The 123465-nt window shown below is 41.7% G+C and overlaps 2 protein-coding genes across 2 annotated transcripts in view; one reads left to right on the plus strand and one right to left on the minus strand.

The window, feature by feature from the left end:
- Positions 1–19603: 19603 nt before the first annotated feature.
- On the minus strand, positions 19604–98202 carry KDM5A (lysine demethylase 5A). The gene is made up of 28 exons (XM_065887294.1): positions 97827–98202; positions 95273–95350; positions 94025–94147; positions 86359–86529; positions 84265–84399; positions 77778–77883; positions 76519–76610; positions 75754–75912; positions 74222–74341; positions 73361–73519; positions 67550–67731; positions 65936–66098; positions 64719–64838; positions 60958–61152; positions 54109–54290; positions 53600–53724; positions 53012–53162; positions 51575–51689; positions 49312–49667; positions 45580–45718; positions 42786–42965; positions 41050–41211; positions 38845–39396; positions 38316–38459; positions 31704–31863; positions 30596–30816; positions 28076–28483; positions 19604–20998 (listed from the first exon to the last, which is right to left on the minus strand). Exons 1-28 carry the CDS (start codon positions 97989–97991, stop codon positions 20792–20794), a joined length of 5070 nt encoding a protein of 1689 aa, XP_065743366.1. The 5' UTR covers positions 97992–98202; the 3' UTR covers positions 19604–20791.
- An 11040-nt stretch (positions 98203–109242) lies between these two features.
- CCDC77 (coiled-coil domain containing 77) overlaps positions 109243–123465 on the plus strand; it is a 22448-nt gene continuing 8225 nt past the window's right edge. Inside the window, exons 1-5 of the mRNA XM_065887679.1 lie at positions 109243–109280; positions 110934–111177; positions 114186–114328; positions 121488–121584; positions 122492–122564. Of these exons, the coding sequence (XP_065743751.1) occupies positions 109243–109280; positions 110934–111177; positions 114186–114328; positions 121488–121584; positions 122492–122564 (595 nt within the window). The remainder of the gene's footprint in view (positions 109281–110933; positions 111178–114185; positions 114329–121487; positions 121585–122491; positions 122565–123465) is intronic.

The raw sequence follows: 123465 nt of genomic DNA on the forward strand, positions 1-123465 counted from the left end.
GTCCTGAATTATAACCCCAAAGAATAAAATACATTCACGAGTTCACACTAACATAACTAAATAATCCATTAAATAAATAAATGGGGGAGGAAGGCCAGCCCTTCCGTACAGCGGAATTCCAACTCATAAATGCAGAAGGAAAGAGAGAAATTGAAAATCAGCCCTAGACATATATCACCATGATAACTGTTGTAGACAAGATTCATCAACGAATGCTAAAATCAGTGGGTAAAAGTTTGAGAGGGACAGAGTTTACACAGTTCCAAAGTATTTCCCCCAAGATATTTATTAACTACAAGGAAAGATAGGAACTTCACAGTAGAGAAAGCAGAACGCAGTAGAGGTGGAGAGAAGCTACCTGAACTGAGTGACCGAGGTAACAAGACATCAATATCCACATCCTGAACCGCGTGAGACAATTACTAAGAAGGACACAACGTGTCTGTGGTATTCTTGCCAAAAATGTACTTCACTCATGAGAAAACATAAGACAAACCCAAAGTGAGGGACATTGGGCAAAATAACTGACCACTAACTCTTCAGGACAGGGGACTAAGGGGAAATTACAGCTGAGTGCAGCGTGGGTCCTGGGTGGAGTCCTGGATGGGATGCCAGAACAGAGAGGCATGTGGACGTAAAGAGGTCTTAAGTTTAGTTGAATCGTACTCTACCGGTGGTAATATCCTGACAAACGACGCAATAGTTGCGTGATTTGTTAACACGAGGGGAAGATGGGTGGTGGGTGTATGGAAACTCTCTGTACTATTTTTGCAACGTTTCTGTAAGTCCGGAATTAACTGAAAAGAAAACTTTTTTAAAAAGATGATGTGGTCCTGACTGTTGTCGTGCCAAGTCCTTGCCTCTGCTGTGAAAAGCTTTGATGTCACGCTCGGGAACCATGGCTGTTACCGTGATGTGTTCTCTTGTGCTGTGTTTGATTCCAGATAGGACAATTAGCCCAAAGTCTATAAGCCCAAGTCATAAATAAAACTCATGACACCGAACGTTAATAACATCCATCGTCACCATGACTAATGTCTCCTGAGCACCTCCGAGGTGCCAGGCGCTGTGCCCAGTGCTACGTATCCACGCACCATCCCATCTTATCCTCAGAACAAGCCTGTGACACGGGGATTGCCACTATGGCCATCTTAAAGATGAGAAAACATAGGCTTAGAGAGAATTAAATGACTTGCTGAGGGTCACACAACTTAGAAAACGGTAGAGCCAGAATTTGCACTCAGGCTTGTAGGATTCTGAAGTCCATTACTTCTACCTACCATGCTCCACGCTCCACTTTAACCCCAGGGGGAGAAAGACAAGAATAAAGGTTAAGAAGAACAGCTCCGGCAGTGTTTGTTTGGCCTATGGCTGCCCCCTGGGATGAAACATACTTTCTTAGGATAGAAGTGAAGAATGAAATGACAAGAAAAATGTTGTTTTCACTGAAAACTTCATCAGATCTGAAGAATATTCTTAAAATCTAATGAGAAGACTCGTTGCAATCCCAATGTGTTCTGCAATCTTCCCCCACCACTCCGCACTCCTATCGGGGGAAGGAAATCATACCTTTTCTCTTTAACTCCAGAAAATTAATTGTAGTTCTTTTCCAATTGCATCCAGTTTCTTCTGATCCTGTTACCCTGATCTCTTGCCTGATTCTCAGAGCACAGAGAGAGGAGAGTTTGCACCGTTTATGTCACTAATCCCGGCAGGAAGCTTGTGGCTGATGAACAGTTGGCCATCAGGGTAAACGGGGTCTACAAGCCCAGAGCTCTGGTGAGGGATTAGGGCCAGGTGACAGCATGTTAAGATTCATGCTCGAAAACATCAATAGTTGGGGGTCTTTCATCCTAAACGTTTTGAAACACCACTGCGGGAGTTTGCGACGGGCAAGACGTATGTTGATGCCTGATCACTTAGCTGATGGGTGTCTCTCGTCTCTCCCTGCTGACGACTCTTCTCAGTCCAGAGAGGGGAGGCAAAGGGGGCCATGACCACAGAGCTGTCTCCGTCCTGGTTTCCCTGAACAAAAGAACCACAGGGCCCCTTCAAACGTGCCGTGTCAGCAACCTCCAGCCGAGGCCCCCCAGGGACACACCTGTGGTTTACTAGTCACAGCTGAAGGGAGGATGCCCACCACGTGTGTCCGTGAGGGGCCGTCAAGGAAGGCTGTGTTGTGAGATCAGTGTGTCAGGTGGCTGTGAGGAGGGATCAGGGAGCAGAGCATGGCTCTGGACTTGCACGCTATCTGGAAGCCGCACCGCGGGGCACGTGGGATCTTAGCTCCCCAGCCAGGGATCGAACCCACGGCCCCTGCGTTGGAAGACGGATTCTTTACCACCGGACCTCCAGGGAAGTCCCTGGAAGCAGGGATATTTTATGATTGGATTTCTTAATGAATCTTGTCTAAAAAGCAGGAGGAATGAAGTGAAGCTAAAACCTGGAATCGGTAAGGAAGCAGCGGTCACCCACGTGAGCCAGCATGGGGTGCCGGCTCGTTTTGGGGGTTTGCACCACGTTCACGTTTCCATCTTTGTTCCATCTTTGATCACTGACTGGGCTTCTTTTTTTCTTGATCCACCACAACCACGTGGCCTTCTCTGGTGCTGACGTGGAACCAGGCCCGGCTTCTGGCAGCACCAAGGCCTGGCTGGCAGGGCCCGACCCATCTCCAGCTGTCAGGGGCCCCTTTTCTTCCCTCAGCCACGGCGGCCATGCGCTTAGAGGGCTGAGCTGAGCGGGTGGGAGGTGGTGACTCGCGGGGGAGGGGGATCCCACGTTTCTGCTCAAGGCCTTGGCCACAGGCCTTCTCTTCTCTCTTCCTGTATCCTCCAGCCTTCAGACTAAGCCCAGTGTCATCCTTCTTCACTCTTATTATTGCCTGCTGCTGAGACAGGCTGGGACCTGGCACCTGGGACCCTCTGCTGCGGTGCTTGTACCTGGACAGAGTCTCCTCCAGCAACAAAGAAACTATGAGGGACTAAAAATACCTGCGTGCCTGCAGAGCTGGGGCAAATTATGGACAACACGATACAAAAAGACCAAAAAAACCCAACTGCCACTTCTGAAGGGCCGGGAGCAAAAGCAGGGTACTGGGCATGCCCCCTGCTCTCAACACCAGAAAGGGGTGGGCAAAACACCTAAGCCGCCCGTCCAGCCCGACCCCTGGACACACCCTACCCTCACCCCATATAAGGAACCAGCTCGCCTCGCCCCTACACCCCTCAGGGAGTGAGCAAGGGAACCTGTTGTTCTCACTCTCTCTGCGCAGCAGGGGCCCCAGTAAAGCCTTGCCTGAATTTCTTGTCTGGCCTCTTGTCAATTTCTGTTGACTGGGGCAGGCCAAGAACGCGCGCTGATTGGTAACACTGCTACACCCTCCATTAAAAAAATTTTTTTAGAGTAGATGGACGTCACTGGGCCATTTTCCGCTTGATTCTTCCACAAGATTAAAATGTAAGCTTTTCGGGATCGGAAATGGCAGAGCACTGATGGGTAGTCTGGTGGAGCCTGGTTTTAGTGGCCTTGTATCAACTAGGAGGGAAGGACGGTAACAGGACAGCCTCCTTGGCGTTGCTGACGCCCCTTTTCACTAGCATCCCACCTGCTCCAGGGGTCACCTGCTTTGTTAAGGGTCCTTACGTCATGGCTGATGGCCACGCACGTGGTAATCTGGTCCCACCCACCCCAGTTCCCCCTCTAGTAAAACTCTTTTCCTCGACGTACCCCGTTTGCTCCTGTCTCACGGGCCTCCCTCCTCCAACCCCCTCCTGGCGCTTCAAGACCCAGCTCACACCCCACACCCTCCACGCAGCTCTCAGCTGCCCTCCCTCTCAGCCAACCTTCTGTGCATTTAATTCAGCCCTTAGTCCTTCCTGTGTTGCTCTCTAACTGGTTCCATTGTGGGAGTCTGTGGACTCCTTAAGGGAGAAAGCTTAGTTTTCTCTGTTCCAAGGAACAACATGGTGCTGGACACACCTGCTGACTGATCCATGTCAGGCTCCCACCCCGGGGTGGGATATGCATGTGAAAACTGAGGAAGGGGGAGGCGGGGGTGATGCAGCTCATGCTATCACACGTGCAGTGCCTTTCACAGAGCGTCTGCCGACGGAAGGGACAGCTAACCCAGGAGCACGTGATCCTTCCCTGGAAAGTGATTCCCAGCACGGACTGCAGCAAAATCACTGTAGAGCTGTAGAATTTATAGACAGCTGAGTGTAACTACCTATACACAGCTGTCTAGCTAGCTGGCTACATATACATATTGTCCATAACTTATGTATAATTTATAGCCCGGGCCCAGCCTAAGAGCTTTTGAGCCAGTATCTCCAGGTTGGGGTCCAGATCCCTCGTACTTTCCGAGCCCCACGAGGTGCTATTAATGCACAACCAGGGTTGGAGCTACTGCAACTAAAGAAGTTCCCATGTCGAAACCTGGCTCTCAGACGCTGTCCTAAACACCCACAGAGCTAAGAGTCTATTATCCGCTGACGTCATTTGCAAGGAGGAAGGTCAGATCACACACCCCACTCCGTGTCCCCCTCCCAAATCACATGATCCTTAGCAGTTAGGAGTTTTACCGTCACCCTTAGCCTATGTTCGCAGCCGTGGCTGCCCGCTGTAATCACCGGCGAAGCATGAGAAAGTGACTGCTGCCTGGCTCCCAACCCTTAAGACTGGGAGCCAGAGCCTGAGGTGTAGCTTGGACACGGAGGTTTTTCAAGGCTCCCTGGATGACTCCACTGGGCGTGGAGTTGGAACTAAAGTCAGAAATCTCTGTAGCCTAAATCCTCTGACTGCTGTTCCCTATTTCTCATTCTGTCCTCAGGGAAGATGTACTACAGCTGGTCTTATATTTCAAACTCTTTTTGAAACCCACTCTCAGCTTTTTCCTCTCCAAGATAAATAATCACAAACCCTTTCATCTTTCCTAAGAGGCCTTATTTCTTACCCCACCCACTGTTCCCTTCTCTCTTCTCTGGACGCTCTCCAGGCGCTAAACATCCCCGTCAGGCTGCAGCATCCAGGACGTCCTCCTGACTCCCCCAAGCCGTGTCCCGCTGACGCGCTGGGCTGTGTTCGCTCCAGCGGTGGCTCTGAGTTGCTGACTCAGTTCTTGGTTTCCAGCGATGACGATTTCAGCAATTGAGGAACCCTCTGTACACACCAGCGGACTACCAGGCAGAAGCCTGAAGAAGTGACTATTGGAACAGGGCAGTGAGCTCTGCAAGGCGACCAATGTGGGGGGAAAGGCAGAAATAAAGGGCATAAATGGAAAATGAGGCAAGAGCACATTTCGGTGTGATGAAAACAGTGGATATCCTAGAGGCAGAAGCCACCACTCAGTCCTGGATCTGACGACCTTGGGCCATCCACTCCACCCCTCAGGCCCCCCGTTTTTCACACGTGGGATAAGAGAGTGAGACTGGGTCATCTCTTCGTTTCCCTTCAGCTCTGAATCTTCCACAGCTGAGCTCAGGCTGTGATAGAAAAGAGACGGTCTGCTCATTCCACGTCTCCCTGACCTGCCCAAAGTCTGTCTCCCAGTAACTCCAGTCATTCCAACAGTTATCACTGGCCCAGTTTTGAGGAGCAGGGAGTAAAGTCCAGACCTAGCACCACGAGAATGAGCTTCCGTAAGACAGTACACTGCGCCCTCCCGGAAACAGAAAAGTCTCAGAGCACTCGGGCCATTCAGCAGGTACTTGAAACATTTGAATGAACTCAAGATATTTTTCTCAGTCTCCAAGAATTAGCGCTGTAGATAATGACTACAGTAATTAGCGTCCACCTCTTCATCAACAGCTATACCCACCGAAACGCCGCACCATAGAAAGCCATCCATATCGCAGTGATGGCCACTGCTGGGCACTTCAACATACGTTTTCCTTAGAAACAACCCAGGAGGACTGGCATCATCCCTGATTTATAGGTAAGAAACCGAACTTCCGAAAGGAGAACCAAATTGCCCAAGATTCCAAACCTACTAAGATACACAGTTAGGATTTGAGCTCAGGTCTCACGCAGACCCTCCTGCTTCACCCAGCAGAGGCAGATATGCCGTTAAAGGAAGTTAGTAAAGTTAATAAAGCTTGAGCTTCACGGCCCCTCCCTTGCATAGGGTGCCTTCCAATCCCGTGGCTAATTTTGAATTCTTAATTATGCACCATTTTGCATAAGGAGGGCCTCCACAATTGACTAAACTTCAGGTCCTAGAAAACCTAGATCTAGCCCTGCACGCAGCTTCCCGAGTTCACAAAAACACCATCTTGTGTAGTAATTTCAGGCTGAGGGCATTTTTAAAACATGAATTCAAGAAGAATCGTGCTGGCTTCCTGCTCTGTGAGCGATGCTGGTACTTTAACAAGGCAACAGAGTGAGAATTCCCCTTGTACCATTTAAACGTGGGTCATTCACTACTCATTCTTTTCCCACCCTTCCTTGGTACCCATGGGACGCTTCCCCCATGACAGCTGTGGGTTTCCTTCCTGTCTCCCTGGGGCAGGCCTGCTGGAAGGAGTTTCACCCTGTGGGCTCTCCACTCTGGTTTCCACAGCCCCCTTGTTCTGCCCCAGAGCCGGGCTAAGGACTCGGCTCTGCCCCTCCTGCCGCCTTGTTCTCACAGTCTGCTCTTTGGACCAGAGCCTGTGGCTGATGGGGGTTGAGCCTCAGCTGCTTTTAGTAACCATCAAGGCACTGCCTGTCTGTCGGTCACTTGGAAAGGAATGACTTGAAAAAAGAGGAGAAAAGAGAAAGCATTCTGTACCTCAATTTCTGTTACATGGGCCCAGAATTTTTCACATTTCATTCCACCTTCTTCTCTAACCCCATCAAAATGTTCTTGTTTTTGGCTGCGTTGGGTCTTCGTTGCTGCGCGCGGGCTTTCTCTAGTTGGTGAGCGGGGGCCGCTCTTCGCTGTGGTGCGTGGACTTCTCATTGTGGTGGCTTCACTTGTTGCAGAGCATGGGCTCTAGGCGAGTGGGCTTCAGTAGTTGCAGCATGCGGGCTCAGCAGTTGTGGCTCGTGAGCTCTAGAGCGCAGGCTCAGTAGTTGTGGTGCACGGGCTTAGTTGCTCCGCGGCATGTGGGATCTTCCCGGACCAGGGCTCGAACCCGTGTCCCCTGCATTGGCAGGTGGATTCTTAACCACTGTGCCACCAGGGAAGTCCCCCCCCATCAAAATATTTTAACACTACTTTTTATCTAGGGTTCCCTTCATCTAGACCTTAGTTATCAGATCCTTATCAGATCCCTCTTCTTTAGATTAAAACAAATTTTCCCTCTTTCCTCCCCTCTCTGCAAACCAGAGAGAGAGCAGATACAACTTTGGAAAAATACAGCTTAGAAAAGAAATACCTTGGAAACTGGGGGTTTTGTGTGAACTCAGAACACCACCTGCTTCTCCCCTCACCCATCCACTCACTGTCTCCATAGCCTCGATACCCCTGCACAATGGCAGCCAACTCATAAATCAGAAAAATCACAGAAAGAGAAAGAGAGAACTTAGCTATTCACACATAATATTTCCCAGACACATTTTTCACACAAAGATTAGCCATCTTTGAGGAATAATTTAGATACTGGGTTGGCCACAAAGTTCATTTGGGTTTTTCCGTACCATCTTATAGAAAACCCAAACAAACTTTTTGGCTAACCCAATCCTATCCTACTGGCAGCAGAAGCATGGAAAAACTTATATGAGGATGCCTGGAAATCTTAAGACTATATAATACTAAGACATGATTTAGTAGATCTATCTAGATCTAGATAGACAGGTAGATAGATAGATAGATAGTTAGATATCCATAGAACCTAGAGCAGTAGGGGACTTCCCTGGTGGTCCAGTGGTTAAGAATCTGCCTTCCAATGCAGGGGACGCAGTGTTCAATCCCTGGTCAGGGAACTAGATCCCGCATGCCACAAGGTCCTGCATGCTGCAACTAAAAGATCCCGCACACCTCAATGAAGGTCTCACACGTGTCAACGAAGATCCCACGTGCCGCAACTAAGACCCGGCACAGCCAAATACATAAATAAATATTAAATTAAAAAAGAGAAGAAATGCAAAGCAAACACACACAGCTAGCTCTGACCCCACTCTCTGCTGAGGGGAAAAGTTGCCGTAGTCAAGTGAATGTACAGGAACTGCCTGTCAGCAGCAGAGATGACAGTCTTATTACCTCGGAAAGGAATTATTACTTATTAGTTTACAAACCTGTGATGAGATACTTTCAAACTGAATTCTGCTTCCAGTCTCCTCTCTCGCCTTATCCTTTCTTACCACATACCAAGAAATCAATTTACTAAGCTGCCGTACCCATCCCTAGGAACTAAAAAACAGGAACTCTCAGGATGAACGGGAAAGATAAGAAGAGTCATTTCTGTGATGAGGGAATCCTCCCATTTCCGTATCTGTGAATGGAGCTCGGGAATGGAAAATAGAACAATTTTTGCTGACAGCCTCCAAAAGCATGAGGCTACAGAAGAAAAAAAGAAAAACGTACAGAGAGGAAACAAATTTGCAAAGCCTCTTAATTACGCACACTGTGAGTCTTATGAATTAAAAAATTCAAGGAAATCCGATTCCTTCATCCAGAATTGTGACTTCAAGATTAAAAGAACGCTTCGCATAGACATTAAAAGAGATATGAACAATTTGGAGTGTGTTCAGAAGAGAACTACCAGTAAGATCAGGGAACTCAGAACACTAGAAATAGACTTGATGAGATTTGGAGGTTTCTGTTTCTCTAAGAAGAGAAAATGTTTGTTCTAGTGAATGCCAAAGAGCAGTTATAATTATCCCAAATTGCGGCGGTCGTATAAACGTTCAGCCCAAGTGAAAAAAGTTACTGCTTTTCTTCTCATGAACGTGAGAGAAACAAAGCCATCGTACTTTTCCTTTTCAATCTAACGTGAACAGAGTGAGCTTTGTTGCGCTTCCTTTCTCGGGCACTGCAGTGTGAATCTGATGCAGCGTCTGGCTCACAGGGACTGTGTGAGGTAGGGGGACAGATCCTGGGGACCCCTGCCTCCTGGGGTTCACGGCTTCTGGGACCTCCTCCCCTGAAGCGTGGGCAGGGCCTGTGACTTCGAACCAGGAGAATGTGGCACAGGTGACAGGCCGTATGTGATCGCGTGTATGTGACCGTGTTATACACGACTGTGACGTCTATTTTGCTGGTCACCCCCTGCCTTGCTGGCACTGAGGAAACACGTGGCCCCGTTGGGGAAGCGCATGAGCCCAGGAGCTGAGGATGCAGCCCACGAGACACGGAGGCCCTCAGTCCGACAGCCTACAAGGAGCTAAATGTGATAACCACCACGTGGGCTTGGAAGCGATCCCTCCCCAGCCAACATCCAACAGCACCTTGACGACAGCCCGGGAGACCCCGAAGCAGAGGTCAGAGCCCAGCCCTGACTCCCGACCCACAGAAACTGTGCGGTAATAACTGTGCTGTTTTATGCTGAGACGTTTGTGGTAATATCGTTACACAGCAACAGAGAGCCAACGCAGTGGGTACGTTGAGTGTAAACACACACACAGAGCAGGTAGGGATGACCACATTTACACACGCGGAGATATGCTAGGTAGATGCTCAAATACTTTGAAGAGACGTTTCCCTGGTGGTGCAGTGGTTGAGAGACCGCCTGCCGATGCAGGGGACACGGGTTCGAGCCCCGGCCCGGGAGGATCCCACATGCCGCGGAGCGGCTGGACCCGTGAGCCATGGCCGCTGAGCCTGCGCGTCCGGAGCCTGTGCTCCGCAACGGGAGGGGCCACAACGGTGAGAGGCCCGTGTACCGCAAAAAAAAAAAAAAAACCAAAAAAAACAAAACTTTGAAGAGTGAATGCAGACGCTGTAGACACCTGAGAAACGTAGCCAAGAGAGGAATAATCTAAAGAAACGTGTCATTCCTCACATCGATTAATTCAAGATGGAACAAATATTTAGTGTAGACGATAAAACTATACAAGTAGTAAGCAAAATCGTGGAGGTATTTTATTATCTTGTGAATAGAAAGTCATTCTAAGCATGTCAGGAAAATGAGGAATTATAAAATTAAAGGGGTTACGTTTACAGCATGAGGTTTAATAACGTCTATAAAGAAAAAATATAAATAAGGTTAAAAGACTAATAAGGTGGTCAAAATTTTGCAACACAAGACAAAGAAATAATGTCCTCAATATACATAACTCTTAAAAACCATTAAGATTCCATTGAATGCAAAACTATACAGCCATTAAAAACAATACAAATCTATATTTATTGTCATATACAAATGTTGACATCAAGTAAAGGAAGCAAGTTACAAAGCGGTACATTCATGTAAAGGTGTACATATCTGTAGATACGCATACCTAAATATACAAAGGGAGCTGTCTGAAAGTAACTTTGCTTAAATCTTAATGTGGTCATTTTTGGGCGGAGGATGACTTTTCATTTACTTCTTTTTTTTTAATATTTCTGAAACAAATGTGCATGTACTGTTTATTTAAAAAACAAGAAATATATTTCCCCAATTTTTAGAAATATTAGCGTATTTACAAAGAAAAAAATCTATATTTGGCAGAGAAGTTAGACAGCAAAACATCTGATAAAGAAACACCAATGTGAAGGATTCTTAAAGGAAAGGAACTTTATGCATGGGATCGACACAGATACTTTGCAGTCATCTTTGGAGACATCACCTCAGGGAGAATGCTCTAAGAGAACTTCCCGTCGCTGTTAATTCATGAACCAAAGGGGAAAAAGCAGACTAGAGATGTTTTTAAATAGCCTGGGGAGAGCATGGGAGGCAATTTTGGATTTGATACTACAAGGTATAAAGGGAAAATAATAGAATGGCCCATCAACTCCCATTATCAAGTTAATGATCTTATACTAGTAATGGTTACGTGTGCCGGCTAAGAGAGACAAAAATGTGAAAATGTGTGAAATACCCTCCTTACACACAGTTCTGAAAAAACCACTGATTCCTTATCATGCATTTAGTGCTGCGATTCTCAACCCTGGCTGCATTTTTAAAATCACCTGGAAGCTTTTTTAAAAATCCTAATGCTTGGGTCTAGAAAAGGTAAATCTATAGAAACGTAAGTAGATTCGTGGCTGCCTGGCGTTGGGGAGTGGAAACAGGGAGTGTATGAATGCGCATGAAGTTTCTTTTTGGGGTGAGGGAAACGTTGTAAAGTTAGACTGGAGTGACGGTTGCACAATTCTGTAAATTTACTGAAAATCCCTGACTTGTACATAAGACAGTTTCATGGTACTATACCTCAATAAAGCTGGTCCAAAACGTACTCTTGCTTGGGCTCTACTCTGAGATACTCTGATTCAATTGGTCTGGGGCGAGAGTAGCTGGAATGGTTTTTAAAAGTTCTCCAGACGATTCAAATGTGCCACCACGGCTGAGAACCACCAATGCAGTGATATGAAACCACTTTACAAAATTACTTGCAGGTTACCACGGCCAGGTTCTTTGAGATAGAGCATATACAGAGCTTATGACCACCTTTGGTTTCCACTGTCCATCCCCAACTCTACAACGGAAACTTGTCATGGTCATCGCGAATGCCACCTTGTTGGGGTGACTATACAGATATATGGCTCCACTTTTAGAACTGTAGCTTGGAAGCTAAAAGGATGCTCTGAATATATATGCTTAAGGTGGGTATGAAGTACATTGGCGTTTGTTCAGATAAATCCAATGAGTTTGAATTTGAAGGCACTCAGTCACAGCACATGAGAAAGGATATTAAACGGGAAGACTGAGGATGAAGGTCGGGAAGTAGAAATAATGGCTATCCTTAAACACTGAAAGGCTACCAAACAAGGGCAGTTGAACTAGTTTTCAGATTCTCTAAAGAGTCAGGATTGCCGTGGAAGGCCACAGGAGGATGGATTTCACTTCTCTGCAAGGAAGACCTTTACAATAATCTTGTTCTAGGCATTGTGCTAATCCTGGGAATACAAATGCAGTGACTGAGTGGTTCTCCAATGCCAGCAGGCACTGCAGTCACCTGGAGGGCTTGTTCAAACGCAGGTTGTCGGCCCCGCCCCTGGAGTTTCTGACTCGGAAGGTCTGGGGTAAGGTCCAAGAAATCTGCATTTCCAACAAACTCCCAGGTGATGCTGACGCTACGGATCCGGGGACCACACCTGGAGAAGCTGTAAATCTAAATGTTATCAGAGCTCCACAAAAGGCCATCTAAACCAGATCAGGAGGAGAGGAGTGATGTGAAAAGACTTCTCAGCAGAGGTTTGGGGTGTGCTGAACTTTGAAGAAAGTATGAAGGCACAGAATAATGTACAGGGTGAGCGAGAGTGAAGGTACAGCGAGGAACACAGGCACAAACCAGCAGCCTCTCAAGTTATTTATTGGATGTGTATTCTACACAGGGTATTGTTCTAGGTGTTGGGTATGGAGATAAAGGGAACAAAGCCCCTGCTCTCATGGAATTTATAAACAATCATGCCGCATGCTGCAAAGTCCCATGAAGGAGCAGAACAAGCTGTTGTGAGAGGACAGGGGCCTCTGAAGAGGCGGCATTTAAGCCCGCACCTCAAAACTGAGACAGAAGCCTGGCGTGTTTAGGAAATGAAAATCCATGTGTCGGAAGTACAGTGGCTGAGAGTGTGTGGAAGCAGATGCATGTAGAAAGACAAACACGAGCAGATTCCGCAGAACAACGCACTGAACATATCAGCTCTTCAGACGGTTTATTCTGTAGAAATTTGGAAGATCAACTGGAGATCGACCAGACTAAAGACTAGTCCGAAAAAACAGGTGAGAGTGGACCACCTGAAGGGATGCATCACACAGGAACGAAGAGACGGAGATGAAGATGGGAGTGAACCTCAAGGATTTAGTGACCACCTCATTGCTCACGGGAAGCGAGCGGCCAGCAAGGACTTAGGATGGCTTGCAGAATTGTGGCTTGGGCACCTAGCTGTGCTTTCGGTCAGGGTATAGAGAGGAACTGGTTTGGGGGTGAGAAGGTGGTAAGTTCAGGTTTTGACACAAAGAGTTTGGAGTGATTAAAACAAATACAAGTGGAAATGTTTACCAGTTGATTAAAGAGCAGAGCAAGCCAGCCTGGGCAGGTGATTTTGATTTGGGAAACAGCTGAATTCAAGTGTTAGCTGGCGGGGGCCAGGAACGAGGGCACCCGAGGAGGAGATACAGGCTGAGCCTCTGATGACACTGTTCGAAGGGTAAACAGAAAAGAAGACTAACGAGCAGCTGCAGAGCAGAAAAATTAGGAAAACGTAGTGGCCAAGAAGCCAATGGAGGTCTCTCACCAAGGGAGTGGACAAGCGTCAGATGTCGTATACGAAGTGGAGTGCCCACTAGACTTGGCAACATGTGGTCAGTTATGGCCTCCGTGAGAGCAGCCTCAGTGGAATGTGGAGAGGAGGGTCCAGGTTACCGTTGATTGAGGGATCTTAAAGTGAGGTGTGGGGACAAACGGGGCTTGGCTACAAAGGAAGGACCAAGAGAGCAGGAGAGGGAGCCCGGGTCAGGAGCACGTCAGAGGGAGAGACCTGAGCTCATGCGCTGAGGGAGGGTGCGAGGTCTCTGAGGAGGTGACGTGGGATGGGACTCACGGCTCGCCCGTTTGCCCCCGGTCTGTGTTGGCCAGAGGACAGACACCTGTTCTGACACAGATGTGGATGCCGAGCCCCGCTGCTGGCTTCAGTTTCCTCCGTGTTACAGGCGAGGCCTCTGCTGAGGGAAGAGAGGTGGTGGGATGGGGACTGGACAAGAGACCAAGGTCTGAAGTGTCTTTAAGAATGGGGTGTCCCCGATGCAGGGAACACGGGTTTGTGCCCCGGTCCGGGAAGATCCCACATGCTGCGGAGCAGCTGGGCCCGTGAGCCATGGCCGCTGAGCCTGCGCTCTGCAGCGGGAGAGGCCACAGCAGTGAGAGGCCCGCGTACAAAAAAAAAAAGAATGGAAGGGGTTGCTGGACCTTCAGGGCTGCTGCCCTGCTCTGAGAGCCGGCCTCCTTGAGTCAGTTTGTAGAGCTACCCATCAAGGGCGCGTACTCGGCAGTATTTAGCAGCGACGACATCGGATGGCGGAACCGACTGGGGACGAGCTCCTGCAGGGCCAGAGTGACGGAGAAACAACCGACCACAAAGCTTAGTGCCAAGTAGAAAGGATGGCAGGGTTCAGTCAGGAGACTAAAGCCACCAGGGCCCGGGTGGCCTACTGGTCTCAGCAGAAAGAGGCCCAGAATGAGGAGGGCAGGGGCCGATGCTTTGGCGGGCAGGGGGCGGGGGAGGGGCGGGCGCGCGAATTTCTCACTAAGACCAGGTAGCTACCAACTCAGGAGGAGGGAGGGGCACGGTTAGGTCTGTCTGAACGTGTCTGATACACTCGTCTTACTGAATAGCACAGCAAGATATCGGTCTTGGGGCACACGTCAAAGTGCCTGATGAACTCCGCAAAATTCAGACCCAAGAGGAGACCACGGGTGTGCTCTAATATGAATGTTAGTGACCGAGACTTACATTTTCTAACAACAGAATATTCAGTAGAGCCTGCGCGTTCCCTCCTCAGGAGTACGGAACGGGAATTTGGACTACATGTCCAAAACCTCTCTACTATCCTCCCTTCTCAATTCCATCAAAGTTTTTGTAAGAAACATCCTTAGAAACGTCTGCCTTATCCTCCTTCAAGGAGAAGGGCTGTAACTTAAATGTCTTTGTATCCACAAGAACTAACCCACACATGGTAGGAAACAGATTCCAAAAAGGGAAGTAAGCAACAGAACGTCATACAAAGAGCTAATACCCACATTAGTTCATTCCTAAATCCAACATTCTTTCTTACGTAATCCTGAAGTCCTCACCTGGGCTTTTGAAGTTTTTGTTTGTTCTGAGGGGGTGTTGTTTTTGAACTACATTAGATTCTGAACTCACCGCTATGTCCCTGGCAACTCATCAGAGTTCCTTACCACAAGGTTCACCGGCTGGAACCACCAAACCATCTTTAAGGCTGTCTGTGGCATCTTTATTTTGCATTAACAAAGATACATCCTGGCTCCACAGACGAGCTTAGAGAAAATCCTTGCCTAGTAAAGAAATTTCATGGGACTTTGTCACATGGAAACATTAAATCATCTTTCTGCCTACTAAAAGCAGGGCAGAAACACACTTTAAAGAGCAAATAGAGGGGCTTCCCTGGTGGCGCAGTGGTTGAGAGTCCGCCTGCCGATGCAGGGGACACGGGTTCGTGCCCCGGTCCGGGAGGATCCCACATGCCGCAGAGCGGCTGGGCCTGCGAACCATGGCCGCTGAGCCTGCGCGTCCGGAGCCTGTGCTCCGCAACGGGAGAGGCCACAGCGGTGAGAGGCCCGCGTACCGCAAAAAAAAAAAAAAAAAAAAAAAAGAGCAAATAGGTGAGAAGAGTCAAGAAATTCCACATTGTATCGTCACAGCATACAGTCCTCGAGTGTGTTGTTCGCTTGTCGTGTTATCTGAGACTTCCCAACGCAAGGCTAAGCTTCCCATGAAGAGATTCTGGATCTTCAACGTACTGGTATCAACCACAATGCCAAGGCCCCAAGAAATACGTGGTCTAAACTGGGTGGATTCCACACAACTTTTAAAAAGAAAAGAATTGGGCTTCCCTGGTGGCACAGTGGTTGAGAGTCCGCCTGCCGATGCAGGGGACACGGGTTCGTGCCCCAGTCCGGGAAGATCCCACATGCCGCAGAGCGGCTGGGCCCGTGAGCCATGGCTGCTGAGCCTGTGCGTCTGGAGCGGTGGGAGAGGCCACAGCGGTGAGAGGCCCGTGTACCACCAAAAAAAAAAAAAAAAAAAAAAGAATTTGTCAATCTTACGAAATTTCATGGTTTTGTTGTTGTTGTTGGCAAGAAAATTCCTTTCCAAGTTCAGATAACCAGTTTTTTCTTCCTCCTTCTTCCCACTAATTCTCCTCCCTAACACATATATACACAATCAAACACTTCATGTTTGAGGCCAATTTCACTGCAGGCAGAACCTTAACATTTTCAGCAATGATCTGTCCCTCGCCTGCATGACCTGATAACCTTGGCACTGAGCAAAAAGGGCCATTTACTTCTCTTAAGTGTAAGGTGCAGTTTCAGCTAGTTTTAAGTACTAGGAGGCCAAAGGAAAAAGGAAGAATTTCTTCATCTTTCCTGCTTTTATCACTGGTTCGCTACAAAGGGATAAACCGCTTAAGAAATCAACGGTGGGGAAAATGTCTGTTGGCCATCGCTGGACTCTTGCTGAAAACAGAGAAACGTGAAATCTGCAGGAATCACTTCTCCTACTTCACGCTTTCTGAAAACACTATTGTCAGCAATGTAACAGGCTAATCACACCACTGGTGAAGTTATTTGAGGCCAGTTCTTTATTTTATAGAGAGCAAATGCACATTAGAAACTGTTCTGCAACAGGTTAAAAGTGGCTCTCAGATCAACTACCGAAATCTACCTTTACTTGGTTACCACTTAGAGTTGCCACCAATGTGAATGACAGGGTAGGGGGGACCTGAGCACACACACAATCTTTAAAAATTTTTTAGATGTAATGCAAATAACTATACCTAACATTCTTTCAGAAAACAAAAGAAATGCAAAACATGCTCAAAAAAACAAGAAATCAAGTTATACTTTTCATAAGGCACCACCAAAATCCCTGGTAAATTAGAGTCCATATTATATTTAAGTGTGTCACTAACAGGTAAATAAACATGTAAGAGAATAATCAATAGGTCTTGAGGCTTACAAAAGACATTCCTGTTTAGACATCTTGGAGTATTGCAAAAGTAAGAATAAGCAGGACACATCTTTAAAAACCCGTCACATCCTTTCCCAGTGCACATCATTCATTGCATAGTGGTGACTGGATACGATCCAGACCAAGAGAAGACTAGAATTCCAAAATATATTAATATCCATTCTTTCCTTCTCATGCTGTAAATACTAAATGCCACGGCACATCCACATCCAAAGTAATGATATGCCTTAATTAAAAACAACAAAAAAAGTGGGATTTCAAAAGGTAAAAGGCAAACCAATTGCCTGCTTTTAAAAATGTAGACTTAAGGACATACTGCAAAAGCAACTTTCTACACGCATATGAAGCTAGTTCATATGTGTACCTTTACTGAACCTGGTTACATGTGGGTCTTTGCTTAATTTTCCCCCAATTTTCAAATCCCCCTTCAAATTGCCACTTTCTCCTTAAAAAGTGGATAATCCCTCGCTCTGAAAGAAGGGCTTTCTCAGTTTTCCCTTTCACCCTCCTACTTTAAGCACTGGCTGATATTCACACAAATGTACTGTAGAATTAAAATATTGCCAAGTAGGGAGTTTCTCTTACACCGACTGAATTGCATCAGAATCTAAGAATTAAGAGAAACAAACAAACTGGCATTTCTTGGACGCGTGTCGAAGACAAAAGTAGCGAAGTGAGGCACAGGTGAAATCGTTCTCGTCTCACGGGTCAGCCCTCGCCGGGGTCTTGATTATTCAAGTACATCGCGGGCGACCCAGGTTTCACACCTGCCGTTTCAATTATCTGAAGCGTGACTTGCAGTAGCTGTTGTTCCATGATGCCCACGTGTGAGTCAGGAAGAGCTGGGAGGCAGCAGCTCGGGAAGGAGCCTGGCCCTGCGTCTCCACACATCTCTGCAGGGTCACTACAGGCAGCGAGGCCAACCCCGGCTGCAGGGACCACAAGAGAGCTGTCGTTGCACTTGCGCGGTTCCAAGGACCTACTCTTGACCTACCAGTTTTCATCTTCCTTCCTATAACCTTTGCCAAAATGGTTTATAATGAACGTGGTGAGAAATACCTTTGAAAGAATTAACGAATAAGTTAAAGAACGAGTGGTGCAGAACTGCGACTCTGAGGAGATAGGAAGGGTAAAGAAACATTTTAAATCAAGTTTTAATATGAAATGTTACAACACCGCAGAATGGAGTTACGTTATAAAATAAGTACTTTCCTCTAAGTGAAAAAAACATCGTCATTTCTTTAACAGATGAATCTTAGTTCACTAATTACAAAATTACACATTTCCATATATTTTTCTTTTCTCTTTCTTTTTTTAAACTGTCTCTCATCTGTTCTCAACCTTTGGTCTAAATGGTCAAAAGTCAGACCAAATCCTCTGTGACTTTCAAATAAATACAGAAAATCCCACAGTATCAATTAAATGATATATTTGAGTTTCAAAATGTCAGAAGATAAACAGGGAGCTATTCATGGCTGGAGAAGATAAACAGGGAGCTATTCATGGTTGGAGACTGCCTTGTGTTTTTCTCTCAGTCAAATATGCAGGCAAATACCTATTATGAACATAAATTATTCCCTAAACAGCCCTCTATCCACCCACCACACTCCAAGCAGCAGAGCACCTTAGCTGTCTTTCTCAGCACCTCATGTCCCTCCACTGATAGCTGAAGAATGAAGGAAAAACAAGACATTTTTAAATGTATTCCAGGCAGCCATCACTTAAGACTGCATTCAATTTTTAACCCACAAGCACTTGAAGACTTTTACAGAGAAGACCGAACGGCAAAAAACATTGTGCTTTCTTCTATAATATCAACCAGATGAAATTCTTAACTAAGTAGTAATATCTTTATGTATTGAGAGACTGGCAAAATGATAACTTATGAAACTGGTTACTTAGTTACCTTGTACTTTCCATTGAAATCTTAAATCATACACACACTTGAGATGAGATTTTAAGACCCATGCACACCAACACTTATGAACCTCTTAACAGGCCAAGACACTTAAAACGTTTTATGATATTAAGGGAGAAATGAGTAAAAAATAGGTAGTAGAACCATAGAGAAAGCATTTCCAGAAACTAGATTTTATAGGAAAGGTTTTGCTTTTTTTAGTAAGATGCCTTTTGAGTTAAATCTCATACCCACACAAACTGTGACTGGACAGTACATTTCACTTCTAGTTACTAGAAGACATTTCTTTAAAAGAGATCGGGGCAAAAAGGGAAGACAAGACTAAAAGCTACTCTCTGGGCCCACCCTGCTCCCCCCTTTTAAAAGGAAAACTGATGAATTTAAGTCAAACCACAGATCTTTCAACCAAAATAAAGGGACACAGGACAGTGAAGACAAAACACCATTTTTCGTTTGTTTGGTGGGTTCTGGGGGTTTTTTGTCCTAAAAAAAAAAAAAAAAATTAGTCCCCTTCTAATAAGAGTTTCCATACAGCTTACCTAACACCTTCACAAGGACACAGAACACAACAGGAGGGAGGAGAACACAGCACCGTAGATCCAAACTTTCACGTACAAAACAGAACTACCATCACAGATACAGTATGACCAGGTTTCCCCACAGAAAGGGACAAGTCCCAACACACAAACGAAATATAATTACCTATTCGAACAAAACCAAAACGGAAGATCTGGTCGGGCTAGGATGGAGAAGGAAGTGCTAATTCCTTGTACTACAAGGAAGGAATGGGATTCCTTTATTAAAAAGCAAGACAAGAAAGCAAGCCCCCAAATGGATTTTTGATGCTGAAACTCTGTCATAAGCTGCTGGTAACAGTGTGTGTGTGTGTGTGTGTGTGTGTGTGTGTGTATATATATATTCATATATGTATATTAAAAAAGGAAAAATAATCTATGTATAGAACAGTCAGTAGTCAGAGACATTTAGAAAAAAGTAAAAACAAGTCCTTTTTTCTTTTTTTTAAAAATGGATTTACTAAAACAACTTTGTCACCCAGAGGTACTCTAAGCCCACGTCCTCTGATGAAGCCACGTGCTGTGCGACAGCATCTGCCGCGGGCCACAGTCAGAAACGGCCAGTCCTGGAAACCACAGCCAGTGGGGGCCGGGCTGCAAGGCAAGAGCTGTTATTTGCTGGTCTTGCTCGGGGCCATGCCTGAAGCCTGGTGGCACCTGGTGCACTTGCGAATGAAGGGTTCCCCGAAAAGCAGGCACCGCTGTGGCTCAGTAAAACATTCTGACTTGTCTTCTTTGCTACCGCAGAAGCCTGGATCCACGTACCTGCTCTTCTTTAAAATGCAGACCCAAGGCAGCAAGACTTCTCAAAGCCAAAAAAAGGCTCCTTGCCTTGAAATAAAATCTCTTCTTCCCAGAATCCAATCTAGTCAGACTTCTGAACTAGATGCCATCCTCCTCCTTAGGAAGATGAGGTGATCTGCCTCTCAACTGGGGTTTTCTTCTTGGTACAAACAAGCACATGGAGCTGAGGTCTACGGGCTGTGCCACTACCCATGGCTTCTAACAGGACTAACTTCAGCCCTGGCCCTCTCCTAGCTGGATGTGTAGGGCGTCAAATGCCAGGGCAGAGTGGAAGGAAAACTGCTATTCTACTCCTCCCCCACTGGCCTAACTAAGGAGATCCAAGGGATCAGCACCTCTGGGTGGTGCTGGCTGCAAACCTCTAACTAGTACCAACTGGCCAGAAGCCGCAGCCTACATGCCCTGCCAGCACACCAACGCATTAATGCCAAACAGCCACCCTAGCGCTCAAATGTCTGGCCTTAATGTGACAAGCAATCTCAGAGGAGACACGAACTGAAACACTGGCTGCTGGACCAAAGCAGACACCCTCGGCACAGATGTGCTGACAGAGAACGCAGATCCCACGTCCATGCAAAGAGGAAGTCGGCTGGCAGGACTTGCTCAGAAGGCCATTCGTCTTTGGAAGCAACATTCTGAGTGGATGTAAACCACTCTACTGACTACGGTCTCTGTGTGGTCCGTTTTCCCCCATGTCCCAAGCTAACCCAGCACCTGCTAACTGGTCTCTTTAAGGTCCTCCACTGGTAGCTTGTAGCTCATTATGAAAGAAGGAGGTGCTGCTGGACCTGGGCTATCTGGCCCCTGCTTCTTTGCACAGTTTGTACAGATGTAATCTTCATTTTCAGCCATTTCTGGAGATACACCCACACAAACTTGGTGAAACCACTCATCACAGCCACCATCACACTGCACCCAGTCTACCTGTTGGAGACAAGATCAGGGAATGTTTAGGTTACATACACATTAAGCCTGGAATACAAGCAAACCAAAGAGCTTTCTTGGCTTAAATGATAGCAAATAACTGGGATGCCCAGAGATAGACAATGACTTCTTATGGGGTTATTTTTTAAAGAAAGAAGCTGGGAAGTTAATACCCCCAAATTATTTTTTCCATAATATGTCCACAAAATTACGCCTCTTAGGTACTCCATTACCTCATAAATACCTGGGGCTCCTAGTGCAGCAGAAACATGTTTGAGAAAATTTGACAAAAAAGGAACTTCTAATAGAGCAGCCAAGTAGTTTTAGCTAATATTAACAATTTCTAGGCTCTAAGACAATGCAAGTATCACTCAAGAAGAGTACAACAATGTGAAGGCAATCCTGTGTATTAGCTTTATTTCAAAGAGATAAGCCAAAGTACTAAGAGCATTAAATACCTTTTTAGAAAAGCAGTCACATAGGCCACTTTTTAAACTAATATTTTTTATTCTTCTCTTCTTCCGTTACAAATACAACTCCCTATAAAAAGTCAGCAAATATCAGAGGTCAAATCTTACAAATTAGCCAATTAAAACAGTCAAAGACACAGGTCAATAGATCCCTCTGAGGTTTCAAATTAAAGTCTGGGTAACTGATGGGTCGGTGGCAGACGCCGGGCAAGCTCTGACCCTTCAGAGAACACTGTGATTATAGGAGGCTAGAAAAGGACTATTGTTTGGTGACTTTAAGCCTGGGGCACGTAGTTAACAGTGAGGGGATCTGGGGCTTTCCTATTTGGCAGCTGATCGGGGTAGTTTTTACAGCTATGCCACTGCGGATTAGAACCTTTAAGATCAAAGAGCTCCTTGCCCTTCTCTCCCCAGTACAGAAGTTGATAACTTCACTAGCAACGAAGTCACTTACAACAATGAGCTTTGCCAGAAAACAGGGCAAAGTATGGAGTATGAAGGGATCAATTAAGTACTTCAGTACAGCTTATGAGAAAGAACAGAGGAAGGAGGTTTGGGCTATAGGGAAATGAGTCTCAGGAAAAGCGAGGAGTTTTCAAAATCTGTCCATATACTATAAAACTTATCAAAAGTGTGATACTCCTGGTTAGTAGTTTCCAGGTTTTTAGTAAAGGGTGGGAGAAATCATCTGTCAAAATAATCTTTTTGCTTTCACTGTTCCTAGAGTTCTTTTGTAAAATTTGAGGCAAGTCATTTAATCTCCCTAAGGCCCCATTTCTCCATCTGTAAAATGGAGATCAAATCTTGCTCACAGGATTATTTAGAGGACCAGGTAAAATAATGTCTGGCAAGACACCTGGTCCCCAGCCTGGGACACTGAAGGCACTTTTTAAGATCACAGTCTCCTGGCTCTACTCACTGTCCTACCTTCCACAAAACATTCTGCACCTTCAAGTAACTGCCTGCAGCACTACCTGCGTCAGAATCACCTGCTGCGTCTGTTAAAAGTGTAGCTGAAACCCATCCCAAACCCACAGACTCAGAATATCTTGGAGGACAAACCAGAATCCTGCACTGTGACCAGCTCCCAGGTAATCTTAAATATTCTAAATTTGACCATCGCTGGCACTACGTGGTCCCGCTTTCTGTAAGTTCGGAGTGACTTAATTACTTCCTGACATAAACTGTGGTTTTTTTCTGCAACTGTTTGTGTGATATTTAGCTTCTGAAGTCTGTGCAGTGAAGAAAACAACTGATCTAAATGTCCCTGCTGTGGCAAACTGTCCTGGAGACAGAAAAGGGAGACAATGACTCAAAAATACAGATGCTACCAGCAGGTGAAGATTTATAAAGTGCTAATCTGACGGGGTGAGCTCAGCCCAACTGTCCGGCTATTTGGAGCTGATCAGCGGAACTGGGAGACCTGTGCTTCTCTGGGCCGCCCAGCCTGGAGGTGCCAACCTGGTTATGACAACCCTGAGTCAACAGGTAACTACTCCTGCCTCCAGTTATCTAACCCAGTCCAGCCCCCACCGGGTAAGAGGGTTACCAATTCACCACTATTTGCTGCCGAGAAAAGCGGCCCCATGTCTTTTAGAATCTAATTGTGCACTACACGCCCTGGCTTCCGGTCTCCCAAAATCATATCTATTGCTGTCTTTTAAATAAGGAAGACAACATTTCCTTTTGTGATTTTGGCTAGAGGTCCATTCCTAAGCCCAGCTCTCCCACCATCCCAAAAAAGTATATAACTTTTCTTGAGATGCTATCCCAGCCTGTTACACAACAATTTACCCTAATAATCTAGCAGGGAAAAAATAGCCCTCTTGGACTTCCCTGGTGGTGCAGTGGTTAAGAATCCGCCTGCCAATGCAGGGGACATGGGTTCAAGCCCTGGTCCGGGAAGATCTCACGTGCCGCAGAGCAAATAAGCCCGTGCGCCACAACTACTGAGCCTGCGCTCTGGAGCCCGCGAGCCGCAACTACTGAAGCCCATGCGCCGCAACTACTGAAGCCCGTACGCCTAGAGCCCGTGCTCCATAACATGAGAAGCCACCACAATGAGAAGCCCACACACCGCAACGAAGAGTAGCCCCCGCTCGCCACAACTAGAGAAAGCACACACGCAGCAACGAAGATCCAACGCAGCCAAAACTGAATAAATAAATAAATAAAATTATTTTTAAAAAATAGCCCTCTTTACGAGTATCTTCCTATCATGTTCATCTACTTACAATCAAAATCCAGTTCTACTTTTGTCTGGAATGTCAGCTGAATCTGTAGACTATGCAGTAGCCTGAACACTCCAGAACAAAGAATCTGGCTAACCGCAAAGTAAGTTCTAATAGTCGTTTCCCCTTTCAGTATTTCTGGGAGATATACTTATCAAATCAAAATAAAGTAATTACTGAAAAGCTTCACAGCAACGAGCTGTTCAGATATTAACTGATAAGACATTTAACTATAGTAAAAATAGCTTACTGGGTTTGGATTGGGGGAAATGTGTGCTTAGCTGAGAAATATAATGTTAGTTTGGCATTTCATGTTTTGCTATATGGTTTCATATTTACACATAAGAAAAAATATTTGGCACATTACATTTTTTGTTCATTTCTTAGCGCATATTACTGCACTGGGAAAAAAGAAAGCCTCGTGATTTAGTGACAGTCTTAGCTTAGTTACCCACCTGAGCTCTTTTTATTTTGGCATTCAATCTCTTTTGCACTGAAGTTTCTTGCAAAAGCCAGATTTCAAAATTAAAACAATTTAATCAAGTATGACATATGTTAACAATCCCTGTGTATGTTTTTCTGGTGATCTTAACAGTAAGTAACCAACCCTCCCAGTCTGCCTAAGATTAACAGGTTTCCCAAAACACAGGAATTGCGGTGCTAAAACCAGGAAAGTCGCAGGCAAGTTGGGACAGTTGGTTACCCTATCATAACATCACCAGTTTGTGTGTGTCTCTCATTCAGGTAATCCAACCTTTGATTACCTATGCCAAAAGGAGATATGAATGATAAAGCCACTGATAACGCAAATACTTTTGCTGAGACAACTCTCCACAAAAATCTTTTAAAATCAGAGCGGCTGGGACTTCCCTGGTGGTGCAGTGGTTAAGAATATCCACCTTCCAATGCAAGGGACACGGGTTCGAGTCCTGGTCCGGGAAGATCCCACATGCCGCAGAGCAACTAAGCCCTTGTACCACAACTACTGAGCCTGCGCTCTACAGCCCGTGAGCTACAACTACTAAGCCCGTGTGCCACAACTACTGAAGCCTGCACACCTAGAGCCCATGAGCCACAACTACTGAGCCCACGCGCCACAACTACTGAAGCCCACGCGCCTAGAGCCCACAAGCCACAACTACTGAGCCCATGCGCCACAACTACTGAAGCCTGCCTGCATGCCTAGAGCCCACACGCCACAACTACTGAAGCTCGTGCACCTAGAGCCCACTCTCTGCAACGAGAAGCCACCGAAATGAGAAGCCCGTGCACCGCAACGAAGAGCAGCCCCCGCTCGCCACAACTAGAGAAAGCCCGTGCGCAGCAACGAAGACCCAACGCAGCCAAAAATAAATAAATAAATTTATTTTTTAAAAAATCAGAGTGGCTAACAAATAGTAAAAGTGAGAGACAGAAGTTTATAAACATAGTTCCTCTTTATTTATCGTGCCAAACTTCTTAGGGAGGTAGTAATGGGTAAGGAAAAAGCCCATAGTAAGAAGGTTAAAAAAAAAGTAAAGAGAAAAAAAATCTATTTTCATAAGTAAGATTAAATATTTATTTTAATGCAAAAAAAAAAGTTACTTAAATATTAGCTTGAAAGAATTTGCTCCTTCAAATTAACTCGTTTTACTCTTGGTACCAATAAGATTGAATGAAAGTGGCAAAATTCACGGAGAAAAAGATTCTGAACCTTAAAACTAATTTTTTGAAAACAGTTCTTCATTGTTATTTTTAAAATTAATTTCAACTTGAATTTGATAATGATGGAAGAGATAGTTTTGGGTTTTTTTAAACCTTTTACATTTTCTGATAATATTTTTCTTTTTTCTTTCTAAAACATCTTGAAATTGAAGCTAGGTACATTTAAGTAATCCTTCAAAGTTTTCTCAATCTTCACACTTTTAGGTAAAAATAATAGTAATTACTAGTTAGAATACATTTACCTAAATATAAATGAACCCAAGAAGTTGTGTGGGTTTTTTGCTACATGATATTTAAAGAACACAGACTTCCTTAAAAAACATTCTTTTCTTGTCATCCTTTTGTTCTGAAGATGCGTACCATGCATTAATTTGTTTTCCTTAGAGAAACACTATACTTCAAATTGAGAAAGTTGTAAAATTCTTTACCAAGTTTCTAAAGAAACACACCTTCCATTTAGTAAAACTGGTGTCAGAAACAGACTTGGAGAACCATAAAAATTGCAAAACAGAAATGACGGGCAAAATGTTTATAATCTGAAATAATTTGTTTAAAATTAAACACATTATAGAAATACATCATTCATATAAGTGTCTTTCATGTAGCTATTGACAGGTTAAGGCACACCTGCTCACCTGTGTATGTGTTCTGACAATTTTTGTACTAATCTTAACAAATTAATGTGTACAAATCTTTGTACGTTTTAAACAATAGACATTTTCCCTAAATATTCAGCTAAATCTACTTTTGCTCCATCAAAATGTAGATGATAACTTTCCAGATTTTTTTTTTCTTGGCCACGCCATGTGGCATGCAGGATCTTAGTTCCGCAACCAGGGATTGAACCCAGGGCCCCTGCAGTGGAAGCACTGTGGAGTCCTAACCACTGGACTTCCAGGGGATTCCCCTTTCTAGATTTTTTTTTTAAATACCTATAATGTTAGAAGTAAATCCCAGGGTTCATCTAAAAATAATGATCACATCTTAACACCTAAGTTGCATTTTTGGTTAACTAGTGCTTTCACATACAGATGATCTCACCTTAGTCCTTGACCACGCTGAGAGGAAGCAGGACATGTGTTAACAATTTTATGGCAGATGAGAAAAAAACTGCCTGTAGCGTTTATATGCTACAGGAAAAGAACAGGGATAGTAGATGAACTGAGCTGTATTTTAAATGCTGAACAGAGGAGAGGCGAGAAGTTATTAAGTGAAAAGGAGAAAAAAAGAGAAAGGTTCATGATGGATATAAACACTGTAGGAAGGATGATAGGAAAGCTTGAAAAAGAAACATATCCTGTTGCCAGTCCTCCAACTGCCATACAATTAGTTAAAGGAGGAAGAAAAGGGAGAAGGTCCTGCCAACACTAAGCTGCTAATACTTCAGACCCAAGGAGAAACTGCTAACCTGTCATCAGCCTCTTTAATAAACAGGTTCAGATGAGAATAAATTCAAATGAAAGATAAAAATAATACACGCACATATAATGCATCTATCAAAATGCTTTAAGATATTTATAATATAGAAAAATACTTACGAAACTAATAAAGCAGATACAAAAGTGGACAGTATGACACGATATAAAACAAACTATACAGGAAAATAATTGGAAGGGAACACACTAAAATATTTACAGCTGTGGTCCTCAGAAAGCTGGACTATGGGATATAAATTTTACTATATATTCATTTTCCAAAAGTGAGTAGAAAACCTTTAATAAGTATAATTTAAATACGTGTCATTTAGTTTTGCACTGTGTTTTTGTACTTGCATCTCAGTTACCGGAGGGGTGGGGATATTAGCGGAGAGGACCTGGTCTGGGAGCCAGGGTTCTACTTTCGGTTTTGCCACTAATGAGCTCTGTGACTTTGGTCACATCATTTACCTTCACTCAGTCCTGGCTTCAACATTTGTGAAATGAAGAGGCTGGACAAGGTGACCACTTCAAGCTCTAACAAGTATTTAACTGAGGAGGAAAGTAAGGGAATAGTGATGCAGCTGTGTTTATTCTGTTGATATATTCAAATTGAGGAGCTATTAAAATTCTAAACATCAAGTGGTGTATGGAGATAATAAAATTAAAACCATGAATTTACTAATAATCTTGATGGGAACACTATAATAGATAACTTCAGCCATTTAATGAACTAGGATTTTTCATGAAGTCCATCCGTCTTTCTCAGAAGTTTATAACATCAATTATTACCTTAAGAAAGACAATCATATCCTTGCTAATATTTAAAATTCAGGGCTGACATTTCAAAAATAATACCTTTAAAGGTCTTTATTTTTTGCAAGAGATGTGAAAACAATCATATTCTATTTAGGAGAGTACACATAGGGCTGGGTGTGGATAAGACGTCTAGTTCCCCGAGGCACCCTGCAGGGAAGGGACACAACTGCTCTGAGCCCTGCTGGGCCCACGCATGAGACACACCGCTCCTGGTACCACACAGCTTTCTCTCTGCTCGGTCAGGACGATCACCACGTATACGCTTTCTAAAACACAACATTTCTTCTACTAAGAGCCTCATAACTGAAAATGTTTCTAGAAACTGAATTAAACATGTGACGTCACAAGGTCAAACAGACCATCATTACCTCAAACCCAGGTGTGCCCGGCCGCTGCTCCACGTCCCCGCGCATACTTGGCGGGTACAGCTAGACTCACCTTGTCCTTGCAGGGCCTCTGGCAGTTCTGCGCGGCACACACAGCGTTCTCGTCGTCAGACTCCTCTGCTCCTGACCAGTCATATTTGGAGGGGATGTCCAGCACCTTCTTCTCTCTCTTCTTCTCCGAGCACTCCTTCACAAGTTCAACTTTGGCTGCAGCAGCCTTCTCCTTCTTTTTCTTCCTCTCTTCTTCTTTTGCTAGTTTCTTGGCCAGCTTGTTCAGCTCCTTTGATTTTTCCACACTTAATTTTAATTTCTTCTTTTTAGGTTTATCCATTTTCTTTAGCTCCTTGGACTTCTGCTTTCCTTCGCCAAAAAGCTGTTCTTTTTCTAGCTTCCGTTTCCGTTTCTTCTCTGAAGAGTCCTTTCCTTTTATTTTTAATGGTTTCTCTTCCATGCTGTCATCCTTCATAAGTATAAAAATAGAAACAATTTTAAAGCAAGACATTTAAAAACTGTTTTATTCTCTTACATGAGGTATCAGGAATAGGCAATTTCACAGAGACAGGAAATAGAATATGAGTTACCAGGGCTGGGGGGAGGGAAATGGGATTTATTATTTAATGGTACAGAGTTTCTGTTAGGAATAATTTTAAAGTTCTGGAAATGGATAGTGGTAATAGTTGTATAATATTATAAATGTAATTAAAACAACTGAATTGTATACTTAAAAACAGTTGAGATGATAAATTTTATGTTGTGTACATTATACCACAATAAATATTCTGAAGATATTTTAAGAAGGCAAATATAATATTCAAAGAAGATAACAGCAGAAAATAATGACAAGCCCTAAATAAAATATCTGACTTATTTTTAGCTTATCAGAGGGGAAAAAAGGCAAAAAAAAGTGTCTGCATATATTAATATAGTCTGTAGCACCTCTACGTAACTGAGATGAAAACATACACAGAAAGCTAAATGTGTACTAAATAATTATGTAATAACTCTTTAGGTCTCCATTTACCAGTACTAAAGTTCTTTATTAACTCAATAAATCCTTGGTGGTTAAGAAGTTATCAAAACTGTCAGCAAAACACAAAATTTTATCCATGATCTCATTACAAAGGGTATGTAGGGACTTTCACAAGAAAACAGTTGCTGTCACGAAGCAAAAACACTTGCCTTTTTTCTCAACTGTCTAATATTGTTGCTATTTATGTGCCAAGGTAGTAAACATTAAAGATTTTAATAGTAAAAGTGTGTCCAGTAACAGAAAGAACAAGGGGTAAGGTAGAAAAAGAAATATTGAAAAACATAAGCTTGATAATTACTTAAGAAATAACACTTGAGAATTTATTTTCCCACAGATTTGATACTGGAATATCTTTGACAGGAACCTCAGAATCTGCAGATTCGTAAAGAACACTGGGTCACAAGTGTCTTAAGTCTATCACATCTTGAATAAGATATTTAATTTCTCAACACTTTGTGTTTCCTTATATGTGAAATAAAGATCAGATAACGGATGTGAAGAAAATGCTCTGCGACTGGAAAATACTATCTAAGTCAGGCACCCTCAATCTGACTCCAAACCAAAGACAAACCACAGTGCACCAGGAGTATCCGTGTCAACTGCTACTGACAGCGTACCTTCCGCCTCATGGAAACAGTCATGGAAAAGAATAATGAAAAGGATACTGGAATCTAATGCCAGAGAGAGAACCCAGGTCTCTGTTTTTACTCCACGTGTGACCTCAGGCAAGTTTCTACGTCTCTGACCCTTACTTTCTTCACAGGTAGAATGAGCTAAATACTCGCCATGTCTATCCTTTCCCCCTCCCCCTCAGGACTATGGTGAGGATGACTGAGATCATGGATAGAACAACATGTATAAACTGTATAAATAAGAAACTGTGTGATTTATAATTGTATAAAAGTGCGTAAATTGTATAAATGTATGTGGACTCCCCCTCCCACCCAATCCACTTCTATTTAACCATTCCCTTGCTTCCTGTTTTCAACCACTATATTGCCCCCTGCCTAACTTTTGGGCCTTTCACCAGTGTGAGTCTGGGCTAAGGAAGTTGTTCTCAACTTGTGAATCACAGTACCTCCCTTTCTTTTGGCAGAAATGGCCTTTTTAAAAACTGAATATTGGGCTTCCCTGGTGGCGCAGTGGTTGAGCGTCCGCCTGCCGATGCAGGGGACACAGGTTCGTGCCCCGGTCCAGGAAGATCCCACATGCTGCAGAGCAGTTAGGCCCGTGACCCATGGCCACTGAGCCTGCACGTCCAGAGCCTGTGCTCTGCAATGGGAGAGGCCACAACAGTGAGAGGCCCGCATACAGCAAAAAAAAAAAAAAAAACACACACACACACACACAAAAAAAACTGAATATTACATAAAATCTCAATAAAGAAAACCACAAAGCAGAACTACTTTGGCTTAATGAGAAAGTAGGACAATCAGAGTACTACCCACCCAGCCACCCCTTGTGGCAATCTGTGGTACCTCCAAGGAACCTGGACACTCTAAGTGGTTTTAAAACCACTGTAAGTAAGCTTCAAATCCATACCTCCATGATATGCAGGAATCTGTCTTCAGAGGGTGGGTGTGTGGCCTGCAAAATCCGCCATATGTGTTGAGTCTCATCCAGAGACACCTCCAGGAGATCTCCAACCATCATAAGTTCTTCCAGCTGGGCTTTAGCTCCAGGCGATAACTCTAGCACCGGAGGCTCCAAACTACGGGGCACCAGAGGGCTCTTCCGAGGTTGTTTCCTTGGGGTGTTAGAACCTTTCCCCCAAAATATAAGACAAAATAATGAAAACTATTGAAAAACTGTAATGTTTTGAAAGTAAATATTTAGAAGAATGGTCCCTCCTCCTCCAACATTTAATTTAGAAGTTTGGGTTCACTGCATCAGTATGAAAGTGAAAATAAAATTTTTAAAACTACGGAACAGAAAGACCTAGAATTCTAATGACCACTCTAAAAAACTGGTTTAGAGTAAAAAAAAAAAAAAAACAGGTTCCTTATTGATTCTTTACCTTGTGACTGGAGGGGAAGGGGAATGGGAGAGAATCTCCTACCCCATGCTCTCTCCGTTTCAGAGAAGACCAAAAGACTAAGCATATAACTGCCCCATATGAATGATATCTACTTAACAAACAGCAGTAATACGCTGTTCCATAAAACCCTGAATGTTACTGTGACGAGAGAAACACTCCCCCTTTTCCAGAGGTGTGACCTAAAGCAGTCTGACTCATTTTCACTAGGGACAAAGAAAGTGAACATAATAGAGAAATTACTTACCAAGGGATGAAAAACTAACAAAGCTTCCCAAAACCAGAATGAATATTCTTAAAAAGCAGCAAGCTCCTCAACACCCGGTAATAAACAAATAGAGGATAAATAACTACCTATCAGGGATCTGATAAAAATAAAATGGGACTAGAATGGGACCAGATGGCCTCTAAAGTCCTTCTAATTAGGATTCAATAATTCTATGGAAATTTTTAGGTTATGACCTAATGACAGAAAAATGCTAACAGAGACTGGCTTTTCCAAAGTTGCATTTTTTCAGGTTCTATCGCATTTCACTGCCAGGGTTTGTACTGAAAGAGAGATTCAGTATGGTTTCAGGCTTCTCTTCTCCATGCCGCTACCAAGGGCCGTAATACCTTGAGAACAGCTCTTAGAAGCAGACGAATAAGCATGCTCAGCACAGAAGGAGGGTGCCGTCCACATGTGCGTGACCACCTCCTCGGACTTGATGGGAATCTCTTCATCACAAAATAGGCTGGGCTCCAGACTGCTGGAGGATTTCACACTGGCTGTGTCCTGTAGAAGAAACGAAGCGGGTACGGAGAATTGGAAACAACTTATCCCGTGACAAGAATCTAAATACAGGCTTTCAGGTTAAAGTTTCTAATATAACACAGTATATATATAAAAAAATAAATAAATAAAAGATCTTAAAATTAAATATATGGTATTTAGTAAGACAGAAAATGTCCATTGGGGAAAAAAACAAATCACCAGAGTTTCAAGCCAAGAGGGAAAGAGTAAAGCTCAAAAGTAATCCTCAGGGCTTCCCTGGTGGCGCAGTGGTTGAGAGTCCGCCTGCCGATGCAGGGGACACGGGTTCGTGCCCCGGTCTGGGAGGATCCCACATGCTGCGGAGCGGCTGGGCCCGTGAGCCGTGGCCGCTGGGCCTGCGAGTCCGGAGCCTGTGCTCCGCAGCGGGAGAAGCCACAACAGTGAGAGGCCCGCATACTGCAAAAAAAAAAAAAAAGTAATCCTCAGAGATAATAAACCTACAAAAAAATTACGATTACGTAATCAACTCTCTACAGTCTACAACTCATAAAAACTCCTGTAGCCACAAGTTAAGGAACTTTGACCCTTTAAGAAAAATAAAATGGACTTAGGAGGGGAATAAAGGTTTAGATGTGACATCTTAAGGACACAAATTATTTAATCCTCTCTAAAGGTTTTCAAACCTAGATGCTTACCAACTGCTCTTAATATAATAAACAGCCTGACAGTATTCGAGCTATACAATTGTGACAAGTCTAATTAGGGCTCAGACGATCCTCCCCTGTAGTTAGGGGAGAATAACCCACAAGTACAGCTTCAACGGTCACAGTGCAATCAGGGAGACAGAAATCACAAGAAGTTCAACAAGGAGAATTGAATAAAGTGAACTCGTTAAATGTACATTAAAGTCTTGAAAAGGCAAAACAGAAACACCAAAGTAACACTAAGACAACTGCAAGAAAAGAGTTGCCATCTCTAAGGGTTGAGGTACAGAGAAAAGAAGTGGGGTTACTAGAACCAAGAAACTCAGAGAAGGGGCCTGCAGAGTTGGGACCCAGACCTCTGAGAGGAAGTGCTGGTTCTGCTATCCCTAACAGAACACAATGTGGCTGGCTTCTGGAGTGTGAAAAAAACATCAACTAGAAATTGGAACCAGTTGCCACTGCCAGGGTAAAAAAACAAAAACAAAAATTAAACAAAAGCCCCCCCCCTCAAAACGAAAAACAATTGTAGTTCAATGATGACAGGAATGGAGAATAAAACAGGGGAAGGATCAACTCCCTTCTCACTGCACAGGCCTTTTAATTTCCTCTAATGCCCTGTGCTGGCTGGGGGAGGGGGGAGGGCAGCAGGCAAAGGATAAATGTATAGAGCAGGGGTTGGCAAACCACAGTCTGCGGGCCAAACCCAGCTGGCTGCCTATTTTTTGTTTGGAGCGTGAGCTAAGAATAGTTTTTACATTTTTAAAGAGTTGTTATTTAAAAAAAAAAAAAAGAGGAAGGAGGAGAAGGTGTAACAGAGACCAAATATGGCTTGCAAAACCCAAAATATTTACTTTACATTATATACCTAGAGAATATCACTACATATAATGTATGCTAATATATACATACATTACTTTACAGAAAAAGTTTACCAAGCCCTGGTGTAGAGTCCCAGACCTAGCATCACCAAGCAGAGTATAAATGAGTAGCTTAGGAGACGAGAGACAACAGCTCAATGACTAATGCAACACCTGATTTTCTTTGTAGGGTGCATGAGAGGAAGGTCTATTGTTATCACGAGCCTATCCTTAATTAAACAGGATACTTAAAAGGTTTCATAAGAAGATTCTGGAAGACAGTGTCACTCACTGAGAATTCAGGAACAGCACAGCTCATGTAAGTCTTATTTCCTATTGAAGAATTTAAGTCTTAAAAGGCAACAGATAGGAGATTACTTTAGTACTCGCCTACTGCAGTCCTCAGATGCGTCATCTCACTGACTGCAATGTTTTTTTTCTAACCTTGACTCTACTCATTTTGTTGTAACTCACGCAGGAAACTTTTCTGTTAAGCTTCCAAACTAGGAAGGAAAGTGATCAGAAAATAATGATTGAGGATTTCCCTGGTGGTGCAGTGGTTAAGAATCCGTCTGCCAATGCAGGGGACACAGGTTTGAGCCCTGGTCCAGGAAGATCCCACATGCCATGGAGCAACTAAGCCCGTGCGCCACAAGTACTCAGCCTGCACTCTAGAGCCCGCGCCACAACTACCGAAGCCCGCGCACCTAGAGCCCGTGCTCCGCAACAAAGAGAAGCCACCACAATGAGAAGCCCATGCACTGCAACGAAGAGTAGCCCCCGCTCGCTGCAACTAGAGAAAGTCTGCGTGCAGCAACAAAGACCCAAGGCAGCCATAAATAAATAGATAGAAAGATACATAGAAAATAATGATGGAAAGTAAAGACAGGTAAAGATAAATTAAAAAAAAATTACTTCCCCAGGGTGAAGTATGAAATATGAAGAAGTACTCACTGACTTTGGTAAGTTAAAGAGGCATTGTTAGCCCCAGAGCAATCACTGAAAAAAATAAAAAATAAAAAGGGGTATAGGTAAGAAGCCAATAAAGGAAATAAAATGAAACCTTAAAAAAATTGTCAATTAACCCAAAAGAAGGCAGGAAAAAGCAACAGAGGAACAAAAACAGAAAAAAATGAAAAATAAAGATGGTCAACTTAAATCCAACCATGTCAACAATTACATTAAATGTAAATGAACACCCCCAATTAAATGACAGAGATTGTAATACTGCCTAAAAACCAAGATTTAACTATATATTTTACAAACGCATATATATGCAGAATGACACACCAAAAAGAACCCTACCACATGTGCTGTCTACAAAAGACGCATTATAAATATAAAGACACAGATAGGCTGAAGGTAAAACAACTGATAACAGCAAGCTTAAACAAATTACTCTTCCTAAGAAGGAAAATTACAGTTCAGTCCCACTAATGGCAAATATGCAAGAAAGGAGGAATGGCTTCTCAGTGAGAAATGTGTTTCACACACAGATCTGTCACTCCACCTTATCTGATATTAGCAGGACTAAAGTCTCAGACAAAGTCTACTCTACAGTAAGTCCCCTACATACGAACGAGTTCTGTTCCGAGAGCACCTTCCTAAGTCCAACAAAGTTAGCCTAGGTACCCAACTAACACAATCGGCTATACAGTACGGTACTGTAATAGGTTTATAACAGTTTTCACACAGATACATAAAAAACAAACAAACACACACAAAAAAACATTTTTAATCTTATAGTACCTTTTAAAAATACAGTACCTTGAGAAGTACAGTAGTACCAGCTTTTACGCTTGCTTCTGGACGTGCTGGGCTTGAAATAAAGATACTGTACTACTGTACTCTATACAGCACCATAGAGTAAAGTACACAAAAGCACAACCACTTGTAGATCCCACATGCCGCGGAGCAACTAAGCCCATGCGCGGACTTAGCCGTCACACATGTGACAATGTACACCAGACACGTGAACAAACTTAGGTGACTGGATACGCAAATGCACGTTCGCATCTTTCAAAGTTTGCAACTTGAAGGTTCGTATATAGCGGACTTCATTTCCACCAAAGCTCAAGCCACCCAAGTGTTAACAAGCATAGAGAAGAAAAAAAAATGAAAGAATCCAACTGCTTAACTTGCCTTTCTGTAAATTAAGAAATTACCGGGATAAAAAAAAGAACTTCCTGGGAGATAACACCTACTACTATTTTGTACCCTCCTTTCTGGTGTGTAATTGTACACATGTACGCATTTGAAAAATATAAACTGTAATATGGACAGGCAGTTCCAGTAAAGGTAAACACTATGCCTTAAAAGGAAATAATCATGTGAATATCTGAAAGGTTATCCCAGACACAATCACAAGACATCTGTGACAGACTTTGTTTCACATAGATTTTCCTAACTAACGAGTTTCTTGAATTGCTTGCTCCGATTATTTTAGTGATCACAGGGTATCACATGCAAAATGAAGTCATCAAACAGTGCAAAGCACACACTGTCTGTTTTAAACATTTCAATGCTATGATAACTAGAATCAATGACTGATTTTATTTTTCTTTATAATTACCTACTCTTCTTCCTAAACCGGCAGGGGCTCTTCATCCTAGCAAAGACATTAAATTTGAACTATTTTAAGGATGATTGCATGGTCACAAGCAGGGGAGATCATATAAAGGGAAAAATCACCAAGCCAACTGCAAATAAACTGGCCAATAAGGTTTTCATTACACAATCGGTGCTTGCGCTATAGGAAAATCCTCAAGAGTATAATTTTTTTAGTACAAAGATACCGCCGTCAAGGTAAATTTGACCTTGAATTACCATGTCTTGCCACCATTCTTCCACTGTCCTAAGCTGTCAAATACACTGCTAACATTATAAAATCCATAATCTTATCTTTCTACCCTGCGAACACCCTCTCCTCAGGCTGTAAGTTAAGACCCCCATATATATTTTGCAAACAGAGGACTACTCCCTACAACCGAATCAACCACTGCTCTGATCCCTAGCCCTGAAATCATGTAATACCTGTGATGTTTTGTTTTCATAGGTTACCAATCTGCCTCCAAGCGAAGTCCATCCTGTTTAGCAATTCTAGAGTGCTGGTTGATACCTAATGTGCTAGAAAGATAACAACCGAAGTACTGAGGGCCTCTAAGCCACGGCAAACAGGCAATTCTAGTACTGGCTAACTTATACGTGGCGTGGGCAGCATTCCCTTTCAGCTGCTCCTGATCATTCTACCAACTTTATAAATAAAGATGGTCATTAACCACAAGGATAACAAGGTGCTTAGGAACCTTATTATACTTTTAATTAATTAATTTTATTTTCGGCTGCGTTGGGTCTTCGTTGCTGTGCACGGGCTTTCTCTAGTTGCTGCGAGCGGGGGTTACTCTTTCTTGCCGTGCGCAGGCTTCTCATTGCAGTGGCTTCTCTCTGTTGCAGAGCACGGGCCCTGGAGCGCACAGGCTTCAGTAATTATGGCACGTGGGCTCAGTAGTTGTGGCTCACAGGCTCTAGAGCACAGGCTCAGTAGTTCTGGCACATGGTCTTACTTGCTCTGCAGCATGTGGGATCTTCCCAGACCAGGGCTCGAACCCGTGTCCCCTGCATCGGCAGGTGGATTCTTAACCACTGCGCCACCAGGGAAGTCACTTAGAACCTTTTTTTTTTGCGGCACGTGGGCCTCTCACTGTTGTGGTGTCTCCTGTTGCAGAGCATGGGCTCCGGACACGCAGGCTCAGCGGCCATGGCTCACAGGCCCAGGTGCTCCGCGGCATGTGGGATCTTCCCAGACCGGGGCACGAACCCATGTCCCCTGCATCGGCAGGCGGACTCTCAACCACTGCGCCACCAGGGAAGCCCTAGAACCTTATTTTAAATGCTAATTCAAGTTTCAACTTTTCTCAAGTCTTTAAATTCATGTAATTTTTTAAAATTCCCTCATTAAAACATCCCCTTGATCCATTTTTATCTTGATAAAAACATTTTCCAGTGGGTAATTTACAAGCATCTATGACGGATGGTTTAACTTTATATCCTGGGAGTTCTAATGCCGATGGTATTCATGCTCTAAGAATGAGCTTACCTAGTATGCTGAAAAGACAAAGGACAAGACAGTGAACAGACTGGGAAGAGAAGGCACCTTAGTTTCTTCATACATCAGAGTACGAACTCCCCGGTTACTGGCATAGATGCTAAACATTAGCTCAACAAAGAATAACACAAAAAAGATCAAGAGATTAACTGTAAGCTGGCAGAGTGTCTGCCTAGATCATGATGTTGTTACTAGACAAAAGACAAAGGTCTTGGGCATGACACAAAACAACAATAAAAGGCCAAAAGGATCCAACACAAAACCTTGCCAAAACCTTCCCTTCATCCCAGTGTGGTGTCATTATGAAAACAATCATATTGAGGGCAAATACTTTGTTCTAACTGTGACTGTAACTCCACAAATTCGAACCAGGGGCCCAAGTGTAACCCATCCCTGAATATGACATGCTGTCTAGCACCATTCAGATAGGAGATCAGAGAAAAAGACTCGAAGCAAAGCTAGAATGGGATTCTTAAAACTACAGAGACTTTAACCCAAAGGAAAAAACAATGACATCAGCCACGAAAGTTTTCAATAACTTAAATGTATAATTTTTCTAGTCCCTCTAAGCCTCAGGGTGAGGGAAATAAATACAGATTTTTAAAAATTCCATCCTTTAAAAAAAAATTAAGTTTCATCAATCTATATATTTTTTGGAGCACTGAAAAAATGCTATCACCATCAACTAGGATAGAGAGACGACTAGCTTTCTCTTCCACTCTCAGGCTTCAAACACCAGTGTTCAACAGCTGTTTTGAACAAACTCAGTGATCAGGTATGTGCCCACACGGCCTGCCCTGTACTTACCTTCGCATCACAGCCGTATGTCTCCCGAATGTCTTCATCAGAATCCGTCTCTTCATCATCATAGTCCACCGTTTGCCGAGGGGAAGAAGATACACTGCTCACCACCCGGTTAAAAGCAGACTGCTGGAAACTAGGCAAGTGCCCCTAAACAACAAGCAATCCCAAGATGAGCAGAGAGACACACTACAAAAACATGAGGAATTAATGTATGCTTAAGACCACCAAAACCTAACAAAACTGCAAACTGGCTAACAGAATTCAACAGTTAGTACAGATCAAATTATTTGATTATAATGCTAAGGTCCACCTGAATGGTATTTCCAGGTAATACTTCACTGAGACAACCTTACGTATATACCCAAAGAAAATCCTGTGGGCGTACGTGCAAAGAGGAAATTATGCGTAATATAGTTGCTAGCAACTTACTGTTATTTTCCTAATCTACTGGTAAGATAGATTTGATTTACTACTTACACACTGACAAATATTATCCCATGAAACAGGAAAAAAAAGAAAATTCTAAACTTGCCTGTAAGTCTGGATTGGCAGCGGCTTTTTGGAGCTCTGCGCTGATGATCTTTTCAGTTTTCTCCCGAGCTGCCTGCTCCACCATCCGCTGGCTCAACACAGAGAGCTTGGCCAGGGCAGAGGACAGCTCATCTGTGGCCAGGGCTTGCCGTGCCCTGTCCTGCCAACTCATTGCACGTTCTGTCAAACACTGAAGGGCCTCTCCTTCAGGCAGCCGTACAGGCAACTTCTGAAGGGATACCAGGAGGGACAGAATGGTCTCTAGCCTAGGTCTTCGAGACCGCATACAGAGAGGGCAAAGGAACTTTACTTCTTTGGCCTGCCAGCTAGACCCTTTCTTCTGGGAACTTGACTTAGGAAGAGGAACACAGCTGTTATGAAACCAGTCTTTGCAGAGCTCACACTGGAGCATAAACCCACTTGCTGTCTTGCGGCAAATGCAAAATTTTACTTCTTCTATGCGGTCTACCATTGACATCTTGGCTAGGTTGGCTGCTCTGAGGGAATGCATGGCTTCAATCTCTTTTTGCTCCCGTTCTTTGAAAACTGCCACCTGTGTACAACAAACATGTAAGTGAAGGGAGTCACTGCAAAATACCCCAAAAGTACCAAATCTTCAAGGCTAAGGGATCACCTCCATGTTGTAGCCTCACGGTGACAGAGCACTGTCTTTTTTTTTTTGGCCACACCGCACAGCATGTGGGATCTTAGTTCCCTGACCAGGGATTGAACCCGCCCCCCCTGCACTGGATACACAGAGTCTTAACCACTGGACTGCCAGGGAAGTCCAAAGCATTGTCCTTTTTAAAAAAAAAAAAAATCAGTAATTTCTTAAAACTTGGGGCAGCATGACAGTTTCTGTGCAAACATCCCTCATCTGCAAAATTCACAAGTACTCACAATTCGCATCAGTGGAGTACTTTTTAATTCTTCTATAGGGTGCAGTAGGAAGATGGTATGCCTTGAAATCAAGCAGCCTTGGTATGAGGCCTGGCTCTTGCACTTAATAGACTCCTGATCCGGGTTACAAGTTTTCTGAATCTCAGTCTTCCGAAAAATGAGAACACTACTAACCTCTTTTTGCTGTTTTAAGGATTCAATAAGATAACGTATGGAAGTGCCTAACTTGGTGCCTGGCACAAGATAAACAATCAATACTGACTCCTCACCCCCTTGTCATTCATTCTCTGGGGGAAAGTCTGATACAAACCAATTTTTATTTCTTTCTAGGACTTTCCAACTTATGTAGAAGAAGAATAACAAAGCCTGATGACTAATTATAACAAGGTTTTATGTAACTCATTTCAAAAAAGTATATAAAAACAAAATTTAATTATTATGAATATTGTCGGGGCATTTTCTTTTTAAACTCCGGCAGCTTTGAAGCAGTTCTGAAATAACTCCCAGTGCTATTTTTCTGGCGAGACTAACTTATCGGGCAGGCTCTCTAACAAGAAATTATTTCCACCGGCCTCAAAACAGGATCATTTAGGCAGAAAGAGCCATATGAACTCAGTATATGCGATTCACTACTACTACATATTGCCCAAACTCATTTTATTTTCTACTTCCTCAGTCTCCTTGTAATTGTAACATATTCCTCCTACTCTCCAATAAAACCCATAATTTTAATTAGCTACAAACATCTTATTGCACACTCACTATGCTACTGAATGCTGCTAAAAGAGGTAGACACTGCAAATTGCAGCTGCTGTCAGTCAGCCGGTAGAAGTCCTTTGAAAAGCACAACAGCACTAAGCACAAATGCTCTGAAATTCTAGCCCAGTAAATCCCATTCCTAAGAGTCAAGTGCAGGAAAGTGATGTGAAGAAAGGAAAAGGCTATACAGAGCAGTTCACTTTGCTATTACCCATAACAGCGAACTCCTAGTAACAACAAAAATGGTCAATATCAGAAAAGTGTTCAGCAAGGTATGGAAAACTTGATGGAATATTAGATGACTACTAAAATAACAATAAAGAAGAGAGATGGAAAAGACAATGTTAGGGAGAGAGAAGAGTAAACTTTTTATATTCTTTGATTCCAAATAGTAAAAAAGATGTGAAATATGTATAACCATAAAGCCAAAGATAAAGTACACAAAAATAAAAATAGTTAAGAACATAAAAAACAGTGATTCTGCTAATACCTTCACAGAATTCTGTATTCACCAAGCAAATTCAAGATGCACTACATAATTTCTTACCACTGTGGCTGTATCTCTGGTTTCCTCCAATCCCTCCTCCAGATCACTGAGAGGTTCAAGGTCCAGATCCTTTTCTTTTTCTTTTTCTATTAGTTCTTTTACTTTTTTCCTTCTATTTTTTCCACTCCCATAAATACCAATGTCAGTTCGGGGACTAAGCACCTACAAAAATAAAACCAAATATGGAGCTCTGGTTTAAAAAAAAAATCTCAAAACTGAAAATAAAATGAACTGACCACTCACATGTCTTAGACACGTTCTTATGAACTTCATATGCATTATCTAATTCAAAACTCCCAATGAGCCTCTGATGTAGGTGGTATTATCGGCACTGTACAAACGAGGGAAACCAGAAAGGCAACAACCTGCCCACAGACACAGGGTTAGCACTAGGAAGCCAGTCCTCAAACATGAAAATATCTTACTCCAAAGTCTAGGCTCTTAACTACTATGTTCAACTGTTGAACATGAAAAAGGGTTGAGTATTGAAATTTGTGCTTCTCACTATTCACAATAGCCAAGACATGGAAGCAACCTAAGTGTCCATCAACAGGAATGGGCGAAGAAGATGTGGCTCATATATACAATGGAATATTACTCAGCCATAAAAAAGAATGAAATAATGCCATTTGCTGCAACACAGGTGGACCTAGAGATTATCATACTAAGTGAAGAAAAACAAATATTATGGTATCACTTCTATGTGGAATCTAAAAAAAATGATACAAATGAACTTATTTACAAGACAGACACAGAGTCACAAACATAGAAAACAAACCTATGGTCACCAAAGGGAAAAGATGGGGGGAGGGATAAATTAGGAGCTTGGGATTAACAGATACATACTACCTATATATAAAATAGATAAACAACAAGGTCCTACTGTAGAGCACAGGGAACTGTATTCAGCATCTTGAATGATGAAGATATAATGAAGATATAATGAATATAAAGATATATTCATTATCTTTCCTATAACGGAAAAGAATCTGAAAAAGAATATATACTTGTGGGACCTCCCTGGTGGCGCACTGGTTAAGAATCCGCCTGCCAATGCAGGGGACACAGGTTTGATTCCTGGTCCGGGAAGATCCCACATGCCGCGGAGCAACTAAGCCCATGCACCACAACTACTGAGCCTGTGCTCTAGAGCCCACGAGCCACAACTACTGAGCCTGCGTGCCACAACTACTGAAGCCTGCGTGCCTAGAGCCTGTTTTCCGCAACAAGAGAAGCCGCCGCAATGAGAAGCCAGTGCACCACAGTGAAGAGTAGCCCCCGCTCGCCACAACTAGAGAAAAGCCCACGCACAGCAACGAAGACCCAATGCAGCCATCAATCAATCAATCAATCAATCTAGAGTATATATGTATAACTGAATCACTCTGCTATACACCAGAAACTAACACAACACTGTTAATCAACTATACTTCAATTAAAAAAGATTTTTTTTAAATTTGTGCCTCTGAGAAATAAGATCTTTCAGTGACAGAGTCCATTATAACAGCAGAGATAAGATCAGGCTGACTTCTTTTTCTAGACATAGTATTAGATGAACTGGAAACAAGTCTGCCCAAGGCTCCAGATTACTGGTCAACATCTGATATTACCCAAAACGGAATCCCCTGTGTAACCATGACCGGCTAAACTGAAAACAACCCTCGCCTCAGGCATTACATCAGCAACTCCTGACGAGGGTGCTGAAGTGCACACACATAAAGTAAACCGCCCCTCACCTGGAGCAACGTGTGGCTGGAATTCTTCTTAAGAAAGGTCCTCCCAGTCCGTTCTCTCCAGGCCCGTGCTGCCGCCACTTGTGACTCCACCTGGGGCAACGCATCAAGACGCACAGGGAGAGGGCGGCCTTTGGCAGATAAGCTTTCCAGCTGCTCCAAGTAAGCATAATTGCTGCCACTCTGGAGAACAAAGGGCATCCTTACACAGTTTGCAATCTCTTAGAAAGTCTGGCAATATATTGTTGGTAGACCGCACAAAGACTTTAGCGTTAATTTTTTCATTAAATATTATTCTTTGAACCTAACTGTATCAATATCTCTTGAATTAACAGAGCCTTCCAACGTCCTTTAAAAAAAGTTTGCGTAAATTCACACTGTCAAAGATTTTTGTTTTATTAATTAACAAGGGACCCAGTGAGATGTAAAAACTAGTTCAAAGGACAATCTAAAAACAAACATATATAAATGCAATTAGGAATGAGGAAAGGAATTTGCTAGTAGATGGAAACAGGTATTTAATATCATACCCATCAATGGAATCATCTTTTCTACAGTGTGGAAAATCATTTGTTCCTTACAAATTTAATTACTTTTCTACAGACCAATTCATTCACATTACTATCATTTTTAAACAACTGAGAGAGTTGTAAAATAGCTTGGTCAAAGAAAGTCTAAGGCATACACTCCTAGAATCAAACCATCCTGGATGGTTCGCTGAACGACATCCACCGTTCTACAGAAAGGACATAAGTAACCTCTTCTGCCTGTTTCAAAGCCTTTCACAATTTTCCAACTACTACAGAGCAGTATTTTAGTTCTGGTAACCACCTCCATTTTATGTCCTACAAACACAAGAATGGATATTTTCCTTCTAAGTCACAATGTTTCAATATTTCCACATAATGAAGTAATTATTGCTTTTCGAATTTATACGGCTTTAAATTTACTAAATAACTGAATCATTACAGGAAGTGAGAGTTAACGAGTAATCCATTCCAGGGACTCGGCAAGAATATCAGAAGTAGTAGGTTGGCAGCCTGTAGACAATAATTCAGCGCGACACCTCAGAGTGCATCAATCCCCCAGCAGACAGAACACATAACCTTTCCTATAAGAAACTGTGTATATCCCCATAACATTCATCACTACTCAGAAGCTATGAAGGAAAGGCATAGTGTTTCGTGCTAAACCGACATTCCAGTAGTTACTTCCCAGGTATTACCTGACATGTTTGCCTATATATCCATTTTAGAAGTTACAATGAAACGGAAAGACAAGAAACTTAAGTCCAATTTTTAAAAAGAATGAGAAGGTTCTAGCCATAAGAGATATTATAATGGTATCATTAAATCACTATGGTACTAGGATAAGAATAGACAGAGAAGAGAATAATTGAAAGAGAAAAGAAAGCTCAGATACAGATAGGCTCAAGAAATATATTTACTACTACTCCCTTTCGTGCCCAACTACAGCCATCTGACTATAGAATACCTTCTGGCTAAGCCCCGACATAGACAGCCTCTCCCAGGCGACGTACCCTAAAAGGCAGAAGAAGCTGTCCACTCTCTTAGAGCTGACAAGCCAGTCCTCCCACTGAAGGGAAGCGTTTGGTGAGGAACAGTCCTCTATAATCACACAGGAAAACCATGACAGCTACCTCTACCTGCAGGCTCGGTCCTTCAATCCTAAGCAGCCAACTAAGGGTTCTCAGTCATCTGAGAACCACCAACTGCCTGAAATAGGTCGAAGACGAAACAAACAGAGGAGCTGTCTGATGAAAACAGATAACTTTAAAAAACAGAACAGAAAGAGTTGCAGTTAAGCAGGTCTCAGAAAAAGCCAACTGAAAAGAGAAGTCACTAGAACTTGACACTTCGAATACTCTTCCTAAGGGCAGCAGCTTAGGGAGAGAGGTGGCTTCCTTTTTCCTTCAGTGTAGTTCTACGATAAACAGTATTTACATACTCAATACGGTAAATGCTGCCTAACGGTTTTGTAATTCAGAAGAAAAATTATGTATTCAAGCACACTTTCATCTCTATCTAACGCCTAGCTCATTGTCTTGAACTACAGATGTATGATATATGTCTCGCCAACCAGAATATGCAATGTTGAGGTCCAGGGTTCTATCTTTACACCCTCCCCTTACGTTTCTGCTCCCAAACAACCAGAATAGTAGCAAGAGTATTGTGGGGTTCAGTAAATGTTGATTTCAGTTTCTTTTTCTGCCACTTATTTTAAAAGTAGTTCGGGGACAGCAGGGTGGAGTGGGGGGAATAAATTAGGAGTTTGAAATTAACATATACACACTACTATATATAAAATAAGTAAACAACAAGGACCTACTCTATAGCACAGGCAACTATACTCAATATCTTGTACTAACCTATAACGGAAAAGAATCTGAGAAAGAATACAAATACATGTATAACTGAATCACTTTGCTGTACACTTGAAACTAGCACAACGCTGTAAATTAACTATACTACAATTTAAAAAAAAGTAATTGGTGTACATGGCAAAGAAGTCAAAGAACACAGCAGGAAATAAACTACTGCTAGGCACTAACTAAATGGCTAATTCTGTCATCTTTCATAGCAGGGAGTCAACAGAAGCAAGTAACGTTTAAACAGGTAATATATATTTTGAAATAAAAATCAGATGGAAAAACAAGTGAATTTTAATACATAATTATTTTAGTCCAGTTATTCCATTCTAAAGAATTAAAGGCTTAAAGGATTCATCTATGAGACAGCATTACCTGAATGGTAGGACAATTCAAAAGGCTCTTTACCTGAATAGCTTCCACTTTGGTTGTCCATTCTCGAGCCTTTTGTAAGGCTTCTTTCAGGGACAACACATTGGGTAGAAAGGCTGGAATATTCTTAGCTTCATTCACGATGCTTTCTAAACTTGCCACACTGTGCCGTGGTCTTAAAAAACACAAAAATAGGGTGTAGATGCGTGAGGAAAAGCCAAAACACTACTACCAACACTTAAATAACATTCTAGAATGTGTAATGAACTTTCATACACACGACTTCACTTAATTCTTACCATAATCCTATAAGGGAGGCAAAACAGGTATTACCTCTATTTCTATTTTACAGACAAGAAAAGTTTAAGTCAAAGTAGGTCAATTATTTTCCCCAAAGTCATTTAAAGTAGTAAATGGCACACATGAAACACTGACTCAGAATGAATCTCAGATCCCATGCTCTTTTTTTCACTACACTAAATTACTTCTACTTTAGTTCTCCACAATATCTGAAATTGTCAGAGATGCATATTAAACAGCTATGTAGAAAGCAGTAGTCTAGAAATCCATTAACGTTGACCAAGTATATTTAATTCAACTACTTTCATTCACACCTTGTTACACAAAGATGAAGAAAACATAGACCTTATCCTCAACTCATCAAAATACAAGGTAAGAATGATACTTGTACTGAGAACTAAGAACAAATTACTATAGGTTCACTACCACCGGAAGCAGTAATTAATTCTGCCTGGGGGACTTGAGAAGGGTTTTGAATTAGGCCTTAAAGAAGAAGTACAATTTGGTCAAGTGAAGGGTTAAAGGAAAAACAACAGGAATATAATGAACAAAGACATAGAGAAAAATTAAAAATAAGTTTAAGATGGGGGATGGTGAGAATGGGAGGTGGGGCAGGAGTAAAAGCAAGAAGCAGGGAACTTGGCAGGAAAGAAAGACGCAGGTTGAGAGGTCTTGAGAGACATGAATTTTCCTATGTGAGCAACAGGAAGCTACTGAGCGTGGAAACAGTTTGACCATCCGTGAATCCTGCTATGTGCTGGGCACTGTGCTAGGTCCTAGAGATGATGAATGCACACGACTGACAGAGTCCTCGCCTCAGAAACCCTTTCATCTGGGGGGAGGTGATTATTAATAAAAAGTTACGATACACTGTAAGTGCAATGCTAAAGGAAAGTAAAGATGCTATCAGAATATACAGTAGGGGAACTTAACTGACTTGGTAGTGAAGGAAGAATTCCCAGAAGTGACCTCTAAGCTCGCTTACCCTTTCTGAATAGGAACTAGTCAGGAAACCTGGGACCAGACACCGGGTAGGGGTGGTGGAGGTGCACCACAGGGGTTGGGCAGAGGGCGAGAGTGTTCCACAGGGGAATAAAATAAACATGTGCAAAGGTTCAGAGACAAGACAGAACACGGCAGGTCTGAAGAACGGGGGGACGAATCACTATGTTTAGAACACAGAATGCAAGAGGGAGGATGGCAAGGGGTGAGGGTAGATATTTAAGCAAAGGGCTAGATTACAGATGGCCTTATAAGTCAGGTTAAGGAAATGTGAACTTCATCCCAAGGGGAATGGGAAACAGTGAAGGGCTTTAAGCAAGGGAGTCAAACAGTCACAGCTGTATTTTAGGAAAATACTAGTTTCAGTGTGGACAATGGCTTACTGAGGGGTGAGGTCATAGACAGAACCTGGTGCTGTGATCCAAGCCATCCGTAACAACAGTCCAGAGAAAAAGAATGAAAGTGAAAAACACTGAGGAAATATCATCAGCACGACTTGGTAGCTAACTGAGTCTGACGGCAAAGAAACAGAAGGGTGGGGTCAAAGTTAATTTCCAAAGTTCTGGCTCGTTCAAATAAGTGAAAGAGGGTGTAAGTCAAAGAAAACAGGAACAAAGGGAAAGAGCATGGGAAGGAGTTAACAAGGGTAATTTTGAATATGGGGAATTTGAGGTACCAATGGGACATCCTATGGAATTATCTAACAGGCAGACGGTATCTATAAAAAAAAATCTATGTTACAGATGAGAATTTGACATTAATCAGTATAAAGATGGTAAATGGAGACAAGAAATTAAGATGAAATTTCCAAGGAGGTGTAAAGAGTGAGAAGTGGTCTAGGCCAGAATCTTGAGGAAAGCCATTCTGAAAGAGGCACAGAGAGATGGTCAAAGACAAAGGAGGAAGATATCCAGAAAGGAATGGTGACAGTGAACCAATGCTAAGAGACGAAGAATACGAAGTATGCGTTTCAGAAAGACAACTCAACAGGAGCTAGAAAAGGGAGGATTCACCTCCACTATCCCCACCAACGCCATCAGTCCTCTCTTTACCAACTTTATTCCCTTCACGACACTATCTGAAATTCACACACTCGTTCACTTATTCACCTGTCTCTCCCCACTATGTTGGCTCTGTTTTAGAGCAGGGACCTTGTGCCTTTTCCCTATGGCCTCCACAGCTCTTAGAAACAGCACCTGGCGTGTAGTAGGTACTCCATAAATACTCACTGAATTGCAAAGATCGAGGGAAAAATGTAACAGTTACGTAACTAGGTCAGTGACAGTGGAGTTGAAGAAGAGAGATTCAAAAGGCATTCTGGAGGCAAAAATCACTAAAGCTGGTTAAATGTAGGAAAATGGGAAAAAGAAAATTTTCAAGTATTAATAGCAATAAAATTTCACTCAGCAGACGACTGTCAGTTGTATCAGGTGTAGCAAATCATAGTCTGCACTCCCAAGTTATTTAACTTTTCCCATTTAATATGCTCCCACCTCCTAGGACTACCATGAATCTGAAGACATAGAGTGATCTGAATGCTTCAGACAGGAAAAGCTATAAACTTTATTATATATTCTCAGTGGCATCTGGCATCCAGCACACACGGAGCCTTCTCCTGGCTGAACAGAACCGTGTTGATCAAATCATCTGCAGGAAAGCCTATCAAACTGCATGCAAACTACGTGACTGGCGAAGCAGTTAAGTACGTGGAGACGCTGGAGTGAAGCGGAAAAGGCTTACGCTTGTGCTGTTATTTGACAGCTACGTGATCTCTGTAAGTGTCCCGGCTTCCTCATCCTCACAAAGGAAATTACACACACACTAATCATAAGTGCTGAAAAAACACTTTCAAAAGAGCATTACCGTCAAACTGATGGACACTGTACTTCAATCCCACCAGTCCAACGGGTGCCGATGCTAACACCTCACGCTCTCCTGCCTGACTGTCATATCTCCCTCTACTTTCCTGCATGAATCCCCCACTCATGTGAAGACCACTTCACTTCTGTCACCTAAGCACATCCTACACATTCCTTAAGCCTAGCTTAGGACATTTCTCTTACCTCCCCTTCCACTTCAATCCCACTCATTCTTCAAGGCTCTATGTAAGTTCTTACCTTTCTCTCAAGCGTCTCTTCTGACCACCTAGGCTAATAATGACCTCTCCTCCTCTGAATCCTTCTAGGATTTTTCTGGACCTCTCAGTTAACAACATACTGCAACACAGCTTTATATTTCTTAGCTCCTAACTAGAGCATCAGTAATGGAAGGGCTCTTATTAAAACAAGTGCTCTGCACACAGCGTGCACACAATACTTGGAACTGTCTGTATGCAGCCCAATCTGGTAACTTAGTGACCAGTCAGGGAAGGCACAAAACATTTAATTAAGACCCTCATGTTCCTCCTCCCTTCCACTCTCTAATCTAGTTATTAAAGATGTGACAGTCACCAACGTATGTGTTCACCTTGCCTGCAGGCAGACCTTGGCCTTTTCCTCCCATCGCTCAGAGACCGTGAGGAGCTCCTGAAGCTCAGCCATCGCTTTCTCCACCGCATGGTGGGGTGCCAACCCCACCCCAGAGTCTATCAATTTCTTCATGACATCCAAAGTGACCTGTTGTGGATCTGACAGGGTCAGTCGTACTTCGTCCAACCATCGAGCCTGCTGTAGCTCTTGCTTTAGTCGGGCTAATTCAGGTAGCTCCACGTAGAGACCAGAGCCCATATCTATCAACATCTGCAGTTTGGAAGAATCTGGGGTTTCATCCATCATGGCCTCCTGAGCACGTTCATGAAACTCTTCCACATCATCCAGCAGATTCTGAAAAGATCAAAAGAAAAAAAACAAAAAACAAACTTAAAAGACACAAAATGAGTATGGAATACATACAGTTCAGGCAAACTACCAAATTCTAGACTATCTAATCTCAGCATCATAGCACCAAACAGATATGATAAAGGCAAAAATATGTTTCTCTGTAATTACATACTCCTACTTTTAAATATGATTAATTCACTCAAAAAATATTTAATGACTGCTGACTTAGTTACAGGCACTATTCTAGGCATACAGCATTAAACAAAAATACAAAGTCTTTGGCTTCAAGGAACACATATTTTAATGTAAGTGGCCAGACAGTGAAGACATGAATAAAATGTTTCGGTTAGTTTTAAGTGCTATGAAAATGAAATGGGGCAATACAATACGATATAATACAAAAGTGATCAGAGGGAATGGGGGGGAGGGGCATATTACTTTGCAATGACGGTCACAAAAGACAGATGAGCCAAAACTAAAATGAGGAGGTAGAGGAGGGAACCGCATGGAGACCTGGAAGAGAGTAGTTCAGGCAGGGCAAATAATCACTGCAAAAGCTTTTAAAGAGGAATGAGCTTGTGTCTTGCTCCTAAGTGGCTGATGGGGAGCAAAGTGGAAGCAGGAGAAAGTAGTTAAGGAATAAGCAGAGGTCAGATTACATAGTGCCTTGTAGATTAATTACAATGAGTTTGCATTTCATTTGAGTGGCTTTGGGGAATCACTGGGAGGATTTTAACCACATGGAAGCAGTATGATTTTATTCCTATTTTATTACATAATCACTCTGGCTACTGAATAAAAAATAAACTTTCGGGGACAAGAGCAGAAGAACAGAGACCAGTTAAGAAGTTGTTGCAGTAACCTAAGTGGCAGATTCCAGTGGTTCAGAGCCTAACTGAAGCAGTGGAGGTGATGACTAGTTCACTCTGGGAGACGTTTTGGAAATAATACAATAGGAACACCTGTTTAGAGATGGAATGTGGTGCATAAGGGAAACAAAGGAATCAAGAATTTTGATTCATTAGAAGGCTTTTAAGATGTCTTTTAGTCTGCCAAAGGCAAATGCAGAGTATGCAACTGGATGTACGAGTCTGCAGAAAAGAAGAAAGGCAGAGCTGGGAATCAGCTGGACATAGGTGATATTTAACGTCACCAAAGAAGTTATTAAAGAAAGGGCCAAGACTCCCAGTATACTCCAAACTTAGAAGCCAAGCCAAGGAGAAATCAAAGAGCTTCCCTAAAGAGAAGGAACTGTGAATTGTGAATCTAAGAAAACCAGAGAGTATGGTGTCAGGTGTTTAGAAAAGAAAGTCTCTCAGGAAGGAAAGCATGGTCAACCAGCAAAACGCTCTTATGACATGGGGTTAAGACAACACAACTGATACTGGATTTCACGGTTGATAATCTTGGTAAAAACCATTTTAGATACACAGCCATCGCCAAATCACAAAAACACACCACAAACTATCGAAAGATTACTAACTATGCAGATTCATGTATTTGATACTTTTGAGATTTTACATATTCATTAAACCATGAGGGTCCTGGTAATTTCAGAGTTCTGCATTTTTAAAAGTTCATGAACTAGTAATCGCTGATACATTCAGATTCCTTTAACTAATTTTTTACATTTCAATTACATCTAAGTTAAACGGAGGTTCTGGCTTAAAATTAATATAGAAAAAAATATTCTAAACTAGGCTTAGTTCCAGAATTCTAAAGGGGGAATCAAAGACTAAGAATGAAGCCAAGAGTTCTTATTGCCTACTAAAAATCCTTAAATAGCAGCACTTAATTGAGAAAAGAAACAAACAGAACAAAAAAACCAATCTAGATACACTATTCTCTTTACCCAAAACAGGAGCCCATACTACAAAGGATATTACCCAAAAAAGAATGTGATACTCCACCTTTACTTGTCGAGCTTGGCTGATGACACATGGAAGACTAAAAAGCTGTTGGACAAAGGCCTTCAACTCTTCCACTGTCAGTTTGGTCCGAGTCCTCCCACTATCTGGGCTCTGCCTGATGTGAAATAATATTGAGACGTAAGTAAGAAAAATTCACAGTCATTCCCATATCAAAGGGGTTTCTAGTCTCTTTAGAATTCTAACCCAAGAAATCCCAGAATACTAGTGTTTGAGGGATTTCACTGCAATGGTGATCACTTCCAAATTAAGTGTTTAGCTCTTCGGGTAATGACTCAAAGATTCAACTCTCCAAGTTACAGTTCTTCCAATCTCACAAGTATTAAACATTTCAAACATTTAATAAATTCCTCACAGTAAAATGTTAAGTTCACTGATAAAACTAAATCTTCTACCTCAAGAAACTTAAGATATAGAACAAGGACCTTTAAAACCTGGCTTAGGAGACTATAAACCCTCAGAAACGGATTCAAAACTATGTCAGTATGTGCATTTTTCTAAGAAAAGGGTCTTTAAGCTTTCGCCAGATGCTCCAAGGGGGTCAGTGACCCAATGACAGGTGAAGAGTCACTGATTGATGTTGCTAAGAAAAGTTCTCTGATAAAACAGAATATAAAAAAAATATAAAGTAATTAGAGACCCAATGTGAACTGCTATAGAAAAAGGCATTCAGATACAAGAAACGTGTTGGAATTACTAAGAAACAACACCACAGGGAATTAAACACACGTGAATTACATGAAATTAAGGGCACATACTTCCAGCTCTGTAACAACAGCTTCCCCGGCACCCAGGTTACTCTTTGCTGCCACCTGCCTTCAGCCTGTAGTGTCGTTTATTTACAAAGGCTTAGTGCACACCTACGCAGTGCCAGGCATGCTTCAAAGCACAGCAATAAGAAAAAGGATGAAAATCCCCAACATTCTATTCTAGCATACCTTCTAGTGGGGCTGGGAAAGGAAGAAGGAGATAAGATAATAGATAAGTAAATTCATCTATCAGGAGGTGACAGGGACACAAGAAAAACAAAGCAGGAAAAAGAATAAAAGGCTGCAATTTTACAGAGGTTATCAGAGAAGGCCTCTCCAAGAATGCAACGTCTATAAAAGACATGAAAGAAGTGAGGGAATAAGCCACCTGGGTATCAGGGGAAGAGAACTCCAAGCAGAGCCAAGAGCAAGCGTGAAGGCCTTAAGCAGGGAGACACTGGTGTATATGAAGAACAGAGGGAGAGGGCTCAGGGTGGAGCAAGAAAGAAGGGAGACCAGGAGACATGGTTAGGGCATCACTGGGGGAGGGAAAACACGGCCTCAAAAGACAGGGCAGGGCCTCACAGGCCAGTTAAGACTTTGCCTTTATTCTGGTCAAAAGAAAACAAAACAGAAAACCACTGGAGAACTCAGCTCTTCTTAGTCTTACCTGTGCTTCTGCTTTTTGCTCAGAAGCAGCTGAGCCACAGAAGCACAGGTCTCCGCTTCTTTTACAGCATCCCTGAGTTTTCGAAAGAGATCGTTTTCTGGATATTTCCTATCCTCAGCATCTTCCAGCATTACTCGTAATTCAATCAAATCTGTAAAAATAAATTAAAAGCCATATACTATGACCACAGAAAATAAAAAACCATTCACCAACCAATTAGCAGAAACACATCACAGCCGTGCAAATGTCACCAATACAATAAAAGCTTATGACCAGGTGCTCGTTTCTAATCCTTATAGACAATTTCTCTTTCTCAATAAGCCTTTAATGTTAGTCCACTGGTAACAATGGGGTTCCCAAAAATATATGATACATCTGCTGCAAGTTAGCTATTTGTCCCATTTTACATCAACTTTTTCACTTAAAAGAAGATTCTCAAACAGGAAATTAATTCTGTAGTGAACCAACCCATTAGTCTCAAATCTCATATGAAGCCTAGGATTTCTCCTTCCTGGAGGAAAACAAAACAACGCCTCTTGCAAAGTGACAACCATTTCAGTGTGTGCTTAGAAAAGGAAGAAACTTAACCTTTCTTGTGGCTGAAGTTGGCAGCTAATGCTTCTGTAACACGACTGACCCAAGTGTCATACGACTGTGCCCTGACTTTCACACCATACAGCAGAGAAGGGAGGTCCTCTAATGGGTAGCGATATCTAAAAAAAAAAAAACACCACACAAGAAAATAAAAATTTCCAAAAACCAAGAACTTGAAAATAAATTAAAATTGACATACAATCAGCTTAAGGAAAGTAAAATGGCCAGGGGAACGGGGTTTTGGTATACACATAAAGAGAAAATCTAAGAAGCCCACAGAGTTTTAATTCAGGGAGAGACAAGGAACATGTGAAATCAACTTGATAAAATAACTAACTTTAGGTGCCAAGTTTAGGGCCAACTTTAATGCGCTGGTCCTCAAGCAAGGAAGCAAACAGACAAGAGGTTACCAGTCCAAACACAGGGAAGGGCTTCACACAGGACAGTACTGACATTAATTTTAAAAGACGGTAACAGAAGTTTTACAAGAAACTTCTGGATACCTAAGACATTTTTTCTGCATGGGGCAGGGGCACAGATCAGTTGGATGGTAGAGACACACAAGCCGCTCAGGATTACAGGAACACGTGAGAGCAGAGAGAAAACAGGTGGTTCTGCAGGCTGAACACTGTCGCTCATCATCGGGAACAAGTTCAAACACTTCTTCTTCCGACATCAGGACGCCCTGAAATACAATTGATGTCACTACATCAAGTCTTTCCAGTCTTTCGAGCATCAGAGAACTTAAGTTATTAAATTTTTTTCTACTCTGACAATATAAACATGGGAGGTACAATGGCACATCATCAAAATACTTTCTAAACACACCACCAATTTTTTTTTTTATGAGCAAGACTAAACCTTGGTGTCTAAGAATGCACATGTGACTGAGGAAACATTTTTAAATGCAAGAAATGATTACTACAAATGTTAAGTCATTTTTTGAGGGAAGGAAAGGAATCTATAATTGGGAGGTACTTTGAAGATGGCTGACAGATTGTTTTTTTGCACGGTAAGCCAATATTTTTGTATTTACTAGTATTATTTTCTAATATATTTTGCCCTAAAGGCCTTTTTGTATATACAATTTTTAAAGGTTACACTCTATTTATAGTTATTACAAAATATTGGCTAGCTGATAAAAGTTCGATTTCCTGACCATACTGTGATGACAACAAAGTTTACTACATAATAATTCACGAAGTTCTGTTTGTCTTATGTGGTTTTGTTTCCTATATAAAATAAGAAAAAGATAAATTGAAAATAAAAATTACTGTCCCCAGGGACAATATACCCTTGAACCAGAAATATTAGTAACTTATAATCTAAAAATAACACTGATCAAACATATACAAGGATAAAGAAATGTAAAATTAAACTATGCAAATCTAAATATAATCTACTTCAAAAAGGCATCGAAAAGAAAGCTAATCTTTTTTAACAAATTTTATTCTTTTTTTTTTGGCTGCCCTACTGCAGCTTGCAGGATCTTAGTTCCCCGACCAGGGACTGAACCCTGGGCCCTCAGCAGTGAGAGTGCAAAGTGCTACCACTGGACCACCAGGGAATTCCCAAGAAAGTTAATCTTTTATATACAGAATGGATAAACAACAATATCCTACTGTATAGAACAAAGAACTATACTCAATATCCTGTGATAAACCATAATGTAAAAAAGTATATATGTAAAACTGAATCACTCTGCCATATAGCAGAAATTAACAACATTGTAAATCAACTATATGTCAATAAAAAAATATCAAAGTTGAAAAAAAAAAGCTTATCAAATTCAGCATGCCACTTTAAGAAAGTAAAAGCACTTGAAGTGCATTTTACAAAGACTTCCATTTAATAGACAAGGGGGTTCCGTTTACAGTTTCTACTTACTTGAGCAAGGTACTTACACACCAGTAAATAAAGAAGTAAATTTGGCGGAAGGTAAATGCTGTGTATTATATCCCTTCCAACTTAGAGATTAACAAATACCAGCATATTAACAGATCAGAGAAGTTTTACAGTGAAGAATTCCAGTCATTGTGCTTCCCTGGTGGCGCAGTGGTTGAGAGTCCGCCTGCCGATGCAGGGGACACGGGTTTGTGCCCTGGTCCGGGAAGATCCCATGTGCCGTGGAGCGGCTGGGCCCGTGAGCCATGGCCACTGAGCCTGCGCGTCCGGAGCCTGTGCTCCACAACGGGAGAGGCCACAACGGTGAGAGGCCCGCGTAACGCAAAAAAAAAAAAAAAAGAATTCCGTTCGTTTTATCTTGGTTCTTTGAAAAATTCAATAAAATTGATAAGCCTCTAGCCAGGCTAACTAATAAAAGAGAACATCACTGATGCCATGGACATTAAAAGGATAATAAAGGAATACTAAGAACAACTCTATGCCCACCAATTCCTTGAAAGACACAAGCTGTCAAAACCTACACAAGAAGAAACAAACAACCTGAATAGGTCTGTACCTAGAAAGAAATTCAAACAATAATTAATAACCTCCAAAAACAGAAAGCACTGGACCCAGACAGGTTCACTGGTGAATTCTACCAAAGATTTATGGAAGAAATTATACCAATTCTCTATAATCTCTTTCAGAGGATGGAAGAAGAGGGAATATTTCTTAACTCATTCTCTGAGGCCAAGCATTACCTTAATACCAAAACCAGACAAAAACATCACAAGTAAAGAAAAATGTAGGCCAATTTCTCTCGTGAACACAGATGCAAAAATCCTCAATAAAATGTACGCAAATTGAATCCAACACTGTATATACACCACAATCAAGTGGGATTCATCCCAGGTATGCAACGCTGGTTCAACATTCAAAAATCAATTAAAGTAATCCTACTGATAGGCTTCAGAAGAAAAATCACTGGATCACATCAATAAATGCAGAAAAAACATTTAACAAAACCCAACTCCTATAGCTGATAAAAACTCTCAATAAACTAGAAATAGAGTGGAACTTCTTCAACCTGATAAAGAGTATCTATTAAAAAAAACCTATAGGGCTTCCCTGGTGGCACAGTGGTTGAGAGTCCGCCTGCCGATACAGGGGACACGGGTTCGTGCCCTGGTCTGGGAAGATCCCACATGCCACGGAGTGGCTGGGCCCGTGAGCCATGGCCGCTGAGCCTGCGCGTCCGGAGCCTGTGCTCCGCAATGGGAGAGGCCGCAACAGTGAGAGGCCCGCGTACCGCAAAAAAAAAAAAACTATAGTTAACATTATACTTAATGAGAAACTTTCCCACTAACATCAGGTACAAGGCAAGGACGTCCTCTCCCATCACTCCTTTTTAACATCGTTCTGGAAGTCTTAGCTAAGCATTAAGACAAGAAAAGGAAATAAAAGGTATACAGATTGGGAAGAAAGAAACAAAACCATCTTTGTTCACAGATGACAAAATCATCTATGGAGAAAGTCTGAAAGTATCAACAAAAACACTCTTAAAATAAACAATTATAGCTAGGTTACAGGATAAAGGTTAATATACAAAAGTCAATTTCTGGGCTTCCCTGGTGGCACAGTGGTTGAGAGTCCGCCTGCCGATGCAGGGGACGTGGGTTCGTGCCCCGGTCCGGGAAGATCCCATATGCCACGGAGCAGCTGAGCCTGTGAGCCATGGCCGCTGAGCCTGCGCGTCCGGAGCCTGTGCTCCGCAACGGGAGAGGCCACAGCAGTGAGAGGCCCGTGTACCGCAAAAAAAAAAGTCTATTTCTTTCCTATATACCAGCAATGAACAAGTGGAATGTGAAATTAAAAACATAATGCCATTTCATTAGCACTCCTAAAAATGAAATACAGTTGACCCTTGGACAACACAGGTTTGAACTCTGTGGATCCACTTACATTCGGATTTTTTTTCAATAGTAAATACTACAGTACTGTACAGTCTGTGGTTGGCTAAATCTACAGATGCAGAATCATGTGTGCAAAAGAACAGCGTATACAGAGGGCTGACCATAAATTTTTTTCAGTAATTTTATTTTATTTATTTATCTTTTGGCTGCATTGGGTCTTCGTTGCTGTGCGTGGGATTTCTCTCTAGTTGTGGCAAGTGGGGGCCACTCTTTGTTGCAGTGCGTGGGCTTCTCATTGCGGTGGCTTCTCTTGTTGTGGAGCATAGGCTCTAGGCACGCAGGCTTCAGTAGCTGCAGCACGTGGGCTCAGTAGTTGCAACATGCAGGCCCTAGAGTGCGCAGGCTTCAGTAGTTGTGGCTCATGGTCTCGCTGGTTGTGGCTCGCAGGCTCTAGGGTGTGCAGGCTTCAGTAGTTGTGGTGCAAAGGCTTAGTTGCTCTGCGGCACGTGGGATCTTCCCAGACGAGGGCTCAAACCCATGTCCCCGCATTGGCAGGCAGATTCTTAACCACTGCACCACCGTGGAAGGCCCTGACTATAAATTCTATGTGGATTTTCAATTCAGTGGAGGGTTGCCACCCCTAACCCCCATATTGTTCAAGGTTTAACTGTACTAAGGTATTGAACAAAATATGTACAAGGAAGAAAACTACAAAACTAATGAATGAAATCAAAGAACTAAGTAATTAGAGAGATATTCCACGTTCACAGATAGAGAAACTCAATACTGTCAAGATGTCACTTATTCCCAACTTAAATCTGTAGATTCAGTGCAATCCCAATCAAAATTCCAGCAAGTTATTTTATGGATATTGACAAACTAATTCTAAAATTTATATAGAAAGGCAAAAGACCCATAATATCCAACTCAACACTGAAGAAGAACAAAGTTGGAGGACTGACACTACTCAACTTCAAGACTTACTATAAAAACTACAGTAGTAACCAAGACAATGTGGTGGTATTAACGAAAAAATAGACAAATAGATCAATGGAACAGAATAGAGAGCCCACAAACAGTTGAAAATTACGTCCACACGATAACCTGCACACACGTTTACAGCAGCTTTATTCATATTACCAAAACGTGGAGGCAATCGATGTCCTTCAGTAGGTGAATGGTTAAATAAACCACCCAGACAACGAATTATTATTCAGTGCCAAAAAGAAATGAGGTGTTGAGCCATGAAAAGACACAGAAGAACCTTAAACACATATTACTAAGTGAGAGAAGGCATTCAGAAGAGGTGACACTGTATGATTTCAACTATGCGACAATCTGGAAAAGGCAAAGCTATAGAGAGTGAAAAGATCAGTGCTTGCCAGGGGTTTGGGGGGCAGAGAAGATACACAGGGGAGTTATACCTTAATGATGGACACATGTTATTATATATTCATCCGAAGCCATAAAATACACAACACTAAGAGCGAACCATAATATAAACTATGGATCTGGGGTGACTATGATGCGTCAGCCTAGGTTCATCAATTGTAAAAAACGTTCCTCTCTGGTGGGGGATACTGGTAACACAGGAGGCTGTGCATGGGCGGGGCAGGGGATAAATGGGAACTCTCTGGACCTTCTCTCACTTTGTTATGAACTTAAAACACTCGAAAAAAAAAAGTCTTGTTAAAACAAATAATAAAATACAAAAGGTTAATAAAAAAACATGATCAGGGCTTTCCTGGTGGCACAGTGGTTAAGAATCTGCCTGCCAGTGCAGGGGACACAGGTTCGAGCCCTGGCCCAGGAGGATCCCACATGCCGCGGAGCAACTAGGCCTGCACGCCACAACTACAGAGCCTGAGCTCTAGAGTCCACGAAACACAACTACCGAGCCCGCGTGCCACAACTATTGAGCCTGCGCTCTAGAGCCCGCAAGCCACAACTACTGAGCCTGCGTGACACAACTACTGAAGCTTGCACACCTGGAGCCCGTGCTCCACAACAAGAGAGGCCATGACAGTGAGAAGCCCTCGCACTGCAATGAAGAGTGGCCCCTGCTCACCGCAACTAGAGAAAGCCTGCGCACAGCACCAAAGACCCAACACAGACAAAAATAAATAATTTATTTAAAACAAACAAACAAATAAATAAATGAACATAATCAAAACAAAGCTTTAAGAATACAGGTATAAAGTGAGAATAGTAACTTTCAGGCATATATTAACATATCCCCAAAATGTAAGAAAAACGTCTTAAGAAGATGCATTTGCATCTTACCCCTTCTTGTTTCTCTCACAGGTAATTCAAATAAACAGAAAAGCAAAGCTAACCACTTAGCAGACACTCTTATTTCTAAGTCAACTTAAATTCTTAAAAATAACCAGCATTTAAATATTTTGTAAGAATAGTATTTATATCATTTCTAAAATATATAGTTTTATATTTTCTTTTATAGATTTTTCCCCCATTTGTGCCAACGAGCAGAGTAGTTAAATTGGATCAGCTTTACTTTTCAGATCCAAATTGCTAGTCCACTGTATTCTTCCTTAGCTTAAAACTATTTTCACTGTCTTAAGACTCTTCAGGTCTAGGGCTTCCCTGGTGGTGCAGTGGTTAAGAATCTGCCTGCCAATGCAGGGGACACGGGTTCGAGCCCTGGTCTGGGAAGATCCCACATGCCGCGGAGCAACTAAGCCCGTGCTCCACAATTACTGAGCCTGCGCTCTAGAGCCCGCGAGCCACAACTACTGAGCCTACGCACCTAGAGCCCGTGCTCTGCAACAAGAGAAGCCACCGCAATGAGAAACCCATGCACCACAAGGAAGAGCAGCCACCACTCGCTGCAACTAGAGAAAGCCCGCGCACAGCAACAAAGAGCCAACACAGCCAAAAATAAATAAATTTATTTAAAAAAAAGAAAGAAAGAAAGTGGACTGTACGAGAGCAGGAGGAAGCATGGTACAAACCCAGTGAGGCTACCTATGTAGGGAGGGTTAGGGAAAATGGGCCTAGATGTGGCTGAAGACATAGATTTTCTCATTTACTACCCATTTCCATATGATCAATGTTTAGTTTATTCTAAGCATTCAAAATCCCAACACTGGGTTATTCGGTCCTTCTTATATTCATTAAAAACTTAGAATGCAGGGAAACACAGATTGATTAACTCTGACAGTCTGCAATCACCAGAAACATAATTTTTATTCAATTACAAAGCTGAGAGAGAAAAAAAATTTTGAATTTTCTTGCTTAAAGAAGTAATACTATATGTAGGAGATTTTAAAAAATACATACATACCTAAGAAATTCTACCTGATAGGACTGCATTTTTAAAACTCTGGAGATGAAGACATCAAGATTCCTATAACTTTTTCAACTTAAAGAAACCAAAACGGCAAGTACAGAATTGGGAAATCTTCTCCAAACCAGTAATTTTTGCGTTCAACTTCTAAAGGAATCAAAGATGAAAATGGATTCTTTCCACAGGTTTAAATTTTGGTATATCCCGTGAGCAGTAACAACTACAGGAAACGTACTCAGCAAACTCACCATCTGCATAACAGACTCCCTTAACCGTGTCTCCTCTTCAGTCAGGAGAGTCAACTCCTTGCACACCATGGCGGCAAGCCCCACGTCCAAGCATTCCGGATCTGCTGCCATCTTGAAAATTAGTTCCTCGTGCGAGAAGACACAATGGCGCCTCAGCCGACGGTAATGACTGACACACTGACGGCCAATGGGCAACTGAAAACAAGATTCTCAAATTAAATTACTTGCTTATAACACATTCCAGAACAGAACCACTACTTACCCCCCAGATCCTCTTTTATTATAAAGAACAGAGAATAACAACGTCCATTTGAGCATAAGAGGTAACTGTAAGTATTAAACCCTTACTGCCCAGCAAGAATTTCAAAGGCCTTCCCACAGGAAATTCCCATAATGTGAGAGGTTGAGCTGCTGGCCTAAGCTGATTTTCTACTCATTATGTACCTCAAGAAGTATGAGTTCCTTGATATATAAATGAGGCAGCAAACTCTTTTAGACCAGTCTAGTATGAGACTGCTCTTATAGGAAAAAGAAAAAAATTTTTCAGGCTATCAAGGGATAACTGGACATATTCAGCATTGATGTTTCCACAGAACAAACAACAGATGCTACTATCAATACAAGGTAGGGAGGGAGGGAGGGGAAGAAAGCACTACTTAAGCAGTTCACATGGACTAACTTTATTTTTTATAAGGACCAAAGCAAAAGACAATTTAGATTTTAGCATCTAAAGATTATTTTTTAAACTACCAGTCTGGCCTAAAGAGAATTCAAAGTGAAACCATGAGATTATATACTTTAATTTTCCTAAGTGAAATAAATCACTAAATGATCACTTTTCATAAATCAACAGCTACACTTTTTTTTTTTTTTTTTTTTTTTTATGCGTTACGCGGGCCTCTCACTGTCGTGGCCTCTCCCGTTGCGGAGGACAGGCTCCGGACGCGCAGGCTCAGCGGCCATGGCTCACGGGCCCAGCCGCTCCGCGGCATGTGGGATCTTCCCAGACCGGGGCACGAACCCGTGTCCCCTGCATCGGCAGGCGGACTCTCAACCACTGCGCCACCAGGGAAGCCCAACAGCTACACTTTTTAAGATAACTTCTGAAAATCTATCAAGCTTTAAAACAAATTGATACTAGCTATGCTACACAAACTCTCTCTCTCTAGCTTCTTTCCTTCCCTCAAGTGGAAAAACCTGGGTGTCTGAAGTTTTGGTTTGTATTTGAAAATCATAATAAAAAAGAGAAAAAATTAGAAAGTGGACCTTTAAGAACACCTTTTAGAGCTCACCTCCATTCTGAGAAAGACAGAAGGGAATCACAGGAATCAGAGTTTCAGAGTACAAGACTATCTCTGAATCAAGCATTATTTCCGGACTCTTCCAAAGAAACAATCTTTCCCAAGAAAATATATATACTGAGCTTATGATTGGCGACTATCTTGTCTAATAACAATATACAATTCTTTCATTTCTTAATTCTCAGAAATTTACTCTTTAAACATTTCTCAAATACTTAAAACAAGAGCAAGAAGAAAAACAAAACTGTAGGATTTGCAGTTTTTAATTATTATTGATACAATATACAAGGAAGCCACATAAAATACAACTGATTGTCCACTGTGGCTTATAAAAATCAGTACCATCACTTCATTCCGGATACAAAGCTGCTTTTACTTTTCATTTATATCACCCTTCTCTCACAAATATCATCTCACTTGTTTGAGGTTAAGTGAACCTTAGCATCTTTACACAGTAGGTAAAAAAAAAATTAGGACCAGTGAAATTAAAAGTGCTGTCCCGGGACTTCCCTGGTGATGAAGTGGTTAAGAAACCACCTGCCAAGGCAGGGGACACGGGTTCAAGCCCTCATCCAGGAAGATCCCACATGCCGCGGAGCAACTAAGCCCATGTACCACAACTACTGAGCCTGTGCTCTAGAGCCCGCAAGCCACGACTACTGAGCCTGTGCACCTAGAGCCCGTGCTCCGCAACAAGAAGCCTGCGCACCGCAACAAAGAGTAGCCCCCGCTCGCCACAACTAGAGAAAGCCTGCGTGCGGCAACGAAGACCCAACAGAGCCCAAAACACCCACAAAAAACAAGAAGTGCTGCCCGGGCTTCCCTGGTGGCGCAGTGGTTGAGAGTCCACCTGCTGATGCAGGGGACACGGGTTCATGCCCCGGTCCGGGAAGATCCCACGTGCCACAGGGCAGCTGGGCCCGTGAGCCATGGCCGCTAAGCCTGCGCGTCCGGAGCCTGTGCTCTGCAACGGGAGAGGCCGCAACAGTGAGAGGCCCATGTACCGCAAAAAAAAAAAAAAAAAAAAAGTGCTGCCCAAGGGACTTTCCTGGTGGTCCAGTGGTTAGGACTCCATGCTTCCACAGCAGGGGCTGTGGGTTCGATTCCTGGTTGGGGCACTAAGAGCCCACATGCCACGTGGCACAGTTAAAAAAAAAAAAAGTTCTGTCCAAGATCAAACGTCAATAATAGTGATCACATTAAAGGCAGAAATCATCTCTAACTCATCTCTGAATCACCTCCATTTCCCATCCTACACCTACCTAGCCAAGGAACAACTAAATCATAAATACATAATACATGTTAGCTGAGGTTTTAAAATAGAGTTCAAGTCCAAGTTAAAGTCCTAACCTCAGTCTTGCTCCTGTTGCTTTCTAACAAGAAGTTTAGAATTACTAGGTCATATAAGATTGTTCATTATACAATTTCATTCATTAACCAAGGAAACAATATTGTTAATCATGAAATTTAACAAATTAAGGTGCCCACAGAAAATATAAGATCCAATATTACTAAAAAATATCCCCCCAAATGTTAGGAGAGGTGACAAAAAAACAGCTTCACTAAAAGAAAAATAGAGTCAAAGAGTGTATGCTAGGGCTTCCCTGACGGCGCAGTGTTTGAGAGTCTGCCTGCTCATGCAGGGGACACGGGTTCGTGCCCCGGTCCGGGAAGATCCCACATGCCGCGGAGCGGCTGGGCCCGTGAGCCATGGCCGCTGAGCCTGCGTGTCCGGAGCCTGTGCTCCACAACGGGAGAAGCCACAGCAGTGAGAGGCCCGCATACCGCAAAAAAAAAAAAAAAAAGTGTATGATAGGTTTGCAGTCTTTTCCCCACCGACATGACGTAAAAATAACTAATTACTTTTTGATATCTACCTCATTTAAAAGCAAAATAGCAATCAATGGCAATACCATTTACACAAAAGTGCAGCCCACAGAGATCTCAATAGTATAGCTACCCTTTAAAATAAATTTTTTTAAAAGAATATAGAAAACATAAAATAGCAGGAAGAATAAAATCACCTAATTATCAGAAGGAAAAAAATAAAGGAATATTTTAAGATAAAAATCAGAACTGGATATTTTAAGATAAAAATCAGAACTAGATATTTGTAAACGTGGTACAATTAATTCTTGAAAAGATGTGGTCACCCTTCTAAAATCCAAAAGCGCTCAGAGAAAGCGAAGACTAGAGGAATTACATTCTCAGAAAAAGATTCAGAAAACATCAACTGCCCATTTAAAATTCAAATAAAATGAGGAAGTAGCAAATGAGAAATAACGAACTATAAAATCTTCCAAATAAAAACTACCTGGAACTCTGTAAATGGCAACAGACATTCGAGTTTCCACTGAAATATCCATGGGCCCTCCCCTCCCCAGCTAAGCAAGCATAGCAATTAAGATGCATTTTCCGGAGCTGTTAGTAGACACAACAGCTACTTGCTATCGAACAGACCCAGTCAGCAGTACAGAAGTTCACAGCCTCAGCGAAGTTGTAGCCTTGATTAAATCCAGAGTGATAGGCCCGAGGAAACGTCACAACAAACTCGCCAGCACACTGATTCGTCCTATACACCTAAATGCAAATTGGGAACAGGGTACAAAAACAAAACAGAAGAAAAACAACAAAAAAGGGAAACATTTTATGTCAGTTTCAGAAGCATTTTTCAAACTTTGAAACAATAAAGCATTAACCTACACAGACCAGAAAACAGTATCAGGCTTGAAGAAGCAGTTTCACCTTCTTAAAATAGTCACTGTAAATTACAGTAATTCATGACAAGAGTTCACAGCCTAAAGAAATTTTCAAGGAGAAAATGCTGCTCTCATGAGCTACTTAGTTTCCTACCGTAATAAAATTTTTACAGTTAAGAGAATTTTTCTTTTATTCCTTTCATTCCTGTGTTGTAAACAGTGGGAAAGGATGGAATTTCATCCTACTTTTGGATAATTTTTTCTGGAAACTAACTGATTAGCTCATATGTCATATGGAGAGACCCCCCAATCAGTTTTCCTGAATCTCTTTGCTTTATGACAATACTGTGTCTTCTGAAAAGTCCCAGATTCTGCATAAATTTACTCTTTAAAGACAAAGTAACATTACTACTATCACTCGATCTACTTTCTTAATAAGGTTATGATGACTACTTGACTACATGTAGCAAACATTAAATTTATACTTTATCAGGTGTTCGTAGCTTAAATTTAATAATCATTTTCAAACCTAAAAGTTTAAAAGCAGAAAAGGTACTCATTGTATATTTTTACTTCACTATCTCACGTGAAAAAGAGGCTATGACATCTTTATACGAAATATGGGAATATGATCTCCACAAGGATAAGCATTAGCTATTAGAACAACCACTTAAAATACTTATACTTTGGTTAAATGGGGATAATAAAGAATATGAGATTTTTATTAAAAGCAGGATATACTGAAAACATGGCGATTCTGATAGGTTGCTGTACATAAGGTAAATGTGATTCATACTTTACAACACCCCATTCTTAATCAAATAAATGTTGTTCCCTTCAGAGTATAAATTCTAATTTGGCTTGAAGATGATGTGATCTTTTATTTCCCATTACAAAACAAGCATACACCGTGACTCTAATCAAAAGCGTACATAACTTTAAATTTAAAATACTGAAGGGAGATGCAAAAAGACTCACAGGCACACCATGCTCCATTAGCACATTGGGGTTCATGATGGTGACTAACTGATGTAGGAGATCAGGCTGGGATTCAAATAACTCAGGGGCCAGCTCCCTCATCACCTCCTCCAGTTGTTCTGCAGCATGAGATGGCACACCATACCATGTCTTTGGCTCCCCCCTAGCAAAAGAAATAACTGTTTATCTAGGTAGAGCATGGTGCCAATGAGGCCAGGGTATCTGATTCAAATCCACTAAATTATAATTAACTTTGTCTTGCTCCATGGCCATAGATTATATGCCCTGAATCCTAGCAACCATCTCAAAAATCTGTGCTATTATTCATAATAGGGGGTAAGGCAAGAGTATATGGATAGGTAGGTACGTACTTATCACTACAGAAAGGTAATTCAAAGTATATAAACTCTTTAAGGTAGATCACTAAAGAGCATCTTCAAATAGGAAAGATGCTATAGGAAAAGCAAGCATTGTTCCAAAGGATGCTGACATACTGCCTGATTCACAGGTCCACGGGACATTCCAATTATCCCCACAATGATCAAAGTAAAAGTCACTGCCCTTTAGAGTACTTTTACGTAACTTCATTGAGTTCAATTTTACTATCCAAGGAAATAAGCCAAGGCGAGAAATTGTTGAAACCCTGAATATAGCTGTCTATGAATCTTAAGACCAAACACGTGGCATCATTAATACACTAGACTTTAGTGGACTAGAGTTTTATTTATAATACTAAGTTGAACTTTAAGGAACTGGATTTAATTAGTCACGCTATCTACAGAATAGCCGAATTTCTTAACCCTCATACAATTAACCGTGCTGTCTCTATAGAAACTTACTGAGATGACTGGAAATGTTCTGCATCTATGCTGGGTAATGCAGGAGCCACTAGTCACAAGTGACAATAAAGCACTTAAAATGCGGTTACTGCAACTGAGGAAGTAAACTTTAATTTTACTTAATCTTAACTAATTTAAATAGCCACAAGTGGCTAGAAGCTATCCTATTACACAGCACAGCGATGACGCAGAGAAAGGAAACCATTAGCTTTCCAGTGCACAGTGTGATCTGAGCAGTATCTCTCAAATGGAGAGGAATACATCATTTGGTTAAGATCAGAATACTGGACAAGGAACTGGATAAGTAAATAAAAGCTGTGGGTGTGAAACAAAAAAACCAGCGAAAAAATTTAATGAATACGCATGCAACAGAGGCATTTTTAGAGAAAATGTTATTAAAAAGGAAAAAAAAATCAAAAATTTCAATTTGAAATTTTTCAAATTTCAACCTTAAATACTGAAGGTTAGTCAGATCTCAATTATATAAACTTTAAAAAATATCCTGCCTTGCGTTTCAAAAGTTATACCAAAGGAATTTTCATGTACGCTAAATGTAGTATAGTTGGGTCTGAAACTCGAGGCTCTGTGCATGCACGTACTTGAAGAGGGCAAGTGTCTGACGTGTTGTACCCTGAGCCCTCTACACAGTACATTATCCAACTTTGGGGTACAAAATACTTTCAAGTAAGCTCTCCCTAACACATCATCTAACACTGTTGTTACACCTTTAGAAAGGTCACTAAGTATGTGTGCTGTTAACAAAGACTGTACACACCAGTGCAAGTAGTTGATGGAATAGCTCCAGTGATCTTCGATGTGCCAGCAGAAGGAAGAGAAGCACATTCCCACATAAAGCCACGGCACCTTCATGCCAGAGATGTCCACATTGATGTGTGCAAGAACCGACTGCTCTAGAACAGGCATGTTATTCAAGTTCCAACCAGAAAGCGCATATTCCTACAAAAGGAAAAAAATGTAAGTAAGAGATCAGAAATGACAAGTGCCCAATAGAAACCTCCAGGGAGTCTTCAAAAACAAAAGGAAAAATTTTATAATAATTACAATCATCGAGTCCATAGAATCTATGCTCTTTGCTCTCTACATGTAACTCATATTCCTAAATATTTAATCCTATCTCCTAAGTGTTATTTATATTTCCCTTTAATTATTTCAGATATCTCTGGTTTACTCTGAAGCATATAAGGCTTTTTATTACTCCCCACCTGCCCCCACAGCTTACCAGTAAAATACTGTAAGACTCATTTTAATAGGTCGCTATTATATTTCGACTTTATCCCCGGTAACATAACTTCCCAAAATGTTTACCACTATATTTACAGAATGGTGCCAGATACTGTGAAGACAAAACATAATAAGATACAGAATCCTGAATCTGTGGCAACACTGAAGACCAAGATGGTGCAGAAAGCACCCGCAACTCCCACAAACACATCTATCTACAACATCAAAAAAAATTTTGCTTCATAGATGAACTCAAGAGAAAAAAGAATTCGCAGTTTCCAAAAACAAAGAAAGAAAGCACGGCCAGAATGAAAACGGAAAGCTGTTGTCTGAGTTTTCATAGCGGTTTCTAACCGGACATAAGCTCCAGACATGGGTTTCAAACACCCACCTCTGAAGCGGTATGCGGTACAGACTCAAAGTGCTATTATCAAAAAAAAAAAAAAAAAAGTGCTATTATCCTTGTGCAGTGGGGTCTAAGGAACCCAAGCCTATTTCAGGGGACCTGCAAAGTCAAACTACATTCATAATAATTCTAAGATGTTATTTGCCTTTTTCGCTCTCATTCTTGCAGAAACGTAGTGTGAGTTTTCCAGAGCGTATGTGATGTGATATTGCAACAGACTGAATGCAAAAACAGGTAAGAGAATCCAACCGCCTTCTATTAGAAGGCTGATAACTGTTGAACCTGGATGCCAGGGAGGGAGGGAGGGAAGTTCATTACTATGTTTAGTTTGATACATTTGAAAGTTTCGATAATACAGAGTTAAAAATAAAACCCTCAAATTAAGAGGTTAAATAGCCAGTGACAAAGCTGAAGGGAGAATCTGTGAACCAGAAGACTGATTTGAGGATATCATCCATAATGAGGCACAGAGATAAGGAAATTATAAAAGTGTAGCTAAGAGTTACAGAGGATAGAAGAAATTCCAACAAAGGTTTAACTAGGAATCCCAATACGGAATAATAAAGAGATATGATTCCTACCCTCAATAGGCTTTTAAAAAAAAAAAAAGCAGTTTTCAAAAATACTACTCAATATATTTTTTAGTTGGCTGAACAAATACTGAAACTAGGTGAAGAGACCAGGCCTACATACAAAAAGTTCCAAGATGAGACAATATATATTAAACTCCAAACACAGATAAATTAGTAAATTATATAGTTCTTCAGAGGACAACAAAATAGTCATCATCATGAGTCTGGATCAATAAGAAAACTTGGTGGAAAAGGAAAAACCTGGGTTGATCTTGGAAGACTAGGTAAGATTTGAAGGTAAATGACAAGAGACAGAATATACTGGTCTGGCTGGTAAAGAGGCAGAGTGGAATGGTCATACTCAGAAAAGCAGGAAATAAGACCAGAAAAGAAGACTGGATCTTTAATCTTAAATTTCAGACTAAGAAGCTTGGATGATATCCTATATTCAAAAGGGAAATAAAACAGATTTTGAAAAGTGAAACAATATGATAAACATCTTAAATATTTTTATATTTATCTTAAAATTTTTGATTATGGAAAATTTCAAACAAAAATAGACAGAACTGCAAAATGAACTCCCCAAGACCCACCAATCTTAACATTTTAACTGAAAGCAATGCATGAGAGAGACTGCAGAGAGTGGCAGTGTTCAGAAAAGCTACTTTAAACAGAGCAAGCCTAAGACAGCTACCCTTCAAAAGGCCCGCTTTGGGGCTTCCCTAGTGGCACAGTGGTTAAGAATCTGCCTGCCAATGCAGGAGACACGGATTCGAGCCCTGGTTCAGGAAGATCCCACATGCTGCGGAACAACTAAGCCCGTGTGCCACAACCACTGAAGCCCGCGCACCTAGAGAGCCCGTGCTCCCAACAAGCAAAGCCACCACAATGAGAAGCCTGCATGCCACAACGAAGGTAGCCCCCACTCGCTGCAACCAGAGAAAAGCCCACGTGCCGCAACGAAGACCCAACGCAGCCAAAAATAAAAAATAAATAAATAAATTTATTTTAAGAAAAAGGCCCATTTCAAGTTCGGCCCCTGGCTGGCATCTGGAAAGCTGCATGGTAAACAGTTCGTGACACTGACACAGGGTGGGTCGCAGTGCTGTACAGTGTGGTTTATGCACGCCCAATCTCCTTCTGGGGGTCTGGAATTTTGCTATGTGTTAGGCAGAAGGTGCCTATGTCACCAGCCGCTTATAAGAACCCTGAGCTCTGGGTCCCTAATGAGCCTCCCTGGTGGGCGATGCTTCACACATGGTGTCAGTCTGATGCTGGAGTACCTAAGTGCATCCTGTGTGACTCCAGGGAGAGAGGGCTCTTGAATGCTTCCAACTGGCTACCTCCAGACTTTGACCACACATCTTGTTTTCCCTTTGCTGATTTTACTTTATATCCTTTCACTGTAATAAGTCACAGTCATGAGTTCCCAGCGAACCTGAGCAGCTCTGGGGAACCCCCAACACAAGTGATCACTATGTAAGACCACGGCAATTATCCCAACATGACATGACAGGACGGAGACAAGGACGGTGGTAGTGGGACTGAAAAGAGGCCAATCCCACAGAAAATAATGAAAAATAAATTAACAGGATTTATTCAGTGATTTACGACACAGAGAGGATAAGATGAAAAAAATGTTTCCAAGGTTTCAAGTTCTATGCCTATTTTTATTCCTCAGAAGCCCTGTTTGTAGAGCACTTGTATTTATAAGACAAATGTATTAACTTCAGAAGTACTTTTCCACTAAACTATGATACCAGAGAAGCATGCTATCAGATGCCAAGAAACTAACTCATACAGAAGTTCAACATGCATGCACAATTCCTGGGGAAAAGATGGCAGGTATCTACTTTTCTAAGAGTAACTTCCAGAGAAGAGTAACAAACTGACAGAAAACATAAGTATAAAAAATACAGAGATTTTATATACACTGTCTAATTAGTCCTTAAAATCCTTTTGTACAAATGGGTTCTCTCACTCCACCTTACAACATAAAAGCAGAATCCTGAGTAAAACGTTACTGCTTATGAAATAAACAGCAAATCGATGACCCAGACTAGAAAAAAGAGCTATATCCCTGTCTCTTCATGCTATGCTGATGTCTTTAAAGCCCAAATTTCTCCACATTTTTTTTTTTTTTTTCTGTACGTGGACCTCTCACTGTTGTGGCCTCTCCCACTGTGGAGCACAGGCTCTGGACGCGCAGGCTCAGCGGCCATGGCTCACGGGCACAGCCTCTCTGCGGCATGTGGGATCCTCCCGGACCGGGGCACGAACCCGCGTCCCCGGCATCGGCAGGCGGACTCTAAACCACTGCACCACCAGGGAAGCCCTCCACATTCTTATATGAAGGTGAATGGAGCAAAAGCAAAAACAGATGAATATTCATACAGAATTCAAACATTTAGAAGGATTAATATCTATATTGTTTACTTAGGGTTGACATTTAACCACATTTAAAGTAATCTTTAAAAACTCTGTGACTGGGCTTCCCTGGTGGCGCAGTGGTTGAGAGTCCGCCTGCCGATGCAGGGGACATGGGTTCGTGTCTCGGTCCGGGAAGATCCCACATGCCGCGGAGCAGCTGGGCCAGTGAGCCATGGCCGCCGAGCCTGCGTGTCTGGAGCCTGTGCTCCGCAACGGGAGAGGCCACAACAGTAAGAGGCCCGCGTACCTCAAAAATACATATATAAAAAATTTTTAAAATAAAAACTCTGCGACCTTATCTCTTAAGATTAGAAGATATAAATACCTGTTCAAGAGCAACTTAAAAATTCAAAACCAAAATGAAATTCAGAAAAAGTTAAAAGCTGTAAAACAAAGCCTCTTCCCAATAAGTAGGTAATTGCCTACCATTTGCCAATGGAAGGGTATGCAGAAACTAAGGTTGATGCATTTCTTTATACTTCTACAAAGCAGGTTTTAATTCAGTGACATTGAACATGTACACATTTCAACACTGAACTGTTCCTATAAAATTTATCTGTATAGGGTTTCCCTGGTGGCACAGTGGTTAAGAATCCGCCTGCCAGTGCAGGGGACACGGATTTGAGCCCTGGTCCAGGAAGATCCCACATGCCACAGGGCAACTTAGCCCACAGCCGCAACTACTGAGCCTGTGTCCTAGAGTCCTCAAGCTGCACTACTGAGCCCAAGTGCTGCAACTACTGAAGCCCACGCGCCTAGAGCCCATACTCTGCAACAAGAGAAGGCACCGCAATGAGAAGCCAGCGCACCGCAACAAAGAGTAGCCCCCAGCAACTAGAAAAGCCCACGCGGAGCAACAAAGACCCAACGCAGCTAACTAGCTAGCTAGCTAGCTAGATAAATAGGCAGACAGACAGACAGACAAATAAATAAATAAATAAATAAGTCAGCCTTCAGACTAGATTTTTAAAAAAGCAAGATTCAATCATATGCTGCCTATAAGAGACACACACCAGATTCCAAAATACAAACAGCTTCAAAGTAAAAGAATGGAAAAGATATGCCATGTCAATGGTAGCCGTAAGAGACCTAGAGTGGCCATATTTTTAATTGTATATCCTTCTCCACTATGTAACTTTTTTTTTTGACCATGTGTTAACTCTTTTAATAGGAGATAAAACTCTCAATTACTGCCAATTACAAAGGTAAAGAAAAGGTGACAAGGACCAAAGTAAAGAGAAAAAGAAATAAATGATCATCTTAATTCAGGTTTACACACAGAGGTCATCTCCTAGGTGACAGTACTTCATTACCTGTGACAGTTTAAATGCATATTTGAAAACCTACCTGCCCAGGTGTTAAAGGCAAATTAATTGTGGACCTACCAGTAAAATGTAATTTTTAAAAAAAATCTTGTCACTTGCTAGATTTCCAAACAGAAAGAGCTAGGCAAAATCTTAACTAAAGTTAAAGTTTTAAACCAATTTAACGGGTTTTAAAATGCAAAGTTAAGGGCTTCCCTGGTGGCACAGTGGTTTAGAGTCCACCTCCCCACCTGCAAGGGATGCAGGTTCGTGCCCCGGTCCGGGGGGATCCCACATGCCGCGGAGTGGCTGGGTCCGTGAGCCATGGCCGCTGAGCCTGCGCATCCGGAGCCTGTGCTCCGCGACGGAAGAGGCCACAAGAAGTGAGAGGCCCATGTACGGCAAAAAAAAAAAAAAAAAAAAATTGATAAAATGCAAAGTTAAATAATATTTAATGGTACTTTGAATTTATTGTTTTCAAAACTGAAGATTCTTTTTACTGTCCAAATTCTACATATTTAATATTTTAAATGAACGTGGTCCCTTAAGATTAAAGAAAGGCAGTTTTCTACTACGTAAAGGCTGAATCAGCTTCAGGGTAAGAAATCTGGATACTACTATGTGCTCTGCACCTCTTCTTCTGGCAGCATCTTTCTCCGACCATCCTTTACAGGAAATCCACTTCCAAAGTCTTTTGAGGAGATGTCAGCTCCATACTCTACGATAACATCTTCTTCAATGCTGCTCACCAGCCGCCAGAATTCCTTCTCCACTAGTTCTGTGGGAACCATCTACACAGGGAAAACAAAGATTACAGATTACCAACTCTCTATAACCATAACCCACTATGACATAATACACAGGTCAAGTGAACAAAAGCCCATGAAAAAACAGAAAACCTTCTCAATTCCCAGAGCTGAAAAGACTGCAGTCCTAGCTTTTCTGACTGACGACGGGAAAAAGCTAAAGACAACTTACATGTTCAGAAAAACATAATGAATTTGAACTGCCTTCTTCTGCAAGCTGCTTTCCAACTAAGAAGGATAAAGATGACCCAGGACATAAGGAAGGAAAAGGAAATACAAAACTCAAGGCTGAATTTTAACAGCTTTGGCAAATTATTTCGAAAGGGATTTTTTTAAAGCCCAAGATCCCCCAGGGAAAGAAGCAAACTTCATACTACAAATAACTAAACCACAGCAGCAACTGCCGCACCCTCCGTGCCTGCCTGTAGAGGACAGCACTCCCAGAGCGCTGCAGAACAAGTGCAAGGTCGAAGTCAGTTTCTCTACAGTGCACACTGCCACGACAGAGGGTAAAAGAAACAAAATCAGATCCCAGGCCCCTAATCTTCAGATCTGGTGTTCTATCATCTTTTTTATGCTGTCCCTGCTTTCTACAAAATAATGAAAGTTTTTAAAAAGCAACGCAAAAGCTCTGGAATCAGACAAATTTTTATATTCCCCAAAGTGACCTAAAAGATAGATACTCACATGAACTGGCATGTTGAAATAGTCAGACTTAAAATTATCTGCCATCTCTCCAAAGCTCTGAAGTGTATACTCTCGTACAGCTTGTTCAAATCCAAAGGCTTCTCTAGGTTTATTACATTCCTGGGAAGAAAAAATATCTAAGATTAACTTACTGAAACTGAACTGAAGGACGCATTAAGGCCCTCAGGTACTACCTTCTTTGATCATTTCCCTAGGTGAAGCAAATCCAGTCAACTCTAGACCGCAAAACAAGTATTAATGTGGAATCAGGAAATAATGTTCTTAAACTTCAACTGCATTTTCACACCTTCCAGTAGGAAGGTGGCAATGAGACAGCTTTGGGCTTTGGAGTTGTCATTAAGCTTTGGTACCAAGACAAACACCTGGAGGACTACCAACCTGGAATCAAGCCCAGGGATGTCTATTATTCTCAGTGGAAAAAATAAATGTTCATGGAGGGAGGAAAGGTAAAGGACAAAGGGATATTCACCGGGTTGCTAGGATAATTAGCTAGAAAAATGATTTTTTTTTCATACTATCAACCACCATGACCAATTTCTTAACACAAATACTGACTTCGAGTAGAACTGAATCATCTAACCTTGAGAATAATAAATAAAAAATAATTCAAGGGACTTCCCTGGTAGCACAAGTGGTTAAGAATCCGCCTGCCAATACAGGGGACATGGGTTCGATCCCTGGTCCGGGAAGATCCCACATGCCACATGGCAACTAAGCCTGTGCGCCACAACTACTGAGCCTGCACTCTAGAGCCCATGAGCCACAACTGCTGAGCCTGCAAGCCACAACTACTGAAGCCCATGTGCCTAGAGCCCGTGCTCCACAACAAGAGAAGCCACCACAATGAGAAGGCTGTGCACCACAATGAAGAGTAGCCCCCACTCGCCGCAATAGAGAAAAGCCCACGCACAGCAACAAAGACCCAACACAGCCATAAATAAATAAATAATTCAAAGGCCATAAATATCCATCTTTGACTACATCTAGATATACCATCTCTTTCCCTCCAATGTCCTATCACATTTTGTTAAAATAAGTAAACAGACCAGACATTTCATGATAATGACATCATTATAATCTTTCAATAACAATTTAGTACAATCAAGTCAAAATTTAAACAAGTTAATAGATACCACCAGTTTATTTGGTAGCATGAAAACTGGATGCATAAATCCTAAGTTCTAGAGCTTCATGTCTGATTTTTACTTTTTAAAAAAAAGAAAAAAGAAATAACCTACAGACCTTCTTCATTTTTATTGTTTTCCAAGAATATGAATATTCTGAGCAAAGTCTGCAGCAATAAGCAGAATTATCTAACCAACGGTCAGAAAAAGACCCTTTAAAAAACAAACTGTTATATTTCTAGTCACTATCACTCTTTAAAAATCCTGGAGATTTCAAACACTGAAGAACAAAGAGACAGGAGAAGAAGCTTCACGGAATGTGTTCACTATACATGTGTAAGTGTGTGCTACTGTTCTTAATTCAAAAAGGTAAGGTTAGGCTTATACCTCAGCGACACATTTAGGACACCTCCAGTCTCCTTTGGGCACATCAGGTAGTGGGGGAATTAAACAAAATGTATGATAGCTGTCATCACATCCATCACACAACAGCAATTTATCTTCATTATTTCCCCGACCACAAAACATACAAACGTAAAGATCAACCTGTTAAAAAAACAAAAGTTTATTTTCTGTAATAAGTAATATTAAATTTTTACCACGAACACCTTAACTGAAACAAACAAAATAACGTACACTAAAAAGTAAACATAACTTAAATCCTTAATATTTATTTTAAATAACTGTATTTAAATACTTTGTATAAAACTTCCTAAATTTCCTCAGAGCTTCTACAAGCAAATTAATAAAAGCATATCAAGGTATGAGAATAAAGGAAGACTACACTACAAATCTAGGGTACTTGAAAGTCAATTTATATAAATAAAATATACCACATCACCCTTTCTATACACAAATACTCTTTATTTGTAGAGGGCTGAATACCGAGCATTAATACAGCTAAGGATTTACAGTTTCACTTCATCCTCTCACTCACTCACTTACAAGGTATAAGACTCAGGGAACAGTCTGTGTATATGGGACAAAGCAAAGTTAGTATTATATAAACCAAAGCTGCAAGTTCAGACGCACCATCAAGTCTTACAGCTAAATAAACTAACTAGATAACATACTAAGATATAGCAAGGTAAAAAGTGCAAAACTAAAATAAAAATAAATCCTTTCCCTCCTGACACATCTCAGAACACTTACAAAGTTAACAGAGAGAGTTCCTTTCCGTTGTCTCATTTGCATGTTAAATGCGTCTGACCTGTTGGTAACTTTTCGTCTTCGGGAGACCTCATCTTGAAATAAAAATAGTTATATAATAATAATAGTAAAAACTAATGTTGAGAGCTTACCATGGACCAGACACTATTTTAGATTATTTAAATTAGTTAAAATCTCACAACACTATGAGGTAGATAAACTATTATCCCCCACTGAAGATAAAGAATCTGAAGCACAGAGAAGCTAGATAACTTGCCCAAAATCACACAGCCAGTCAGTGGCAGACTTGGGACTCTAGTCCAGGCAATCAAGCTCCAGAGAGCGTAACTACTAATTCTACACTTGCCCATATGTAGTACTTATCAGGGACTAATCTGGGACTAGCTTTGAGATCACTGCCAGCTAATACAATTACAAACAGAAAAAAGATAAAGTCCTTAATCTTTTAAAAGAGCAACAGTAAACATTATAATGTATCTAGAAGTCCTATCACACTGAATGCTTTGAGAGTGATGGAAGAATATTACCTGATTATCCAGAGTTCAACCCACAATCTGAATAAAGACTTAGTCATATCATAAAATGCACAGTAATCAATATGACTTGTGATTATAGCAATTCACTAAATTCTTATACAGTAAAAACATATCCAACACAACTCTGTTAAATTGAGCTTTAAAACTAACATGCACATAGAACTGTGAAACTTGATCTCCGCATTAGCAATTTTACTCACAAAAGCTTCTAACATGCTAAGCTGAGTACTAGGCATTCTTTAAACAGGTTACTTAAATGAAGTATCATAATATGCAAAGGCGATTAAAGAAAAATATCAAAATTATGGTTAGAATCTAAATCATTAGCTCTCCCCAGTATATTTTGATACTAAAGGTCAGAGAAATCCTCTATTTCTCTTTAAATTTAAAAATAATAAGCTTTAGATCACCAGGTGAGAGCCATTAATTTTGCAATTCTCTTATAAACTAGCCTTTAGAAACTACAATTTCTGTGTCATGTGTTAGACATGGAGGAGGAACTTTCTCTCTTCCAAAATATTACAAAAATTCAACATAATATGGCTCCTCACACCTTAAGATTATCTGTCACTAAAAAGGTGATCTGTCTAGGAACTATGTTGCCTAAGAAAATCCCAAGGCAGACTACGATCGAGTATCATATGAATCTTGTTATAACCATATTGTTGTACCTTATTTCTTTTCGTGACCAAATAACAGATTTACCTTCTTTATCTTTTACTCCCATTGCCAAGCCCACAACCTTAGGCCCAGCCCCAAAAATCCGAAGTTTCTTCAGTTCCGTGTTTCTATTCACTTCTCCAGATTCTGACTAAAAAAAAATAAACTCACATTAGTCTAATTACTGTGATTCATAAATTTATTTTCTTACCCAAGAAAAGTCTCAAGATCCAATTCAAAATGAAGGAAAATTTTAATTTTTCTAAATCCACTTGCTGCCTCATTGCTGAAGTCACCAAAGCGCTCTGCAACACCCAGATTCCTTTCCACAAAAGAAAATCTACCTTTCATAAAAGCATAGTTGTCAATTAGGTTCTGTCCAGAGACAGACACAACTGGTAATTACTGGTGTAACAGTGGTAATAACTCGATAGAAATGCCCACTTCTAACTTGCTAATGGACACCCATCTTTGATTAGGGCAATTATGCCCATCCTAGGAGATGAATAATGACTGTCCTAAGTCAATCATGCCAATGCCATTCCTCTTTGTTGGCGATCACCTAGCTAAGGGTGGGAATGCTATCGTGTTCTAGCCAGTGAGACATAAGGAAGGTCTACTGGAAACCTCTGGGAAAGATTTTCATCTTCTAATAAAAGAGAAAGCATCTCAAAGAGTAAGTCCTTTTCACCCAACTTCCTTCCCCACTGCTACAAGACTCAGTCTGATGGAAGCACAGCGCTGGACGCTACAGCAGCCACAATGCAATTAAGAGGAGATATATATATCACCCATACACTGAAGAAGGCCAGGCAGGAAGATGGAAAGAGCCTGGCCCTTGATGACAATGTGAAGTAGCTATACGAATCCTAGAACTACTTATCTCTGAAAATCTAATGTGGAAAATGTGTCCGCATGTGAAAACTGTGTTGTCAATGTTTAAGCTACTGTCATTTGGCATTCTAGTACTTGAGGATGACATCATGACAGACACCAGTGTTACACCTTGAATTTAGATAATCTCTGAATGCAGGGTAATAACCAAAATTTACTTAAAATATACTTAGTCGACAAGAATAAAAATAAACCAGGATAAAATACAGACTACTTTATAAGTCTATGGCGACCTAACAGCAGACAGACACAGGCAGCCTGGACTACTAAAAGAGCATATAAGAACCAAACCAACCAAAATGGCATTTCAAAATGTATCTTTAAACTTTGGTAGGCTGATATTAACCTACAGTCAGTCCAATGAAAAACATTAACACTACACATTCTCTTTTTTTTTTTTGCAGTATACGGGCCTCTCACTGCTGTGGCCTCTCCCGCTGCGGAGCACAGGCTCCGGACACGCAGGCTCAGCGGCCATGGCTCACGGGCCCAGCTGCTCCATGGCATGTGGGACACCCCCCAGACCAGGGCACGAACCCGCGTCCCCTGCATCGGCAGGCGGACTCCCAACCACTGCGCCACCAGGGAAGCCCCTAACACTACACATTCTTTACCACTGTTAAAGCAAAGTACATAGTAATAAAAGCTAACATAGTGAGTATATAGTATATGCCATATCAAAGTATTCTAGTCAATTAATCCTTACAACCACCTTTTCAGACAGACAATAAAATCCCCAAAAGTGGAAATAATATGACAACATTCTCTGATCTTACTGGCATAAAGCTAGAAATAACATCAAAAATCAAAAGGCCCGGGCTTCCCAGGTGGTGCAGTGGTTGAGAGTCCACCTGTCGATGCAGGGGACACGGGTTCGTGCCCCGGTCCGGGAGGATCCCACATGCCGTGGAAAGGCTGGGCCTGTGAGCCATGGCCGCTGAGCCTGCGCATCCGGAGCCTGTGCTCCGCAACGGGAGAGGCCACAACAGTGAGAGGCCCGTGTACCGCCAAAAAAAAAAAAAAAAAAAAATCAAAAGGCCCTTCCACCTGGAATTTTTTCTCTGTATATACATATATCACATGTATCATATATCAGAATCTCTGGAACAAAGGAAAGAAGTAATCACAGGAAATTCTATAGTCTTAAACACAGCAATCAAAGCAAAAGAGCAGGAATAAATGAATTAAGTTCCCAACTCAAAATGCTAAGAAAACAATTACAACATAAACCAAAAGAACTTTGTGATGCTGGATTAGGACTAGAATTATCAGTATGAGCTGAAAATATAAAGTCACAATTTTAAAAAATTGATTTCCCAGCCCTGACCACCAGAAGGGGCTACAAGCAATGGTATCCCAGTAGGAACAAGCACACCTTGTGCTCAAATCTTGGCTTCTAAATACCATTTCCCACTAAAGTGAACCAGGATTCCTTGGAGAAATGACTGATTCCAGGTCTAAGTCACGGCAAGAAGACAATGGGATTCTTTGTGCTAGAAAGTAAGTGCTCAAAAACTGATGGAGAGGGCTTCCCTGGTGGTGCAGTGGTTAAGAATCCGCCTGCCAATGCAGGGGACACAGGTTTGAGCCCTGGTCTGGGAAGATCCCACATGCTGTGGAGCAACTAAGCCCGTGAGCCGCAACTACTGAGCCTGCGCGTCTAGAGTCTGTGCTCCGCAATGGGAGAGGCCACGGCAGTGAGAAGCCCGCACACTGCGATGAAGAGTGGCCCCAGCTTGCCGCAACTAGAGAAAGCCTGCGCACAGCAACGAAGACCCAACACAGCCAAAAATAAATAAATAAATTAATTAATTGAGAAACAAAAAAAAACTGATGGAGACTTGTCAAAGAACATATGAACCTCTTGAAGGGTCTCCCGTAGGCCAAATTTGGAACAATTCGAGTATCAAAAAGGAATAAAAAGTAGTAATAGGTTATAAGACATTTATCAAAAAAGTCATGCTCGGGCTTCCCTGGTGGCACAGTGGTTGAGAGTCCGCCTGCCAGTGCAGGGGACACGGGTTCGAGCCCTGGTCCGCGAAGATCCCACATGCCGCGGAGCAACTGAGCCCGTGCGCCACGACTGCCGAGCCTGCGCTCTAGAGCCCGTGCTCCGCAACGAGAGAGGCCACCACAAAGAGAAGCCTGCGCACCGCAGTGAAGAGTGGCCCCCGCTCTCCGCAACTAGAGAAAGCCCGCGCACAGCAACGGAGACACAAAGCAGCCAAAAATAAATAAAAAAAAAAAAAAAAAAAAAAGTCATGCTCTATAGTGAGACTAAAAAGGAGGAGGGACACTCAAGGTTGGTTCCACAGGTAATATACATTCATCAAAATTCATCAAACTGTACACTTAAGACATACACATTTTACTGTATGAAAAATAATCAAGCGTGGGAGAAGAGTTTTTTAAAGAAAAATGCTAACTAGTAAACGTAGAAGAAATGACAGAACCCGAAAATCACCTGGTTTGCAACCACCAACATAATTAACTGAGGCAAGGATCATCAATGAATGTTCAAACTATTGGGTAAAACAAGTTAATGGAATAATGGAAATATTGTTATTGAAAAATAATGGAAAGTTAATGGAAAACAAGTTATTCCCACAGTCTTATAGTTTACTCTGATTACTTTTATTACAAGGAGAATAGTACATTATAACGAAGAAATGCTGGCTCAAACTTAGTGTCACCAAAAATGGGACATACTGGCATTCTAATGTATAAGTGTTAAGGGTTTGGTCATTCTTGATATAAACAAACTGCAATCTCAGCTTTCAAGGAACTCATTCTAGTGAGGTCACAGAAAAAAACAACTAAAGCAGAGTATATCAAGCAATGTGATAGAGATGGGAAAGGGAAGTAGGATAACTTTCTTAACTTCCATTTCTTGTTTGGGAAACTATTCGATGGCTGTGCTTGTCACTATCACCAAGCTAGAAAATATTTTTTAAAAAAACAGATTTAGAAAAGGTGATAATGTTTGCAACATACTGAGTTTAGCTGTGTGTGGCCACCAAGGCATACATATACACACATGCACTCAAGACCCCTGGTGAACAGGGAAGAAGCACGGATGTCATGACTTATTTAGGAGTCCTGAGAGATAGGTAGTAACAAATCACAGGGTGGAAGAGACAGTTGGGTAGAGTGAAGATAAGGAAGACTGAGAGCACTACATGAAGGGCAGAGAGAAGAGATAACAAAGATTACTGAGGAGTGGTCAGAGAGTGACGAGGGAAACGAGAAGAGAGGTGTCACAGAAGCCAAAGAAAAAGCAAATTTCAAGAAATGCAAACATGATCAGAGATGAAGTAGGTTAAGAAATGAAAAAGGGGTCTCAGCATCTGACAATTATTAACTCTGTGGTAACTTGAATAGTGTAGTTTTAAGGAAATTATTTAGCTCAAAGTCAGATTACAGGGTTTAAAAACTGAACAGATACTGACGAAACTGAGAAAATATAGATGATTTTCCAGGGAACTTCTTCATGAAAAGAGGCAAGGAGTAAGGAACTATCTAGGAAGAAGGCTTCTGTTTTTGAAGCCGGGAAGGATGGGAGTAGAAGGATTACCCTTGGAGAAAAAGGCACACTCTGCCCACAGAGATAGGTAGAGATTAAGAATGAACACCAGATAGTTTCATGTATGGGGCAAGAGGTTGAAGTTCTACCAGAAAGCCTTTACTGTCTTTCCGAAATAGAAGACTAGGAATGAGGCAGACTGGCAATATTAATTAAAGACAGACTGCAAGGTGAAGAAATATTAATTAAAGACAGACTGCAAGGTGAAGAAATTCTTAATTGCAAATCCTCAGATGGTTCTAATATCAATCTAATATCAACCAATCTGACTACAGCAACAATTACTGCAACGGGTAAAAGTATTCTGTGTAGTCCCTATTCTTACATAATGAATGGCAATCATTATATAATCTGATGAAAGGCAATCAGAAATAAGCAGGACTTTTTTTTCATGGTTTCAGAAGGAACATCAAGGGATTTCATCACAAGCTGGCAACTGATTAAATGGGCCCACCTGGGGCAACTCTTCAAAGTTGAGTCACCATGTCAAAGAGACTAGTCTTCAAGTATTTCAGGTCATAAGACAGAATCTTCACTATATACCCAAAGACGATCAGAACTTCTGAGATCAACCATAGTAATAAAAATCACTTAACAACTAAACCAGAGTTAACTAATTTAAAATAGAGCTATTGGGACTTCCCTGGTGGTGCAGTGGTTAAGAATCCACCTGCCAATTCAAGGGACACGGGTTCGAGCCCTGGTCCGGGAAGATCCCATATGCCACAGAGCAGCTAAGCCAGTGTGCCACCGCTACTGAGCCTGCACTCTAGAGCCCGCGAGCCACAACTACTGAAACCCGCACACCCCAGAGCCCGCACGCCACAACTACTGAAGCCCACATGCTCTAGGGCCTGCGTGCTCCAACTACTGAGCCCAAGTGCTGCAACTACTGAAGCCCACGCGCCTAGAGCCCGTGCTCCGCAACCACAGAAGCCACCACAACGAGAAGCCCGTGCACCACAACGAAGAGTAGCCCCCGCTCGCCGCAATTAGAGAAAGCCCGCGCGCAGCAATGAAGACCCGATGCAGTCAAAAAAAATAAATAAATTTAAAAATTAAAAAAAATAAAATAGAGCGATCATTTTCCAAAAATTTCCATTAAATTCACATGCCCCATTCAAGACACCTACCTTTCTGCTATCAGAGTACCTAAGAAGCTAAATTATTAATCAGGAGGTTATTTAGCGAGCATAAACTCAGAACAAGGAAAGTAGACATGGCATGAAAGAGACATATCCCCTGAGCTACAGAAAAGCAAGATGAAGTATCATTAGCCTGCCTCTACAGTGACAGGACTCCTCACAAGCCCAGATCCAGTATCTCTTGTTAATAGTGAACCCACTTTCCATGTGAACCACTTCCATCCTTAAATGTGTTTAGGACCCAGAAAAGCTGGTGTTCCAGTTCACCCATATGTTAATTTAAATGGGCCATATCTCAAGAGTCCTAAGGGCACCTCACTCTCCCCAGCCTACAGATTGTCTTTACCAAAAACCTTTAGAAACACAACTTCGAGGACCACAAAGAAATGGGAATAGGAAAAAGGTGGAGGGGAAGAGGGGCAGACAAAAAGAAATTAGGGCATTTTTCTTCCAATGTATTCATTAGGCTTTAAAATTATTCCAGGTCACAAGAACACTGTAGAAATTACACTGGAATGGTTCGGAGACTAAGAAACTTACCCACTGGTTTTTAAAGGAATGATGAGTAAAGATAAAACCACTCTTTCCTATTCTTCTCACTTATACTAACCACGAAAATAAAATATCCTAGAATTCATCAGCATGTCTATGAAATTGGCCCTACAGTATCCAGAGTCACTCTCTGAACCGCCACCCCTGTCATAGCTGTTCAAAATTAACAAAGAACTCTCTAAATCAAATCAGACTGAAGTTTACAATCCATTCCTCGTTCATCTCAAAGGTATATGGAAACGCGTCTCCGAGTTTTAAAGAACGACAGCATGTGAATGACCTCCCAGAGCCAACTAAGTGTTCTGCACAGTCAACACTCTAGAAACGCCTGTCAAAAGCGGCCCATGGAAACTGATACCTGAGACTTGACACGCCTTGTTCTCTTCGGCAGAATGTTCACTCTTGTGCCCGGCTCTGGGGGAGTTTGGACATCAGTGCCAAGAACCTCAGGCTCCACTTTTTCCTTAAGATCTAAATTAGGCATTTGTACACCCTAAAGAATTGAGAGCACAGGAAGAGGGCAGATTCACTTATAAGAAATCAGATTTGAGAATAAGGAGAAAAATAATAAATTTCTTAAAAATCCCTAAAACTACATGAAACCAGATGACAATTCTCCCACCAAACTGATCTATAGATTCAAGACAATCCCTACCAAAATCCTAGCAGGCTTTTGTTGTAGAAATTGAGAAGTGGATCCCAAAATTTATGTGGAAATGCAAATTGTTTGGAAATTTTGAAAAAAGACCCAAGCTGGAGGACTTGCACTACCAGATATCTAAACTTACTATAAAGCTATGGTACTCAAGACAGCACAATATTGGTGTTAGGGTAAAACATACAGATCAAACAAAGAACAAAACAGACTAGAAATAAACCCACATATTTATAGTCAACTGATTCTCAACAAAGGTGCCAAGGTAAATCACCTTGGTAAGGTAAATGGGAGAAGGGTAGTCTTTTAACAAATGGTGCTGGAACAATTGGATATTCCTATACCCCCTCTCCGCTGCCCCCAAAATGAACTTATGCCTTTAACTCAGACTATACACAAAAAAACGACTCAAAATGGGTCACAGACCTAAACGTAAAAGCTAAAACTATAAAAAAACAAACACCTTGGCCTTAGGTGAAGAAAAGATTTTCTTAGATATGATAACAGAAGCACAATCCATAAAAAGGGAGAAAATCAATAGATTACTCTTCAAACAGACACCATTATAAAAATGAAAAGACAAACCACAAACTAAAGGAAAATATTTATAAAATCATACATCTGATAAAGGACTTATATCCAGACTATTTAGCAAAATCTTAAAACAAGTATAAAATGACTGACAACCCAATAAAAATGATTTGAGCAGACAGTTCATCAAGGAAGATATACAAATGGCTAATATACACATGAAAAGATACACAACACCATTAGTCATTAGGGAAATAAAATTAAAACCACAATGAGATACCACTACACACCCACTAGAATGGCTGTGAGCAAAAAAACTGACAATACCAAGTGTTGGCAAAGATGTGCAGAAACTGGAAGCCTCTACATTACTGGCGGGAATGTAAAATGGCTCAGCCACTTTGGAATACAGGTTGGCAGTTTCTTAAAAAGTTAAACATAAACTTACCGTACAACCCAGCAATTCCACTCCTAGGTATCTACCCAAGAGAAATGAAAACGTATGTCCACACAAAGACTAGTACATGAATATTCATAGCATTATTCATAACAGCCATAAACTGGAAACAATCCAAATGTCCATAAGTGATAAATGAATAAACAAATGTGGTATATCCATACAATAGAATATTATTCAGCCATAAAGAGGAATGAAGTACAAATACTAAAACATAGATGAACCTTAAAAACATTAGGCTAAGTGAAAAAAGCCATACACAAAATCATACTGTATGATTCCATGTACCTGAAGTTTCTAGAAAAGGCAAAACTATAGAGCCAGAAAGCAGATCAAGAGTTGTCCAGGTTTGAGGGTAGAAGAACCAGCTATAAACAAACACAAAGGAATTTTGGGGGCTGATGGAAGTGTTCTAAAACTGGATGGTGATGATAGTTGCATAAATGTATAATTTACTAAAGCTTATTGACTGTGTACCTATAATGGGTGAATTCTGTAGTATGTAAATTATACCTTAATAAAGCTGTTCAAAAAAAAGAATACATGAAACCAAGTGGAGGAATTTTTTTAAAAGCATAAGCCTTGCATAAGCTTACACATTTTAATAAGAAAACTTTCTTCATTCCCATTAGCCTTTATCTTATAAACCACCAAAAATAGCTGTGATTTTTAAACTACACCTTGCTCCCCCCAAATTTCAGTACCTGGTGAAATCATAGCCAATTGCTATCTTGTTATAGTAAACAATTATATATGGCAGATATATAATTTGCCATTTATCCACGCCTAAAAAAAGTGATGCATCTCACCATGAGGCTGACACCAGACTGGAAAAGCTCATATGGGTAGAGAATTCTTTCATAATGTGACTTCAAAAGAGACCCAGTTCCTTTTCCTGGCAGATATCCCAAGCGGCTACCCACTTTAGACCATTTCTTCTCTTTGGTGACCATTTCAAAACCACCTTTGCTGGCAACAATCTGAAAAGAAAGTAAAAATTATTTAGGGAAAGAGGCAGATTCATGTATTCTGACTCTACATCTTGTCTGCTAAATGGAAAAATTATTCTGGGCCTAGATTTTAAATTTCCTTTCAAGAAATATGTGACAAAATTGAAACTCATCAACATTTAAAGTATGGAAAAGAGACAATAACTCTTGGAAGTTTTAAACTCTACTACTGGTCACTGTGCGTACCTTCAACGAACCAAGCATTCAAAAATATTTAATGCATTTATGCTTTGCACACTATGCACCTTGAAAAAATCAAATACATGCATGTACTCTATATCCACACGGAATTCAAAACATAAATAAAAATTAAAAACAGGCCAAGTAGACACGTGAATGTTATTATATAATATAATGTAAATGTAAATCCCGATACTAGAAAATATAGCAACTAACTTACAGGATTCAACAAAAATGTCAAACAAACAGTGGATTCAGAGGATATTTTGAAAAAGAGGCTATAATTTTTCAAAAAGAGAAAGGTTTTACACAGAATATTATAAAGAAATGATGGGGAAAAATAAATTCCGGAGATGTACTAGAACATAGCACAGAATGTATTAAGGTAGGAAGTAATGGGATAAATTGGCCAATTTTTGCTGAATGCTCACATCAAACCAGCCACAGGATAGAACAGACATGTACCCAGGGCCCCATTTTCCAGAAACTGATATGTACATCTCTCACATTCTAAAATATAGGCAGTTTTCAGTTTCACTGATGACAGAATAAAGAGTGTGATTAAGTTATTTGAATTCAAAAAACTTTTCCTCTTTGAGTGTACACTACTGTATTCTGCTATATCAAAAAGTTAAGAGAAAAATTAAACAGAATTACCATATGACCCAGCAATTCCACCTCTAGGGAGATAGCCAAAAGAACTGACAGCAGGGATTCAAACAGTACTTGCATACCACTGTTCACAGGAGCATCATTCACAACAGCCAAAAGGTAGCAACAACCCAAACATCCATCAAAAGATGAACGGATAAAAAAAATGTGGTAAAGGCATACGTGGAATATTATTCAGCCTTAAAAATGGATGAAACTCTGATACATGTGAAAACATGGATGAACCCTGAAAACATTATGCTAAGTGAAATAACACAAACACAAAAAGATGAATATTGTATGATCCCATTTAAATGAGATAACCTAGCATAAGTAAATTCATAGCAAGTATGATAATGGTTTTACCAGGTGCTACAGGGAGGGGAAAGTTCTGGAAATGGACAGTAGTGATGGTTGTACAACACTCTGAAAATATCTAAGGCCGTAAGATTGTACACTGAAAAGCAGTAAACAGTTATGTACGTTTCACCACAACTTTTTTTTAAAGGCTAAGAGTATGGACTCCAGAGCCAGATTACCAGAGTTCAAATCCCAGCTCTGCTAACTCAGTAGCTGTATGACCTTGGGTAAGTTACATAATTTGCATCTCAGACTCTTCACCATTATTAAAAGAGTAATAATAACAGTATCTATTCCTTACTATGAGGCTGCTGTGAAGACAAATTAAAACATGAAAAGCACCAGAACAGGGACTTCCCTGGTGGTGCAGTGGTTACGACTCCACGCTCCCAATGCAGGGGGCCCGGGTTCGATTCCTGGTCGGGGAACTAGATCCCACATGCATGCCGCAATTAAGAGGTCGCACGCCGCAACAAAGATTCCACGTGCAGCAACGAAGATCCCGTGTGCGGCAACTAAGACACAGCACAGCCAAAATGAATGAATGAATGGATGGCACCAGGACACAGTAAACACTGTATCAATGTTGGCTGTATTATAAATGTCTGTGTGGGGGGCAAGTTGGGGGTTGGGGGGAGAATATACATGCTATAAATAAGTAAAGGACACGTTTTCTACTATTGTGCTTAGGATTTTATTATAGCAAAGATGAAACTACAGCCAAAGGAAAATTCTCCTCTAGTGAAATATCTGAAAGCTTGATAGAAACACAGAAGTTCACGTGCACAGGAGTGGAACCCATCTTCAATTCTTTAGCTTTTCTTATTACATCCTCAAAGAAGCTCCCTCTGTTAATGAGAGCCAACCAGGGAAAAATCATGTAGAGAAAAAAATTTATTTTTCAGGGCTTCCCTGGTGGCGCAGTGGTTGGGAGTCCGCCTGCCGATACAGGGGACGCGGGTTCGTGCCCCGGTCCGGGAAGATCCCACATGCCGCAGAGCGGCTGGGCCCGTGAGCCACGGCCGCTGAGTCTGCACGTCCGGAGCCTGTGCTCCGCAACGGGAGAGGCCACAACAGTGAGAGGCCCGCGTACCACAAAAAAAAAAAAATTATTTTTCAAATTTTGTAGTGTAGAGGAAGACACATTAAGGGTGGTTTGGATAGAGGGCTGTCTGGAAGCAAATGGATGAGTGAGAATGCCTTTCATTCATAGCTTCCCAGGGTTCCTACTCTGTCAGCTACAGTTCTAGGTGCCGGAGATACAGCTATGAATAAAATAAAGATCTTTGCCCTGTTGGAGCTTACAGCCTAGTGGAAGACTAAACATAACATGTCAATTTTGAAGTGACAAATGCTGTGAAAAAAAATTTAAAGAGTAATTTAAAAGCCTCCCAAGTAGGAGAATGAGGGTAAATTGAAGCATCAAACAGTCACAAAAGGCCTCATTATGAAGGTGAAACTTGAGCAAAGACTTGAAGGAGGTGAAGCAGTTACCCAAGCAGATATACAGGGCAGGGAACAGCCAGAGTAAAGGCCCCATGAGGAGCCTGCCTAGCATGTTGAGGAGCAATAAGGAAACCACTGTGGCTGAAGCAAGTGGGGAGGAGCAGTAAAAGTCTAAGAGAGGAAACAGGAGCCCTCTCAGTAATCTGCATTTCCCAACACAGTTACATAATAATCTGCTTCTGTCAGTAATGATATAGCTGCATGGATCCAGTCATGCTTCCCACCCAGCTCTGACCATTTCTGGCACACAGCTGTGACAATGACAGCACCATAATCGGGGATGGCCAAGGCTAAGACAAAACTAACAAAGAAATCAAAGCCATGACTTTGGCTTCATGTTTAGATACTCTATAACAATCTAACCGGGCCTAATACTATAAAAACACACAAAACCTTAATACTTGCTTTTCTTCAGCTGAGAGATTCAAGGATTACCATGCATAATTTCAAAATATAAACCATTTATTCCAAACATTTGCCATGCACTGTATCACACCACTGTCATTAGAAAAACATCACATGACCTATACCCTATAAAGAAATACACGGCATGCACTTAAACTGAACACAATGAAGACAGCCCCTTAATTAAAACTTAACAAAAGAGTAATGCCACTCAAGGCCAAAATTTCAGTCCAATGAAATACTAAGTCCAGTTAGCAAGAGACAATTTTAACAGACAAAAAACAGCAGCAGTCTTCTACTTAAAAGCTCCCTCTCAAAGTTCCACTAAAAAGGAAGGGACAAAAAGGCATACTCCCAAGAGGACAAAAAGACCAAGAGAAAAGCAGATGTAGGAATGATCATCTAGCAAGCAAAAACAAAAAAACAGACGAAAAAGCCCCAAGCACTTGCAACAGAAGAAAGCTAACGAGAAGCTTTCGCAACATAGAACCTGGAAAGGCTTAAGAAATGGAAGCAGCAGTACCTTTAAAATTAAATTTAAAAAGAAGAGTGTTGACTGAAAACCTGTATAAAAGCAATCAGACCTCCCCCAGTTAGCACGCCAGGCAACCATTCCTCTCCAACAACAGCAGAAGCCTGGAGATTTACTCTCAGGAGAGTTTGAAAAGGGGCTCTTAACCTAAGAAAGAAACAGGTAAGTAAAGTAGAGGATCGGTCTAACAGTCTCACATCCAACCAATAAGAGTTCAAAAAGAGAGAAAAAGTAAGTGGAACAAACCGTCAAAGAGTTAACACAAGAAAAGTTACAAGAACTCAAAGAGGTGAGTTCAGATTAAAAAGGTCATCAAGTGCAATCAACATATTCAATGAAAATTAACACATACCAGTGCATATCTACTGTGAAATCTCAAAACACTGGGAATAAAGATTAGACCCTGTGTCTTCTAGAAAAAGTCACAAGAATTAATATAGCATCATTCTTCTCAACAGCAACACTGGAAGCTAGAAAACTATGAAGTAAAGCTTTCAAAATACAATTCTGAAGTAAAATGATTTGCAGTCTAGACTCTAAACCCACCAAACTACCAATAAAGTTTAAGAGCAGAACACTTTCAGACAAGCAAAAAGTTTACATTCCATTTTTCTTCTTGCTCATCAAACTAGCAGAAGAAATGTTTTACTAAAATAGGAATAAACCAAGTAATAGGAAGACTTAAAACAAGGAGAAAGACAAAGGGAATTCCCAGAATGATAATAGTGAGAGAAGTTCTACGCTGAGAGCTGACCTTAAAAAAAAAAAAAAAAATACTAGTCTGGACTGGAGCGGGAAAGAGAACTCCAGAGGAAGCGATCCAAGAAGGAAAGGAAACTGGCAGATTTTCTGATGGGTGAGAGCACACTGAGAGATTTATACTTCTGGAAAATCTGAAAATAAAGTTTTAATAGTCACAAGGAAAACTTACAAAATGAAGAAAGGCAACGGGACTCTTAAGTCCAAGGAAAATAAAAACTAGTAACATTAATTATAGCACACTATTAACATGAGACATAATCATAGCACACCATTAGGCACAGGTACAAATAAATTTGTATTTATAGTCACAGCAATAATTTCTGATTAATAAAAAACTGACCTAACTACACTATAAGGGAATAGGGAACCTGAAGTACATAAGAATTTAATTTTTATACCCATTGCCAATCTCTAATAGTAGGCAATCAGTGCGTATATGATATTTAACACTTAAAAATGAAGAAACAGCATAATGAGCATGTGTTTTGGAAATATGGAGATCAAAATCAAACAGCTGAAAGAAATGAAAGTGATTAGCTCTAAGGAGTAGTAAAGAGAGTGGAGAGATGAAGAAGGGAGAATGCTGGTTTTTATTTTAAGCTTTATTTCTTTTTAATGTATTACTTTGACAAAAATTTCTTTTAAAAATGGCTAGAATAAATGTCCCTTGCTGCACTGATTATAAACAGTAATTGTTAATGCAGAATTCCACTAAATTACAGACATCCAAGTAACACTTTTTACTATCAAAAATAATAACCAGGGAGAAAGACAAAGTGACTTAATCAAAACAGGAAACAATCACTTTGATAATTTAATGACTCAGGAGATTGAAAATCTGCTTCCCGCTAAAAAGTAGTGGAAATCAAAGTGTGTCAAAATCACGTCTAAGGGCTTCCCTGGTGGCGCAGTGGTTGAGAGTCTGCCTGGCGATGCAGGGAACACGGGTTCGTGCCCCGGTACAGGAAGATCCCACATGCCGCGGAGCGGCTGGTCCCGTGAGCCATGGCCGCTGAGCCTGTGCATCCGGAGCCTGTGCTCCGCAACGGGAGAGGCCACAGCAGTGAGCGGCCCGCGTACCGCAAAAAAAGAATCCACCTGCCAATGCAGGGGACACGGGTTGGAGCCCTGGTCCGGGAAGATCCCACATGCCACGTAGCAACTAAGCCCGCGAGCCACAACTACTGAAGCCCGCGCGCCTAGAGCCCGCGCTCCACAAGAGAAGCCACCGCAATGAGGAGCCCACGCACAACAATGAAGAGTAGCCCCCGCTTGCAGCAATTAGAGAAAAGCCCGCGCGCAGCAATGAAGACCCAATGCAGCCAAAAAACAGTAGGTAAGTTTTCACTGAATAGAAATGTCAAAAAAGAGAATTCTCAAAACAAATTTTTTATCCTAATGGTTTCCTACAAGACAAAAACCTATCCCTCAAATTCACTATAATTTGCCCGTTGGTATCATAGTTTTTTTGTTTGTTTATTTGTTTGTTTCGGTATGCGGGCCTCTCACCGCCGTGACCTCTTCCCATTGAGGAGCACAGGCTCCGGACGCACAGGCTCAGCGGCCATGGTTCACAGGCCCAGCCGCTCCGCGGCATGTGGGATCCTCCCGGACCGGGGCACAAACCCGTGTCCCCTGCATCGCCAGGCAGACTCTCAACCACTGTGCCACCAGGGAAGCCCCAGTATCATAGTTTTTTTATACAACTGCATGAGATGATTTTCACAGTCCTTAATTACTGATATCATTACCTTACTGATAAAATAAGCCTAGCACTGCTATTTTAGCGTAAGACTATACTTTCCAAAATGCTTAGTACTACATAAAAGAAAAATTCTAGAGAATTCTGACCTGACATTAATTTTTAAATGTATCATAAAAAATAATTTAAATATAATTATTCTAGTGTTTTTTTTCCTTGAAAGTGGAAGCTTCCTAAAGTGAGAATAAATTTTTACTTCAAAACAGCCTATCAATCACAGCATATGAAAGGTCACAAAAATAAGTTGTTTTGGGACGTCCCTGGTAGCACAGTGGTTAAGAATCTGCCTGCCAATACAAGGTACATGGATTCGAGCCCGGGTCCAGGAAGATCCCACATGCCGCGGAGCAACTAAGCCCATGTGCCACAACTACCAAGCCTACGCTCTAGAGCCCGTGCGCCACAACTACTGAGCCTGCGCACCACAACTACTGAAGCCTGTGCTCTAGAGCCCACAAGCCACAACTACTGAGCCCGCCAGGTACAACTACTGAGGCCCACGCACCTAGAGCCCATGCTCCGCAACAAGAGAAGCCACCGCAATGAGGAGCCCATGCACCGCAACAAAGAGTAGCCCCCGCTCGCCACAACTAGAGAAAGCCCACGCGCAGCAACAAAGACCCAAAGCAGCAATAAATAAATAAATACGTACATAAATAAATACATAAAAAATAAACTGTTCTGCAAAATTCCTCAGATAATCAAGCTATCTTCATTCACAAGTCAGAGCAGTCATAGATTTTTCTTATTGTATTAACAAAATATGTTGTCAAGGTCATCGTTACAAACCCTGTTGCAGGTCGGTTAGTTTTTTTCACATTAGAGAACGTAACATTACAAAGTTAATATTCATCCTACTGGATAATGCTGCCCTCAGTTAACCACTAACACTACTTACAGGTATTAATACAACTGGTATGTACCACACATGAGAATGCTGAGTGACATTAATCTCTTTAATATACCAAATTTTCATTAAGAAGCAGAAAAACAGCTGACAAGCTCAATATAGGACATTGTTCATTTCATACAAAATAATACTAGGATGTCTGTGTCATTTCTTTTGCATACTGTGTAAACAGAACCTACTAATCTGAGTAGCTATTAAATATTAATCTCATAACAAACTATAAAATAGATTTTAAAAATAACTTGAAAATCTATCATTTCCATTTACTCATGCTTGCATTTCATTGTCAAACAAATCCTACATAGGAAGCGATGTTTTCCATCAAGTATATCTGAAATCCCTAATTTCATAAATTCACTAGCCCCTGTTCAATGTCTTAACAAAGTACAAGCCTCACCTTGCTTAAAGCATAAAGATCCAGAATTTTTCTCTCCACTACAGGGATCTTGAGGGTAGACCCCTGAAGCTCCCAAAATTTTGCTAGTTGATCCAAGAAGTCCAATCTCACTCTGGTCATTGCCTGAGATTATTAAAATACAGAAATGAGAGATAGGAATTAAGTTTTGGTGAAAGTAAATGAGTTTTACTTAACAAAGGTACTCATTTCTTTAAAAAAATTCAGACTTCTCATTACTGCTTAGTCCAACCTTATAAGTCAATAAAAAAGAAGCAAAATACTTCTATTAAACTTTACTAAGACAAAAAAGTTACTCTAATATATGTGAAGAGTTCTCATATTATCAACCAAAGCAGTTTTTTGTAAAAGTTAACTTTAAGCTAATCAGAAAATTTAGTAAATCTAATTATTTTTTCTAAGCATTTTCTAACCATTCTAAACCTGTCATTTCATCTAGAGATAATATGCATACTTCAAGTACACCAACTCTCCACCTCACTGATATTAAGATCCTCCATCAAGTATCTTATAAGAGACTAAAGGAAAAAAAAAAAAAGGTATTAAAATCTCAAAAAATAAATGTTTTAGGAGCAGCAAGGAAAAAAAACAAACTCAGCATGACACATTAAGCCCTAACTGTCTAAGATTTCTCTTTTGTACTCTGGAAGTTTTTTACCACATTGAAGAATCTTCTGAAAATCTCAAAAACAGGAGAACAACTATCTAAACAGATTTCAACTTAGAAATTTAAGAGACATTCAAAATGTTTAAAGGGAGATCTTAATAAATCAGATTAAGAGTCCTAGAAAAGTTCTGTTATAGCAAAAAGCCAAACAAACATACAAAAAACACCTTGGAAAACTAGGTTTTTTTAAGAGAAGAATTTTTAAAACTGTTTTCCAAAGACTACAAGATACAGAATCCTCCAACATTAACAAAAGAAAAATTTATTAAAATAATTAGCACTGAAGAAAGTAGAATTTAAGAATTCCAGTTCTCTAAAGCTAAATACTGGATATTTCCACCATGAAAAACATGGCTAGAGATAGTGTCCCAAAATCCCAGTTAAGCAGAAGAAACTGTAATAACTACTATAAACAATTTTTTTAAATCGGAAACTTCCTTCCATTCAGTCCCAATTAACATTAATTTTGAGCCCTGGTACAGAAGCTTCTTAAAGTTCTCTACCTGGAGTCCTGATATAAAGAATAGATCAGGAGACAGAAACGGTGATGTAACAACACTCACCTCAAGTTCATTCAGACGCTGGACTCTGGGAGTAAAACGGAAGCTTTTTACTTCACATGCAAATGGAGGCTGCCAATCCTAAATAGAAAAAATTTCTTCACCATATTGGTTAATAAGCAAGGAATGCACTATTCATTCCCTTAATTTAAGGGGTGAGTTGCCACAAATCATGTTGACAACAGATCAACTTACAAGTCTTCTTTAGTTAGAAACTGAAAAAATAATATTTTTTAGATAAAATAATTTATTATTACTTATCTCTAACATTCTAATACTAAGCTTATTTTATCAATTTTCTCCTCAAATCTCACAGTCCCATTATTTATATCTGACAATTACGCTTTCCCAAATTACTCAAGTGGAATGCAATAAGCTCATCTCAATACAGCATCTAGTAAACATCCAAGTTTATCAAAATAAAAAGAAAACAGAATTTGAAACAAAAAAAGGTAAAAATTAAAGACCAAAAGGTAATGTTTTAAAAGTACTTATGTAATTGGACAATGTGTTTTTTCATTCATGTGGAATGTGACACAGCACTTTGAAGTCTATGTTATATAAATGTTTTGTTCAAAGCCCAGCTTCTGGGCACCCAAATTTTTTTTTCAATATTAAAATTTTTTAAAAAATAGCAAACCCACAGAACAAGGAAAATTTCCAGAATGGAGATGTGGTATAACTGAAATGAGACAGCACATTTCAAGTAGAGTTCCAGAGACCATAGTTTGATTTAGCCTAAATAGTAATCTATTTAAAAATGTGAAAAGTAGTAAAAAATTTTTATCTTACCTTGGAAACTAAAGAAATCCACCAACATTGAAATTAAATTCTGCTTGTAAACATTTATTTTCAATAATAATATTGTGACACAAAGAGAAGGTATATTATTTCAACCTTTTGTAAGTAACAAAAAGCTATACATATATATATATTTTTCTAAACTAAAAGGAACCTTGTATAGAATTTCTAATTCATTAAAGCAACAGAATAAATGAAAATATGGTTTAGGAAAAGCCTCAGTGCTTAAGGTTTTGTCAATATCAGGTAATCTTGATAGAAAAAGAATTAAGTGAAAATAAATTTTTCATAGAAGAGTTAAGTGAACTTTGGGGAGGATGCCAATACACGTACCACCACTCATCATAGCAATTATTTGTTAATCCTTTGCTTGCAACTGATAGTCTATAATCTTAATCAAATTCAATGAGCATAAGGGAAGTAGCTTGCCTAAGTTTTAGAAACAAATAGATTGATCTAGATTCAAAATCTACTTTGCCATTGCCCAAGATCACACATCTGATAAGTTATTTAACTTATCCAGACTTGTCTCATCTGTAAAATGACCTTACTTACTTACTGAGGCTTCAAAGAATATTAAATGAAAACATCTGTAAATGCTACACTAACTGCTCCTCCTCCCCCCTCCATCTAAGCTCTTTTTATTCACTGTGGTAGTTTGCACACTTCTGTGCTAGTCTGCGGTGAGAGAAGCTTTTTAAAATGCAACAAGGTGTAAAAAGACTGGATTTTATTTTATTACTAGTAGACAAAACATAAAGCAAGATATCCCTTTAAGGAGCACTAAGACATGGTTCACAAACTTTAATGTTCATTAAGAATCAGGAGAGTACTTGCTAGAAAAGCAGTTTCTAGAACTTCCATATCCCGAAACTGATTCCAGTCTGGGAATGAGGCCTAGGGATCTGCATTTTCACAAGCATCCGGTCGACCCTAGTGCAGGTGGACCAGGAACATCATTTGGAAAGCACTGGACCTAACGGGTAGAGAAAAAACCTTTGACCTTGAGCAAACCCTCAACCTCTTGGGGCACTAATCCCCGCAGAACAAAGAGTAGTATCAGTTTTCCTCACCGTAAAGACAGGATCCTAACTAACCCAGAGGCAAACCCAGTTACGTGCAATAACTGCGATTCTTATGTTTTTAAGATTTCAACGTTTTCTTCCACCTCCATTATTGACAAATTTTTTCTAAACCTCTAAATGTTTAAAATAATTGCTGCTTTTTCCTTCTCCTCCCCCGGGAAAGCTTTTTTTCACTGCCGCAGTAATCAGTCTGGGGTGCTTGTCTGGGGATACCACCCCAAGGGACAACTAGTGCTCAGATTACCATTTAAGAAACCTTAGCCCTGAGATGAGGCCTGCGGATACTTAATAAATCAAGCGTCAGCAAGGCTAGGAGAAAGCAAGAGCCGACGGAACGGCAGTTTTTCCTATCGCACTGTAACGAGGATTATACGCGAGGGTAGGGCTGTCACGTCACGATACTTCAGTCACTTTACGGCCAAAGAAAGGCCGAAAGCCTTTGTTACCCTTGCCCACAACCCAAGAGGGGAAGAAAAGTATCAGTTCCCAAGCTCTTGGCGGATAGGCCCCGGGACATGACTCTCGCGTCCAGACGTGCCTACCGAAGACCCCAAAGAAACCAAAGCGGAAACACGGAGAAACTTAAAGTCCAGGTGTCGAGAAGCCAGTGCGAGCGAACGCGAAAGGGCAGCGAACCGGGAACTCGAGCTAAGCCGATCAGACTCCAGTACCTTGGGCGGTCGGATTTTGCAGATGCCGGTTTTCTCCGCCAGGGGCCGGATGCGGCCGATGAAGCTGAGCGGGTCTGTGAACTCCTCCCAGCTGGGCTCAAAGACCGGGCACTCCGGAGGCGGCACGAACTCCGCCGCGTAGCCCCCCGGCCCCACGGCCGCCATGGTGGCACCGGGGGCCCACGGGGAGAAACGCTGGCTGGGGCCCGGCGATCGCGCTCACGTCCCCTGACAGGGGCCGAAGCTCATCTTCTCGGGCGAGACCCGCTCAACACACGAACCCCAAAACCGCTTCCTCCTGCGTTTGTTATTGTTTCCTTCGGGGCTTTTCCTCTCGGATCGGGGCTCACCGGAAGTCAGCGTGCGACCAAATCCCTCCGCCAACAGAAACAGGATCCCTCCGCAGCGACGTGTCGCCCCGCTACGCGACCTTCCTTCCCCCTCCCTCTCCCGGCAACGCAGGTCGCTCCTTGGCTCCTCGTGCGCCGAAGTTCCGCGCTGCCGACAACTCCCGGCTGCACAGCCCGGCGGCCCAGCCGCCCCTCCTACTGGGCGGTGGGGGAAGCGACCGGACCAAGCGGGGCGCTCTTCCGGCGCGGAGGATGCGTAATGCGCCGGGGGCAGAGGTTCTACTTCCGGCGAGCGGAGCCCGGTCCCTCTTTGTGTACAAATGGACCGGAACACAAGCGACCGGATGTCGCAGGGATGCTTATTTCAACCTCCGTGTCTGTTTCCAGATAACTACCTTTTCCGGCATCGCCCTTAGTCCTTTCACAGTTGGTGTCCCTTTCGAATAATCTCGTTCGGCCACTTTAATCCGCCCCATCTCCATAGCAACAAGTTCGGGTGCAGCCCACCCGCCCGAATTTCCCCGTGGGCCGGCCTTCGCCACCATCTGGGAATTGATTTCGTCCTCCGAGAAGCAACGGCTGTTGACCTTGTTTTTCCAACCGTTGGAGCCTTTCTCAGTTTTCTGTAACAGCTACGGCAGCTGTTCTGGCCCTGCTTGTCGAACATCTCTGTGCCGGCGGGCATAGACGCTTCCTCCAAGTTGCTGAGAATGACGCAGAAAGTACTAAAGAAGAAACCGTGAAACGGTAGTTCTTGTATTATCTATTGGAAGGAAGACTTACTTCCCAGGGCTTGATCTCATGTTCCCTGTTCAATTTAAGCTTCCCCCAGGACCTAAATAGCCAGCTATGGCTAATGACTGCCGAATCTGTACTTGCAGCTTGGACTCCTCCCCTGAGTTACAAGCCAGTACATCTAGCTACCTACTGGACAACTACACTTTGGTAAACTCAATGTGTCTTGAACTCATAGTTCCCTACTGTTTTTTCAGTGTTTCCAGTTTCCACGGATGACTTCATTCATCTATTCAGTTGCCTGATCCAGAAATCCAGAAATAATCCTTAACTCTTGCTCTCTCACTACCCACATACAACCCTGTGTCAAGTCTAGAGATTCTATCACCTAAAAACCTTAAATCCACCCATGTCTCCATCCAAATTATCACGATCCTAATTTAAATTCTCTCTCCCCTGGACTGTGATAACAGCTCAGTTCTTGCCCCCTGTCACATCTCTTTCCTCTCATTTATCAGGTTGCTTAGTCCAAAGTCCAGAATTCACCTTGTCACTTTTCATCTCCAAACTCAACTCCAGGGACTTCCCTGGCGGTCCAGTGGTTAAGACTCCGTGCTCCCAATGCAGGGGACATGGGTTTGATCCCTGGTCAGGGAATTAAGATCCCTGCAAAACACATGGCAGGACCAAAAACAAACCAAAACAAAAAAAAACAAACTCGACAACTCCAAACTCCTTTATTGTTTGCTGTCTTACCCCCAAGCTTCCTTTCTTATGCTTCTCCATGCAGTACACAGAAACTTTTGTGGTGACTTCAATGCACCATGCTTTCTCACCTCTGGGCCTTCACAGATAATGTTTCCCCACCCCCACAGTTTCCTATATCCCTTTTCTGGCTAAATTCCTACTCATTCTTTATCAGATGAAGTTTGAAGGCAGTTTGCAGGAGAATTCCATCTTGCTTGAGGAGGCTGGCTTTTCGTTCTAGTCAAGCCTTCAACTGATTGGATGAGGCCCACCCACATTATGGAGGGCAATCTGCTGTACTTAAAAGTTCATTGATTAGATGTTAATCTCATCCAAAAAAACACCCTCTGAGTTAACACATCACACCATTAACATAAATATATTTGATGAGTAATAATATTTTCCAAAAGAAATTTAGTGAAAAGGGTGGCATTGGTTTACAGTTTTTGAAATTTTTAAAAAATTATTTAGCTTAGTGGCATCCAGCTAGATTCTCATATCTATTTCTGCCCTCGATCTGTTGTGATATGATGTTTGGGTTAAAATATATGAAGAAAATCCAAAACCACACAGATGTGAATGGAAAAGGGACAAGCATTTTTAAAAATTTTAGCCTTTTCAAATCATTGTAATTTCTTTGAGGCTAGCAGTGTGGAATCTAAAATTTTATCAACGAACTTTTTGTACTCTGTTGTATTAAAATGGTAGTCAACATTTGTCCTTGAATGGACTTTTTACCCAGTCATTTTGTAACATCATGCATTGATCATTTCAAAAATGTTGGTTCACTGAGTTATACAGATCTTCCAAATGTTGACGCATATCATATATTATTTTTTAAATCACAAAAATATTACCATTGATCTTATCAAAAAATTAGGAAGCTGTCAAACTCATACTGACAGAAACAAGTTTTCCAAAATTACAATTTTTACTTGAAAAGCTCAAATATTCATTATCAACAAATACCATCCATTGTTTCCACTGAAGAGATGGGCTCACATTGTTCATCTTCAAGAAAATGTCTGTCAGAAACCTAGATCTGAATAACTATAGTTATTCTATAACTATTAGGCCTTCTGGTGTTCCATGGAAAAAATGGCTAGTTTAGCTTGTGTTTTCCCTTGAGCAGACACTCCCACTTGGTGCAGAAGTACACCATGTGTACTTCCCATTTCATCACAGACTATTAAAAAAGACATGTATTAAAGAGTCAAGGTTTATTAAAATGAATCATTTTTACTGCTTCATCTGGTATTCTTAAGTAAAACTGGCTTTTTTTAAACCATGAGTTCATGTGATGAAGACCACTTCTACAGTGTGTTGGTGCCACTGTGATGTGTGTGTGCTACAGGACCAGCAATTTCACCCACCATTGCCTTTGCGCCATTGGGGCAAATATCATTGGTGAAAAAGGAAAATAGCATCTTAGTATTAGTATGAAAATACTTTTGACTGCAAGACCTTCAGAAAGTATCTCAGGGACCAAAGGGGTCTGGGGACAAATAGAAGTCTGTAGACCACACTTTGAGAACTGCTGGTTTATCCTATAATTTGAATTAACATAATAAAGGAGAAAGGACTGGAAAAGACCTGCTTTAAAAAGAGGAAAGAGGGACTTCCCTGGTGGCGCAGTGGTTGAGAGTCCGCCTGCCGATTCAGGGGACACGGGTTCGTGCCCGGGTCCTGGAAGATCCCACATGTCGTGGAGCAGCTAAGCCCATGCGCCACAACTACTGAGCCTGCGCTCTAGAGCCCACAAGCTACAACTACTGAAGCCCGCATGCCTAGAGCCTGTGCTCCGCAACAGGAGAAGCCACCACAATGAGAAGCCCGCACACCGCAACGAAGACTCAACGCAGCCAATAAATAAATAACTTTTTTAAAAATAGAGGAAAGAAAAGTAAATAACCTATTAGAGCAACAGTCTCAACAACAGATCTTTGATTCTTAAATATTTAAACATTTAAGTTTTTACACTGTATATGTCACTAGGTTCTTCTAAAATGCAATAAAATGGGTTCTCTGACATACTTTACAAGGAATCAAGTGTAATTAACAAACCCTTAAATTCATTTAGGCCAAAATAATGACAGTTCATTTTGTATCTGGTGGTCTGTGATCGAATTCAATTATGTTCAATTCAATCAACATTTCTCTTAACATTTGGTTCCCACCCAATGCTATGTTTGATCACTTACTCCAGTGCTTCTTAACGTGTGTCAGAATGGAGTCTGGGGAAGGCATGTATATGGACTTAGCAAAACCAGACTTAGTATTTAGAAAAGAGACAAAAATTGTTATTTGTACTACAAAGTAGAGAAAGTAAAAGCCAACAGAGTCAATTAATAGGAATACATATACTATATACCTAAGACACATTTTTAAGTGGGGTTTGGGAAGACAGACTCCAAGTACTTCATAGGGGACAAATTGGAATAGGAGGGAGAAATTTAACTTTTATGAACTATACAGGTTGAAAAGCTATGGCTTAAAATATCCCTTCTTCCTTTATCATGATGTTTTTTGTTTGTTTGTTTTTATTTGGCTGCTCTGGGTCCTCGCTGCCGCACACGGGATCTTCGTTGTCCCATGCGAGATCTTCATTGTGGCATGCGGGATCTTTAGCTGCAGCATGCAGGATCTAGTTCCCTGACCAGGGATCGAACCCGGACCCCCTGCATTGGGAGCGCGGAGTCTTAACCCCTGGACCGCCAGGGAAGTCCCTATCATGATGTTTATAAGGAAATAAGTTGACCCTCGAACAACACAGGGATTAAGGGCACCAACCCTCCATGCAATCAAAAATCCACTATGATTTCCAGTCCACTGTGTCCATGGTGCCTCAGGATCTGCAGTTTCTCCTTATCCACAATTCCACATCCATGGATTCAACCAATCTGAGGTCATGGAGTTCTGTAGTATCTACTGTTGAAAAAAAAATTCATGTATAAATGGACCCATGCAGTTCAAACCTGTGCTTTTCAAGGATCAACTGTAATCAACACTTGAAATGTTGCCTTAAAAAAATCTTCAGATCACGTTCCTACCAGAGCCATTAAATATGATGTAGGCCTGACAAGCGATCTCCAAATCCTTATGAACTGCTGCCGTGCAATACTGAATTAATCCCTTCCTTTATAACTTCCTTTTCTGTATCTTAATGTTTAACTGAAAGATCACTATGTTAAAAACGCTGGGGACTTCCGTGGCAGTCGAGCGCTTAAGACTCTGCACTTCCACTGCAGGGGGCACGGGTTCGATTCCTGGTTGGGAAACTAAGATCCCACATGCCATGTGGCATGGCCAAAACAACAACAACAACTCTGATATAAATGTATTTTCTTAACCAAAGCTCCTCTATATTTGTCTTCTCTTTCTTCTCCTGGAATACTATGCTGTACTAACTGAACTTATGATTGGCTTCAGCATTGCCTTAAAATTCCACAATTTTTGAAAAAAATTTAAACCTTGACATATTCTTCATATGTAATTGATAGTTTTATTTTATCTCTTCTTCAAGACAATCAATGAAAATATTTGTACCTTAACTGAAGTCGACAGAAACTACTTGCAAATTATCACTTTTTATTGTCCTCCCTTAATTAAGGCATCAACAACTACTTTCAAATCATTCATATTTAAACACTCATATTTAATCTCTGGCTACCTTCCCTCAAAGTGTCCACAGCTTATGCTATACCCAAGATATAAGTATTAGTTACCTCACTATGATTTAATTTGTATGACCTTGAATGGATTCCTAATCACCTATCCTTTTCCACTGAGCAAATAAAGGACTGCTGTAAGGCGAGGAACATCATTATCAATGAATTTAGCGTGGTGCCAGGCAATCTTCTATGTGCTGGATATGTGGGCAATGAGCAACAACAAGGAGACAAAGTACGTCTCCTCACAGAACTTAGATTCTAGCGGTGAGGAGAGACAAAATCATGAGCACTCGCAAATACATACTATTCTAGGCAGTGATGAGGTCTTTTAAAAAGTAGAGAAGGGAGGGTGTGGAGGGCGTTAAGCGGGGGATAGGGCGGTCAGAGAAGGACTCAAGATTGATGACATCCGAATAGAAGCTGTGCTATAAAATATATAATGAGGCTTCCCTGGTGGCGCAGTGGTTGAGAGTCCGCCTGCCGATGCAGGGGACGCGGGTTCGTGCCCCGGTCCGGGAAGATCCCACATGCCGCGGAGCGGCTGGGCCCGCCATGGCCAGTGAGCCTGCGCGTCCGGAGCCTGTGCTCCGCAACGGGAGAGGCCACAACAGTGAGAGGCCCGCGTACAGCAAAAACAAAACAAAACAAACAAAAAATATATATATATAATGACAACTTGCTACATGAATATCAAAGGGGAGGAATAACATCCAATTAAGGAGATGGTATTTGCATTGGCCTTGGTAGAAATTTATGAAGATTCATGGAAAGGGTCAATCCAGATAGAAGAGTGTGGGCCAAAGCTGGAAAGCACATGCTACATTCAGGAAATAACTAGTTATTTATTATAATGGAGAAAGTGTGGTCAGACTGTGGCAGTGCTTGAGTGCCCTATTATTATCTGGATTTCATTCTCTACTCTGTGGGGAGTCACCAGAAGTTATGAGCAGGAGTATTGAGACAGGCTGGGACCTGGGACCTGGGACCCTTTACTGCAGTGCTTGCAGCTGAACAAACATCTTCTCCTCCAGCAACAGAGCACAAAGAAACTATAAGGAACTAAAAATAACTGCATGCATCTGTGGTCGGGGCAAATTATGAACAATAAGATACAAAAAGGCCAAAATCCACCTGCCACGATCCCTGCGTACAGCACCACCAGGGGGGTGGGCAGACGCCCTAAGCCACCCCTCGGGCCGATCCACCGATCCATCCATACCCTCACCCCAGTTAAGGGACCATCTCACCACCACCCCTTCGGGGAGCCAGCAAAGACACCTGTTTACTTGTTTTCACTCCTTCCTGCTGAAGCATGAGCTCCAATAAAGCCTTGCCTGAATTTCTCTTCTGGCCTCATCAATTTATAATGATTAAAGAGTCCAAGAACCCAGGTTGGTAACAGTATGACCTATCCAGAAGTGTGCTTTAAAAAAAAAAAAAAAGCAGCTTTTAAGGAATGGATTGGAGAAGGAAAAAAAGAACCTGAGGCAAAAACACCAGTTAGAAACCTATTGAAGTAATCCAAGTTAATGGTAATGAGACACACAATGGAAATAAATAGTAAGATATAAATTTGAGAACTAGTAGGAAGGTAAGATCACCATGATTTGTTTTTTAAAAAAATGCAGGTGCCAAAAGAGAGACAAAAGTACTGAGCCAAGGTGTCTGGGAAAATCTTGATATAACTAACAGAAAATCACAAAAGGGGAAAAAAAGCAGATTTAGAAGATGGCAAGTTCCTTTTAGACTTCCTTAGGTCTCAGACCAGTGAAGAGTCCCAGCTTTTCCATACCAGTAGTGTTACCAACCAGGGTCCTTGGATTTTTCAATCAATAGAAATTGATAAGAGGCCAGACGAGGAATTCAGGCAAGGCTTTATTGGGACTCATTCTGCAGCAGGGAGGGAATGAAAACAAGTAACAGGTGCCCTTGCTCAACCCCGGGCCGGAAGGGTGGCTTAGGGGGTCTGCGCACCCCCCGGTAGTGCTGTGTGCAGGGATCGTGGCAGGTGGGTTTTGGCCTTGTTGTATCTTCCTGTTCCTGTTTTGCCCCAACTGTGCAGGCATGCAGTTATTTTTAGTCTCTCTTAGTTTCTTTGTATTCTGTTGCTGGAGGAGACGTTTGTCCAGGTGCAAGCATTGCAGTAAAGGGTCCCACATCCCAGCTTGTCTCAGTAGCTGCAGCTCTGATATTAAAGTGCCTTTCCCCCTACACCCAACTCTTCTGCAAAGATGAGATCACAGTTAGCTTTTGAACTAACATATATGATTAAAGACAGTTTCTCACACCTCTCAGGAAAAGGAGGATGTGTCTGCTACCTGATAAAAACAACATTTATATACATACTCCTCTGACTGTAGAAACTGATCCACAGGTCCTGTCTTGGCTCTACACCATCAGGTCGTTGAAGAAGAGACTCTTCTTAAGACTCTACACCTCCTGGAGATAAACTCGTGTATTCCAATTCATAATAATCCTGTGATTATGCACAGCATTTCTGCATCATCTTTCATGAAAACAAAGTAGTTGAGAAAGCCTAAACTGGGAGCCCTGAGGTGCGCCAGAACTAGGGCATCGGACCCCAAACGTCAACACCACCAGTACCGGGAGGCGCTGGGCTGCTCGCGTGCCACCTCCTCCATCCAGAGAGCTGTGTGCAGAAGGAAAACTACATTTCCCGGCGACCTCTGCGGGGCAAGGCGCGCGAGGGAGGGCGGGAGTGGGGCGTGCCTCTGTGTGAACAGCTTTTCTATTGGTGCGCTATCCAGAGGGCCGTGTAAACCAGTGGGCGATTGGACGGGGTCTTGCACGTTCCGTGGCGCCGCGACGCCCGGTGGTTTGACTTGTTTTTCGGTTGGGCTCTCGGCGTCTGCGGCTCTGGGCGGCGTGAGTAGAGTTCCGGGTTCCGGAACGGGGGTCAGGGAAGGGGTCTGGGGAGGAAAAGGCGGGTTGCGGGGAAGTAACTGCGGGAGGAGTGCGAAGGGGAGGGGTGTGACTCTGAGAGCGCTCGTCGGGAGGCCGGAGGGAACCGTTAGCATCTGCCGGAGGGCTGGTGGGGCGGGGGAGGGCGCTGGAGGATGGGGGGCTGTGGTCACCGGGGGTCAAGACGGGGAGAAATGGAGAAAAGAGTACGGAATGTGGGCCCCTGGAATTCCCTCACCCCCCGCCAGTCTCAGCCTCACTTTCCTCACTTGTAAAGTTGAGGAGGTAATAAAAATACTAAACAGAGTTGTGGAGTAAAGAAAATAATAAATGTTCAAGTGCTAAGCAGATGTTAATTGTAAATAGATAAGCTATAAATATATATACCTAAACAGGGGTATCACAGGGATGGATAGAAGCTGGCTGAAACTCAGTAGTTTGTCTATAAACAAGGGTATCGTTCTTTCGGGAGATAGAACCATGTTCCCACCTACAGGGAACGTACACCATCGTGGGAGAAGTGGTAGCCACAAAGAGCTCTACTGTGTTCAGTTTTAGACAATTACAAATGGGATTCTTTTGCAGTTAGTTCATTTTTGGATGGAGAGACTCAGAGAAGAGATGGAGGAGGTAGTATTTGAGTTTTCGTGCGGAGATGGGATTTCATTAAGTGAAATTATGAGAGTGGAGGGAAGTATTGGCCAGCTGGAGGGAGGCTCATGAACAAAGGCACGGAGGCAAGGTTATCTGGAAACCAAGGGCACGTTAGGGGAGTGGAGGGAAGTAAGGTAGGAGAGGTAGGTTTGGTCCTTAAATTTAAAAAGGCATGACGTTTAGGCAGAGTTTGATTTAGTGCATTAGACTCTCAGGAGCCATGGATGAATGTTACGACTTATGGTCCAGGAGAGGGGCGGGGTGGTAAAACAGTTAAGCCATTGTAGTAGGGTGGGTAAGAAGATGTGCAGATCCTGAGTTAACATGGCCATTGTCCGAATATACAGGATTTTCATACGGTTGGATGAAAGGGTCAAGAGAAGGAGTATTGAAATGATGAATTTAAATTTTCAAGTCCAACATAGAGTATGGATACCAAGGGGGAAAGCAGGGGTGGGATGAATTGGGAGATTGGGATTGACATATATGCACTATTGATATTATGTAAAAAGATATCTAACGAGAACGTACTGTAGAGCACAGGGAACTCTACTCAGTGCTCTGTGGTGACCTAACTGGGAAGGAAATCCAAAAAAGGGGATATATGTATACGTAGAGCTGATTCACTTTGCTGTACAGTAGAAACTAACACAGTATTGTAAAGCAACTATAATAAAAATAAAATAAAAATTAAAAAAATAAAATTTCAAGTCCAGGTGGTTTGGAAGATGCTGAATTATTAACTATGAAAAAAGGAATATGTTTGGATGACAAAGATGCTGTATTTGGTTTGGGAAGTGTTAGCTTTGAGGTGCTAAAAAATATGTGACTTGAATGATTTTTTTTTTTAATATTAAGGAGTTTCATAGGTCAATTTTGACCAAATCTTTGGGTTCATGACCCAGGAGTGAGCTGCTTCAGTCTGGGATTTTTTTTTTTTTTTAAGTTAAACATTTCAAGCTCCAGTGGGACATATAGGTGAAAATGTCTGTTACATAATTGGAAATTCAAGTCAGGAGATGGAAAGAGATGTCATTTATTCATTAAACAAGTACTTGTTAGTTACTCTTTGCCAGGTAGTGTTTTAGATGATAGAGGTAATCATAAAAGCAGTGGGAATAATGATGTTCTTGAAGAAATGGTTAGAGGAAGTAGTAAAGAAAGTTGAAGACAGAGCCTTTTTTTTTTTTTTTTTTAATTTATTTGGCTCTGCCGGGTCTTAGTTGCGACATGCGGGATCTAGTTCCCTGATGAGAGATGGAGCCAGGCCCCCTGCATTGGGAGCGTGGAGTCTTAACCACTGGACCACCAGGGAAGTCCCTGAAGACAGAACCTTTTGAACCAAGGGAGTAAAATTTTCAGTGAAAACAGCAGTCACCTGCATTTATTGAGTGCTTAAATGTGTTGGACACGTGCTCAGCCCTTTTGTTCATTTAATCCTTACACCAACCTATGACATAATGCTATTATTATCCCCATTTTCTAATAAGTAACTGAAGTTTAGAGAGGTTAAGTAAAAACTTGCCTGAGGTCACACAGCTAATAGGGGACAGAACCTTGACTCACATCCAAGTCTGTCTGATTTCAGAGCTCTCAACGACAAAGCAATATTTTAAAAGGGAGGTTAACACTGTCAGGCACACAAATGCAGGAGTGACTTGTTGAATGGAGGAGGATGGGAAACAATAGACACAGCCCACCAAATAAAGATAATACCAATGGCTTTGTATTTATCTTAAATTTAGCATGATGGGTCCTCTACCTTAATATCCACTTAATTTCTCTTGGTTATTAGAAACTTTTCTGCATCTCCCTCTCCTATAATTTCAGCAAAAGGATTGTAAATTTGTTTTGCATGTAAATTTGTTGCAGTAAACCTTCATACCAAGGCTGTTCTTTTGTGTGCTTGTCCATCGAAATACTAAATGCCATTCTGATTTTATCTGAAAATAATAATAAGGAAGAATGCCTTCATAGAATTTCAGGATTTGGAACTACTTTCAAGAATACTACATTCTAAAACATCCCATTCTGGGGTGTCCCCTGGTGGTCCAGTGGCTAAGACTCCACCTTCCAATGCAGGGGGCACGGGTTCGTTCCCTGGTCGGGGAACTAAGATCCCACATGCCCAGAAGTGTGGCAAAAAAAATAAATAAATAAACAAAAAATAAAACATCACATTCTGATGCTGTCAGAAGCACATCTGATGCTGGTGGGGAGGGACCTGTCTGTACGTCCTGTACTTTTTTTCTGTTCCTGACCCCTCATTTTGAGTTTTTGTGTATTTGACAGGTGGGAAAGGACAGCATGAACTTTACCCCGACGCAAAAGGACAGCATGAACTTTACCCCGACGCAATCTCCTGTCTGCAGAAAGTAAGACATTTGCTTATTTTTGAGCTGTTGAAATAAAGAATCCAGACTTCTGTCACCTTAGTACACATTGGCTTAGGAACTAGAAGAGTTTTGGATTTGGACTATATTAGACCTCATTTCTCTAATTATGTGGAATTTAGATTAAAAACTAGGACATAGTAAATGTTAACACAAGAATGCAGGCATTTTATGTGGGCAGTAAATGTTAACACAAGAATACAGGCATTTTATGTGGGCCTCATACGGTGCCAGTGGACCCTTGGATTACAGGGGAAACAACCAATAGACAAACACAGGGGACTTTGGACTCTGCCTCTGTGTCAACCTGCATGATGCCTCATCTCCATCCTCATTGCCACACTCTCGTTTGCAGAATCTCAGAAATACCTCTTAGTTTATCTATTAACCTATATCCCAGAGTTATAAGGCAACACCTTTTCAAAACATGAAACTAAGTACAGTAATATTTCTGTTGTGAGCTTTTGATGATTGAGAAAATATTTGTTCTTCATGCTACCTGAAAGTGGATTTTAATGTCTTTCCTGTGCGTGCTCACTTATTGAAAGCGCTGCCCGTAACCTTCACTAGCTACAACTCTGGCTTCTGGTGTAAACTTTCTCTACTCTGTGGTCTATTTTGTTGTTGTATAATAAATTGCAGGCAGTTAGCCAAAGTGGATTAATTCTCACATGAGGATTTCTCCACTTATGTATCATTTGTTTTCTAACTTTCATTGTTTTCAGCTTACGTCTCTTGTTTGCTAAAAGCAAACAAACAAAAAATCCCTCTGGTCCAGCCTTTGATTAGCCTTTGATCTTGGCTGGTCTTGGTCCATGTAATTCAAGTCTTTGATGCTAGAGACTAGGGTCTGATTGGTCGTGTGGTTACTGACTAGCCTGTATTTTCTAATCCTGAATCTTTATCATGCCCTTCCTTAAAAGTTTTCCCACTTATATAACTACCCCTAAAAATAAACTGTTTCATTATGCATGTTCTAATCGTAAATGACAATATCGTCTGTATATGCATCTACATACATTTTTGCATTTAATGTTTGGATAATTCATTCATATTCATACGTGTATCTGTAATTCATAGTTTCTATAACTTTGAGAATATTCCACTGTATGAATCATACCATAGTTTATCCACTATCCTATCAGACAGACATTGGGAGCTTTACTGTTTTTGTTGTCACGAATAATGTTATTATGAACATTTTTGTATGTGTTACCTCATATGTCTGTGCAGACAAAAGAAATTGCAATTTTACTAGATTGTGCCAATTTACTGTCTGTAGTTTCACCAAATTACACTCCATCAACAGCACATAAGTTCCTATTGCTGTATGTCTTAGAGTATCAAATCTTTGACTGTCACTATCTGGTCTTACTTAGTTGATATTCCTTTTTTTTTTTTTTAATGATTTTTTTTACTCTCTAACTTGTATTTTGAATCCAGCCTTAAACCTTTAATACCTGGAAAGCAGTTCATAAGATTATTCACAAACCTGTAACATCAAACTTTCAAGGTTTGTGAGCACCTTAATTATAAGCACTTTAAGGACATAAACCTGATTTTTAATTTAAGAAATTGTAACATCTCATAAATGTCCAGACAGTTTATGAACGTGTCCTTCCTAATCTCACACAGGCTGACGGCTCTCCGCAAGCAGGAGGCTGCCGGTGGCTTCAGTGGCCCCACCATTTGGAAGGGGGTGTCTTTCTCCGATTCTGTGCAGTCAACTCCCTTGCCTTCAGTGGAAGATCGTCTGGCCGTCCTCTGCCCTTCTCAGGAGCTTCTGGAATATTACCAGAAGATGATGTCTGAGTGTGAGGCAGAAAACGAGGGCCTGTTGAAGAAGCTGGAGCTGTACAGAGAGGCCTGCGAAGGGCAGGTGAGGAGGAGCCGGTGCACCCTCGTGCACTCTGCGTGAGCCTGTCCCTTGCTGAGAAGGCCTTCGAGTGCCAGCTGGTGTCACAGTACACGTGTCAGCATCCTCTTTTTTTTTTTTAATTAATTTATTTATTTTTGGTTGCGTTGGGTCTTCGTTGCAGCGCGTGGGCTTCTCATTGCGGTGGCTTCTCTTGTTGCGGAGCACAGGCTCTAGGCTCACGGGCTTCAGTAGTTGTGGCGCGTGGGCTCAATAGTTGTGGCTCGCGGGCTCTAGAGCGCAGACTTAGTAGTTGTGGCGCACAGGCTTAGTTGCTCCGCGGCATGTGGGATCTTCCCGGACCAGGGCTCAAACCCATGTCCCCTGCATTGGCAGGCGGATTCTTATCCACTGCGCCACCAGGGAAGTCCTTAACATCCTCTTTTGATCCCCTCCACCCCAGCTGAGCTGCCCACCGTCTGGGTGCCCCGTTGGATCACGATGCCCTAAAGTGCTCCATCTCTAAAGTCTTCACTCTTTGTCTCAGCCTCTTGTGCACCTCTGGTTCTCTCTCCCTCACACCTGACTTCGCTTCGGTGTCGCCTCCACAGCTCCTGGCTTCTCAGTGTGCTCAGGGCAGCAGGGCAGCTTCTGGCCACCGTGTCCCGCTTCTAACCCGAAGCCCATGGGCTTCTCTCCAGTAGTCTAGTCGCTGTACTCCCTGCACACGGCCCTGCTCATCTGCGCCCCTTGCCCAGCAGAAGCCCTCCCTGTGGCTTAACCCCATCCTCGACCACCTGTGTCCTGGAGCAGGGCTTCTCAGCCTTGGCCTTACCCATGTGAGGGCTGATGATTCTTTGTTGTGAGGACCGTCCTGTGTATGCGGGACGTGTAGCAGCATCCCGGGCCTCTACTCGCTGGATACCGGTAGCCCACCCCACCCCCAAGTTGTGACAGTCCAACATGCCCCCAGATGTCGTCAGATTTCTCCTGGTGGCATAGGCAAAACCACCCCAGTTGAGAACCACTGTCCTAGGAAGGTCACAGGTCATTACAGGATAAATTCACGGTAAACAAATCATGTGTATCCTCAGTCACCACGCGGCAGTTTTCTTACCCATCAGTGGTCGGCGCCCCGTCCCTGCACGCCTGTGCCCTGCCTTCACTGCTCCGCTCCTGCCCGCAGGCTCCCTCTCTCCTCAGGCAGCCTTGCTTCCCAGTTCACAGAGGGAACACCAGCTTCCTGCCCATCCACACACGGTCACCTGCGTCCGTATCCATCTCCTCCTCCTTACTGATCCAGGGACCAGAGTGAGCTGAACGATCCAGCACTTTCTCTACTCCCCACCCCCCTTTCCTTCCTGAGAAACCCTGCTTTGCTACCTCGCCTCTTTGTGTTCTGTTTGTTTTTTAATTTATTTTTTGGCCATGCTGCACAGCTTTCAGGATCTCAGTTTCCCGACCAGGGATTGAACCCGGGCTGTGGCAATGAAAGCCCCAAATCTTAACTATTAGGCCATCAGGGAACTCCCCTTTGTGTTCTGTTTTTAACCTCTTGCCTGACGTTGGCTTTTCCTCCTCAGTATATGGACAGATTCAAGTCTTTCCCAACAAAAGAGAAAGGCACCCCTCTAGCTGCACCCCCAGCTACTCAGCGGGGAGGCGCCTTCTTTCCCAGCGACTCTTCCGGAATAGTTTGACTTCCTCACCCACTCGGCGACTCCTTGACTGTGGTTGGGTCCTGTCCTCGCTGCTCCACCTGTGGACTCCAGGACCTGTTGCCAAAATTGCCTCATCTCTCTGTGCCCTTTGCAGTGTTTGTCACTGTCGACGTCTCCTTTCCCAAAACTGCTCCCGTCTTGATTCCGGTGTCACTTTTCTTTCCCAGTGTCTGTCCCCCTCTCTGACCGGTTCTCAGTGTCTGTTAACAGCTCTCCTTCCTTAGTCTTCCCAAGTTCTTCCCGCTTCCACCGTAAATGGTCTCGTTTTATCCATGCATTGCAGTGCTGCCTATGGGGCTGTGACATCCAGGTAACTAGTGCTGACTCGTTCTCCTCCTGAGCTCCAGGGTGGTGTGTCTGTATCTGAACGAACCTCCTTTTCCTCTCCCCGCCCATGCATGCGCATAGACCACTGCCATTTCCCTCCATTCACCCCTGTCTCTTAACTTTTCTTTATTCTGTGGCTTCGTGACTGGCGTCATTGCCTGCAGTTCTGCCCAGCCCTCCATTCAGTCATTCGCTAAGACCCATTGATTCTGCGTCCTGAATGTCGCTCAGTCCCTTCCAGCCACGTCATCACTACTGCTGCCGCACTATTCAAACTCCAGTTTCATCTCACCTGAGCATCTTCCACGGTCCCAGCCTCCAGCGCCACACCGCCCCGGCCGCCTCTCACTTTCCACTCCAGTGATGCTGAGGTCCTCGTGGTCGGCCAAGCATTTCCGGCTCTTTGCTGGTTCGTGCTGGTTTACCACGCTCTTTCCCGAGAGCACTGCCCTCTGCTTGTCTCTAACGGCCTTCCTTTCAGGCTTTAGCTTTCTGGTGGTGGACTCTGACTTCCCCAACAGGCTCCAGAGATTCTTCTCCTGCCGTACCTTCCCCCTCTACCATTTTACCGTGCGTGCTTCTCCATTAAATAATTCTTGCATTTTAATTGTTGGCATGTCTGTCCCCCCACACAATTCCTCAGCTCTGTAGGCAAGAATCATACCTATTCATCTTTGTTTTCCAGAATTTCATAACAATGCTTCTTACACAGAAAGCATTAAAAGTGTGACTAGAACAGGTGGATCATGTGGCGTCCTGGGTTCTCTTGTCTGTAAAAGGAACCGTGAGAGCTCTGATGTTGAATGCAAACGTCGTGCTCACTTTGTAGTTTTAAACTTGTCTGTACACAGCCTGTTGTTGTCATTTGGATCCTGTATTGTTGAAACCATCCACTTTGTGATATTTCTACATGAACTGACTGCTGCATCCAACGAGAGATACTCCTATGAAGCCCAGTGTGTTTTCAACTAACTTTCTCCCCAGCATAAACTTGAATGGGATTTGCAGCAGAGGGAGGAAGAGATTGCTGAGCTGCAGAAAGCTCTAAGCGACGTGCAGGTCTGCCTCTTCCAGGAGCGGGAGCATGTCTTACGCCTCTACTCAGAAAATGACCGACTGCGAATCAGGTACCAAGTGAGAGAAGGGAAATGTCGGGGGTATATTTCTAAATCAAGCTCAACAAGACACATTTCTCTGTGGTCCTTCTCTTAGGTTGCATTCCCAGGGGACAGGCTCTGAGATGGAGATTTGCCTGCACGATGGTTAGCAGGGAGGCTCTTAGGAAGAACAGCTATGAGCGGATTGGGGTTGAGGGAGAATCTGAACTGTGATAGAGTCCACCGAGGTAACAGAGGCCTTAGCCAACCCCACAGGGGGTGGTCAGTCATTGCATGCAGGCTGCCACCAGGGAGATAAGCTCGGGAGAGGCAGCCCCCTTCAGTCAAGGGCAGCTCCCGGGTTATGGGCATCTTGGTCCTGAGGGCGGCATCTGAGCAGTGTCCCATGGCATCCACTACAGTGCACTTTTTTTTTATTGTGGTAAAATATACTTAACCTAAGATGTACCATTTTAATCATTTTTAAGTGTAGAGTTCAATATCAGTAAGTACATTCACGTCACCATGCAGCCATACCACCATCCACCTCCAGAACCTTTTCATCATCCCAAACACTAAACCCTAACTCCCCATTTTCCCTTCCCCAGCTGCTAGGAACCACTCTTCTATTTTCTGTCTCTATGTATTTGACTATTCTAGGCCTCATATAAGTGGAATCATATGGTATTTGTCCTTTTGTGTCTGACTTATTTCACTTAGCATAATCTTTTCAAGGTTCATCCACATTGTACAACATATGTGTCAGAATTTCATTCCTTTTTAAGGCCAAATGATATTCCATTGTATGTATACACCACATTTTGTTTATCCATTCACGTGTTGATGGACATTTGAGTTGTTTGAACCTTCTAGCTGTTGTGAATAACACTGCTCTGGAGATGGGTGTACAAATACCCGTTCAAGTTCCTGCTTTCAGTTCTTTTGTGTATCTATCCAGAAGTGGAATTGTTGGATCAAATGCTAATTCTGTGTTTAATTATTTGTTTTGAAGAACCAGCATACTGTTTTCCACAGTGGCTGAACCATTTTACATTCCCACCAGCAGTGCACAAGGGTTCCAATTTCTTCTAAAGCACGCCAGCACTTGTTTTCCATTTTTTTAAAAAATTAATTAATTTATTTATTTTTGGCTGTGTTGGGTCTTCGTTGCTGCGCGCGGGCTTTCTCTAGTTGTGGTGAGCGGGGGCTACTCTTTGCTGCGGTGCGCAGGCTTCTCATTGCGGTGGCTTCTCTTGTTGCGGAGCATGGGCTCTAGGCGCGTGAACTTCAGTAGTTGTGGCTTGCAGGCTCTAGAGCACAGGCTCAATAGTTGTGGTGCACAGACTTAGTTGCTCTGTGGCATGTGGGAATCTTCCCGGACCAGGGCTTGAACCCGCGTCCCCTGCATCGGCAGGCAGATTCTTAACCACTGCGCCACTAGGGAAGTCCCTGTTTTCCATTTTTTAATAATAAGCCATCCTTATGGATGTCAAGTAGTATCTCATTGTTATTTTGATTTGCATTGCCCTAATGATTACTGATGATGAGCATTTTTTCCATTGCTTATTGGTCATTTGTATATTTTCTTTAGAGAAATGTCTATTTCAGTCCTTTGCCCATTTTTGAATCGAGTTGCTTTTTGCTGTTGTTTAGTCTTAGGAGTTCTCTATATATTCTGGATATTAATCCCTCATCAGATAAGTGATTTGCAAGTGTTCTCTCCCATTCTGAGAGTTGCCATTTTACGCTTTTGATAGTGTTCTTTGATGCACTAAAGTTTTTAATTTTCATAAGGTCCAATTTGTATATTTTTCCTTTTATTGCTTCTGCTTTTGGTGTCAAATCCAAGAAATCATTGCCAAATCCAATATCACTATGTTTTTTTCTAAGAGTTTTATAGTTTTCTTTTTTTTATTAATTAATTTATTTATTTTTGGCTGTGTTGGGTCTTCGTTGCTGCGCGCGGGCTTTCTCAAGTTGAGGCAAGCGGGGGCTGCTCTTCATTGTGGCACACGGGCTTCTCACTGTGGTGGCTTCTCTTGTTGCAGAGCACTGGCTCCAGGCGCGTGGGCTTCAGTAGTTGTGGCACATGGGCTCAGTAGTTGTGTCTCACTGGCTCTAGAGCACAGGCTCAGTAGTTGTGGCACACGGGCTTAGCTGCTCTGTGGTGTGTGGGATCTTCCCGGACCAGGACTCAAACCCATGTCCCCTGCAATGGCAGGTGGATTCTTAACCACTGCGCCACCAGGGAAGCCCAGAGTTTTATAGTTTTCGATCTTACATTTAGATTTTGATCCATTTTGAGTTAATTTTTGTATATGTATTAGGTAAGGGTCCAACTTCATTCTTTTGCACGTGGATACCTAGTTTTCCCAGGACCGTTTGTTGAAAAGACTTTTTCCCCATTGAAAGTTGAAAATCATTTGACCATCTAGGCAGGACTTATTTATGGTCTCTCTATTGTATTTTGTTGGTCTATTTGTCCGTCATTATGCCAGTACTGCACTGTTTTGTGTGTGTATATGTGTGTGTGTTGTTTTGTTTTGGCCGCATTGCATGGCATGCACGATCTTAGTTCCCTGACCAGGGATCGAACCCGTGCCCCCTGCAGTGGAAGTGCAGAGTAGTAACTGCTGGATTGCCAGGGAATTCCCTTTGTTGTTGTTTGGAGTACCACACTGTTTTGATTACTGTAGTTTTGTACTAAAGTTTTGAAATCAAGCAGTGTGAGCCCTCCAACTTTGTTCTTTTTCAAGATTATTTTGACTATTTGGAGTCCCCTGAGGTTCCATATGAATTTTAGGGTAGATTTTTCTATTTCTGTAAAAAATGTTGGGATTTTTATAGGAATTGCACTGAATCTATAGATTGCTCTGAGTAATATTGACATCTTAATGTTGCATCTTCCAGACCATGGACACAGAATGTCTTCCCACTTGTTTATTCTTTCATTTCTTTCAGCAGTATTTTCAGTGTGTAAGTCTTTCCCTTCCTTGGTTAATTCCTACATGTTTTATTCTTTTTGATGCTATTGTATATCAAATTCTTTTCTTACTTTCCTTTTCGGATTGTTGACAGTGTATAGAAATGCATGTTGAATTTGTGTTATGCTCCTTTGCTGAATTCACTTACTAGTTCCAAGAGTTTTTTGCGGAACCCTTACGGTTTTCTATGTATAAAATCGTGTCACCTGTGAACAAAGGTAATTTTATTTCTTGCTCTCCAACTTGGGTGTCTTTTCTTTTTCTTCTCTACTTGCCCTGGCTAGGACTTCCAATACTTTGTTAAATAGAAGTTGTAAAATGGGTATCCTTGTCTTGTTCTTGGTCTTAGAAGAGAATTTTCAGTCTTTCACCATTGAGTATGATGGTAGCTGTGGGTTTTTCATATGTGGCTTTTATTGTGCAGAGGTTGTTTCCTTCCATCCCTAATTTGTTGAATTTTTTGTCACAAAAGGGTGTTGAATGTTGTCAGATGCGTTTTCTGTATCAGGTGATGATCGTATGTTTTCTTCCTTCATTCTGTTAATGTGCTGTATTACTTTGATGGATTTTCATATGTTGAACCATGCTTGCTTGCATTCATTCCAGGAATGAATTCCACTTACTCATGATGTATAATCCTTTTAATATGCTGCTGAATACCAGTTTGCTAATAGTTTGTTGAGGATTTTTATATCAATGTTCATAAGGGATATTGGTCTGTAGTAGTTCTGTAATGTTTGTCTGGCTCTGGCATCAGGGCACTGCTGGCTTCATAGGAAGTGTCGCCTTTTCTTCAGTTTTTGGAAAAGTTTGAGAATGATTGGTGTTAGTCCTTCTTTAAATGTTTAGTTGAATTCACCACTGAAGCCGTCGGGTCGAGGGTTTTTCTTTGTTGCGAGGTTTTTGATTTACTGATTTAATCTCCTTAATAGTTTCAGCCTTGACCTCATGCAGAGCTTCCCTGGGCCATACTGAAAGCTCACCTTCCACGTCACCTGATTTATGGGTCAGAGTAATGTTCCAAAGTATGGAAAAGTTGTCTCCAGAAGCTGAGGAGCTCTTCCTGCATTATGCTTCCTTCTTGGTGGTGGTTGGTGTGAGGTGCAGGGATTTGTCCCTGCCAGTATCCTGGCAAGCCTAGATCACACTCCTAGAACTTCACTGGTGTGCTTCGTAGGGTTTACCTCTGACCCTTTAGAGCCCATGTAAGGTTCTAACACACTCGCCACTTCTTGTCTATCCAGTCTGATTTAATAGGATATCTCAGTAGCGAACTGATATGATGCGTGGAATGGCCAGATCCAGGTCCTTTTGGACAAATTTGATAGAGAGCAGAAGAGTTAACGAGGTCCTAGGGAAGCCTGTAAAAGTATACTGTTGTTCCCCTCACATGAATGAGAACTGCTCTGGTCCTGTTACGAGTGGGAAGGAATACATTTGCTTAATCAGTAGCCACACGCTGTGTACCTAAAACCAAGTTAATTTGCTCTAGCAAAACTACTGCTACATCTGGCACAGTCACCGGAATTGGACCTACTTGGTAGTAGCCCACTGTTACTGTGTGGTCTTGCATGAGTCATACTTGTGAATTGATGGGGATTTGATGGGGACCTCCACCCCTGCATCCTTTAGGTCTTTATTTGCCATCGTGGCTGGGGTGGGGTGGGGCAGTTTCAGAGGCTGCCACTTGCTTTAGCACAGAAACCAAGAAAGCAATTTGGAGGCTTTGCCAGCTACCAGTTATGTCTGTTCCAATTATACATTTGGAGATGGGGGAAATGACCACTGACTGGGTCTGGATCCAGTGGACCCACTTTGAGCTTGAGCTGGACCTGGACCAAAATTCCATTTATTGCATGGTTCCCAAATGCCCTAGATAATGCTCACGTCACCAGGTGTCAGCTGAGACTCTGTATCCAGCAATCCTTGAAATGTCTGGGTATTTCCTTTCCCACAGTGTACAATTACTTGAATAAATGGCTTAAGCCCTTGGAGGTAATGAGGGAATCATTACAATGTACACTTGCTGTGGTATCACCAGGTCTTACTTCCTGGGAGATACAGCTTCTCCTTTAGGTAACAGTCTCTGGGTCTTAAAACTAGCAGAGGTATGGAAAATGGGTCAGAGATTGTGAGTTTGTATAGCATATACAGCCCCCAGCTCTGCCCCATTTTTTTTTCTCTCTCTTGGCTGTGCCGCGCAGCATGTGGGATCTTAGGTCCCCAACCAGGGATGGAACCCATGCCCCCTGCAGTGGAAGTGCGGTGTCCTGACCACTGGACGGCCAGGGAAGTCCCCCCCGCCATCTTAATTTTATTTAATTGCTTAAGCTATACCCTGTTGATCACTCATCCGTCTTGCTCCTAAGAACACTGTGTTCTGTAACACATCGTATCACAGGCTCTGAAATACCATTTTAAAATTTGCTTCCTTGGTCCATTTCTGGTATCAACTGTCTTTGGTTGGGTTCCCTGGAAAACAAACTCTGCGGTGGAGATTTGCTTGCAGGAGGTGTGTTGGCGAGCGCTCTCAGGAATAAACCACCTGTGAGGGAGTAAGGGAAGTCTGAGTGGGCAGAAGTTGAACTGCGATTCAGTTACAGCAGGCCTCAGTCACTGCCATGGGATTGACATATATACACTAATAGGTATAAAATAGATAACTAATAAGAACCTGCTGTATAAAAAATAAAATAAGATTCAAAAAAAGTTAGAGGTCAGGTCTAGATAAATCCTATTTAATTTAATTTAGTTAATTAACCTTTTGGAGCCTGTTGCAGATGCTGACTCCTCTCTGTTGACCTTTCCTTTTTTTAATTTATTTTTGGCTGCTTTGGGCCTTCGTTGCTGCGTGTGGGCTTTTCTCTAGTTGCGGCGAGTGGGGACTACTCTTCGTTGCGGTGCGCGGGCTTCTCATTGCGGTGGCTTCTCTTGTTGCGGAGAACGGGCTCTAGGCTCGCGAGCTCAGTAGTTTTGACTTGCAAGCTCTAGAGCGCAGGCTCAGTAGTTGTGGCGCACGGGCTTAGTTGCTCTGCGGCATGTGGGATCTTCCCAGACCAGGGCTTGAACCTGTATCCCCTGCATTGGCAGGCAGATTCTTAATCACTGCGCCACCAGGGAAGCCCTGACTTTTTTTTAATTGATGTATAGTTCATTGACAATGTTTCAGGTGTACAGAAAAGTGGTTCAGTTATACATATGTATATCTATATGTATGTATGTATACATATACATCTATTTTTCAGATTCTTATAAAGTTATTAAAGAATACTGAGTAGAGTTCCCTGTGCTATACGGTAGGTCCTTGTTGGATATCTATTTTATATATAGTGGTGTGTATCTGTTAATCCCAAACTCCTAATTTATCCCTCCACTGCTTCCCCTTTGGTAACTGTAAGTCTGTTTTCTATGTCTATGAGTCTATTTCTGTTTTGTAAAGCGTAAGTTTGTTTTCTATGTCTATGAGTCTATTTCTGTTTTGTAAATAAGTTCATTTGTATAATTTTTTTAGATTCCACATATAAGTGGTATCATATGATATTTGTCTTTCTCTGTCTGACTCACTTCACTTAGTATGATAATCTCTAGGTCCATCCATGTTGCTGCAAATGGCATTATTTCATTATTTTTATGGCTGAGTAATATTCCTTGTGTGTGTGTGTGTGTGTGTGTGTGTGTGTACCACAGCTTTATCCATTCCTCTGTTGATGGACACTTAGGTTGCTTCCACATCTTGGCTATTATATTCAATAAATAGTGCTGCTGTGAACACTGGGGTGCATGTATCTTTTCAAATTAGATAGTTTTCATCTTTTCCAGATATATGCCCAGGAGTGGGATTGCTGGATCATATGGTAACTCTATTTTTAGTTTTTTAAGGAACCTCCATACTGATCTCCATAGTGGCTGCACCAATTTACATTCCCACCAACAGTGTAGGAGGGTTAATCCTATTTAATTTTAACTTGAGGTTATCATTGCTTTAAAAATAAATGAGGGACTTCCCTGGCAGTCCAGTGGTTAAGACTCCGTGCTTCCATTGCAGAGAGCATGGGTTTGATCTCTGGTCAGAGGACTAAAGATCCTGCATGCCAAGTGGCATCACCAAAAAAAAAAAAAAAAGAAAAAAAGTCAGAAGGGAGAGCCTTTAAACAAAAATTTACTTACTCTGGACACTGTTTGCTTATTCTCTATGAGAATTGCAGGGAGCTAGAAGACAAGAAAAAGATTCAGAATCTCTTGGCTCTTGTGGGAACAGACACTGGAGAAGTGACCTATTTTTATAAGGAGCCTCCCAACAAGGTAAGTAATCCTTTGTATAGCAGGGTGGGCATGGCTTTTACAAAATACAAGCTGGGGTCCATAATCAGAATAATTTTGGTACTTGTTAAAGAAGCTAGAAGGAGAATTAGCTATGGTAGTCTCACATTTACCTAAGTTTTCAAAGCATTTTCTCTAATTACAAAGAGCTTTGTGAGTTTTTTTTCTTTTTTTTCAAAAACCTTGGAAGTAACATTGTTTACCCCGTTTCACCATTTGGAAACCTAAAGCTCAGAGGAGATGTTTTGGATGAGATTAGAGAGAACAGCAGGAGCAGACTTAGTGTGGGAACAAGTTTCAGTACTAGTTTCTTTTTAAATCTTTGTTTATACTGATGACAAAATTCATGCATGGTCTTTGTTAAAATAACACACATATTTCAGGAATCTAATATAAAAGTGGCAGTCTCCCATAATTCTGTACCCCAGAGATAAAGCTCTTTTTCCATTCATATAGAAATATTTGTGTATTTGAGATTTCCATTTTTTCACTTCTGTAAGCAGTTCTTCAATGAGCAGTTTTTATACATATCTATATATTCATACTTCTGTGTTTCTGTTACTTTCCTAAAGGACCTTGTCAAAGGCTGCTTTTTTTTTTTTTGGCCAGTATTACCAAATAACCCTGAAGTTTTATTTTTTCATTTATAGTACCAACACTGGTTTTATCCAATTTATATTCAAAACACTGGGTTTTATCCAATTTGTTACTTTGTCCACTTTGGTCTCTCATATGCATGACATCCTCATATGATTGTATCAAGTTTGACCAATTTAATTTGCGAATAATGTTTAATCTGCAGAACTAAAGCTAAAAAGTGAAACATTGCATTTATAAGAAGGCTATTTCTGTACCTTTTTTTTTTTCTCTTTTTTTTTTGATTCTTCAGGTCAGCATTTTCCAAAAGACTATCCAAGCTGTAGAAGTAAGTGAACAGAATGAATCTTCAGCTTTCAGAGCAGGTACCAACCACATTATTAGAAATTCTTATTGATGCAGAATTAAAAAGCACAGCACAAATAATTAGAAACCTTTTCATACCGTACAGTGATAATGAATGTTTGTAATGATGCCTCTGGAGTCTAAGGTCTTATTGAGCTGCCTTTTTTTTTAAACCTTTCCGTGACGTTTTAATGAAGTAGAATAAAAAATATATAATTAACATGCTTATGGTGGTAAGTCATAAAACAGATTTGGACAACTTCTGGAATCACAGACTATTAATTAGCCTCTCTAAGCCTCAGTCTCCTTATCCTTCTCTCTCTTTTTTTAATGGAAATCCCAATTTTATTTCTTCTTTTTTTTTAGTTGAGATATAATTGACATATAACATTAGTTTCTAGTGTACAACATAGTAATTTGATATTTGTATATATTACAAAATGTTCACCACAGCAAGTCTAGCTAACATGCATCACTACGCATGTGGTTACAAGTTGTTTTTTTGTGTGTGATGGGAGGTTTTAAGATCTACTCTCTTACAAAGAAAATGAAAGCTTTAATTTGAAAATGTATGTGCATCCCAGTGTTCACAGCAGTATTATTTATAATGGCCAAGATATGGAAGAAACCCAAGTGTTCATCAATAGATGAATGGATAAAGAAGATGTGGTGTGTATATATATACACAATGGAATACTACTCAGCCATAAAAAGGAATGAAGTGTTGGCCATTTTCAGCAACATGGATGGATTTAGAGGGCATTATGCTAAGTGAAATAAGTCAGACAGAGAAAGACAAATATCATATGTTATTACTTACATGTGGAAGCTAAAAAATAAAGCAAACTAGTGAGAATAACAAAACAGAAACTGACTCACAGATACAGAGAACAAACTAGTGGTTACCAGTCGGGAGAGGGA

Source organism: Phocoena phocoena, chromosome 11, assembly GCF_963924675.1.
Source record: "Phocoena phocoena chromosome 11, mPhoPho1.1, whole genome shotgun sequence".
NCBI classification, from domain to species: domain Eukaryota; kingdom Metazoa; phylum Chordata; class Mammalia; order Artiodactyla; family Phocoenidae; genus Phocoena; species Phocoena phocoena.

What these genes read in the sequence shown, in the direction of transcription:
- KDM5A (XM_065887294.1), bottom strand. Translation starts at nt 97,991, where the DNA reads ATGGCGGCCGTGGGGCCGGGGGGCTACGCGGCGGAGTTCGTGCCGCCT. An exon ending in AGCAAAAAGCAGAAGCACAG is followed by an intron (nt 51,690 to 53,011) that starts GTAAGACTAAGA and finishes ATTTCACATCAG; the next exon opens with GCAGAGCCCAGATAGTGGGA. An exon ending in CATACGGCTGTGATGCGAAG is followed by an intron (nt 31,864 to 38,315) that starts GTAAGTACAGGG and finishes TTTCTTCTACAG; the next exon opens with GACACAGCCAGTGTGAAATC.